Source organism: Watersipora subatra, chromosome 1, assembly GCF_963576615.1.
Source record: "Watersipora subatra chromosome 1, tzWatSuba1.1, whole genome shotgun sequence".
NCBI lineage: Eukaryota > Metazoa > Bryozoa > Gymnolaemata > Cheilostomatida > Watersiporidae > Watersipora > Watersipora subatra.
This window is the reverse complement of record NC_088708.1, coordinates 27,737,872-27,856,655: the sequence shown is the minus strand read 5'-3', so window position 1 is coordinate 27,856,655 and position 118,784 is coordinate 27,737,872. Positions and strand designations below refer to the sequence as shown.

The 118,784-nt window shown below is 36.4% G+C and overlaps 5 protein-coding genes across 5 annotated transcripts; 2 read left to right on the top strand and 3 right to left on the bottom strand.

Annotated features, from left to right (window-relative positions):
• Positions 1-1,647: 1,647 nt before the first annotated feature.
• Positions 1,648-39,641, top strand: LOC137385401 (FH1/FH2 domain-containing protein 3-like). Its single transcript, XM_068071854.1, has 23 exons — positions 1,648-2,200; positions 3,197-3,321; positions 10,384-10,442; positions 12,676-12,743; positions 14,153-14,264; positions 17,675-17,769; positions 20,520-20,631; positions 22,429-22,523; positions 23,215-23,408; positions 25,261-25,485; positions 25,669-25,811; positions 26,537-26,581; positions 28,600-28,642; positions 28,749-29,721; positions 31,041-31,196; positions 33,162-33,347; positions 34,947-35,066; positions 35,672-35,833; positions 36,180-36,376; positions 36,917-37,109; positions 37,297-37,405; positions 37,514-37,684; positions 39,350-39,641. The coding sequence occupies exons 1-23, from the start codon at positions 2,033-2,035 to the stop codon at positions 39,520-39,522; spliced, it is 3,924 nt and encodes a 1,307-aa protein (XP_067927955.1). The 5' UTR covers positions 1,648-2,032; the 3' UTR covers positions 39,523-39,641.
• Positions 39,642-39,785: 144 nt separating this feature from the next.
• On the bottom strand, positions 39,786-56,928 carry LOC137385402 (transcription elongation factor S-II-like). The gene is made up of 7 exons (XM_068071855.1): positions 56,798-56,928; positions 51,984-52,056; positions 44,383-44,560; positions 42,800-42,958; positions 40,963-41,171; positions 40,075-40,221; positions 39,786-39,919 (listed from the first exon to the last, which is right to left on the bottom strand). The coding sequence occupies exons 2-7, from the start codon at positions 52,047-52,049 to the stop codon at positions 39,839-39,841; spliced, it is 840 nt and encodes a 279-aa protein (XP_067927956.1). The 5' UTR covers positions 52,050-52,056; positions 56,798-56,928; the 3' UTR covers positions 39,786-39,838.
• A 2,899-nt stretch (positions 56,929-59,827) lies between these two features.
• On the bottom strand, positions 59,828-63,280 carry LOC137404117 (peroxisomal membrane protein 11B-like). Its single transcript, XM_068090273.1, has 4 exons — positions 63,187-63,280; positions 62,498-62,580; positions 60,968-61,089; positions 59,828-60,451 (listed from the first exon to the last, which is right to left on the bottom strand). The coding sequence occupies exons 2-4, from the start codon at positions 62,563-62,565 to the stop codon at positions 59,961-59,963; spliced, it is 681 nt and encodes a 226-aa protein (XP_067946374.1). The 5' UTR covers positions 62,566-62,580; positions 63,187-63,280; the 3' UTR covers positions 59,828-59,960.
• Positions 63,281-74,050: 10,770 nt separating this feature from the next.
• Positions 74,051-89,788, top strand: LOC137386002 (WD repeat-containing protein 93-like). The gene is made up of 15 exons (XM_068072645.1): positions 74,051-74,344; positions 74,725-74,926; positions 77,666-77,803; positions 78,519-78,673; positions 78,903-78,971; positions 82,790-82,871; positions 83,605-83,788; positions 84,476-84,546; positions 85,095-85,205; positions 86,435-86,566; positions 87,156-87,366; positions 88,487-88,550; positions 88,729-88,885; positions 89,175-89,343; positions 89,627-89,788. The coding sequence occupies exons 1-15, from the start codon at positions 74,093-74,095 to the stop codon at positions 89,721-89,723; spliced, it is 2,094 nt and encodes a 697-aa protein (XP_067928746.1). The 5' UTR covers positions 74,051-74,092; the 3' UTR covers positions 89,724-89,788.
• A 12-nt stretch (positions 89,789-89,800) lies between these two features.
• Positions 89,801-118,378, bottom strand: LOC137385766 (tetratricopeptide repeat protein 17-like). The gene is made up of 28 exons (XM_068072317.1): positions 118,322-118,378; positions 114,723-114,830; positions 114,288-114,432; positions 113,661-113,775; positions 112,697-112,802; positions 110,699-110,815; positions 110,238-110,347; positions 107,988-108,135; positions 107,430-107,569; positions 106,516-106,691; positions 106,266-106,408; positions 105,967-106,116; positions 105,691-105,827; positions 105,227-105,416; positions 104,872-104,949; positions 104,222-104,446; positions 103,796-103,972; positions 103,047-103,176; positions 101,920-101,964; positions 100,846-100,976; positions 100,526-100,693; positions 98,579-98,741; positions 94,945-95,049; positions 93,122-93,248; positions 92,743-92,905; positions 92,145-92,339; positions 90,326-90,469; positions 89,801-90,214 (listed from the first exon to the last, which is right to left on the bottom strand). Exons 1-28 carry the CDS (start codon positions 118,376-118,378, stop codon positions 90,092-90,094), a joined length of 3,816 nt encoding a protein of 1,271 aa, XP_067928418.1. The 3' UTR covers positions 89,801-90,091.
• Between the last annotated feature and the right edge of the window lie 406 nt (positions 118,379-118,784).

Sequence of the window (118,784 nt, the reverse complement as noted above, 5' to 3'; positions counted from 1 at the left end):
GAGTCTTTGACAGGTTGACTGCATGTCAAATTTCATTTATAGTCTGACAAGCCTGGTTTTATCATTGGCTATGTGACCTACTTTTAAATGCCATAAATACACAATATTTGGGATATAAAATGAGTGAGTGAAACTGGAAGCAAAGCCATAAAAGCTAGTAAAATATTAATTACATTTACATTAGCAAAATTTGGCATTTTCAGTTAGAAGCTTATTTATAAACAAGCCTTTTTAAATATACGTGTATACAATTACAAAGACATTCAGTCGCTTGTATTTTTAATTACTCTTTATTTTTTAATACTTATACTTAAATACATTTCTTGGTTTTTCTAAACAAACTTTTAATCATCAATCAAGATTTCAAGTCTTATGAAACAGAAAGATCTTATTTAAAAGACAGAATATTTCTTTGGTTTAATTATTGATTATAATAATAAAATTTCTTGTAAATTAATGGAGCTGACGAAAAGTTGAATAATCTTTTAAAGCTTTTTTATTTTGAAAGTGCAAAATTGTCATTTTTACTGAATATTTAGAAGTGAATGATCAATCTACAATTTGAATGAAACTAGTCGAGTGGCAAAGTGTAGTTTTGATTCAAGTTATACAGGATTACGCAGTTAATTTTACAAGTTTTAAAGTGAAATCACACGTTGACAGGTTTTAGAATATGTCAATACTTACTAAATATGCTTTAAAACACTAGGAGACACTTCTTGGTGTTTGTATGGCAATCTTTCAATATATGTAGTGGCATGATGTGTGCATCAAACTGGACATACAAATCATGCATTTCAGAGTAAATTCTTATGAAATTGATCAACACGTCGTTTTGATATACAGCAATGATATACAGTCTCCCAATGGGGGCTGTATATCATTGCTTTTATTAACAGCTCTGCTATCAAGCAGAAAATTAAGTTAGAAAAAAGACAGTCATAAAAGCTCAATAAAATACATGCTTACAGCACAACCAGCAAAGTTTACAAAAAACTGCCATTGCAATCTAAACTCTGTAGCAAAAGAAAATTGTTAAATTAGATAGTAAGTTTTAAATGGCACACAAAGCAGTGTCTAAAATTACCTGCAACAGAAGCGTATTATATAAAATAGCTGATGAAATATAAAGCTTTAATTACAAGCGGAAAAACCTGCAAACAAAATAAATTTGGCAACACTCTGAGAAAAGCAAATAGTACTTGTCAAACCTATTCTGGATTTACTAGTTGATTGTCAACTAGCCTTGTGTAATTGTAAACTGAAGCAAACACTATTTTAGCCCACTTTGTAGGCTAGCACGACTTAGTATATCATATAGAGCACACTCATGAATATGGCACGATCAGGAACCTAAATTGGAGTTTTCTTCTCACTTCAACTTGACGCTGACCAAAGATAATGAACACTAATCCTGTTATGTACCTAGGTAGTATGTAAAGTAATTACGTACTGTATTTACATATTCTAAGCCTGCGCTCCAATGACTACGAAAAACAATTACGATTAAAATACGATTTAGCTAATATATCGTTGTTTGATGGCTACCTTATCATTTAAGACGTTGGTATACCAGAAAGAAGGCGGTACAAGAAATCAAATATAGTCATGCACAATCCGACCAGTGTAACGTGACAGATTTTCGATTGAACGCTCGTACATATAAATTTCTGAAAAAAGGCAATTATTGGCTGTATGCAACGTGACCGATCACAGACATATTTTCTCGTAAAAGCGTATGCCCGACCATTCGAGATGCATGGATATCAGCAAAAAGTTTGCATGTTTATTGGAAAACATGACGAGAGAAGCATTAACAATGCATCGTAATCATTTTACTGCAGCCTCATTTCAACTATTGAACGCTACGAACTCGACTAATTCATATGTAGTACAGTACTAATCACAATTCTTAATCACCGAGTGGTGTTCACATCATAAACGATAGTTGAGACGCAGCTACCCTTCACAACACATATATAGCAGTCTATTATTTCACATTATCTACTGTCATTACTACTGAGAGACAAAAATGTCGTCGACATTTGTTGCGCGTGTCCAATTTTTGGACGACACAGATCCATTTTCTAGCACTAGCTATCCTGAACCTTCGAGACCACCATCATTCACATTTCTCATGAACGTTCATCTAGTTAACCAGCTATCAGGAATTCATAAACTCCTCTCACCTCCCCATAAGGTAAGGTGTTTTTACCTGCAAATTAGCTTTTTTAGTACATCGTTTTAATTCTGGTCAATTTGCCAAAGATGAATGTATTTTATTACTCTTTTCTCTTGACATCTTTCTTATTGCCTTAAGTTTTGATAACAGCAGTATTTATACAGGCTCCGATTTTACGTTTGAGAAGAACTAAGTAGGTGTAAGTAACTAAAGCAAAAAAACATTAAACATTAACAGCTAGCAGGAGTTGTTCTGTCTGACAGCATCTTGGTTTATAGGTAGTTAAGTTCTAGTTAAAATAGGGTCTGGTAATTAAGCAGAAGCTAAAGGATTATTATACATGTCTTGTAGCTAGTTACTGCACAATTTATGACTACAGCTGTTATACAGCAAGTTGTATGATTAATGACAGACCGATTCCTTCTGTAGGAGGGTGTGCATACTTCACTGTTGGCGTATTACTCAGTGATGCTGAAAGGAAGCATTGACTAATTATTATAATAATAATGCAACGGCCCTTAATAATTTAATACAACCTCTGCTGAGCTGTTTATTCATAAGAGCCTTCTCTCTTCATGCAGCAATCAATGACTAATTATCAGTTAGGCAAATCTTTCATTCAATGATACAGCAATGATATATCAGTTTTAAGACTGAATCTATGAGTCTTTGATCGATTGGCTGCATGCTAAATCCCACCTACTTTGTCTTACAGCAATAATGTTACGCCCAAGCAATTGGCTTGCAGGTGCTGTTTGGGCCGTGTTATTATGTACCAGCTGAGCTGGTAACATTATGACCCTTTGCGTTTAACTCACCGGGTGATAAACTGTAAAACTTGGCATACAATATTCTTTAACTTTGCAGCTGGTCTTTGAAACTATAATGTAAGCAATCCATACTATTATTTATGAAGCAATGCTAAGAATATTATCCTTAATCTTGTCACTTTTAATTCAAACTTCAACAGTCTCCGACTGCTTAAATGCCCAAAAGTTGTGATTTGTTCTTCAGCTAGAGGATTGCGCCCTGCAACTGTGTAAACATAACAGTCTCGGGCAAGGTGACTACGGCATATATTTAGACTTGGAGTCAACTCTTGATGATCAGCAGGAGGAACTCGAAGGCTTTAATGAGCAGTAAGTAGCGGAGGCGGTGATAAAGTTGAACATAAACGCACTGACTTGGTCATGTCTTTGCTAGAAGCAAGTCTTAAGGACTGTTCGTGCTCACATGACTGTATCTTGCGGTTGCCCTAGAAACCTTCGTCTCAGATTACTCTTCAATTACATTTGAGTTCTTCCACTTCTCTTCGGGTCCAGCTCAAGTATGTGACATTTTACTAACCGTGATTGATGGCTTATCTTGTTAGTACATTCGGCATACTTATAACTTGCTTCAATGGCATTCTGCCTGATACCCAAAGATTAGGTTGTTGTTCTGCTGATCTACCGAAAAGGATCCTATTTACAGGAAGATAATGTTTTTCATGTACGAAACCTTTACCAAACAGTGAATTCAAAATAAAATGTGAGGGTCTGTTAACTATTTCTATCCAGCCGACTGCGCTCATTCAACATGATAATTATCCCTTATCTCTAATTAATCACACTGCTCAAAATACGTCTGGGCGCAGCTCATTCATGCAGCGCGTTGTTCTCTCTATCGCAACTTACAAGCTTGGCTTCCCATGCTACTTGTAATAGCTATTATATCGTCCCAGGCCAGGTATATGATGTTACATACTAGACAAGACAAGGAACGTGTAGAGCCAAGTATATAGATGAGTTGTTAGTGATTAAGCTTTCAGTAAACCAAATTAGGATGATCTGAGAGATTAATCTTGCTAGGAGGTAAAATGTTTGTCTGTTGGTCCACGACACTTGATATGATTTACCTTTGTCAATCAGCTTCACGGTGTCTTCTCCTTCGAGTTGCTTAACGTCAATGTGATACCAGTAGTTGCTGTGCTGTAGCATTGCCAGCATCAGTAGAATTTCGATTTTTAAAATTTATTTATTACAAAAACATTTTGTGTCAAAAATCTCTGCCCGCCATATTTATTACTTTGCGATGCTACGGCTACTCTTTGGCAACTATCTGATTGATATGTCAAGGCCAACTTTTTTTTCTGTGACCAGTATTTTGCTGACGGAGCTGATCTTGACATTTTATCACAACTGATTTAATTGTTACCAATCTTTGCCTGCATGCCATCAGGCAATGGTTATTTCTCACCAATTTTTTAATGTATGAACTTTTTTGACTATCAAATTTGTGTCATGAATGATTGTCCGTGACAAAAATTTGATTGATCTTTCAAAAGATCGATCGTGCTATACGCGTTAGTTGGTTCATGACACTTTAGGGCCTACAAGATCGTTATTCTTTGATCCAATCCACATCCTCTCATTTGGCGCTGACGAATGTTTGAGTTCTAACTGTAGCGGTCATACAAACGTCGTACCAAGGTCAATAGTAGCAATAAGTGAGTCAGGCACGCGCGCCTGTAAATTGTCGGCCATATTTATTGCTGTTGCTGCTTTTTGGTTCATCAGGCCAATATTTCAGGGCCAATATACTTTCTTCCATGAGCAACCTTTCTCAACAGGATCAGTCTTTTAAATTGTGTCCATCTAACTGAATAAATCCAATTTATATCGATCTTTACTACCGTGACGATAGCCCTCGGCTATAGTTTTATCAATCGTCTACCATGTCGGAATTTTGCCAATCGAGTTAGTGTCATGGACAGTGGCTCATGGACAATAGCTCCGTAGTAGTATTATTTTTGGCCTGACGTTTTGGCCTTATTTTTGCTTGGAAATAACAAACATATTTGCTTGTTTCATTAAAACAAAGAATGTACTGTCTAGCTGGCATAGCCACATGGTTGAAGAAGCCTGATCCGATTACAGCGTATCCATATCAGCCAACAACCATCCATAGAATAGGGCTCAGCATTTGTCAGGAATTACTATTCGTACATTTGGTGTCTTCTCTGGCCTGTATATCAGAACTTACTTGTTTGCTTAAGAATAGTCAGGAGTAGTAGTTTGGATTGCTTTGGTGCGTTTCTAATGGTAGTCATAGATACATTTATTCTTCTTGTCTATGTACCAGTCTAATGCATGCGTCGTACGAATTACTCTACATACCGCTAGTTATAGTTCAACTGCCGGCAAATGTAGTTCATTTCATCCATTCTACCGTCCAAATGCCTTCACAAGTATTGCAGGTAATTACAATTCCTCCCAGTATATGTAGCATTAAAATAAATGAATTATATAAAACTATGAAAAACTACGTTATAGAAGTAAAATCAACAAAAAGAAGCTTTTATTGTTAAAGAAACCCGAGTGTAGGCTCAGCTATGCCTAGTTTTGGAACTAGAGATGTGCTCTTTAGCTTACTCTAACACGGACTAGTATAGTTTAAACTATCTTAGCTTATATTATTATATATGTTTTATTATTGCTATATCTTAACATTTTACTTTTATTTTTTCTCAAACTTTCCACTTTCCAAACTGCAGTTTCAAAAAATCCAAAGTTTGCAAGTTGGAAATCATCAAGGTAGAGCCAAATATTTTCTCAAGTTATACATTGTACGTTGCAAAATTCTTATGCTGAGGTGATTGCAAGTGAAGATTTGAATGCATTTAGTAGAGTCATTATGTGACACTGGGTGCCTTTCAGATAATAACCATCTAAGAACATATCCACGTCCTTAAAAGCATTTGGATAATTAAATTTCCAGGAAGTCACTGGGCAGTGTGAAATATTGAACACTATTTCCAGTTTGGATAGTGAAACTACCAGCTTATCATGATGCATGGACTGCCAGCCATTTCATAGTTTAATCTGTCGTTTCAAATTACTCCAAGGCCTAATTCCTATCATCAATATAAAAGCATTTTGAGGTCTGCCGTCACTCCTAGAACTAAACCTGGTTATTTGAACAGTTTTGCCGTAATAAACTGTTTTTTTGTCTTAATTTTGTCTTAACTTTTATTAAGACAGTTTTGACAGCATGGCTAAATCTCCCTAAGAGATTTAGCCATGCTGTCAAGTACTCATGCTTCTTACATGCTGACAGCCTCATTCACCATATATTGTTTACATATCAGTTTCTATATTCGACAGGTTTAACTTTTATAAATCACTACTAACTTCACCTTTAGTAAAGCTCGCCAAAGACCTTCCAGTTATTGCCGGTATTTCAACTCAAGTGCTTGGAGCACATGTGTGTCATTGCACTGTTTAGGAGGACCTTATATGCAGCTTACTAGACTAATCCTACTAGTGTTACATGTTCGCTGGCAATGTACTAGGTGAAGAGCCGGAGAGAGCTCGGGAGAGCGAGTCTTATCTTTAATGTTTCCAAGCTTGTTTGACTGCCTTATTGTGCCTTATTGCTTCAATTGTGTTAAGTCTTCGTTTGTATGGGCTGAAAAACTGTTTACAAGTTGCCCAGTGACTATTTCAGTTGATGGCTGACCATCTAAAATTCTAAAGGCTGGTTCACATTATATCGCTATTTGTCATCTTGGCGAGTATTAAAGACTAGTTCACACTATATCACCATTAGTCAGTGTTTTCTTTTCGGCGTTCATCGTCGATTATGTGAACCGTGAACCGATGGCTTCGATGATGCATCGCGGACGCATCGGGAAAGTTTGCAGCTATCAAACTTTCCCGATACTTCGCCGAGCATCGACAACCGCCTTTCAAACAGCCTTTTTTTTACATGTAAACCATTTCAGCGATGGTAATTCGTGATCGCGAATAGCATAATTTATTCATATCCGTTAATGATAGTCTATTACTATGTGCACCGTAAACCGATGGCATCGTTAAGGCAACGCGGATTTGTCGAGAAAGATTACGTCTGTCTAGCTTTCCCGATAGTTCGCGGCGCACCCATGGCAGACCGTGCAACGTGTACCACTTCAGCGATGGTGATTGATCATCGCGGGTTGATCGATCTGTATCGTCTTTCATGACAATTGCTGCTTGACTAGTATTTTATCGTTTCCGCTACTACATCGCATAATGAAAATGTTATATCACAGATTGTTCGCTGATGTAAACGCGAATGGGTTTGTGATTATATGAACATTGTTATCTCAGACGATCACCGAAGTATTTGTGATTAACACCGACATTTGGTGATACAGTATAAACCAGCCTTTAGTAAAGTTTTTCAAGATTTTTCTGCTAAGATCAGATCGAGTTACAGGAAATTACTAGTTAGCCAGTTTTCTGTCATCCTGGAGACTATTTGATCAGCTTGGCAAATGGCATTTCAGACAACACAGAGCACCTTCAGCAATGCCTACCATTGAAGTACTAGTCCTTGGCTCCAGTTAGTAGTTAGTTAGCTATTAAAGATGTGAATAGGCTGCTGAATGCAACTCCTGGCCATTACCATTAGCAACATCTGCTGCTGTGACGCCCATCCTCCTGTTTTGATCTAAACATATTTCACACTGTTGATTCACAGTTCATGTGACACGATAAAAAAGGTAGGCCTACTTTTAAAGGCTAGAGAAATATCAAGTGAATTTGTCAACGAGTTTGCAGACATTCATACAGATCGCTAGTGTACTTGTGTGTATATTTTCATCTGCTGCTTTGTCATAATTGGCTAGTTGGTCGGCGGAGAGTAGGTTTTGTTCACTATGTTTCCATGACATGGTTGGTCTACAAGTCTGCATCATGCGCAAGATGAAAACAGCAAGAACTTACATTCATCTCACTTCCTATATTTCAAGTCAAGAGAGTTTTGTGACAAATTTTTATTGAATGTTTCATGCTTGCGAAAGATGAAAACTGTTCTTGCGAGTGATGTGCAAAAAAATGCTGTGCAAGCTATTCCATTTCAAGCAATTCCGCACTTCCGTCATTCCTGTTTCGAATGCGTGCTGCTACGCAAGACAGGAGTCTGCTGCTATGACCTCTTGTGTAGAATTCCTTTTCTTGTTTAACAAAGCACCCGTAACATACAACATACAAATGTCCTCTGAAACCATTATCACACGGTTACTCATCGTGTACATAATTCCGAATACGCGTCATCTGCACAATGAAAACATAGTGATAACGAAACCCAAAACATGCTAAAAGAATGTTGTTCCACCTAAAATAAAATATTGGTGGCTCCAATCTAATATAATGCCATTTTGAATAAAACTCATATTATTAATACAATTGTTAGAAATGATTACTAAAAATTACAGTTTATATTACTAGCATAAGAATAAAATGGATTTCTTCAAATGCAAAGGACGAAAGATAACACACACGCTGGACGCCTCTAATGTGCTTCGCAAAGTGTTGATTTCTAGGATGCTGATAGTAATAACGTTACACTTCAAGTGTACTCCAGTCCTCAGGGTTATATAACTCTGCAGCATTTATTGTTTGAGCGTCTCGTTCAGTTTGCAATTGTGAAATGAAATGTCAGGGTGCAGCATGATTGTTCTTACATTCATCTCACTTCCTATGACGTCATTTTAAGATGATACATGTGTGATAATCACCTTACGCTTACAACTAAAAATTTCAGCCTGCAAATCATTTTAAGAAATTGTTTTGGTGCACCAGGAACAGGCGAAGTGAATCCTTTCCCCTTGCTATAAGAGGGCACCAAAGTGAGAAGTCCTTGAACATGGCTCTCCTCAGCACTTCTTTTGTAGCAGCTTTGTAGAGAACACACAATTAAAGCTTGCTGCATGCTATCCTTTGTTCCTAAAAGGATTGCGTGGACTCACTCACCTGTTTGCTTATCTTAAGCTACATTCTGATAGTTAAATAATAAAGGCTCTTTGTTAACTTGGCAGACTATAAATACTTGGGTAGAAGTACTTGTAGTATTTAATGATAATACCGTGAATATTCGTTTATAAACAAATTAATAGTTATTAGGTAAAAATAATACAATAATATTATTAAAAGAATCAGATTTATGTTATGGTATTACCAATGTTTTGAAGTAACCAAGTGTCATTTGAAATCGTCAGTCAATGTCAATTTTCTTCATAAATGGAGCACTCTTGGCTTTTGTAGTCAAAATATTTGACATTCCGATAATAGACGTGACAGCTGGTCATTTTGTTTTTGAGATTCTTCGAGAAGCTTGATTAATGATAACTAGAAAGCTTACAAGTAATTCTCACCCAGTGACATATGAGATGATCATTTTCCCTCCGAGGACATTAGATTATTAGATATATTTTCAGGGATTATGGATAGATTATTTCTCACATTGGTTCTCATAGACTCCTGTGTCATGTATATTTGTCATATGACTGCTCTTCTTTGTCTGACTATTGTGATGCAGCTCCCTAGCGAAGGGAAGCCTACCTGACTCTATCGGTATGATAGCAAACCTTGGTGTATGCGCAAGGTAGAAGGTAGTGACCGACTACACACAACGATGAACTGCAACATCGATGCGTAGTGAAGAACTGCTAAATGATGCATCGTGTTAAAAAATAGATTAACCAATGAAAATTGGCCTCACTTGTGTTAAGGCCATGACATTGTTGCCAGATTTTTTAGTAGCATTATTGAAGTATCGTCAGAATATTTGTATTGTAACAAGAACCATCAACAATTTGTGTTAAAAATAGCGTTTGTGCAGATACTCGCATTGCTATATTTAGCTCGAAGAAAAGACGCTACGCGTCAATGATAAAAATAATCACGTACAAAAAGATTTCAAGTTAATGGCATAAATTGACTAGCAAAAAGAATTTCAACCTATTGAATTACTGAACAAATTATCTTAAATGTTTATAAACAATTTCAACTTATACTAATGACTTCCATATAGGCCTACATGTATATGTTGCTAGTGAGAATATCTTTGTCCATATATAAATAGTTGTTTATGTGAAACCCTGTTGACATCGTCGTTCGAAAGCAAATTTTAGACGCAATCAGCATGTGTTGAAAACGATCAAAATCGAACCAATATCGTAATTATAATCTATTCTAACCAATCAACGATGCGTCAGTTTATATCTACCGATGTAAACATATGTGTTTGTTTTGAAATGATGCATCGACAACTGATACTGATGCATCGGCAATTCATTGGCTATGTAAAAGACATTTTTCATGGGGTGAATAAGTGCAATTAGAAGCACATTAATAGTCGTATCAAGTGAAACACATATCTTGGTTTGCTTTCAGACGCAAGAACACAATAATTTTGAGGACACAGCTATCAGTGAGAGTTCATGCCATCATAGGTAAGTGCTACCGAGACTCTGATAGTCTGTACAGTCTCGTGTATATTTGAGTGAATCTGTCTCCGATGTTATAAATTAATCTTTAGAAAAACAATTACAAATTTTTTTTTAAATATAAACAAAAAAGATCTGCTCTCACATCCTTGTTTCGACACACTAATTTTAAAGGTTAAACCATAACTGTCACGTACAACTTTTATCGTATTTTCTAGGTAAATCAGCCACGCTGATTCCGATTTTGTATTCAAAATAAAGATTGGTCCACTAACCTTCAAAGTCATTTAGGCTTTTTTAAAGCGTTTCAATATCCGTTTCGAAAACAACACAATCGGCATTACAAGCTCCGCCCATAAATATGTGATGAAACCTAGCTTTTTCAGGAACGGAAGTTAGGAATGTTTAGTCCGATTTAGAATAATAGAGATCGGTGTCTTAAAACCCATTATTATCCAAATCCAGCCTGTTAAATAATCTCAGTCTTTTATGAAAGGTATATAAGCTATTTAAAATTGCTCATAGCTTGTTACATGATGTTTAAATGGGCTGAACGCCGAAAAAAATGAGCTCAAAAAGAGCAGTTTTATCACAAGCTGGCGTTGTTATCGCGCTTTTTTAAATATGCAATGTTAAATAGCTTATCTACCTTTCAGAAAAGACTGAGATTATTTTTAAGGCTGAATTTAGATATTAATGGATTTTAAAACACCCATCTCTATTATTCTAAATCGGTCTAAACATCCCTACGTATCTTCTGTTCCTAAAAAGTTGGGTTACGTCATGTATTTATGGGTGGAGCTTGTTGGGTCGATCTTGTTGTTTTCGAGACCGATATTAAAACGCTGTAAAAAAGCCTTCATTACTCTGAAAGTTAGTGGACTAATCTTTATTTTGAGTACAAAATCGGAATCAGCGTGTCTGATTTACCTAGTAAATACGATAAAAGTTGTACGTGACAGTTATAGTTTAAACCATGCGTTACATTACTAGTTATTAGTTTATCTTCATGCCAGCTGTTGAAATACATAGGATATTTGGTTTAACTATTTAATAGTCATATTGCTACGTGTTCTCGTGTTCTCTCCAGTTCATGCCTTAATGTGGTATTAATATAAGATGTTCATATTCACAAGCTTTGTGAATATAAAGTTAATACATTAATATAACTAATATATTATATAATAAATTGCTTATTACATAATACCTCATTTTCAATGATAATTGAAAATGAAAAATGAAATGAAGGTATTGACAAGCTTAGAGAGTTAAAAAGCCACTGGTGGTTCATCCATGCTGGTGCAAGCCAGATGGCTGGCATTCACCAAGAACAAGTAAAGGATTGTGATTTCAAATTTCGATTAGTAGCATACACCAAGTTGGTGTACCATAACCTTTTTGTATAAGTACGAAAAATTATCTCCTAGCGTAGTTAACTTTGGTATCAATCAATGATACAGCCGCTTTTGTCGGATTCTCCCGGCGTAGGGGAGTATGCTTTAGGGTAGACGTTTGGTTTTCAGACGCTAATAGTTTCTGCAATGCAGTAGTTTTACATTGATTGGGCACCCAAAGTGCGAGATAACCGAGTCGTGTCGGCATTCATTGTCGGCTTCAAGTTTATGGATACGCATGGGCCGAACCGAAAACCTATCGTGCAATTTATCGTGCAATCGTTCTATCAGGTATTTTATCGTGTGTACCTCTCTGGGGTGCCATAGGTAATTCGAATGTACCTTGTATCGTATTTAATTGCTGTTTGCCCGATGAAGATGTGAAACTAACTCGCAGTCCGCACTGGACTTTGTAAAAACTCTATTTGATAGTTTACAATTTTTATGTACTATTTAGGAATAGTCTATTCCCGTACAGGTAGGCCACAAGTTGACTAGTCTATATTCCATGAATGTGAAGGATGCAGTGAGCGATTTGTGTAATAGGTCAGGAATCTGAGTGTTTCAATAGAGCGCTATGAGCATGCTCATTAGTTTTATTAGCAGCTGTTGATTGCTTGCATCGCTGAATTGTAATCACCCGTAGCCCTTAAACTCGCACAATAAACTACACGCGCGCTTCTTTCTAGTGCAATAACATTACAAAGCGTACAAGCTAATGATCTCACAAACTAAACAAATGAACAAAAGCACGCGGGAAGGTGCTTTCATGCCTAACGTGTATTGCAGCATGTTATGTGTAGTTATTTGCTTATCGTATTATTACTGTCTCTATTCTTTTATAGAAAAATTGATCAATTCTGAAGGCAGAGAGCTAAGACGGGCGCTGTTCTCACTCAAGCAAATATTTCAGGTAGTAATCCATGGGCACTAGCGGATCGTGTTCACTAGGAGGCTCGATTCACTTGTAGATGGTATTTACTTGTAGACAGCGTTTACTGGTGTCCTGCGTTCACTAGGAGGCTCTGTTCACTTGTAGACAGTGTTTACTGGTGGACTGTGTTTACTGGTAGACTGTGTTCACTAGTGAACTGTGTTCACTTGGAGACTGTGTTCACTGGTGTCCTGCGTTCACTAAGAGGCTCTGTTTACTGGTAGACTGTGTTCATTGGTGGACTGTGTTTACTGGTAGACTGTGTTCACTGGTGGACTGTGTTTACTGGTAGACTGTGTTCACTGGTGAACTGTGTTCACTTGTAGACTGTGTTCACTGGTGTCCTGCGTTCACTAGGAGGCTCTGTTTACTGGTAGACTGTGTTCACTGGTAGACTGTTCACTAGTGGACTGTGTTCACTGTTGGCAGGAATATTTTGATTTTCAATTCTGCTGTGACAGAGGCGAGTTGGCCAGGTCTGATTGTACTGCTTTCAAGACTTTGTCACTGCAAACTGAAGAATGTCATCTAGTTATCGAGACTAGTGGAATATTAATCACTAATACATGCCTTTTAGATCTGCTAACTCAATCATCAATTTGTCTCCTACGTCTGATGCTTGTCTAGATTCTTTTCGTTTGCCTTGTCTCTGTTTAGTGCAATGAGCTCTCGTGTTGTTCTGTAACTAACTGCTGACAGATGGACAAATTGCATGATAGACATAACTGCCTATTGTTTGCTTATTAATAAACGCCAATGTTTGTAGCTGTGATGGAAAGGTTTGTGGCACTATAGAGCACTTTCCTTTTTTGTGGTCTGGGAACGATTTAGTGTTATAAGTGATCAATGATAAGTGATCAATATTTTCTTTTCAGTCTATGGGCTACCCTGGTAGCTGCTTCTTTGTCTCGCTAGAAAAACCAGCTGTTTATTTTGCAATCAAAAATTACCAACAAGATTATTTGTTGTCTAATAAAGATTTCTACAGAATGCAGACAGTGTACGTACGGAGAGTTTGCTTGATGCATATTATATGATATCTTGTTGACTGTTGTCATCGGTCATTTCTAATCATATCACCCGGCAGTGCCCATGTTGCAACTATTCGGCCATCGCTGATAAAGACGTCATCAGCGTCATGCAAATAAGAGTGTAATGTCTGTTGTTGGCAAGTTTAACGTGTTTGTGATCTGAGGAAACTCTCATTGAGTTAATATAATATGTAAACAATAACCTCAATTTTACCTCTAAGCATGATTCGCGTCTGCATTGTGTAATAGACTTGGGAGTGCTCGGTCAATGAGAGAAAGTTTTCGAGCAATTGTAATGCAGCTGTTTAGGGATTGTTGAAGTTACACTATAAAAGAAATTGTAATTGCATTCTGTAGGACGACAAGGATCTGGTTCATGAGTTTGTCTGTAGCGATGGCCTCGATTGTCTTATCAAAGTTGGAACTGAGGCTTGGGAGGATCAAAACCACCAGAACTACATATTGCGAGGTATGATAGTAATGCTCCGTTGTCATGGCTACTTTGTAACTCGCTTTGATCCTAAGGGTTTCGCTCCATAGTTTTGTCTCACAAGTAGCTAACGCTGGTTTTTAACTTCTTCAACAGCGGCCCGATAAAATGTTAATTCTTACTAGTTTTACCATTGTGCGGATGATGCGGATTTGGCCAATCAAAATTGCTGTGCGATATGTGCGATTCGCGTGTTGCGGATTAACGCGGGAGCTTTATTAAAAAAGAAGGGATTGTACGCTAGAGATCGTAGCAGCGCACGCCTGTCTTGCTTAGTAGCACGCTTACAAAATAGGAATGACTGGCATGTGAAAAATGTTTAAAATGGAATAGCTGCACGACATTATCTCACGCATTATCGCAAGTGCCGTTTCCATGTTTCGCAAGCATGAAAAATTCAATAAAAATTTGTGATTAATGAAATTCGCTTGACTTGCGGATTTTTGCCGTTTCCTTTTTGCGTATGCCACAAACTTGCGGATTCACTGTGTCACGGAAACGGTGTATGTTATTTGTACACTTTTAAGATAGTCATGTAATAGTTGCTGGGAAGCGGTTGGATGGTTTTGGTGAAGTCGTATTTAAAGGAGAAGTAATCGCCGGAAGGCGGTGGAGACATTTGACAAAAGAAGACAACTCAATTATAATCAGGAGTGATTTTCTGAGGCTTGAGCACAAGCAGCAGCGCTGGTCAATGACACTCAAGATTTCTTGTGGTTATAGTTATGCAGCCAACTATCTATTTGGCTAACTAAACGGGTTTAATGCTATGGGCATTACTGTTTTAGCTTCTTTAAAGGCTGGTTCACACTATATCGTCATATGACAGCGGTTTCCTTTCGACATTCATCGTCGATTATGTGAATCGTAAACCGATGGCATCGATGAAGCAATGTGGATATGTCGGGAATGTTTGCAGCTGTCAAACTTTCCCGATATTTTTCCGAACATCGTCGACTACCTTTTTAATGCGAACCATTTCGGCGATAGTAATTCATGGGCTCGGATAGCATGTTCTATTTATTTCCGTTTATGATAGTTGCTGTGAGACTAGTATTTGATTTAAGCACGCAGAAAACAAAGAGGTTTCTTTATGAACATTTAAAAAGAAAAATGAAACACTACGTCATGGACTATTCGCTGATGCAAACGTAGGTTTGTGATAGTGTGAACATTGTTTTCATCGCCGATCACCGAAGTATTGTGGAATCAAAGCCGACATATGGCGATATAGTGTGAACCAGACTTAATCCTGGTTCCCATATGTAATGCGAGACTCTGGTGATAATCTTCGTGCAGCGAAACACTTGCGGCGCTAGGCTCAACGGCTAATGTTCACATAAAGCTGCGTCGCTGGTGATCGCGTAAAAATGGCCGCTAGCCCTGCTATCTCGAAAGTGCTGATCTTCCCATGTACAGTGCATTTTGGGAAGGCTTTGCCTGCTGCTCTTCGCGAAAGTTGAATAGTACTGAACTCTTGCGTTGACCGCTGGCAACTACTCGCGGTACTCGGTACGTAGGTTTACATTTCATCGCTGATAGCCCTGCGATGCTGTCGCCAGTGCTTGCGGCGTATATGGGAACCCGGCTTTAGTCAGAGATTTGGTAGAACTTTGTATAAGATAGCCTAATATTCATTACCAAAGCTAATCTTACCACACAAATAGTTATGTATGCATTGTGGTCGTACCTAATGTCTCGGGAGTGTAATGCTGTAACATTTACACTGACAGCGTGCTGCTGTTTATCAATGTGATCAATATTATATTGTTTTTATAATGACACACAAAAGTCAGCAAAGTTTCATATAATTTTATAATTTATTAGATTTTATTTTTATCAAACTTAATTTAAAGATGAACGGACCCAAAATCTCAGTAGATTTCATCAGAAAGTATCAGTATTTTTCTATCATTTGCGATTGTTTCAGATGGTTGAAGTGGTCTGATTGCCAGAATGTTTCAAGATTAAAATCGTCAAAACTTGACACTCAGTTAAAACGCTCAGAAGACAAATATGTGCCGAAATGATGTCACTAGTTACACGACTGTCTGTCTACCTCGATATTTATGTCGGCTATTGTGTTCAAGTTGCAGCGTTATGCGTCTCTATTCTGTTAGTCTTTTTGCCGAGATAGAACTATAGATATTATAATCGCTCTTTCACTTAAATCTGAGCATTCCAAATAAAGATCTCATTCCAACTGTTATGTCTCTGGGCTGGGTAGGTCTACAATGACAAAAACTACATCAAATTTAAGCTTGATGTCTTAGCTTTATATTTATACAAGCGGAATGTCCAGCGTTGCACGGGTATCAAAACTCTGCAAATAAACAGCGTCAGGTAATGTAGTTGCCTGCCATTTGCCATTCGGCTGGTACATTGCCAATGGCTAATTTGAGTAAGCTAGTATTGCTAAACTTACTAATAAGAGCCGTGAGAGCAAGCTTTAGTGCGTTGTGTAATGCAGAGTGCTATGCGTATTTTAGCTGACATGAAGACTCGTCGCCAAGTGAATCATTCTAGCTAGCGTAGCTCCATTGGTAAGGATATCGCCTGGAAATTTGGAGGTTCCGAGATCAAATCTAGCATGAACCAAATTTTTCATTCTTGGATTTTAATAGCTGTATTTGGACACACTGAACGGCAGACTGAGGTTTATATATATAACTAACGGAATGCGTTAATGAATGACTAGCGGATAATAAAATAATTTCCTAGTAAATTTGAGTAACATTTCTGGAAAGCTAGATCTTTACTAAAACAATACCGCGTTTTAGGCCAGCTTAATAATCGTTATGCGTAATGGTCAACATTGCTAGTTATTAACTTTAAGCAAACACTTTAATCTGAGTATCTTAACCAATGTAACCACTATTTGCCCAATGAATCCATCGTATTCTGTGTAGCTTATTGATTAAATTTGCCACATCTAAATCTGGAGGTCCCGAGATCAAATCCAGCACCCTGCGGAATTTTCGTCGATAGATTTTAATTGCTATGACTGGAAACAGGATGTAACAAAAAGACAGACGCTAAGATTTATATATAAAGATTATTTTTATTTCCACCATTTCAATGGTGTAAGTTTACCAACACCACACACAATATTTATTTCAGTTGCCCTAACAACATGAAAACAGCTTTTTAATGCTTCTCTTGTGTATGTAACTGTGAAAATAATAATAACCATCATTTGAATACACTCACATAAAGGACAGAAAGTTGAAAGATTGATTTTAACATGAATTAAAATATGAAAAAGTTACTATTTTGTAGTAAAATTTGTAGAATTTTCATTTCACACTTCCTTTAATCAATACTGAGAAGCAAGCAGTTGTCTTTTCATGTATTTTCTTAAACATGTCAGCCATCATTTAATCTTTCAGCTCTCGGACAGGTGATGCTTTACGTCGATGGGATGAATGGAGTTATCAGTCACCCGCAGACTGTACAATGGCTGTACAACTTGCTCTCTTCTAAGGTGTGTGTCACACAAGTTTCTTCATAAATCTATCAAGTTGGAATCTCATTCTAATTTAATATTAATTTCGTGTGTAGAACCTGGGCCTAGCAAAATGAGCTTTTAAAGGAATCAGTTAAAAGTATGGCACCAAACCAATCATTTGTGTTGCATTTGTTCAACTTCTCAAGAGTGAATTGAGGTTGACTAAAATGGTTTAGTTTCATGTGCTAATGCTAGGCGCTAGTCTGCAGTCTGTAAGTAATGCTAATGTGTAGTGGTGCTCAGTGAGAGCTGGTTAGTGACCGTGAGTATTTAGTAGTCATAGCAGGCCTACTAATGTATATAATCCGCACACTGTCAATTATCGCCCTGTTATATAATACTCAAGCCCTCTATCATGGCTTGTGTGTCTAATGAATATCATACCACTGGCTAGGTACACACAAAACTAGAATAAATCTTGTGCAAGGTTTATACTTTATGTTGCTGTGTCAAGGTCATTGTGTAGAAGCATGAAAATATGAGAGCTTCATCGTTGTCTGCCAAACTATGAGACTTTGTTGAATTTTTGTTTCACTTAAATTTCGTTGATTTGTCTCGCGCTGATAGATATTGTTAATAGCAGAATAATCTGGAATTTTATTCTAAATGGGATAATCCCTCTGATAATCCCTCGGTACTTCATGGTTCAGCTTTCAAGGCTTTAATATTTTGTGGGTTAAAAATGTTCATTAAAAAATTAAAAATTGAAGAAAGTAAATAAAGAAAAAGAAAACTAAAAAACATCTCTCATAATCTCTCACATTTAAAAAAATGTACAACAAGCCCAGTTAATCACAAGCATGACCAGATCAACACCATGCTAAAGCGTAGGTGCATTCTCTGGCTTAAAATACTGGGACTGTGGTTGAAATATAAACTGGAATTCAATAAAGAAAACTTCAATTTATCTGCTTATTATATATGAAACTTAAGCAATAAATACACAAAGTTTAGAGAGCAGTTCAAGTGTTCTGGTCTTATAATTATGGTTCAGGATTTAAAATCAGTTTCTGCTTAACATATTTTCACTTTTTATGATGGTTGCCGGTCCCAGTTAATCGTGTAAAATGTCATTTTCAGAAAAATGACAGACCACTGTTATTAGTTATTTTACCTTTACATTAGGTTATAGTATTTCTATATTTGTAGTATTCAGTATTTGTTCATAAGAATAACACGAATATCTGTTGGTGATTGGGTTGTGCCACTAGTTTGAAGTTATCCACCCATTGTACTGAGGTGATTCCCTGGGGGAGTGTGCCGACTCGATGCGTTATTGAGCATACCATGTGATAATAAGATATACTGTTTTGCCAGAAATCACAAACTGTGAGTTACTCATCTCAAATGAAAAAATGGAATGGCTCATTAGCTAAAAAGGTAGCTTAATCATCACCCACATGCTAGGGTTTTTGATCATCGACAAAAACATTTAAAATCACAATTTCACTTTACTTCGATAGAAAATAAGCTGACTCGTCTTTACATGCCAATATCCAGTATTTACAGTAAAAATAGCCGTGTCACTAATGGAGCTCATTAAAAATTCTTGATATTTCTGGTCTGCCAGTCCATGGCTAACATGACGATGGAAAATTGCAAATATTCCGGCAGTTCATTTACAGTTTCTTTACAGCCCACTTTCTTCTTACTATTCGGGCAAATATTCTAATCGAGTATTTGTCCATCGGGCAGATGTCTGTCGGGAAGATATCTGTCTGGCACTTCTCATAGGTTTATGGCAATGGTATCGGTAAATAGCTGTCACTCCGGCATCCGCAGAAAGTGTGACGATCCCCAGTCTATAAATTTGCATGTGTCTATGGATTGTCTAACTGTTCTTTGATGGATATTTGCAAAAATAATTTTTAGAAGTTTTATTTCAGCAACCATCGAGGTTTTTGCATTTCATTATAGCTGGTAAACTGCATGGTTAATGTTGTTATTTTCTTTCATTGTGTACCCTAGTGTTTTATTTATGGCAATAAAGTTTCATCTCAGTATAAATTATGTAACTGTGAATCATGTTATTCGTGTTATCAGCAGACTTTGATCAATTAATGCGTACATGTAAATTGGCAGAAAAGTTTCTAGTTTCTGTTCGGCTTCATAAATTGTCCAATCGGTTTGCTTGTTACCCTGTTGGTGCGTCTGACAGCTAGTTTTTTTGTTGTGGTGTATGAAGGCTGATTAGTGTTTTATGTTCAGATGTAAATTCTTCTACAAGAGCTTGTGTTGCCGTCGATGATATGTGATGTATTCAGACTCGTTCAGTACGATAGCTGGTTTGCTAGAATCTATCAATGATATGTGATGTATTCAGACTCGTTCAGTACGATAGCTGGTTTGCTAGAATCTGTCGATGATATGTGATGTATTCAGACTCGTTCAGTACGATAGCTGGTTTGCTAGAATCTGTCGATGATATCTGATGTATTCGGACTCGTTCAGTACGATAGCTGGTTTGCTAGAATCTGTTGATGATATGTGATGTATTCAGACTCGTTCAGTACGATAGCTGGTTTGCTAGAATCTGTCGATGATATGTGATGTATTTAGACTCGTTCAGTACGATAGCTGGTTTGCTAGAATCTGTCGATGATATGTGATGTATTTAGACTCGTTCAGTACGATAGCTGGTTTGCTAGAATCTGTCGATGGTATGTGATGTATTCAGACTCGTTCAGTACGATAGCTGGTTTACTAGAATCTTGTTGTATTTACAGTTTCGATTGGTACTGAAGACAGCGCTCAAGCTGCTCCTGGTCTATGTCGAGTACACAGAGAAGAATAGCCACCGCTTGTATGAATGCATACAAGAGATTGACAATGACAAAAGTAAGCTTTCGCCTACCATTTTGCGAGCCTTTTTTCTTTAATGTTATTTTTCAAGAAGGTAATTGATCATTTTAGAAATTGTGCTTTCATGCCTGGGTTATTGCAGCAGTCACTTTGATTAGAAAACAGGAAATTCTTAAAAGGTTTTTAGCGCGTGTGCCAAATTAAAAAAAACCTTTCACAAACCAGGGTTTATACGGCAACACTAATGGGAAGCTTACTTCATCTGCTGTCTTCCTGTGTTGACCACTGTGTAACCTTCTCACCCCCAGCCGCTCCGCACATCGGGAGTTGTTAGAAACTTTGTACACTCCGCTGACCTGGCTACCGGCTAGCTGCCATTACTTGGAGCGACAGACAAACCTTTCATAGGAATCATATCATTAGCATGCTAATTGACTCGCAGTAGGATAGAGAAATAGGCCTATAGCTAATCATTGCCTTCTGCCTTTTATCCATACGTGTTGCATCTTCCTCTCTGCAAGCGCTACTAGCAGTATTTCCATTTAACCGGGAGTCTAGATGGTTGATCGCTGCAAATGATTTGACATAAAATGACTCGATTTAATAAATCCTTTTAAATTATGTTGATTTATCCCATAAAGCGTGGTATATGAACTCGACAGTCAGCAATGGAAGCTCGTGTTGAGCTTTGGTTGGGTTTCAAACAACATTTGCTCTTTATTCTTTGCTAACAAATTTGGCAAAGCTACTTCAAAGTTTGAGTGAAATCATTTGCTAGAGGCAGCAGTTTGCTAGAGGCAGCAACAAGTAGATACAAGAAACTGATTTGCATTAGTTTATTATAACTTTTATATTTGTTATCTAAGGTGCTGTTATTAGTATCGACCAGTAGAAAATTACTATTGAAAATGTTGTTCCAAAAAACATGTACACACAGAAGATCCATTTCTCTACGCATATAATTGTTTTTTTTGTGATTTGTGATTTATTTTCATCAACAAAGTTAGTTAAGCAAAAGAAAAAAGCTGGAGGAGCGATGAAGCCCATAATATGCAATAGCATAGCTAGTCGGGGCGTTGGGCTTGTTGTCATCGGTTTTATTCACATGTCAAAAAGATACAACCTGAGTTCTTTCTTGAGACTGGCCATCTTCTCTATGCCTTTAATAGACTTAGGGAGTTGATTCCAAAAAAATGGCTTGCTGGAAATTCAAACTGCGATGGCCTGCACGGTTATGTTGTAACTTATGTAGTTGTAACAAAATAATAAGTTATGTTGTCCTTTCACCATAACTTACTATTTTGCTGTTTTTGTCTTTTCTTGTACTTTCTGTTGTCATGCTGAGAGCATTGTCAACATGACAGTTAGGATTAGTTCAATAGTCAAAACCTTTTTCTTTTAGTCCATTGAAGGTAAACTAATGTGCTCTCGGTATGGTGGTTCATGTTGACATCACACCAGTTCTCCACCAAAAATGGTTATATAGCTATATTAGCAACACAACAGTATAAACACTAAAGGGTGTGCTATTATAAGACTCGAATAGCTTAAATCCAGTTCACTAGCTCCTTTGGTTTTGCCATGTTTGTCTTGCAGAGATATGTGTATGGGTAATTAGGAAAGTCACATGTATGTTCGTTCCCGTATTTTTATACTTAGAGTTGTAAGTTATGTACTAACTGCAATATATGCGTTTTACTTGATTAGAAAAAGTTGACCTTGCTAAAACATAGCAGCCAATTTAATGAGTTATATAGTACGTATTTCATTCTCTCTTCTCGTCTTCTGGAGTTGTGTGCTCAGTCTTTAACTTGAACCGTCTCACCCTTACAGGAGTGCCTCCCTTCCAAGGAGTTGTTGATATACTCAATGAAAAGCATGGTGGAGACTCGGAGCTCTGTCTATTCGCAATGACTCTTGTCAACAAGGTACTGTTTGTGTATCCATCGTTTTTTGGACATCATCAAGCCGTTTGCACATGCGCTCGTTCATGAAAAAGCCGCCATATTTGTAGAAAACGATCGTTATTCTTTTATTTAATAGTATTTTTGGTGTTGTTATGGTACTATAATAAAAAAATTGCAAACAAAAGCATCGTTTTCAAAAGTTCATTGCAAAAGCTTCGTGTTTTAACAGTGTTTTAACTTGTCTATAAAGATGGCCGACAACAATAACATGACGTGACAACAAAACGAAGGATTGTCATCTTCTATAATCAACAAGCTAAGTTAAACTATTGTTTTGCAGCATCTCATCTCCACTGTATTAAATATGTGTAGTTTGACGATCGATCTCTCTCATTCTTTCACTGTTGTATGTTCTGTGCTGCATTAGCATGGTGGGAAGATGAAGTGGGTTTAACAGAGGACATTAGTAGTTCATCTGTTTTCACATTTTGTAGATACAATTGGGTGTTTTTTGCTGAGGATTGTATCGCACCCTCCAGTATGCAAAATTTTAGTTCTTATCTCTTATTCCAAAGATCTCTCTGTTTAGGATACTCCCTTCTTCCGAAACTGGGCTATCACTAATAAAAAACTTTTTTTCATCATTTATGTTTCTATTTTTACTATTATTTTTTTCACTTTTTTGCAGTGTTAATTTTGCTGTTTTTCACAGATACTGAATGGCATAGCTGATCAGGATACTTTCTATGACATAACCGATTATCTAGAGGAGCAGGGGATGGAGGCTATCATTCGCCGGCACATGGCCAGAAGCTCAGCTGATCTTGACCTAATATCTCAGCTTAATCTCTACGAGGCAGCGCTTAAAGCCGAGGATGGAGATGCGGTTGAGGCCTCTGACATCAGGTCAGTTGTTGGCCTTTTTGCAGGTGCTCACAGAATCTTATTAGATGATCTTAGCAGTAAATCTAAACTTACCGTATCTATTGATGTGTCCAATTTGTATGTGAAGGTTTCTGCAATTTATTAGTACACATACTTTTCTTATTTACGATTTACATTTGTTTTCTTATTTGCCAATTGTTAGGATGGTTTGAAATTTTGATGCCTTTCGTAAAGCTGTGAATGTCGCAAAGCATGAAGATATTTAACCTACATAATATTTGCATGCCATTGTAAAATTCGCTTACATTTGATTGGCCTACTTGCGAAGTTTAACATTTTATTATGATATGGTGAGGTCATTGATTATGTTGTATTTTGTTGTTTGTCTGTCTTCTGTTTAAAAAATATTTGTGTTTGGTTGTTAGTGTTAGCGAATCGTAATGATCTTTGCGTATTATTAAAAATGGGAATGATATGAAAAAACTTGTGGCAAACTTCTGATTGGTCAAAGTAAAATGTAAACATGAAAGGAGATAATTCTATATGTTGACCCCATTGACAACAATTGTATCCTACAAATGGCGTAGAGTGCTGCAAGAGAAAGTGACTCCAAAAACTCAAACAAAAACATACACATGGACCAACCTTTACCGTAAACAAAAATGTTGCGTTAACGTACTAGTGGTTAATGTAGTTGTAGCTTTGTAAGTTCAAATCAACTGATCTCAATTTGACCATTGGTTTCAAGTAATCGAAATACTGACTTGATGATTGGATTAAAATGATAATGGAACAAAACCGGATCTTTTCATAACGGCATCATAAAATCTTCTATCAACAAATTAGCTAATGAGGTGACAGGTTTTATGTATTGCTGTAATATAATTGTACCCATTTTTACATGAGGATATTTGGTAGATCTTGGTTAAAATAAATGATATCTGCCATAACTCGGAATGATGACAAGTGCTTGCTGATGGTTAACTGTCTATAAAAGTGAGAAACTTCATCCAATATTGTCATATTAATAAAGATGTATGGGCTGTTTGTTGCTGGATAGTATGCTTGTTGATAGTACTTCATCGTAATATTTTCGCTGGTTTTACCATAAACCCTAAATTACATTAGAAATAATGCTTTTCTATATCAATTAAGGCATTTGATTCTGCAATTGCGGTGTATGAATGTTCAATTTACTGTTTATATTATGTATCTCATCTTGTGATTTCTAAAGCTTCCATATCAAAAGTGAAACAAGAAATGAATTTAATTTGTCATTGCATCAATGCTCGTTACATATAGCATTGCTGAAACTATTCACGCTCCGACTGCTCAGGCTGTGACCAGCTCATAACCTCTATGACATTTATAAACAAAGACGATATTTTAGCAAAACTATTTTTTTAGCTAAGTCTATTCAGAAAGTTTGAAACAACCAAAATGAGAGCATTGGGAATGTTCTTTCATGAAACTTGAAATATTCGTATCTGTGTTTATATTGTTTCTAATACACTCTTCCTTGTCTCAAAGTTCTCTAATCCAACTTTTGCTGCTATTTGTTATTATTTTATGGCTTGACTCTATATTTCATAATATATGTTTAATTTAATCTTCAATTGATAGACACATCTGTGCAGCAAGGTTTTAGTATTTCAGTAGAGTGATTTGGGCTCTTGTTTGTTTAACATGTTTTACATATGAACATCATACGAAGGTACCACAGAGGTCAGATTCTATGACACTAGATATTAGGATTTCTTCAATTGGCAGAAACATATTCAAACCAGATATAAACTCATCTTCACATGCTATAATGAGTAAGCAATGAGGCTGTCTACGCTAGTAATTTGTCACTGTAAGTGGTTTTTGTTAGAAAAGCTCCAAGGCTTAAAAGTGAAGGCGATACACGGAAAAGTAGAAGGTCAAAGGGAGGTAAAGAGTCAAGTTCATCTCCCGTCACTTTAAGGAAGCCATCAGTCATTGAAGAAGAGCCTTCCAAGCCGACCCCGGGAAAGATCAAGACTGACGCGTTTGAATCCAAAGAATCGTCTCCAGCAGAACCCATGTCTTATCTAGAAAAACGGCGAGCTCAACGGGCGTAAGTCAACTCTCGAATGTTTAAAAAGTATTTATAATATATCGATGTTAGCTGCTTGTGTGTTAATAGCTAATCAAAATTCGCTAAGTGATTTCGCACTTTTCATGTCTTGTTCCACCGGGCGTCTGTGATATTGCTACTTCCCATAAAGGGGATTCATGGCTATTTCATTGTTGTGCGTAGAGCCATGAAAGAGAAGGAAGGAGAGGAGGGGCGGCAAAAGTCGAGGCCAGGACGAGCTTATAGTTCTAGGAAGGGAGCTACACAGATGACTGTGGAGAATGGAGAGGTTCAGCCAGTAGAGAGTGGTAAACCTCTGTCTGTATGTAAGTTTATATCGTTTGATCTACTACACTTGTAAGCTTGGCCTCACTCTAGCGTCTGCATGCCCAGCTCTCACTATGGCTTCTACTGATGAGTAGTCATAATTTGTTGGCCAATATCTTAGTGTCCATATATTCTTTCTTCATGATTTTACACCAATATTTTTATAGTTTTTATGTTAGTTTTTGCGCGTTAGTTGCAATTTCTAAATGTGAGTAGCCATTATTTAAGAAGTTCAAAATTTCTGGATGTTAAAAACCCAGAAGAGACGAATAACCTTTTTCATAGGTTTATTGACATTATTCTACAAATCACATTCTGCTGTGTTTAGTAGGTGACCTTGTTGATCGGATGCCATAGCTGTTTTAATGGCTGACTCTGGTACCTCGCCATGAAAACTGTCTGATAGATTTTTTTTAGTAACCCTGTACTCCCAGTGACCATTAAAGACATTTGGGCAGTCTAACAATGAGTCTGTAGTACACGGCCGTTATAAATTTTTTACACATTGTTGGAAAATACAGCGAAAGAAAAAATATTTGGCTACATTGATCGTAAATACTGAAGCTTGTAAAGAGTAATTCGTGTGCGGTCACAATGTAGTATGGAATATTGTCATTCAGTACCTTCATAGCGAAGACCTAAGTACTGCCCACTCTTTAGTCTATCTGTAAATGTTAAGCATACTAACAACTCTGTGTGCTATAAACTCTGTCAACTCTTGCAGCTGAAGGTTCGCTGCATGAGCCAGATGACAGGGCGCCTGTTATAGGTTTGTCACCTCTTATAGGTTTGTCACCTGTTCATTGTTATGGTGGAAGTTCATGTTATGACATTCAACAACCACGTATCAATTATGGTTTGTGCAAGGCTGCCAACACAGTGACCAGAAAAATAGATGACGAGTTATTTGGGCTGCCTAAACGTAACCAACTTTAGTAGATCATTGAGTGATTCGATTTTCTGTATATATAGCATCAAAAAAGCTCCACCAACTACAGTTTGAAATACTACGAACTAGTACAGTGCACCGCCGGATTTCAAAGTCCCTGTCAGGTTTTTTTTGTCTTACGATGTGAAACACGATGTTTTTTTGCCCCCGCCATACAACATTTTTTTCGCTATACGGTAGCAGCAGAAATTTCTTTCGAAATTCAAATTTAGCAGTCGGTGTGCTGAATATGTCGGAATAACAAAGATGCCGATAAGCTTTCCCTGAAATCCCTCCCACAACACATGAAGGAGATACAGTGATCGCTTTCCCTCTCAGTTCAGCATTCTTCGTGTTTCTTAAATGCTTGATATTGCATGAGTGAAACGGAAATTGGTGAAAAAAAAGCAAAAATAAAGTTTATTTACTATGAAATTTAATTGATTATAGATATATAACTATATAGCTACATTTATAACTTTAATTCGTTAGCCATGGGTCTTATGTTCGATAACGACATGATAAAGGAAAAAAGAAAATGATTACCATTGCAATGAAGCTAAAGTTACTACCGGTAGGTTAACTAAAAGTTAACTATAGTTACAGCATGCATATAAAACTGAGATGATTTTTACCAAGGGATGTTTGCATTAAATGATTACTATAGTTTTCTATACCTATCTATACGACATTTTTGTCTTACGATGCCAGCACCAGAACGAATTAATGTCATATGGCGGGGTGCACTGTATATTGCTATACGTAAATCTCATAAGATTACAATGGAAAAATGATCTTTATGAAAAATGATGAAAAATTGTTCATCCATTCATAATCCAAGACAAAATGGAAGTGTTGGCAATCTTGTAGGGAAACAACTCTTACAACTTTTATTTACTTGACCCTGTTGCTTATTTTATTGTCAGCGGGCTCTGCTCAGCCCACCCTCCCTGACCAGCAGCTTGTTCACGCTAATCTTCCTGACCCAACTGCACGCAGATATCGACCTGACCCTTCACTCTTAGAGCAGCATGTGCATGCATTACCCGCATCAAGCCAATCTGGTCAGAACCCTTCCGAACATTTCTTCAGCTTTCTTAATATTTCCTTCTTTGCAGGCTTCCATCAAATGGCTATTTGGTTATAAAAACTCTTTGCTTGGTTTCTTTGGTTTTTAACCCGCTAAGGTTGGATGACTATACACACTGTAAAATATCTCATCAACTAATAACATCCCGTTGGTTAGCTTCTACTGGCTCTTAGCCTCGCTTGTTGCATCTTTCTAAATCTGAAACAACTTTTACACGTATAAGGGACTCATTTGTTTTTGCATGCATTAATTCTATTTGCCTTGTAATGTAATGCGTGTGCGCTATATCGATTCTCATATTATTTGTCTCATTGGCTAATGGGCTGTCCCGGTTTTCACAGTTTTCAGTTCCAATGGCCCAGTTCTCAAATGGTCCAGTGGGCAGTATTGAAAAGTGGGTGTTTAATAAATAATTACAAATTTAATGAATGATTATCTTCAGAAATAAGATTCCCTTTAGCAAGACCTACGGTTAATTAACTAGAAACTGTTACGAGAGGTTTTGAACTTTTATAGTTTTACAATAGCAAATCAGGAAACTTTAGTCAGCTAAATCTGCATACTGTTTTTTTTGGCACGATTTAGAACTGGGCTAGCGTAAGTTCATAAAGCATCGGTGGACACTGAGTATTTTACTTGTGATAAGATTGAATGCTGCTGACATAGATTCTCAGTGAATGTACGGCTTGTGCGCTGCCGGTACATAGATTTGAAATTAAGTGCCTCAAAGCTAAACGCCATAATACAATACTTCTTGTATGTTTTGCAGATGAAAGGCATCTCAATAAAAAACTGGCCAATGATGAGCAAGGGTGAGTGGTGGAGTCGAGTACATGCATAATCTTTCTTAGCCCTAAGATATATTTCAACCTACCTTTTAGTTGAGTATGCAACCTTCATTTCTTGGCTCATTTTTAGCAGTCGCGACTCAGGCTATAACTCATGGCGGAGTGATAGAAGTGAGAAAAAGGAACTGGACATGAAGTCTCCAACAACCCCTGGTGTCATGTCTAACAACCGCCGCTGGATGCTTTATAAAATGACAAAACAGTCGGCGGATGAACTGAAAGATTTGCCGACTCCTAAAGAGCAACCCCAAGTTACAGAGGATCTCTCGACAAGAATCGATAAGCTCAATGAGCCCGCCGCACTCGGCGTGGACCACGAGTCGTCTGTGGTTAAACCAGGTAAACTGGATGCAAGGAGCTCTTTAGTTGCTGATAAGGAACCAGTTCTCTCCGTCACCAGTCAAAATGGACAACTGGTCACAGGAAATAAAAATGTGACCGAGTTGAGAGACAAGCTGGCTAACAACCAAGTCAGCAGGACTATGTTAACTCCCAAACTTCCTGTCGCGGTCAGTTCAACGAGTATTCCATCACAACCTGACCCGGACAGTCGATGGGAGGGAATAGAACGGGCTGCCAAGAAAAGGGCTCTGAAAATTAATGACTTGGATTTTACTGATCTCAAGGATATTGATGATGTGAATGTTTTGCAAGAGGCTCCCATACAGTTTACCGGTCAAGCACCGCCTCCTCCGATGGGCGGCCCTCCGATGCCACCTCCTATTGGAGGCCCACCTATGCCGCCGCCACCTTTTCCTGGGGGAGTTCCTCCACCGCCCAGTATGATGGCACCGCCACCTCCTGGTGCAACGCTTCCTCCCAAGACTGGGTTGAAGAAGACAGACAATGGCAGTGCAGGTAGCAAACCGAGGAAGACGATAAGGCTTCACTGGAAGGAAGTGAGGGATAAAGTGGTCATACCAAACCCAACTGCTGACATCAAAAACAAAGGAACTATTTGGCAGAAATGTAAATCGACTGCTATAGATGCTCAAAAGTTTGAGCATTTATTCGAAACAAGAGTTGTGGACCAAAAAGCTAAGGTAGGCTATCGTTCCTCAGAAGGTTTAATCGTAACATCACCATTTGTCAATATGCATGCTGTTGAGGTGGCAATTGCTGACTGCCTGTTATCGCTATAAGTGCTGCCTTGCTTGATAATAGCTATCTGGATAGCTGCTGCCTCTTTTGATAATAGCTCTCTGGATAGGTGCTGCCTCTCTTGATAATAGCTTTCTGGATAGGTGCTGCCTCTCTTGATAATAGCTCTCTGGATAGGTGCTGCCTCTCTTGATAATAGTTTTCTGGATAGGTGCTGCCTCTTTTGATAATAGCTTTCTGGATAGGTGCTGCCTCTTTTGATAATAGCTCTCTGGATAGGTGCTTGCTCGCCCATATCTGTTATAACAATCACTGTGTTTCCATGCTTCGAAGATTTTTTTTGCCGGATTTCAAGTTGAACAGAGAGAAGCAAAATTATGACGATTTACTTTTGGATCTTTTCAATCAAGTTTCTTTTTCGAAGGACAGGTTTTTTGAAGGCCATTTGACCACACGTAATCAGTAATTTAACAAATTCTTCAACAGTTACAAGCACTATTTGGTTTGCATTGACACCCGCTTGTTTTACCAGCTGTTGGACCTTTTATATCAGTTTAATATAACACAATTTTATGTTGTGAATATTTTGAATTAAAAACTAAAGGCTAAAATCTTCAAAAACGTAGAAGAGGGTGGCAGCCTTTGCAAATCTATAGTGTTACATAGCTAGACTGGTTAACAACAGTGTAATATCCGCCGCCGTCACTTTCTTAACTGAATGTATCTACAATATGATGCCCCTTACTAAGCAATAAATTTGAGCCGTATATGATCTTTGACAGCACGGAATTATGCTTGTGAATAGTTTTTCAAAGGACTGACAAGTCCTAAGGATATGCTTGGAGCATGGAATTGCAGTGAATATCCCTGTTTGCTCATATGTTCTCTTTTATATTTGCATGGTTACGGCATTGTCTGCTCGTTGCATGGATTCCCTTATGCCTATCTAGGACGAGGTGAGTAGACTCCTGTTACAGCTTACTTATTGCACTGCAGCTTGTTTATTTGTTCATTCAACATTCCGTGCAAGTGGAATGCATATCATGACTGTCTACATGTAATTTTCCTCAAGGTACATGCCGTAAATCCTCGCATATAAGTTGGTCAGTCACTAGAAAAGTGCTCCAAGTAACTTTAAAATAACATTTTTTTATAAACAACCTAAAGATATATTAGTAGCCTCTGTGACTTTTTGGTTTGGTCTTATTGCCTGCGCTGTTTACAAGAGGAAGTGGCACCGATAAGTCGAGATTGTTTTTAGAAACAAACGGACGGATCGAAGAAGATAATAACGGTGCTCGACTCAAAGCGCTCCAACGCTATAAATATCGGCCTAACGAAACTGCCTCCTGCTCGGACCATCAAGGCAGCTATTCTCAAGATGGACAGCACGATCATCAACAGAGAAGGAATTGAGGTGAGCGATGTGATGCATCATTACTTTTCTTGGCTAATCATTTTAGTGAGATGTTTAAAATGTCTTTAAATCTTTGTTTTTACTAGTAACTTTAGTTGGCTTACTTTAATATATTGAATGGAAATGGCCAAGCTGGACAGGTTTCAGTTGTTATAATATCAAACACCAACTGGAAAGTTTTGACTGGAAACCCACAAGTTGGAAATTTTTTTATTTTGTTATAGTATCAAGCATCAATGTGTTCTTAATTTGAGGAATTGACAATTTTGCTCGATTGCGTTGCTTTGTTATTATAATATGTACATCATAATCGCTTAGTTTTCCATCCTGCTGTCGCACTTAATAATACCATTGCCGTTACATTTAACTCATTGGCGAAATACATCAGAGTTATTCAGAAAGTCCCTTTCATAGTGTCAAACTTGTTGTCACATTTATTTTGTTTAAATAATGTTTTAATGGTGCATTATGAAAAATATTTTTTCTTAGAGATTATATCAATGGTAAAAAAAGTTGCAAAAAATAAATAGGATAGATTGAAACAACAAGTTGTGCTTATAATCGCAACAATTAGAGACTGGTTACTTTTTTAAGCTAGCAATTCTTGATGGCTTTTAATAGCCATCAGGAATTGCTAGCTTTAAAAGCTATCAATAATTGCTTCTTTATAGCTTGGATACAGATATTGGTCCATGTTGTATATTTATTATTTATTGTATGTATCTCAAAATTTAGCTAGGACAGGCTGTTTTGTTTGGGTTGTAGATAAATAATTTTAATAGTGAGTCTTTTGCAGGTTTTATTTCAAATAGACAGTTGTAGTTATTAACATATGTTGACAAGTTTCATGGTTTCTCAAATATTAACGCTCTTGCATATATAACTAATGTTTCTGACTGAAACTGCAAAGCAATGAAAGGAATTGTCAGTGGCTGCTACAAATTGATGTTCATCATGCAAGGATTTGGATTTCAGAAGGCCCGGCCCAACGTGGTATAGTATAACAGTGCTTGTGTCTACTTTTAACAACTGCCAGTTTAAATGTGTCCATGCTGGTCATGGACATTGCCAGCCCTGCAAGTGACCTTCAGATTTGACCTTTTTGCCGGCTGTCTGCGAAATACGTTTATTCTGCTCCCCTGCTTTTGTTGTAAAATAGTGTACTACAATAAGGTTTGATTATAACTAAATGTATTATTATTCAGCAAGATTTTTATTCTTATAAAATGTCCTTCATCAGTATATTTTTGGGCTTTTTTTTCGCTTAACATAAAGCTGCCTGCGGGCTCTGTCGACATTTTGCTTTAGTCTGCATGAAAAAACCTTTGCACCAGTGGCTCTTTCATATGTTGGAACAAGAACTGTAGTCCTTAACATCTGTAAGATTAATAGTCGTGTAAAGGGAGGAGAAAGTTTCTTCTGCAGAAGCCTGTTAAATTCTGGATTCCTTGCCAAGTTCGGCTAGGAAAAGGTTCGGAGGGTAAAAGGAGGGTAAAAGCTATTATCAATTTAAAATGAGCTTTAAAACTTTGTAAATGCCAATGGTTTTGCATTTAGAGAATGAGAAATAACGCAGGTGTGTAGCATAAACAAATATGCTGCAGGTAAGAATGCAACAAGAACGATTAGGCATGAATTATCGTGTTTGTGCTCCTAGTCTTGTTGAAGATTATAAACTTGTTGACCTGTGTCAAACATGAGGTGTGAGTCTTTTGTTAATGTTACTTTTGCGTTTTATGTATACTGGACCTACTCCTTTCAATTATAATAAGCAGTCGATCTCAATCGCAACCATAATGTGGGATATACCTTTGGTTAGAAATGGTTCTGGTTGGATCTCTAAATACATACATGTATGTGACTGGCACTTGCTATGAAACTTATCAATTTATATATTATTTATTTAATTGTTTTTAGACGGAAAGACATCATATTCCAAATTCTGATAAAGTTGTATAATTTTAGAAACTACTCACAACGATGGTGCCGACCGATGAAGAGAGGCAAAAGATTTTAGATGCCCAAGTCCAGAATCCTGACATACCTTTGGGGAACGCTGAGCAACTGCTCCTAACTATGTCATCTATCAGTGAACTCGAGGCTCGACTTCAGCTCTGGGCCTTCAAACTTGACTACGATACCAATGAAAAGGTTTGTGATCTTTTATGCAGGACAAATCATAGATTTGTTTACCAAGTTTTTTGGTATGTAATCATGCTGGCTGTTTTTTCTTTCTGCTAGCCCCAATGTATTCAGAGAGTGTGTTTCGTGGTATTGATACTGTTTTAAAAATATTGAAATTTGCTTGAAGTGATTGCTTATTGTTCTCAGGTCATTTACTAATTATGGTAGAGCTGAGTACAGTTTTCATCTGTTAAAATTTTTTTTCGAAATAATAAGTGCAGGATTAATTATTTCGAAAGGTATTATTAATACCTTTCGAAATAGTTTCATATAGATAAATTTCTTAGCTGTCAGCACAATAGCAAGCTGTTGTGAAAAATAACTCACCATATCATTTCATTAGGAAGTCTATCTATATATAGATCTCAAAGTCTGTATCTGTGCGTAGTTCAGTATGCTCAGCTATATCTAAGGTAATAAAATATTGGAATGAAGAATCCATATCGCAGAGGTTTGATTCCGTTCGCCAAGCAAATTTCTTACCAATTTAGCTATGCGAGATTAATAGATTCATTGGGCAATATATGTCGCTATGTGGGTGAAAATACACTACCGATCTCCATTACGGCGTTACGTAATTTTATTCTTATTATGTCTTGAGAGCAAGTAGTTAGCTCTCATTAGTAAGCTTACTAAAATTAGCCATTGGCAGTATGCCAGGCTAATAGCAAGTGGTAGGCAACTACATTACCTCTCATTGTTTATAAGCTGATTTTTAATACCAGTGCAACGCCAGCAATTCCCCTAGCATATATAAATCACAGTATTTGTCTGTTTGTTGGTCTGTCATTTGTGTGTCCAGTTGAAGCGATAGTTATAGGAAGGAAAAATCCTCTTCGCTTTGGATTATAACTCGGAACCTCCAGTTCTGCAGATATGCAAGCTAACCACTATGCCACGTAGCCTACTTGTACTACAATAGAATATTTTTGCCCATACTTATTGCACTTTTTTTACGCTTGAAGTGATTTACAAAAAGATATTCACTAGAAGAAAGTATGTGCTCAGACCTTTCCAAAATGCTATAAATGCATGTACATATATATATAGCATACACTGGATTAAACTTATAGCACACAGAAATCAACAAACCCCTTCATTTAAAAGTTAGATGGTAAATAAATGTTGATTTTCTGTGCAAAAGCTTTTTTTATTTTTTATTACCCATGCATTCATCTAGTGTACAATATTTTATATACAATGTATATACAGCACCATGAGATAAGCATTGGTAGGATTCATTGGCCTCATATAGTAACTCTAGCAATGTTTGGTAATGCCAATTTGGACCATACTGCTCCGTTAGTCAGCCTTTCATAAGTGTTTCTAGGGAGCTAACTTCAAGTAGCCTTCATCAGGCTAGGTCCCACCTCATTTTGATCGCCGGATTTTCCAACTTATCAGATGATATCCCTACAGCAAAGATTGTTGAATCAAATGGGATAAAACGGATCTAGTAGATACCAACATAACCTTAGCTATGAACTGTGGTAACATCGAGTGGAGGTGCCATCGGCGGCTTGCTGCGTTAGCTTAGTTTTTCAGCAAAAGTATCATTTGTTGCAGGAGATCGCTGAGCCCCTGTCCGACCTGAAGGAAGGGATTGTTGCCCTGCATGAGTCAAAGACCTTCAAATATATACTCTCTGTGTTACTTTCGATTGGTAACTTCTTGAATGGTGCTAACGTGAGTCTCCCATCTAGTAAATATTGTAAAATTGTTTTGATAAAGTTGTACTTGAAGATATGCTTTAACTAGCTGATGGCAACGAATGATTTTTCAGTCGAATGTCTAGCGAAATTCTCAGTTAAGGTTAGTTTTTGACTCCTCTGTTTATTCAAGAGATAAAATATTTAGAACTCATTTTGGGTCAGCCAATAAAAATATCACAGGATACACAGCGTTTTTGTTTTCTTTCAAAACTTCTTTCAGTATATGCATAAAGGAAATGATCAATGGTGACATTCTTAAATGGAAAATGTCATCATGAAAACTTTTCTGTTATCGGTTAATTGGCGATGATGATCAAGTGTTTCAACACATCACAACTTGGTTGTTGATTATTTTTGTTGGTGCAGACAGGCTCATTGTTGCTTGTCATTTACACATGGAATTTTGGTCATATCTAATTCAAATCTGCAAAGTTGTCTGCTGTAAATTCTTCTCAATTTTATGATTTGGAAGGTCTTTCTAATGTTCCTAATCACATATTTTAGAGATGCGTTTCATCATGAAGTATCCATTAATATTGTTTTTTATGAGTAGATGCATGTTAAAATATTTACCTTTAGGCTTCTGGGTTTCATATTGACTACTTATCTAAAGTACCTGAGGTCAAGGACACTGTACACAAGCATTCTCTTCTTCACCACCTTTGTGTCACCGTTAGTGAGCTCTACACCGACAGCACAGATTTGTATTCAGAAATCAGCGCCATTGCTCGCTGTGCAAAGGTAAAATTATGTTTTTGTGTTGTATCTAGCATCTATTGTAAACAATTATATTATGCTGTTTGGTTTGATTTTGGTCGTTTCCCTATGGTGTTTTGTATCACGCGTTATGAGGTCCGTTGTATTGTAAGTTTCATTGTTTGTGTTTGGTGGTAAAATGTTAGGGAACAAATTTCTCTGACTTCCAAATTTCATTAAACCCTAATCACTGTAGATGATGTAATAAGAACATATTTTGAGAGCTCCGATCATAGGTTGCCAGATTACCGGTTGTGAGTGGTAGTGCGCTTGAGGGTTTCAGTTGACTAGCTTTTAACACTTTCACAGCTGCTATGGATATATTTATCAGGTGGATTGGGATGAGTTGAAAGATAAATTGAAGAAGCTGGAAGAGGAATGTCGCAAGGCAATGGACAATCTGCGACTCGTAGCCAAGCATGAAACTTACTCATCTAATAATCTCAAAGTCAAGCTGTCTGAATTTTTGTCAGACTGTGCGGAGAGAATTGTGATACTTAAAATAGTGCACCAGCGTGTGATTCACAGGTATTTAGTAGGAGTTAAAGGCATCAGGTGCTGCAGGTTTTGCAGGCATTAGATGTTGCATCAATAGATGTTACAAGAATTATGCATTTAAAGCGTTATCTGGTTAGTCATTAATAGCATTTGACATTACAGGTATTAGGTATGACAGGTACATATATTGGGTGTTACAGGTACATGTATTGAGTGTTACAGGTATATGTATTGAGTGTTACAGGTACATGCATTGGGTGTTACAGGTACATGTATTGAGTATTACAGGTATTATGCCAAACAGAAAATGGGTGTTACTGGTTTTAGGCATCAGGTGTTAAAGGCATCGTGCATTCCAGGTAATGGGCGTTTGGTTCGACAGGCTTTAGGTCGAACAAGTAATGGGTGTTACAGGTATCGGGGGATACAGATATTGGATCAGTCATTAATAACCTAGTGCATTAGGTAGAATGTAGCCTTACAGAATGATTGCTTATTGTCACTAATTTTGTTAGTTATATAAATAGTTATGCTCGATATGATATGCTAATGTTGTTGTTGGCTTTTTAGGTTTTATAAACTGCTTTTGTTTCTGGGTATTGGTGCCACAGATTGTAAGGAAACAAAAGTACATACTTTTTGCAAGAATGTTAGTGAGTTTGCTCTGGAGTACAGGACGACGCGAGAGAAGGTCCTTACACAGCATGCAAAGAAGAAATCTTACAAAGAGCGAAAGAAAACACGAGGAAAGCTGATTGTTGATGTAAGAGTTTTTGTTCCAAATCTCACTTTGCATGCTACTAGCTATTCTAGTTTCCAAGAAAAACTCTGGTTTCGGTAAATGAGAGATTGCAATGAATTTTTATACCTCGCAAATACACTTTAATGCCAGTATAACTCTTTGCTAAAATAGTTTTTTTCTGTTCACAAGAATCTTTTTCTCACTTCAGACGAACAACTTTGGTAAAAGCACAAAAGAAGTTAACCAAGAGGAACAGATGCTCACTAGTCTTCTCTCTAATGGAAAAACATCAGAAACGCTGCCGAGAAAGAAAAAAGGTCGGCAGCTTTTCGGTATCATAATATTCTTGCGAAGCATTTGTTTCTTATGCCATAAGCCACTCTCTAGGTAAATCGTTTGTCTATATGTACCAATAATTGTTGCAGAAAATGCTCACCTCAATGTTGCAAAACGTAGTAGCCTAAATATGCCGAGTGGAACAGAGGCAGAGGACACTGGAGATGAGCTATTAGAGTCAGCATTCAGGTCAGCCGCTACCGCTGGCCCACGGATGAGAGGCGAGAGGAAGCGGTCTCAGTATCGACACCGCAAGTCATGTGAGTAGCTTTTCATGCACTTCAATATTGCTTAGTGTTTGCTTGTAACCGCTATCATAGTGGTGGCCAAATAACTACATTGTTCATGCTGCTGATGAATTATCACTGTTTTCATTACGCGGATTTGGAGTTATGCATACATTGAGTTACTGTGCGATAAGTTACTGTGTTTTAATGGAAATTCGCATGCTGCAGATTTACGCGAGCGCGTTGTCAAAACAAGTAGGAATTTTGATACCGGAGGTCAAAGCAGCGCATTCGGAACTGCTTAAACCAAAACAGCAATGACCGAAGTGCGGAAAATGCTTAAAATGGAATAGCTTGAATGACATTGTCTTGCACATCATCGGCAAGCATGAAACATTCGTAATAATTTGCTAGTAACAAAATTCATAGAATTGTGAATTTTTGCCCATTTACATCTCGCAGATGACGTAAACTTAGAGATTAACCGCTTAATGAACACATGGTGATGAAGAGGTGCTACGACGTGACACCTGTAATCTTATAAGACCTATTTCAAAAAGCTGCTCATTTAAACCAAGCTAAGCCTATACTATGCCATTTTGACAAAACTGCACAACAATGAAATAATGTATGCATCATGCAAAGCCAGCGGCCAAGGCGTCAATTAAAAGCTGATTTAAATCAGAATTTGCGAACTCTAAACATGGCCAACTCTAAACATGGCCAACTCTAAACATGGCCAACTCTAAACATGGCGAACTCTAAATTACTGGCATGTTAACTGTAAAAGATTGAGCTAGGCAAGGTGATACATGGTTATTACACTCACTACTCATCGGCTGCCACTGCATTTTGACAGTTCGAGGTCGTACAAGGTGAGTTGCATGAGTTGCTCATGTGTATCACAAGGCATGACCGATTGCTAAGGCATTCTCTGTACATGTTGTGTGAGTACTTGGTATGTGCAGTTACTGATTGGTCAGTTTTCTGTCCAGTCAGCAGTGTGTGTATGTGCACTCGTCCGATATTTGCTATAGGGCCATGTCCACATGACAGCCGCACTACCTGCAGCTGTCAAGACTCATCGTGATATAAGGTAGCTTTCGCTATCGTTGCCGCTTTGTTTTGCCTGTTTATTATTTTGTTGTGAAACAACTGAGACTTGTTATTGGAGAGCTAACAAAAATTACATTGTTATTTGCCTTAGCTTTATATTAATTTGCTGTTCTAGTTTTATAGTTCTGTTGTTTTAACATTTTATTCTCGTTGGCGACTAACTTATCTTACTTTTTCTTGCCCAATTATAGGGAGGTTCAATGCTCAACCAGAATAGATGAAATGGTAAACTGTGTACCCTGCGATTATGCGCTTGAGTAGTCTGTAATGTCACTTTGTGACTAAGCCAACCAGTCTGTCTGCATGGCTTTTACTTGGTAGCCCATGTACCATCATATAACAGTTTGTGCGTAACATACCCCTACTTTCCATACAACTCGTCGAATCGCATATTGAAGCTGACATGTTCTTACTGGTTTCCAAGTGTCAACAGCTGTTAGTCAGGTTTTCCTGATGCATGATTCTGTGTGGGGTTTCCAATTATGTGTAGGTGGCTTCAATTTCTTCAAGAATAATTAACCCCCTTTCTTCCAAAGCAATTGCCCTCTCTACTGGTGCACAGGCTGTATATCTGTCTTTTAGTGAGAAGAACACTTAAGGGTGAACTGGTTGATGAAGAAGGCAACAATGTGGAAGAGATAGTATTTGTGCAGTCAACAAAACAGCCCGAGAGTACAAAAATGACAGACAAAGATAGTAGGCCCCCGCGTTTTAGGAAGGGTGTATCTGAGAGATACAAACATATAGCGTCTTAGGTTTGCTATTTCATTCGCTCAAACTCTACAATATCTCTTTACTATTGAACGGTTTCAATATCTGATATTTATTTTTGCAATTACATAGATGAATAATAAAACTTGTATGTACACTTTTCGATCACCTTGTTGTCCAAGGCGCCATCCTGAATCATATGAATGACTAAATCAATTATAAAATTGTAAAACACATATACAAGTAACTGATCGAATACATCAAAGGTAATTTTTGAGTGATGCTGATACCCTGTCATCTCTATCACAGACCATCAGCAGAGTAGGGAAAATATATACAACAGGTCAACAGAAAAATGTTTCAGCAGAACTTCCACCTATGACCACATTCATTGCAGAAACAAAAGGTTGTCATGGGTTCATCAGCAGACCGGGTCTGCACCTGCAACAAATTGTTCACACAATTGCATTTTTTTCTTAAACTTGACATTCAAATATGATAGCAAAAGTAACTACATGTAGTTACCAATTCAAAGAGTGTCTATATTCCTTTTTATAGAATGAAATAGAAGAAGCCAGAATAGTGAGACGGCATACCTGATTGTAGGTGCAGTTACGTTTGCCACACTTGCCACATTTGAGAAGATCTGTAGTTGTACCACTGGATACTGCAAGCTGCGCATCATTTATAGCTGCCTTGTTGAACTCATCTCTTTTTTTCTTCATTTCATCACTGGCCATTTCCTAACGACATTAAATTCACTTGTACGAGAGCAGTAATGCAAGTCGATCACTAGCACCAAGTCTAACCCTGTAGTCTAACCCTGTTTCCCACCATTTGAAGAAAATTCCATTATAACAATAACTATTATGGGTGCGTTATCATTCCATGTAAGCGGGTGTCTATCAATTTGAACAAAACTATATCGCTATTGCAACAGATTGAACATCATCAGATTTTACCAATTGAATTTCTGTTTTGTTTGTATCAAAACTATTAATTACAAAAACAGCACAAGCAAAATTTTCACTTTTAGTTTTACTAACAAGGAAAAAAAAGTAACATTTTGCTAGATAAGCTTCCATACGGTATTGCATAGCTAGCAATTGAAATATGTAGCCATCAGCATTCCAACAGCCTATCAGGAAAAAGGTCTTAACTTAAAAAGGTCTTTAACTGGTTTTGACATAAATGCAGGCATGACAAAGTTGTCAGATAAAGTTGCTAAAGAATCTTAGGTGACTAAGATTGCGTGATTATGAAGGAGTAAATGAGGTAATACGCTTCTGCATTATCTTTATCTATTACTTGAGGCAAGACAAGACATTCCAGACAAGAGATTCCATGTATAGAGCAAGACATTCCATGTATAGCAGTTCGCAAGTTTTCCCCTGACAGATTCTACAGACAGATTCCTAGCGACTTTCATACCCAACAACGAATGCATAAACATTTGTTGAACTAGGAACACCTATGGAACTCACCTCTGGTGTCATCTTGACCAATTTCTCGGGAGTAATGCTACCCAGAAGCACATTGATCCGTAAATGAGGGTTGTTCTTATCACGTAAATTCGATACGCGACTACGAACCTTGTTTTTGTATTTACTGTCAGTAGATTTAAATTCTTTATAAATCTCTTCTTCGATAGAGACGGCAATGATTGCTGGTGTACCACTTCCCTCGGGTAAGTCTGAATCACAAGCAAAAGTTCTGGTAACAATTTGAACAGAAACCTGTTAGTTTCCTGGCAACGCAAAGAGATCAAGAAAACAGACATGGTTTTTAAGTAGACCTCATGGTAAGTTGGTAGACAAAAGGGGCAGCTTTTTTGTCAATCTCATTATTAAGACCAGAAACAAGTATGCAAACAAAACATAAAAACCTTAAAAAGCATCTTCCAATAACAAACAAAATTACACAATAGATGAAATCTACTAAAGCAGATCATATCACTAAAAAGCTACAGAGAAGCAAATGCCGTAAAACCTCCATTTGAACGCCACGGTGCTGTATTTTTCAACTCTTCACTGTAATGGAATTTTATTAGGGGTGACATTCAAATAGAGGGTGGCAGTGTGTTTGACAACTAACTCATCACAATTTTGGGAAAACTTTGGGAAAATTCAACGCTGTTACGGGGAAAGCAACGATAATGCCACCTATATTGTGAACTCTCCTTCGGGAGGAGCGACATTAATGCCGTCGGCCTCAGCATTTTTGCTAAACTACTTTTCATATTCGTTGAAGTTGCAGACCGAGTTAAACAATTAACTACTTTGATTATAACATATTAGCCAGATACTGCTATCAGCTATACAGCGACGGAATCGCTTTCAAAGTTTAAAAGAAAAAACTGTCAAGCTTTAGAATTAAAACATGGACTTCGATACACCATAACAATGGCTGCTATTACATCACAGGGTGTTACTGAACAGTATTTTCATTATTCATCAAAACGCTTTTAAGTCTTCAGGTCAGATATTGAACCAAATCGATTGTGACAATTGATCTTCTCACCTACACCATCACTAAAACCATTGCAACCACTACAGCAACAATGAAAGAATTAATTGCTATTAATGAAATTGAGTCATAATTAATACGATTTTGTGGGCATTTTTTTACTGATCACTTTTTATTATGGGTTCGTAAAGATCAAAGAATGGCAAGATGGCAGAGTCTCAGTGGCAAAGTGGCTTCTCCTATAGCAACATTCTATTAGAGGTGACATTGAAATAAGGGTGGCGTTCAAATAAAGGTTTTAGATGTAATTACACCAAGTTGTAGTGAGTAGTTTAATGAAGTATGAAGAATGTTCCAGCAGCTAAAATGTCATGATGTCATTTATTTCTGAGTATTTCACACAATTTTGAAAACTTACAGATCAACTCACCCTTGACCTCAAACTGATTGATCTTGATTTTCCTACCATACGTTTAAGTTAAGTTAATTGATTATCCATCAGAGAACATGATGCAAAGTGTGAATCTGTGCACACCCACACAACTGAGAGAGATCACAGCAACTCAACCATGATAACTATAAACTAAAGATGTTGATAAAAGGAATTGCCATAAAAAACATCAGATCATTAAAATAGATAACAATGTCTACGGTGCGAATCGCTTTGCACAGTATATGTTGGTCAGGCACTGCAATATCATGCTTCGTGTTATTTGAATGATTTCAACAAATTGATCAGTTAAACTCACCATTAACAATATCTCCGTGATGTAATTTTTCATACAAAAAAATGTTTGCAGTTCATAGAGTTAATCTTATGACATAATATAACAATTAGAAAGGTAAGGTACGTACTTGCATCACCTAACAACGAGGTCTCCAGCATCTGTGCGCATTTAGACCTTACTGGGTCTTTGCCCATTGGAGGAAGACTGTGTGACGGTAAGGCCGATCTAGTGGGCTCCTCAGTTTTTGTTTCCGATTTCTTATTATCCGCTGGTGCTTTGCTGCCATCTCAAAATAGAATAGGACCAACTCTAAACTATACATAGACACTCTTCTAAACTTATATGCAAACCAGAGACCAAAAAAGTTTCATTTTGTCTGAACCAAAATACCCATTTTCAATGTTCAAAACGGAATATTTTGTCCAGGACAATGTGATTAGTTAAAAACATGCAGTTCAAACATCAAGAAATAGTATTGATGTTTTTAGCTGTATCCAAATCACAATTTTTGTTTGAAATCAAATCAGTTATAAACTGATTTAATTGAAATCAAATTACCTGTTCATGTCAAATGATACCTAAGAAACCACTCAATAATGATTTGAAAATATTTGATAACTTATTGAGTATGAAAACATATAAGAAGCAAAACAGAGTTATGATTCTTAGATGTTTTCACACTTGATGAATGAATGGTTTTGATGAATGGTAACCTATAGTAACCGACCCTACCTCTGCATGGTACCTTATGGTAACTTACCCTACCTCTACAAAGTAGGGTAGGTTACCATGCATAAGGTTACCCATGTGATCAATAGAAAAATTCACCTTGACCACATTATAAATTCGCTTTTACAAAAAATTTTGTTGGAAATATTGACAATATGCTGAAAGCAAGCTTAGCTAGTAGCCTTCATCCTACTTTATTTTGTCAGCGTGAAGAATTGTATAATATGTATATAATGTGATTCGACTGTTCTAAATATAGTAACCCTAAAAATGTTCATAATATAGTCACTACTATAGAACGATTACGCATATTCTAACTAGCTCCATTACTATTATTGTTATCATCAAATCAAATAGCTGTAAATCACAAATTAATCAAAAGTTACCATATAAAAATCTTACAGAAATATAGAAAATAGCAAAAGGCAAGGTCATCTAATGGTTAAGAGAGACAATATTCATACAATTACTGTCTGCCATTTTTCGATTAATTCTTGTCAGCAAAGCATCTACGGCTTCAAAATATTGTTGACACAGCAGTAACTAACAATAGGCTGGGTAGTGTAATACCTGTATGATATTACCCAAAATGTCTTTGATAATAATTTCACTAGGGCGAAGTTGTTTGGAATAACACGTACTTCTGCTTTATAACCAAGAAATGATCTTCCATAAGATTGCAAGAAAAAAGTCCATTAACAATTTTCGTTAACAATCAAACCAAAATTGTTTTTCAAATCAAATCCTAAATCCCTTTTGCACTTGTTCAGGTTAAATCAAATTAGGATTGACTCAAATCGCTACAAAAGGGAATTTGTTTCAGATATTCGAATCATCACCGATCTAGGCCAATATCTGATATAAGCTTTATAACCAATATCCGATATAGGCAGAGCTCTGTTCTTTATTTGTTATTGTTATATTATTAATCATTATTACTATCGCTGATATAATGGCACAAATTCATGCAAGACAACCAACCTGCGGGTAACAGCTTCTTCCAGTTTTTAATCAACTGTTTTGAAAGAGAAACAGTCTCAGGTGTTGAATTGGCTGATTTTCTAAAGTTATTGACTATTACACCAATTTTAGTTCTCGTCAACACATCGAGGGTTATTTTAGATGCTTCTAACGCCTGCAGTATGTCCAAGGCATTCACCTGAAATCACAGCCACAAAACATGAAACTGAAACACAGCTCAGATAATTAAAACTATGAGAACACTAGTTTAATTAATTGCATGCTGCTATATACATATCACTAAATACACTATTTTCATACGATTACAATAAAACCAATATATTACATGACTGCATGTGCTAACACAATCAAACCTCAACATATGGAGTTAATCTTATGATATTTGCTTCAAAACCGCATATTTGCATGTATGTAGGAGCAACTATTCTTTAGAAAAATACATGTATGTGTTTGCTTAATTCCAGAGTCTAAAATATTTATGTTATATCAACTAAATGTATGTAATAAACAATTGCATTATATAAAACTATTAAAATAAATCCAAAAACCTGAACTGCATATAACTGTATTATGTAAAAACTAAATTAATAAAGTCAAAACCAGCAAAGAATATTGTTATTTTTCTCTATCTTAGAGAAATGTGAACAGAAGTGTAGACTTGGCAGTACATACGTTTAGCAGTAGAGCGAGTGAGAGTAATATGCAGTCAATCTTATTCTAATTTACAACAGCTATAGTTAAAATTAGCTTAATTCATATATATTTTTTACTTTAATACGCAGTTTTTTAATTTTTTAAATTTTTATTATTTAAAAAATTATGTTGCAAGATATTTCAGACAATGTATGTTAGAAATTATTTCAAATATAAAAACACTTATTTGTTCACATTTTAAGAGTTGTGTTGGAAGATTTGTATAAACAGGAGATTATATGCTAAGATTTGATTCCATGTGCTGTTTGTTTAATATTTAAATAAACTCGATAATATGAAAGCCAATGCGTTTCGAATACTAACATTGTAAGTTAAGGTTTGACTGTATGTTTCTTAAAGCTATTGAGGTAAGTCTCATTCATCGGAGTACAGATTATGAAAATTATTTTATTCCAAACTCATCTCTTTGTATCATCATTAAAACTACCCTACAGGATGAAAATATTCGTTGGTCATAAAAATTCGCAATTTCGCGAACAGTCAATCTCGCGAATTATTAAATTCCGTGAATAATTAGCTCTATTTTTAATCACAAGAGAGAATAACTACTGCATCAAATTGAAAACTAGTCGCTAGCCTAGTTTTTAATATAAATACTAAACGCAATTGAGTTCCAAAACATTCTTAAAGTCATTGCCTGAGCTTTGAGCTAACATCATTGCCAATGCATCACATTTATTTACAAAATTATTCGAGGTTGTCACAAGATATGCAGAATGGCGTCATCGCGAGAATAGCCGCTAGGCAGAAGTACTAAACGTAGCCGAGTTCCAAAACTTCTTTAAAATCATCGCCAGGCTTCGAGCTTTATTGCCATTGCGTCAAACTTTATAAAATTATTCAAGGTTTTCACAAGTTATTCGGCATGGCTTCTGTGCTATATTCGTGTTATTTTACACTGCATTGTATAATACTAGGAGTTGTGTACCTCCGAGTTTTGTGTTAAAGGACGTCAAATAAATATAGACAGTTGCGCTCGTTACAACGGCAATGGCTACTTCTTTATTATCAGTGTTCACGTGCAGAATAAATAATCTCCTACCATCTAACTAGTAACAACTACACATGGTGGCAGCGGTGTTTGTATTATGTCTGACGAAGAGGGGGAAGCCGGTGATGCCGATGAACAAACGGTGGAGCCATTAAGAGTGCATTATTCTGCACTCAAGCTGTACCCACCTGACAAATTTGATTTTGCCGAACCTGCCGGTTGAACCAGATGGTATAGTAGATGGAGGAGGTATAGAGAAGCGAGCGGTTTGGATACTAGACCTCAGCGTGAACAGATTAACACTCTTATTTATACGTTAGGGGAGCAAGTAGAGGATGTAGTGCTTAGCCGTGGAATAGAAGAAACTGACTACGATTCTGTGATCGATGCATTCAATGAATACTTCGGAGTTAGGAGAAATCTCATTGTTGAGAGAGCTAAATTCAACAAACTGACACAAGGAAGTGATTCTATAGATGTGTTTATTCACAATCTATACCGCCAAGCCGAGTTTTGTGACTATAGAGATCTACGGGAAGAGCTAATACGTGACAGATTAGTAGTGGGCGTTACTGAAGACAAGTTGAGTGAAAAACTACAAGCCGATGCAGATCTGACGCTAGATGACGCAGTGATGGTAGCTAGACGCTTTGAATCAGCTAAACAAGCACAGTCAGTAGTCAGGGGATCAGCTGTAGATGTACATGCCAACAGATTCAGTTCACGACAGCCACAACATAGCCGAAAGAATGACACATCTAGCTCAAACCGAAACTCTTACTTAAAAGGACACAAATCATCGAATACTGGTAATGTTAGACACAGGCCGACAACCCAAGGACACGCCAATAGCTTTGACAACACTTCTGCAAATAATAGGGTTGCCTCATCTATCCCTAAAGACCGATGTAAACGCTGTGGAAAAGCCCCACATTCCAGAGACTCCTGCCCAGCATTGAGATCTACTTGTACTGCATGTGGCAAGAGAGGCCAATGGAAGCAAATGTGCTTTTCTGGAAAATCTGTGACTGAAGTCGAGCTGTTTACTGGAGAAATCAAGAACAGCGATAGATATGGTAGTAAACCATGGATGGCCAAACTAGCCATTGACATACAGGGACATACCAACACAGCAACATTTAAACTAGATTCTGGTGCTGCAGCAACTGTGTGTGGACCAAATGCTATATTCGCTCCATTGCAGCCCAAAACTAAGAGACTAAGAGGTCCTGGTAACTTAGAAATACCTTGTATTGGTCAAACTGATGCAATTCTTATACATGGTAACAAATCTATATCAGAAACAATTTACGCTGTGCGTAATCAAGATGTGAACCTATTGAGCAAATTTGTATGTCAAAGTCTTGGTTTGCTTGCCTGTAATGTTGATAATGTTGATGATTTTGCGAATGGTGTTGATAATTTTGTTGATAAGACTTTTTCAGGGTCTAGGAGCTGTAAAGACTGAATGTGAGATCAGACTGACTGACGATGCCAAGCCGTACAGCATATTCGTGCCACTAGCCGTACCCTTTCCATTACTTGACAAAACTAAGTTAGAGTTAGAGCGTATGAAATCTTTAGGCGTTATTGTAGAAGCGAAACAGCCTACGGAATGGTGTACACCGATGGTCGTTGTACCTAAACAGGCAGTGTTCGTATCTGTACAAACTTTACGCAGCTAAATAAGTACGTACAACGTGAAGTTTTTCCCATGGCAACCGTCGAGGACAGCCTGTCAAAACTTAATGGTGGTCACATATTTTCAAAACTAGATGCCAACTGCGGATTTTGGCAAATACCATTGTCTGCCAAATCCCAACATCTCACCACTTTCTTGACACCATCTGGACGTTTCTACTACCGTAAATTGCCATTTGGACTAAAATCAGCTCCAGAGACATTCTGCAGAGAAATGACAAAAATATTACAAAGGATCGCAGGTGTCGTAGTACATATGGATGATGTATTAGTGATGGGTAATGACGAGAGAGAACATAAATCCCGTTTATCGCAAGTGCTACGCCGCATGCACGACGCTGGTCTAACGTTAAATCATGCCAAGTGTGCTCTAAAGAAAACGTCAGTAGAGTATTTAGGGTATCGCATTGATGCTAGTGGTATTCACGCAGGTGAAAGAATATCTGCATTGCTTGACTTTCCGACACCAACGTGTGTACAAGCTGTTAGGAGCTTCCTAGGCATAGTCAACCAATATGGCAAGTTTAGTTCTGCTGTAGCGCATATCAGCCAACCGCTCCGAGAGCTCTTGTGCAAAAAGAGTTGTTGGATATGGAATGATTCCCAGCAAAAAGCGTTTGATCGTCTCAAAGAGGAGTTTAAATCTACACCGATTCTTGCCCCGTATGACCCAAATAAAGAAACATATTTGTCAACGGATGCGTCCGACTACAGGTTAGGAGCTGTCTTGAGTCAGAAACAGTCAGATGGCACCCGGCGACTAGTAGCTGCCGCAAGCCGATCTCTGTCCGAAACTGAACGTAAATATGCCGTAATAGAGAAGGAGGCATTGAGAGTTACTTGGGCCGCAGAAAGGTTTGCTCGATATATCATTGGTATACTTGACCTTACTATAGAGACCGACCACAAACCTTTAGTGTCACTGCTTGGAGATCAGGAAATCAGTAAACTGCCAGCTCGAATACAACGATTCAGGCTAAGACTAATACGTTTTAAATGCCAGATAAAGCATATTCCCGGTAAGGAGAATGTTTCTGCTGATGCAGTGTCGAGATACTCGTGCGCCATTCCCACAGAAAATGATACTCTATTTGTAGAAGAAGTACACACGTATTCTCGTCAAGCTATGCTCATGCCAAGCACAGATATGCAGGTCGAAAAGCTTAGGCTGTCTCAAGAAGCGGACGAAGTGATGTGCCAGGTCAAGAAGTATCTAAACTCTGGGTGGCCACACTATTTGTCCAATATCGATTCCATAATTAAACCATACTTAGAAAGCAGAGGGTATATTACGCTGTGCAATGATTTGTTGACTTATCAAAACCGCATAATTATTCCACAAACAGATTGTCTGGAAACTTTAGCCAACCTGCATGAAAGGCATTTAGGATTAAATAAATGTACCGAGAGAGCACGTCGATGCGTTTGGTGGCCAAACATGGCACAAGAGATAGAGGAAATGATTAAAAACTGCAGGGTATGTAAAGAGACCGCTCCTGTCACTAAAGAACCTTTACTACCTACAGCCACTCCTAGCCGACCATGGCAGATAGTAGGCACCGACTTATTTTATCACAATAGAAAGCCTTATCTACTCGTGACTAACTACTACTCTCGATACCCAGAGGTAGCCCTACTACCCAATGAAAGCAGCAAAAGTGTAATCAACCAGATGAAAAGCATTTTTGCCAGGCACGGAGTACCCGAAATGGTTCTGTCTGATAATGGACCACAATATTCTTCACAAGATTTTAGAGACTTTGCAAAAATCTACAAGTTTCAAAGTGTGACTTCATCGCCTATGTATCCCAGAGCCAACGGTGCTGCAGAACGAATGGTTAAGACTATAAAGTCCATACTTCAGAAACCTGGAGATTTGTAGCTAGGACTTCTAGCTTATCGTACATCGCCGATACATGGAGGAAGATCGCCCGCTGAGTTGCTAATGAACCGTAGTCTTCGTACACAGGTTGCTCAAATTCACTATCACACAATCAGCCAGGTAGATCACAAAGCGTTCCAGTCTGTCAATGAGGAATACAAGGTGAAAATGAAAGATCGACATGACCGATCACAACAGGTTAAAGAGTTGCCTACCCTATGAAAAGGTAGCCCCGTATTTGTACATGATTTACAACGATATGGACAAGTGAAAGAGGTGTTACCTAACTGCAAGTACATAGTATCTGCAGGCAGCGAGATTCGCCAAAACCGAACAGCACTTATTGACTCGCCGCCCAATACTGACAATTCAATACCTGACAATCCGGATTCACACAGTTCTTTCTCAGGTTGTGCCCAAAGTATGGATAGCACGCCTACGACTTCGAGACCACGTCGTACAATCAACGTCGACTGATTGAAGAATGCTAGGCATCGCCAGTCAGTCAGATTATAGCTTTTATATGTTATTCATTTTGTAGCTAGTTGCTTACAGTACTCAGTGCATTTCCCTTGCTAGTCATGTTAGTCATATCACTTTGTTACTCATGTTTGGTTTTACTCATTTCAAAAGCATTATCTGTTTTACTCATTGCTTCAAACATACTTAGGAAAGGAGATGTGCTATATTCGTGTTATTTTACACTGCATTGTATAATACTAGGAGTTGTGTGCCTCCGGGTTTTGTGTTAAAGGACGTCAAATAAATATAGACAGTTGCGCTCGTTACAACGGCAATGGCTACTTCTTTATTATCAGTGTTCACATGCAGAATAAATAATCTCCTACCATCTAACTAGTAACAACTACACAGCTTCAGCATCGCAAAAAATCTCTCTTAGTCTTTTTACATTGAAATCAACTCCATCAATCTCTAATACCGAAGTCGAGGACGATCATGATTCTGATCTGGACATTATGGTATGTATTTGATTTGCAGTGCAGATACGTTTTTTCATAATCAACTGCATTAGTTAATTCTTTTGTTTAAAAACTGATCGCTTTCATTAAATACTTCAGCTATTGTTTTTGTACTTCCTTAATACTCGTTAATATTTTTTCTTTTTTGTGTTTACTGCAGATTGAGAATGAAACAACCTACTTCGATTACGACAACTAGAGACAAGTAGTAATATTCATCAAGGCAGGAATATTGGCAGAGAAGCAACCAGTCAACCTAGACCCCTTCATCGACTACAACTCCTTGATATCGCTGCAGCAAACGTGATTAAATTATATATTTTATTTCATGTATAGATATATTATAATTTATTACAAACTTGAGTGTACAAATAAAATATTTCAAATACAAATAAAATTTTACCAACGATGAATGGAGTAAATATAAACAGTTTAGTCCATATGGCCGTTGTCTAGCAATAAAATTAAACTGGTACTCTTGATATGTGAATACTAGCATGTAATGGTGCTTTCTGACTAGTTATTTTGGTAATAGCAGCTCTGTCGCTGTCACAGTCTTGGGTAGATGTTGAAGGCGATTCTCTTGCTACTACATGGCTGGTAAGGAAGTTATCATCAGAACTCTCCTCGTGGCTTACTATTGCAAAGTTCTGCCGGTTGGCCAAAGATTTGTGCTCGTAAAGGCGTTTTTGTTCCTTTTCTAAAAACAGATATATTCTTCTCGTAAGTAGCTGCGGTCACTTCAACCTCAATTTCCAGACCTCCCCGAATGATTGGTGATCTTCTAAAAATGACATCTACCACCCTTGCAATCATTGTTCTTCGGTGTATGATGAAATATCTCTCTCACACTAAAATAATGAAGCGGGAAAGATGGAAAAAATAAGTATTGTTTACCGAAGAACCAAATTAAAATTCAACTAATTTAGTAAATGTGAAAAACTCATCACTTACCACAAGTTGTTGGCTTATCAAAGGCCTCCAAAGCGATGAATATTCGTGAAAACCTCTGGACGCAGCAAAAATTGTTTACTGTAGCTTAGCATGATCGCCTCGCAGTTGTAAGCTAAATATAATCCGGAACACGCGGTGTGCGCATGCGTAGGAATAACTCTATTACTAGCCGCAATAGAATTAACTTTTCCTAGGGAGTGGCAGTTTTCAGCCACAAATAAATTCATCCGCGAATATGCATGAAAAGACAATTTTCGCGAAATATAACTCCGCGAATAAATTCATCCTGTAGGGTAATACTAACCAAACAATGAGCTTCAGCTTTAAAAATTGACATAGTATAAATATATCACTGCCATATTATGCTTTAACTACTCACTGATGCATCCTTTGATGCTTTCTCCAGTTTCCGACCAAATTTCAGCACCTCTTCTTCTGTCACCATTATGGTACTGCAATAACATCCTCAGTGCCTACCATATGCTTAAAGGTTGACTTGCAATAAAATTCTCATTACAGTTATTTGGTATCAAAAGATTCACCATGTCTTACTCTGTTGTGTTGTAGGTGCAAAATATGTGGAAATGTGCTTACACGCTCTTAAAAGCTCAAAAACGAACAGTTAATCGCTGCCACCACGAGACCGCCGTAGATTAGAATATCTCTCCAAAACGGCTCAAATGGGACGTAGTTGTACAAGATGGTTTCTGTTTACACTTTCATGCAACCTCATTCGTCAAAATATTTTCACAAATATACTTCACGCATTCAATAAAACCATGTCTATTGTTCTTACGCGTCTGTTTTATCATCATTGTAATGCTGTCACTTTTAGCACTAATATCTTATAACTTACCGTAAAAATTCGTTTAATTTTTTAACCTTAGCTCGAAGGAGTACATATCATTGTCTGATAATCATGACGAGCCTGTTGGTCACCTGTGGTAATCGAAAAGTGCTGCAGAAATTATTTGCGAAGTATTGGGTCACATGATCAGATTACGACTAGACGATTAGATCAAGCCAAAACAAAACTGTAAAGTAGCAAGCATCAATATTTGATACGGGGTCTTTGGTAAAACCCAAGTGTTTGTCATAAACTAGTGCTACGAGAAGTTTTATATTGAGCCTTTTATTGGCCTTTCAATTTACGTGAGAACATCACGTGACAAAACAATAACCAAATTTAATGACAACGTCAGAGAAATAAACTGATTCCAATCAATGGCAGCTTTTCGTTTTTGAGCTTTTAAGAGCTTGTAATCACATTTCCACATATTTTGCACCTACAACACAGCAGAGTAAAACATGGTGAATATTTTGATACCAAATAACTGTAATGTGAATTTTGTTGCAAGTCAACCTTTAACATTCACATTCGACATAAAACCAGTCAACATGGCGTGTTTTGAAAAGAAGACAACTAGGTGCAAACCATTTCACAAATTATCCACAACTAAACAATACATGCTCTAGCTAACGAATGCTTAAAATGGGTGCAACAGAAGTTGAGTAACTTTTCATCTAAAACATAGGGGAGAGTGGGGTACGTTGCAACAAAAAATGCAGTTATGGGTATAACAGTTTCTTAAAATATTGGAATATAATGTAGATAATCACAAAGGATGCAGAAATATGTTTTACATACCGTATGTATGCCAAATACCAATTCTATTGATTGTATACTTTGGAAAATATCACAAAAGCACTAAGTTACTAAATTCAAAGCACCCCGGTAGGGGGTACGTTGAAACACCCTATGGGCCAGTATGGGACATGGAGAAAAATCCTTGATTTTCATAGTAAATTCAAGTTTTAGAATTGTGTTTTCTTGAATTTATTTTTAGCCAAACAATTCAAATTTCCACTAATTATCTGAGTGAGAAAAACTTGAAAAGAGTTTGCTATGAACTTCAAAATGCCTCAAAACAACCAACACAACAAACAATCTTCCACAGTAAAACAAAACATACATGTTGATATAACTATCAAACTTTTCTTTCTATATATTAGCATTTATGGCCATGATATCAATATTGTCCAGAAATTTAGGGGTTTCTCGTGAGGATTAACTTTTAGCTACGTCCTCGAGATTTGTATCAAACAGCAGTTTCAATGCTACCCAAACTGTTCCCTCTATAAGAATAGAGGGGCAATTGCGACATGTTGCAACTTGCCCATCTATTCTATCATTAAAATGTGTTGCAACTTGCCCCCTACCCTCTGTGCTTCAACCCAAATGACTCCGAGTAACCAGAATGCTCATCCCAACTCAGTGTGATGTAACATCATCAAGTTGGTGGATGCATTGTGAAGAGAACATGTTTATAGCTGCCTCCACTGACTTTTGTTAACATGGAATTAGTACAAAAAAGATATGCAATTCTTTAAATTTGGATATAAAAATAAAAGGACAAAAAATTATCAATAGACTTTACAAATTCATGGCTCATCTAAATTGCTGTTCGTTTCATTTCATGTAACAAAATATCTCATAAGATGACCTAGAAAACTCTTTAGTTAGTGAGGTAACAACTTAAGAGGAGCAAGAAATTTGAGGAGTGTTTCAACGTGCCCCGCATTGTAATGTGCCCCACTCCCCCTACATGCGAAGTTACCTTGTCGTCACCTTCACTTTAAACCTGATTGTGATTAAAAATTGTACAACTGTCTTTAGACCAAACCCAAATATCATGGAATTAGCCAATTATTGGCCTAGTAGAGTTGGTTTGGCAAAAGCTGTTGCTAAAATACAATTTACACCCTTGAAAAATTAGAAAGGATACTTGCGAAGAATGTGTCAGTATTCCGGCGAAATTTAAAGCATATAGAGCATCATGCTGTGTGTTATATGTATTACAGTTATGAATAGGGAAATTGAAACGTTCCTTACGGAAGAACCTGTGTTTGTAGCCTGTGAGTGTGCTTATGAAACAGAAATATTTGAAACTTGAACTTTTCAATGAGTGCACCTAGCCACTTTTTCAATTGCATGCAAAAAGCGAATTCAGATACAACTGTTACTTTTACTAGCGGCCTGCAGAAATTAAAGAAGGCGACGCATTTGTGATGTGGGTCTGTCCATAAATAAACAGATTTGGAAGGAATTTTTCAAAAAGGGGGTTTTAAAAAATAACTTTGTGCATTCAATAATAAACACCTAAAATTGTAGGAATCTGGGACTCTCCAAAAGATATGCTATGTCTATGTATAACAAAATCATTATTAGATCATGGGTATTTTATGTAACATTTTAAACAAAATATCTTTAGAAACTAAATTATCATTCAACAGGGGTTTAGAATATTGAGCCATGATTAACTGTTGTAATGGTATTACGTGACTTGTCTACTATCTATAAAAACCATTCAAAACTTTATATGTATATTGATATTCACCAGGCACGCTCTATACTGCAGGCATATTCTTTGTTGCACCAGTGAAAAAAAATGAAAAAGTTAGCCTCACACTGTTATTATTCATCAAAGAAATATTTTTTAAGATCCTAAATTAGTTTTACACCTATTTGAAGCTGACAAGCAGACCTTCACTGTAATTTGTGAACTTTTCTTATAATTGTGTCACCGTTGCAACTTCCCTACAGCAAGCGTTTGTTTGGTCATTATCTACTAACTTATTGTACCAGTTATCAAGTATATCATAGTAGTCAAAGATCAAAGGAAATATATTTAGCTAATGGCCTCAACTAACTACTAATACATAACTACTATTTCTGAAGAGAGGGAACTTTTAGATCAACATTGGCTGCATATACATGCCTTAAAAGGTATTCAGCAAGTACATCATGTGCAAGCAACAAACAAGTACTCTGTTTCATATAGTCGAGTCAGCCAGAGTTCTGACCACAAAAATACACTCTTTCGTACATCTAGATGGTGTTGAAGCTGAACCTGCTTCACCATGTTCATATGATGGCAGTCGCAATGATGAAGGTGGTAATAACCAGAAAATTTCCAAGATGAAAGTAGCCGACTTGGTTTTAACGAAATAGCAGGAATAAGGCCTTCAAAAACTATGTAGGGTTGGTTAGAGGGGTAGACGGTGAAGATTATGAGATTCAGTTTTTAAAGCGGGCAAGTTCTAGTGCTAACACTTTTAAAGTAAAAACTAATGATATTTCATGGGTGACAATTGACCAGATCACCATGTCACTGTCTTGTCCGACACTAAACAAGAGAGAGCAATACTGCTTTAAAGAAGACCTATCACTAGCAGAATGAGGTCGTATTCTTAGCTATTCAATATTTTTGGAAACTTCATATTTTAAAGACTTCTAACAATATCACTGTACTTCATGTTTTTTTTAAATTCTAGATAATATAATTACTGCTGAATGTATGTGTATATATAAACTCTCGATTTTAGTTAGCACATCACAATTATGTTTGTTAGTTTTTACTCTATGTTAATTATGTTTAAATTAATAATTTCATTTTATTTTATCACATCAATAAATCATATGCATTAAAACATAATCTATAGCACTAGTTCCCTTCAAAACTCAAACGAGTTGCAACCAGACCTGCCAACCCAAGAGTGGGGCAACGCGTGAGATTTGGTTTTGGGGCAATTGATGTATCAATGATAGTATATATGTAAAATTGTGGAAATTGGGGCAAAAATCTCACGCATTTTCATTTTTTCTTTGGGGTGATTGCGTGAGTCTCACGCCTAATGCGTGAGAGTTGGCAGGTATGGTTGCAACGGTGACAAGAAGCTGTTGCAACGGTGACAAATGTTAAGGCTTGTAATTTACCTTCATCTTGACATATATCACTATGTGACATGGTTTCTATGTAGCTATGCGTGTTCTAAACATAATAACTAAACAAGACAATTGTGGTGTATCATAAATCACAGAGTTTTTTAAATAGCTAAAGTAACTTTTAAAAGCGCTATTATCTGACGTTGCAAAAGTGACACACGTTTTTGAAATGTTTGAAGAAACTAAACGAGTTGTGCACATAACCAATATATCATTTCATAGATAATTGCAAGCTCTATCAGAATATAGCATTTAATAAGTTCAAAGGACTCTTAATAAGCAACTACATGCAAAAAACTTCTCTAACCGTTGCAGCGGTGATTATGGACAGACCCATGTACGTCTTTATTGAAGTTCATGTTTAGATTTTTTTGGTAGTTGTTTTATTATTGAGAACCTTTCCTTACCCTTAATATATGAACTTGCTGATTACGCGAGACACAGATATCACGAAGCTAGATAGAAATAACCTGTAAAGCGTTAGGTAAAGATCCCTGCAGATATCGAAATTTCGTGCGTAATTGTCTTAAAATGGTTCGCGGAAAATGGTGATTTGCTTAAAACAGAGGCTAAGAAAAAGATGTGTTGAAATCTCTTTAGCTAAAGAGCTTCCATCGACATAGATCGCTGTATACTTCCCCAAGATGGTTACAAATTAGTAGCGGAAAAATGAGCTTATAGACTCGACGATACGCATATCTTCGCGTGCGCGTCCATTCGTTTTTATGGGAGTAATCTATGAAACCACGGCAATTCAGTCTAAAATGTTACGATGCAGGTAGCAATTGACAGATTTAAATTTTCTAAACACTGTATAACCTACATATATCGTAAGTTTGCTATCTCAAAACACTTTTGCGAAAAATGAATGTAGTGTAATAATAGGTCTTGCTTTCTTCATGCAACATACATTAACATTAATATATTTTGTGGGTAGTTTACTACTTTTATACATTATAGTGGAGTGTCAACTAAAATGTCGAAAGTACTGTTCCAAGGTTGGCGCATTAACCTATACTTTTGCAACGTCGTTAGACAACCTAGTTGTCGCTGTATTAGCATCACCAAAGTTAACGCCGCTGCCGCTCCAAAGAAACCAGTCGGTTAGTAAGATTTACTCTTTGTCTGTTGTCATGTTCATATAGTCAATAAAAGTATTGTATGGACGGGCACAACTTTATTGGGACGGAATTAGCCTTTTCAACGTAATTGTTAGCCTTGCTAAAATATTAGCCAATACTCAGTATTTAAAGTTTAGCCAATACTCAGTATTTAAAGTTTAGCCAATACTCAGTATTTAAAGTTTAGCCAATGCCCAGTATTTGAAGTTTAGCAATTGGGCTTTAAGAATAATGTTACGCTCACAGTGTTAAAACGCTGTGAGAGATCATCATGTATATCAGTATATGCCCAATTATATATTTATAAAACTATGTGTACTAAAAAAACTATAAGTTTAATTAAAACATTTTATTACTTAAAGATTCGTGCGGTAGGCTTGCACACTTCAGATAAAATGTCAAAAAAAAAAAATTCTACTAGCAGTAAAGCTGTATAAGCACATAGTACACATAGTTTTATATCAGCTCTGTTTTTACTCTAAACATTGAGCACTTTTTTTACTAATGTGTATCAATATAACTTTTATATATATATATACATACATGTATATGCAATTATTAGCGTTTTACCAATTGTTCCACTCTCTTACTGTTCATTTTTTGTAACTTTGTGAGTCAACTATTAAACCATATTTTAATACATTTAAGGTAAAATGTTTTGTTGATCAAGTTTATCGTAGTTATTAAAATCTCTTTAGATTTATTATCAGGCCTGTATTCTCTAGTTGCAAGTTTGGGCAGCAAATGTTAGGCGACTGTAAGCCCCCCCAACAGGGTTCGGGGTAGCGCCCCGAAGCTCTGGATTTTTTAAGCACCAACAACCCTCAAAGTATGCATAAATGCAATCAATTGTGAGCATCAAAATCTGCATTAATATATTGTTTATGGTTCATAGTAGGCAAAACTTTTTCTTTATTCAACGAACGATATAAAACTTATAACACTACAGATTTCTGTAAGGGACATTGACAGAACAAGAGCTATTACTTGTTTATTGTAATTGCTCTTGTTCTGTCAATGTGTCTATGGCAGGAATCTTTCACAACTGATTCTGTATCTATTTCAACATCTTTATAGATGTGTAATATTAGAAGATTATTTACACCAGCCTGCCCCATGGTGTTCCTCATCGATGTTTTGATTCTACATTCATTAAAATTTATATGATAAGGAAAATGCAAGTTTGGGGATCTTCTTCACACTCCCACTATAAGCAATAAAGTTCAGTTTCCAAGTCTTAACAGAATCTCACAAGATCACTCATTTGGCGAGATCACCACGGAGACAATATAGAACGCTAGTTGCTAGTAAATTAGTTGTCAGAAATTCCAAGTGAATGGGATTAGACTGCAATTCTTAGTACATTGCCGCTGAAAATCATTAAAAAGTTGGGGCGGCTCCGCCACCCCAGGGAATACGGGCTTGCATATTACACTTGATTAACTTGGTTTTAGTTTTAAATTTTACATATATTTTTACGCATAAGTACGTATGTTGATAACAAATCAGTTCTCATATTTTTACATTAGGTTACTGGTAGAACTGATGGTGCAATGACACAATGAGAGTTGGCCGCATAAATCGGTTGCAATGGTGGATAATGAAACCAGGCATTACTTTGTTAGCAAGTAACTGCTTGTCACAAAGCACATGTGGGGTCCATCAAATTAAGGATTTTGGCGAAGCAACAGTTCTAGTTTACTATTTTCAGAGTACCTTTGCATTAATTTTTGTGTAAAATATCCTCCATGGCTCAATTCGCTGTGAACCGCTACAGCGTAGAACTTAAGAGTGCTGCAGACGAAAAAAGAAACAGCATAATAATTTGTTTATTTAATGGAGCCACTACAAACTTTGATTAGAATAACCATTTTTACATTGCGACCCAGTAGTGTTGATTTCGTCAAGCTCCAGTATGACCCTGAAATCTTTATATATTCACTCAGATTGTAAAACAATATGTAGAAAATCACTGGTTCTTCATCTCATATGCTTTATCTTGTACCTTGTAAAGTTATCCATTTCACATTAAACTTTTCCTACTTTTTAGGGCTTGTCTCAGGAGCGGCTAGACCCGGAATTTCCGTGGAAACAGACCCGGAAATACTGACGAAGTTTTGTTGTGGTGCTAACATTTACAAGGAAGGAACAGACCCAGAGATAAAATCAGACGAAGAGTATCCAAGTTGGTTGTGGGAACTCGACCTCGAGCCACATACCCGATCAGTAGACCACTACGATAAAGACACTTTCAAGTATTGGAGGAAAATGCGATCGCAGCATATAAAACGATCAAATGCCAGAGCTAGAATTAGATTTAAATGTTAATTACATGATCTTTATATTTAGAGATTGACATATTGAGATACAATGGTTTGGAATCAGTTTGCAATGAATAATTTTATAAGTTATATAAAGACTGCTGTAGTCCCTTAAAATGTAATCAATGCTATTTGTTCTGAAGTTTTAAATGATTATTCCATATAGTAAGGATTCCAATGATGGATGATAGTGCACCAGTGGCACCTTGAACCACTCCAGGTACCTTGGCATATTGAAGCCCATTCAATGGTATTAAGATGTCAAATGCATTTTTAGCAGTATCTAGTATTGTGGGTAAAGTTTCAGGCACGAAGTCGGTTGGCTTAGCTGTTGCCTGTTTCTGAGTATGATATTGTTGGATTCTATACCAGTCATGGGCATTGCGGATCAAGTTCATAACCAGACTCAATAGCCAAAACTGATTGGAAAGTCGAGAAACAGGAGTTATATCAATCTTTATCGCCTTAACCCTGCGAAGCCAAATAATGTGGTCTAAGAAGAGAAAGCAAGCACTCGATATTCTGGAGAGCGCCACACAGGTTTGGATTACAAGATTTTCAATGTAGAAAGCATCCTTGGCAGCGTATAGCATTTCCAGGCTTTTGCCTATCCGCATCACTGCAATAAATAAAAATTTGAAAATTTATTACTAATGCAGTGTTTTCAGATGGCAAATACAAATAAAACTGGTGCAATGATATTAGAGATCATCGATGAAGTATTACTATAGTAAGCTTACAGAAGCACTACATGAAATTTAGATGAAATATAGTCGCATAATCAAGGCACAAATAATTTCATAGACTTATGCTAACCATAGATTTGATTTCAATATTTGTTTATAACAGCAGTGCATTTCAACAAACAAACTCGACCACTGTGAATAAAATGAAAGCAATATTAATCTAGCAGCTTGTCACATTTTTTCAGTGAATCAAGAATCCCATTATGCAATAGAATGGCACAGCACACTCTATGTGTGTCTAAACAACATTTTTCTTGGTTGTGTGGGGAATACACATGGCACTTGCAAGTTATTGAGTTTAACAAAAGCATTCACTTAACAGTTCACTTCAAGTGGTGAACACGTATTTGGTCAGGCTGACAAACATCTATTGCACTACCTTCACTTACGTTTCCTGGCTGTGCTAATGCCAGCGTCGAGTCTTTTGAATTTTTTTACTAAAACAGCATATTCAGAGCTGTCCAGGCGATCTAGCAGATCTGAAAGGCCTCTGAAGCTATACTGCAACAGTCTGAAAATGACATGCAACATGATAATATTAATTATATACTCCCATATATTCACACTATGTGGTTATTCAGCACTCTTCTTTTTATCCAAATATTGCACATCTTGGAAACCCTGTTAATTATAGAAAATAGTGTATAGTCAGGATTCTTACAAGCTAATAAGTTGTTGAAAAATTGGAAATTATATTATTCTGTCCAAATTATCCACCACAACGATAGTCATCAAACTAGCTGGATGCCTGACGTTGCACGGGTAAAAAAAGTTTTTGTACAGAAGTATTTTCTTTTAATTAACATATTCAACATAAACATTTACCATTCTAACTTTTAAATCAAGGTGTTTGTCTATTTCTGTGAACTGTGCTGTTTATGTTTACTGAGCATATTTCTGTGTAATTCATACCGTACAGGCTGCAGTGCCTACAAGAGATCTATACTGATTGCGATAGTTTGTTGGCTATATGAGTTTAAGCATTTTTCTTCACTTATGGAGATGCATTTTCCTTCTGGTATGGCTTAACACATAAAGCTAGCTGCAGTGTTTAACGCATAGGTATTGGATATAATAATAAACCCTACTTTATTGTTGTGGAATGTGATTCACTGAGAGCTGAGCCTAGGGCCTAGGGCCCAGCTGAGCCAGGCTGTGCTCAGACATGCGAAATAATGAGATGAAGAGAGCTAGGCCAGTCAGAGTCAACCTGAGTAGAGCCGAGCCAAGCTGAGTCCAGCCAAGTGGAATGAGAGGGGGGCCTCTTACTATATAAGAGCACACGCTTTGATGAGAAGGCAGAGCTGATCTGCGCCTGTTATATGACTTGTTGCATGCTATTCTTGTAACCACTGTATACTAAGCAGATAAAATATACGTATGAACTCTTGCACTGAGTCTTGTACTTTGGAGTAGTAGAGGGCAGCACACAAAACCTTTACAATATTATATCTATGGTTTATTATATTATGGTTTATATTATTATCTATGGTTTTATATTTATGGTTTATTATATCTATGGTTTAATCTTGAAGCCATGAAAGATTGGCATTTATTCCAAGTATGTGCCAAATTTATTCCATGGTGTAGCAAGTTGGACAGTGTAGTGTATTTGATAAATAGATGTCCACAGAACTGGAGGTTGTGAGTTCAAATCCAGTTTACAGAGGATTTCTCATTTTTAACACTTCATCGCTATAGCTGGACAGACAGAAGTACAGACGAACAGACAAACTGAGATTTATATAGATAAATTAAAGTATCAACCTGTAAATGAATGAGCAACACCACCTACTGACTCTGAATATGTGTGCACACAGTTTGAACTACACAGCATCTAACCACAATAATAGGAAGTACTAATAAGTAAATAATAAACTCATGCTTGGTTCTATAAGCACCAGTGTTTACTGCAATACCTGCATAATTTATCTCTGCCAGATACAGTGTTACCAAATGCTATTGCCTTCTTTGGAAAGTTAGACATTCTCTAGTGATGAGCCTACAATAAAAGCAGCGTAAATGCAGTTATAAGATATGAAACATCCCTCAATTTCACTGGATTCTATTTAAGGCCTAAGAAAGAATCAGATAAAATGTTGGGTAAAAGTGAACACTCTCCAGTAATAATATAGCCAATCCTGAAGAGTGTCCGCACTTACACCAGCACATCGTACATTCACCAGCACGACTTGCCATAAAAATAAGAGCTGTGACTTTTCTATCAGAAGCCACTATTACACAATAATTTGAACATGTCAGTTAAACTTTTTGATTGCGCAAAGCTGAAACATACAAATGACAACACATATCTAACTTCAGTTAATCCCTCAGCACAAGTACATTTATTATTGAAATTAATATAAATGTGATTAACCTGACCAGAAGGCATTAATCAATGTTATCACTCTAACATGACGCTGAAAAAGAATCAGAAAATGACAGCTCAAGTTTTTAGGCATAATGCAAAATGGAGATTTAGAGAACTTGACAGTAACAGAAAGAATTGAAGGGCAACGGAGCAGGGAAAGACAGCATGGCTGACCTACTTGGGAAGCCTGAGCAAATGAATGGCGGCTCAACTACCAGAAAGAGAGAGCAAAGGTACCTGAGCAAGCGTTGTTGAAAAGAACAAAGGGTAGGAAGTGGTGAAAAACCATGATCACCCAAATCCTCACAGGACATGGCACTTGAGAGAGAGAGAGATGATGCTAGAAGTGTTGAGTAAAGTTATCTATCTGTTTGGTTATTATGATATGAAGGAATTTGTTCATTCGTACACAGTTGAACTGCAGCACTATCTCTGTATTAAATGATCAATCACTACCAACAATCACTATCAACCATCTGTATCAACAATCGCTATCAACAATTGCTATTAATAATCGTTATCAACAATCTCTATCAACAATCGCTATCAACAATCGCTATCAACAATGGCTATCAACAATCTCTATCAACAATCATTATCAACAATCGTTATCAACAATCGCTATCAACAATCGCTATCAACAATCGTTATCAACAATCTCTATCAACAATCTCTATCAACAATCGCTATCAACAATCTCTATCAACAATGGCTATCAACAATCGTTATCAACAATCTCTATCAACAATCTCTATCAACAATGGCTATCAACAATCGCTATCAACAATCGCTATCAACAATCGCTATCAACAATCGCTATCAACAATCGCTATCAACAATCGTTATCAACAATCTCTATCAACAATCTCTATCAACAATGGCTATCAACAATCTCTATCAACAATCGCTATCAACAATCGCTATCAACAATCGCTATCAACAATCGCTATCAACAATGGCTATCAACAATCGTTATCAACAATCTCTATCAACAATCTCTATCAACAATGGCTATCAACAATCGCTATCAACAATCGCTATCAACAATCGCTATCAACAATCGCTATCAACAATCGCTATCAACAATCATTATCAACAATCGCTATCAACAATCATTATCAAGAATCGCTATCAACAATCGCTATCAACAATGGCTATCAACAATCGTTATCAACAATCTCTATCAACAATCTCTATCAACAATGGCTATCAACAATCGCTATCAACAATCGCTATCAACAATCATTATCAACAATCATTATCAACAATCGTTATCAACAATCTCTATCAACAATCTCTATCAACAATGGCTATCAACAATCGCTATCAACAATCGCTATCAACAATCGCTATCAACAAACGCTATCACCAATCTCTATCAACAATCAATATCAACAATCGCTATCAACAATCGCTATCAACAATCGCTATTAACAATCGCTATCAACAATCGCTATAGACAAACGCTATCAACAATCGCTATCAACAATCATTATCAACAATCGCTATCAACAATCGCTATCAAGAATCGCTATCAACAATCGCTATCAACAATCGCTATCAACAATCGCTATCAACAATCGCTATCAACAATCGCTATCAACAATCGCTATCAACAATCGCTATCAACAATCGCTATCAACAATCGCTATCAACAATCGCTATCAACAATCGCTATCAACAATCGCTATCAACAATCGCTATCAACAATCGCTATCAACAATCGCTATCAACAACCGCTATCAACAATCACTATCAACAATCATTATCAACAATCGCTATCAACAATCGCTATCAAGAATCGCTATCAAGAATCGCTATCAACAATCGCTATCAACAATCGCTATCAACAATCGCTATCAACAATCGCTATCAACAATCGCTATCAACAACCGCTATCAACAATCGCTATCAACAATCATTATAAACAATCGCTATCAACAATCGCTATCAAGAATCGCTATCAAGAATCGCTATCAACAATCGCTATCAACAATCGCTATCAACAATCGCTATCAACAATCGCTATCAACAATCGCTATCAAGAATCGCTATCAACAATCGCTATCAACAATCACTATCAATAATCACTAATCATTTTCATCAATTAAATACTGTTTGATATCATTTTGTTCTCATTTTTAATATTTTCACTTCCATCCAATCTTATTACAGCCTGCAACGTTGTATTTGCTGATTTTATGCAGCCCTTTCAGCAATTGATTTTCATATATAAACATGTCTGTTACAATATGAAATTAGATTTAAATTAATAAAATCATGATGGTGTAGAATGTGTTCATCACCAATAATTTTTTTTAAATATAATTTGTTTGCAGAAGTCATAACATGACTTGCGATCATGTGAGCACTGGGAAGGATCATCCTAGTAGCAAAGACATTCAACTCTTTAGTTGTTAACCGAGTGACAAATCCAAAAATACTCAATATTTTTAACAGCAAGTGCTTTATAACAACAATGCTTCTTCTCTGAAATGGGCTTACTAAAGAGAAATTTTTTTCAACAAAACAACTAAACTGGTTGTCTAGATTGTCTAAAATGTATGAAAGTTGGTGTATGCATGATGGTATGAAGGAAGACATCAAAGAAAACTTTGAATGTCTACCTGGATCATATATTGAGCTTGGCTCGAAACATTTCTAGCAAAAAATCTCTGTGTCTACATCACCGTAATGTGTGGTGTCAGACATTTCTGTACACAATAGAGGCTCACGAACTAAAAAAGTTTTACAGTAATATTGATCAGTAATAAAGCAGAAAGCATCAATAGAAAATATCAATTCCAAATAAATCAAGTTATCTCTTTTCAGTGAGAATATGTTAAAACTAATTCTATCTTCACAAAATCTGATCACTATAATATTTATGTTATCTTTTTTGGATGTGAATATGTACATCGGATTATAACATTCTTAATAATAACATAAGGATTTTGGGCAAGAGATGATTTTGTGATTCTCAATGTGTCTTTGAAAATGAAAGTTCTTCACTTTTTATGAAACTTTATTCATTATTTAGGCACAAAGTGAGGAGAGTGATCAACATTCTAAAACTACAGTCTACTGTCGCCTATCCATTAATTGAAAAGCAAACTAAGCAGATCTAATACATAAACCTGAAACAAATTGGAAATTTTTGCAGATCTTTTGGCCAATTCAAAATCAAATGAATGAAAATTAAATAAACAAAGTATGTAAATGAACAAAACTCAGTCTAACGTTTATTGATTCCATAAGACGACACAAAAATAAATGACAATCAGACACAACTACAAACATAGACAGGTAAATACTGAATAAATAGAATTATGACTAAATAGAAATTATATATGTCTATATTTATGTCAAGGATGTAGCATTCCTTTCGTGAAGAAATTACAGTAGAGTTTAACGATTGATAATTATTTGGAGGTAAAAGAAAAACAGAAAGCTTTTTGTTGAATATGGAATAATGCACAAGTCCAACCTAATACAGTCACTTAGGATTTGTAGTTGTCGTAATCAACACTTCAGCATGCCACCTAAACATAAGTGATAAGTTTACGCATCATGGCTTAGTAGTTTGAAGGATCATGTGTTGTTGTATGACAGTCAATCATCTTTTTAGCAGTGCTGATATGCTATTAAACTATACATGTTTGCTTGCGTGTGAAGAGCTGTCTCACACTTATCTGTTCTGAAAACTGTCTGAGGGCTAGAACACTTGAATTGTCACAGCGTACAACTTGATTGTTTCTTCGTTGATCTTTGTTGATCGCTTCTCAATGTCAAGCTAAAGATGAAAGGGCTAAAGAGAGAGAGAGAGAGCTATATACTAGGCTTTAGTAGTACATGGTATCTTGGTTAACCAATCATGTCTTTCACCTGATTGGGGAACTGTCACTCAAAGCAAAAATATATTCAGTCGATGAACTCCAGTTGTTAGATTCGCCACCTCTATCTGCATCACAGTATCTAGAGTGCATCTTTGGTAAGTGAGACAATCAGTGAGCAGTCGATGGTGCCCTTGAGATACCCTAAAACCTGTTTGGGTGCAAAAATATAGACTAGAACAAGTTTGTTGAGAAAATGCAAGTTTGAAGACAACCCAAGTTATATCAGGTCTGGTAGCTTAGAAGTAAATGAAACCACCTACATGTATATATGTTGACGATATGGAAAGTCTTTTACTGACTTGTGTTTGTTATCAGTCACTTTCTTCAATTCGAAGTCTTGCCGGTTGTAGTTTTGGCTGGTTTACGATTGTTGTACATATCAAAGCGTTTCAGGATCTTTTCAGTGCACGTTTCAAGAATATCTAGTATTTGTTATCACCCTCACGAATAAAATCAGCACGGCGAAACCAGTTCAACTCTACATGAAAATAATGTTGAAGCATGTGGTTAGTTTCTATTTGATATTGGTCATTGTTTTAGCGGATTCCCTGTCCACCCAGAAGATTATACAATGTGTTTTAGACACATGGGTCATTGTCTGTGAATGTGTCGGTTTAAACAAAAGAAAAGTCAATTATGCTTCAAATCTGTTGTGTCTGAACTCTTTTAGTTCATATCAGGTGTTGTGTAAGGTGAGTTTGTTTGTATCCAAATGTTGCCAATACATGTCAGCACTGAAAAGCGCATTTAAGTATGCTCTTTTCATATTGAGTTGGTGCATGACCATACTGTTCTTGGTAGACGTGTTATGATGAATGTGACACAAGTTGTGCGAGTAAGTTTTATAGTTGGGACTGTGAACTTGTAATGTGAATTATGTCTGATTTGCCTCTTATCCTCATACGATCGTGCATACTCACTTGCCTTATGTTTCTTACCTCCTTCTGAGTAGCGGTACTATATTCTAGGTGTTATTTCGTTGATTGTGCTCAACTCTTCATCTATAGCTGTTTTCCAGTATTCTGAACCTAGCAGGTTCATTGCGTGTTCATATGATTCCAATATTGTAGATGCAGCAGCTTATGTGAAGTTTATGGAAGTCTTTAAACAGTGATCACTTAGACAGGACTTTTTTGTTCTTGTAGGAGTCTATTATGGCTGTGATTCAATGAAGCAACAGTCTATGGTGGTCTTCGGTCTGATGTTCTGTGAGGGTGATGATAATGATAATAGTGAGGGTTGGATGTTTGATGAGCTATTTCTAACTCTTGACAGAAGTTAGTGCAATGTGCTGATCAACAGCATAGTCCGTTATCGGAATATATTTCCTCGACCAGATCGAACTTCTGGAAATTGTTGCTCAGCGCTCGAATGACTGACCTGGTTGAGGCTCCAGTGAGTGGATCATAGGTGATGTATCCAGAAAAGAAGTTAATAGTAACTAGTGCTGTTTGATTTTTGAAGTCCATGAGGTCAGCTCTTAGCATCTGTGAATGTCGAGATGCTGATACTTGTCTTTCTGGAGGACGTGGCTTCTTTTTGGCATGATTTTGACATTCACTACATTGATTGATCATGCCGGTGATGTCATCTTGTATCTTTGACCAGTAGACAGTGCATCAAGCTCTGTGTAGTATGGACATTAAACCTTGATGAGCGTCATGTAAACGCGTGTGTGGGCTTGCATGTTGGCAGGTACAACTATTCTGCTACCTTTCATAACAAGACCATCAAGTATGGTGAGCTCGTTTTGAAAACACCAGTAATATCTGAGATGTTCGGACAGATCTTGCATGCTTTTAGGCCATCCAGTCTTGATGTAACTACTGAGTGCCTGAAGGCTTGGGTCTGATTGAGTTTCAGCTTGAAGAGTTTCTAGACATGTAGGTGCAATTTTCAGCAATTGTGCTATTGCCACATCAAGTCCTAGTATCTCCTGATCCTTTCCTGGCTTCAGAAGACATGAAAGTAAATCAGCTAATAAGACACCTTTTGCTCCAAAATACTTGACCTGTATGTGATACTTGGCCAAAAAGAGTAGCATTCGCAGGAGATGAAATGGAGATAAGCTGATGGATTTCTGAAAGGTTCCTTCCAGAGGTTTGTGATCAGTGTGAACTGTGATGGAGCATCCAAATGCGTATGCGTGAAGTTTTTTTACATGCGAAGAGTACAACTAGTAACCCTCGTTCATTGTTTGCATAACTAGTATTCGTTCTGGTGAGAGACTTGATAATGAATTTGACAGGTTTTCCATCCTGAATAAGAACTGCTCCAAGTCCTTTCAGAGATGCATCTGTTTCAATGATGACAGGTTTGTTGGGATTGTAGTATACCAACTTGTTAGTGGAAGCAATGTCTTGTTTGATGGCGTTGAAATATTTCTGCATATCACTATTTCAGACATAGTGTAGATTTTTCTTTAGCAAGTCTCACATTAGATGTGTTTTCTTGGATAGGTTTGGGATGAATGTGGACAAGAATGCAAGTTCCTGTAGTTCTTGCTTGTCTGTTGGTAGAGCCATATTGATTACAGCACTCACTTTTTAGGGCAAAGGCTGACACCTTTAGGAGAGACGATCCTTCCAAAGTATTCAATCTGACATTTCTTGATCGAACATTTATTTGGATTGAATTTGAGACCAGCCAGTTGTGCTTTTGCGACAGTTTGTAGTAGATGAATTTCATGACATTCCTCAGTTGACCCTTGCACTTTGATATTATCTGCACGTGGAATGTTTCAGGTATACCATTCAGTGCTTGATCCATGTGTTTACAAAAGATTTTAGAAGCAACAGAGAGTCCGAATGAGAAACGCAGGAAACAGTATTTTTGACATTGACACAGAAATTGACATTCTTTGTTAAGATGTATTGTCCAGTATCCATATTTTGCATCGAGAGTAGAAAAATATTGACTGTTTTGAAAGCTGTGCTGAGAATCTTCCCAAGATGCAGTGTAGTATAAATTTCTAATGAAGTGTTTGTTGAGGTTTCTAGAGTCAAGACATAGATAGAGGCTTCCATTCTTTTTTACCACTGTAATCAAGTTGTGTACCTAAGCCGTAGTTTCAGGACAAAGTCTGATGGCTCCTTTTTCCATTCTATCGACTTCTTGTTGCAGTTGAGGTAGGATACTCTGAGGCATAGCTCTGGGTGGAAGTTGTACAGGTTTGGCTTCTGAAGATAGCTTTAGAGACACTTCTTCATCAAATTGTAAGGCTGTACCATCGAAAGTATCTGGAAACATGAGTTTTAGGTCTTCCAGCAGCTTGCCAGTTTTTCTACCAAGAAGTAGATGTTTTCCCACTTCCTTTGTAGATCTGCATAGTTGACTTCAAACTTATTTGTGATGTGGACTGCATTGACATTATCCGAGATAGACGGTACATTCTGCACCGGGACCTCGCATAGTATACATGATGAAGAGTAGTTGAGAAAATGAATTTTACTATGGAACCGCATACCAAGAATAAGTTCAGAACCAGGTTTAGCGAAGTAGAACCTAGCTTTACTGTGTATGCTGTTGCATGTCACCATGCTATCAATAAATATGCAGTTCTCCAGATTTGTGCCTGATACACCTCGAAGAACAATGCCACTCAGCTCCAAATGCTTGTTTACTAAGTCCGACAGAAAATCAGATTGCCAGTGGCATGCATGAAACCATTGTTCCAGCATGGATTTTCCCTTTGATTATTGGATGTTTTGTCGGAGATGAGCCAGTTGCATGAGTGAAAAACCTGACAGAGGTAAGTATTTCATGTGGTTGACATTTGGCATTGACAGTTCCTATGGATCTGATATCGTATGTGTCTTCACAGTCGTCCTAAATATCTGGATCTATGACATTTTGATGTTTGGTGCTTCCGGGTCTTTGTACTTTCTTTTTAAAGCATGCTTTCTTAAAATGATCTTTGTAATCGCAATATCTATGGATTGCGTTTCTTGCAGGACATTTGTCTCTAGAATGAGGTTCTTTGTCACGTCAGAGACAAGGCTTAGGCTTAGTAGTTAACTCACCGAAAGTTTTATAAGCGAATGGTTTGGACGTTGACTTTTGTCTTTTAACATTAAGCTACGATTTTCAAGTAGGATTTCTGTATGATGTTGAGTGGACTTGTGAAGTAGTCTTTCAAGTTCATCAAGATGCTTCATTGTAGAATCAACAGTTTCAAATCGTCGTAGAAGTTGCAAGGTATCCGCAACTTTGATGTCTTTGGCTTTAGCCATGTGCTTACGTTTACATTCTGTATTGCAACAGCCGTGTATCAGTTTTTCTGCAATCAAGAAATCAGTATTGTCTAGAAATTCTGTCCGAAAAAATCGATGATTCGAGAATAGTATGCAACTATGTTTTCATGTAGATTTTGTTTGATGTTGTAGAAGATCTCCCTTGTCTCTCTGAAGGAAGTTTCACACGTAAGACAGGCAGCCAATTTCATAGCTGCGTCTAAGTTGAGAGTGGGGTTCTCACTAGTGCTAGCCTCAATGAGCCATTCAGCTTCAGGCTTTGTCAGCAAGCTGTCCACCCAAAATTCTCTCCGCTTGACTACGCCATAACTGGAACTGGATACGCATCATTAAAAGTCCCATCAGCTTGGGTGAGTGGTCTTTAAGCCTCAGCCATATGTGATCAGTCGTCGATGATGGTAATATGCATACGTATATCCACTGACGAAGCATTGGAAATTACTCGTCGCACACAGAATTGAGTTCAATCAGTGCCAGAAGAGATTCGGTACGATCCAGGTCACCGTGTTTTATATTTGTATATGTACGCTCAATAAAGTTGATGAATATTTTCCAATTATCATGAGTATGAGCATATTAACATAACTCAAATAGAGACAGACTACGACAACGACTCACTGAAGTTGCTATATAGCCACAAGAGTTTTTTATTAGAGTTGCCCCGATTTCAATATCGGAATCGGTATCGGTGCCGATATGGGTGTCAAGTATCTGAATCAGTATCGGCCGATCTTTTCTTAAAAAATCAGAAACTTCAGATACTTTTTGCAGATCAGCTATTTAACAGAAAACCGTATTTTAGCCTGCTACACTAATAAAAAATCATCAGCTGCAAGTTCCTTACTTTTACCTAATGAATTCCAGGCCTGTCACACAATCTATTTCATGTCTATAGCACGATAAACATCAACACAGCTGAGAAATCTTTTGGCTTTAGTCAGAACGTAATCACCAAGTGCGGTATTTCCCAATTACAGCGATATGATTTATTGCAGCCAATCACGAACAAGAGACCGATGAGAAACAAGAATGCGGTGTAATATTTCTATGTATATTTCTATTTATATTTTCTTTGCATTATATTTGTATAATAAAATTAACAATTATCTATGCATCACAAAAGATCTGAATCAGTATCTGAATCGGATTATTTTTTACTAAGAATCGGTATATCGGATCGGTATCTGAATCGGCTGCTGAAATTAGAATCGGGGCATCTCTAGTTTTTATATAACCAAACTAGTAAAGCTTACATATCTTGCAGCTTACTAGTCCACAGTTTCCATAGCTTACAGCTTACATATAGTAATGAATCATTTGACTGTGCTGGAACAGTATTAATATTATTGTGATGAAATTACGTGGTCAGGCTATGCATTAGCAAGCCTTTAATATAACACTGTTTGCCAAACGCAGGTCTTTGCCGTTTCTAAAAATTAGCTTCTCATGAAATGTTGCAAAGCTATTGATAACCTGTGTTCCGCACTTGTTTGTCAACTGTAAGCAATGAACTTACCATTATTCTTTATGAATACTGGCTTATAAAAAAGCTAAGTTTAGGGTAAGAAGAAAATTGCTTGCTTTTCTTCTTTAGGAAAACCCGAGGCATTAAAAGAGAGAGAAAGCTTTCATGACAAGTGACTAGAGATTCGTTTTGATGTACTGAAAGGCTGTAGCTGCTAGTTTGTGCAAGTTTGCTTGACATTGTTATGCGTAAAGTTTTGAGCATTTCGATCTATTTTTATTGTTTATGATTGGTGACGGCTAGATTAACCTATTGGGCAGAGGTTTATCTTTTTTGGTGGCAAATACTAATTTGTTATAATATATATTGTTGTCATGTTGGTCTGCATATGATCCTTGATTTTTGCAGCTTGTTTTACTCTTGCACTTAACTCATCACAAGTGTTATGGAGTCATTGACCAAAATATGTAGTACACAAATGCAGCCATAGTTATATAATCAAACATAGTGAGATCAGCCAACCTGTAATAGATCCCACATAGTAATGTTTGCAAGTGTAGTTATCCGCTATAATAGTGAGAAGCGCAAGCAAAAATTTACAACGGTATATTACATATCAAACTTAGCATAGTGCGTATAAGTAATTATAATGCAACAAAATACAATTATAATCAGCGTAAAAATATTCATGTTTGTGTCAGAGATGTGATTTTTGTGTGTAAAATTAATACAATTAATTATGACAACCGATTACTATTTTTAAGCATAACAAAAACAGGAAGTTATCTGCTTATCATGGAGTAATGCACAACGGGGTTTAAACGTTGTCTAAGATTTGTAATTGTTGCAGTTAAGATATCAACATGATATACAAACGATAACATTATGTATCAGCGATTAACGACATAAAATAGCAAAAAAATTAGCTATCCTTCCATCAGTCTGATCGAACTTTACGTGTTGCTGATCTATCTCAAAAAATGGTTTAAAGGACTGCGCAACAGGTTTGTTTTAGAAACGCTTATTGGTAATTTGTGACGAAACTAGGCAGTTTTGTTACAGTAAATAAATGTAAGCAGATTTTCTGAGCACTTTTTCTAACAAATTGGCGATTGCGTGAGCTGAATTAGTAAACTGTACATTAGCTACGACGTCTGTTTTCTTCGTAGCCTACTATCAAAAAAGTCACAACTTCAACCAATGTACTTTAAATACATATTTATTCTACGATTTACTAACATGCGGATTTCATAACGTTGGCTGAAAATGTGCCAAAGCCGCTTCCGTAGCACCGCCCACAAGCAAGTATGTCAAGGCTATAATTAAGCCTGTTTTCTACGGTAACGTTGTTAGATCATTTAAATCGTCATCTCTGTTTCTGAGCTAGGTGTACTCCTAAGCTAACTTGTATTAGCGTTAAAGGCTGCCTCCTTGGTAACAAGATGGCTTACGAAGGTCATGCTACAACTTTCAACTTGTGCCGATTAGCTACCTTTCTTTAGAGCTCGCAATCTTTATTTCTTGCAAATATGGCGCTGATCATTAAAAGTTTAGGTGTTGATCCTCCCAACTATGATGAGCTATCAGATGATGAAGATGATTTCGTGAAAGACCCTTCCCAATTCAGAGCTGCGCTTCCACAGCCGTACCGCTTCGTGGATGAAGTATTATCACTGTTTATTGACGAAGTGTGGGAGGAAATAACTTTCAAAGAAAATGAAAAAGCAGTTGAAAGAGCAAAAGTTAGACCTCCTAAGTACGAATGTGCTGTTGAGATGCAAGTGAGTCGTATATATTTTTGAATTGCAACCTCTTTTAATTTCTGTCTGACACGTTCTATAAGTTGTGCATTAAAGTAGTAATTATGAAGGGCAATGTAGATTTTTTCTTTTGCCCATCTAAACAGTGTTTCACTAGTAGTTAAATTATCAAAAGTGACTTGCATTTTTTAATGAAACTGCAGTTGGTCCCGATACACTAATTGGTTTTATCTAGTGTTTCTGTTTTATGGTTTAATTACTTAAAAAACTTACAATTTTATCTATAAAATTTTATTTTTAGAAAAACGTCTCAGGATGCTTTAATAATTTAAGGTGGAATGATTCATACTTATGCAGCTGGTTGCAGTGCAGTCAAACGGATGTTTTGATTAATTTTTCAGGAGCACACACAAACTAAAGCTTTGGCTGCAAGTCATGATGGACGATACCTTTTTATTGCATCTTCTGGAGAGCTATCTATACTGGATGCTTCGAAAAAAAAAGTTCTCTACAAGCATGAAAATGAACATCTTGATTTGCATACACTCATTTGTTGCATCATTGGTGTGGAGATTTATCTTCTTGTTGGTCTTGATGAGCAAGGTAAACTTTTATTGGGCAGAATTTCTGACATAATTTAAAACAACTTGTACATATGCTATATGCAAATGTGAGGATTCGAATAGCACATGCGTTATAAAATTATATAGTTACCTAGAGTAGCATATGGAAAAGCAAAGTATTCTTGACAAAGTGTTTGCTGTAACATCCATTTGGATTAAAAATACTTTTGAATATTAAAGTAATTCAAAAGAAAAAAGGAACTAGAGAGGCTCTTATTGAATTTGCTAATAACACATTTGCTGCCTTAAACGAGAGCAAGGTTATTTTGGGCATATTTATAGATTTTTCACAGGCTTTTGATACAATTGATCATCGTAATCTCTTGACAAACTTAAAAGCTTAAACTTTTCAAATAAAGCTGTGAAACTCTTAGAAAGTTATTTGACAAATCGAACTCAATGTGTTTTTGTAAACAAGCATACTTCCTTGCCTCTCAATATTTCATGTGGTGTTTCTCAGGGCTCCATCTTAGGACCCACTTTGTTCCTGTTATATATAAATGATTTAATTGATTTCTCTAGAAACTTTAAAACAATCCTCTTTGCTGATGACACAAATTTGTTCTATTCTTCAAATAAAATAAATGATGAAATTGATACAATAAACTCTGGACTAAACAAAATAAAAAGCTGGTGTAATCAAAATAAACTTACATTAAATATTGATAAAACAAATTATATTGTAATAAAAAACCCACAAAACAAATTTTTGCTAGCTGGAAATTTAAAAATGAATCATTTATCTATTTCCGAGACAAACAACATAAAATTCCTCGGTATAACTATAGATCAAACACTAAATTGGTCCGCTCATATAGCTAATTTAAGACAACAATTTCACAAAAGCTTAGGTTTAATTTACCTAGCTTCTAGCTATCTTCCTACTACTACCCTCATATTACTATACAACAGCTTGATAAACAGTAAAATAATATACTGTGTTGAGGCATGGGGGAATGCACCTGTTACATACCTAAATTAAATACTTACCATACAGAAAAGATTACTTAGAATCATTTATCATAAACCTTCCGCATATTCTTCTGCTTCACTGTTTAAACTTAGTAAAATTTTACCTATTCATCAACTTTATACTTTACGCATTTGTATTCTAGCGCATAATAAATTCTACAACTGTCCTTCATCACATCCAGCTTACCCTACTAGACATTCATTACTATCTCTTCTACTCCCGTCTTCTTCTACTACGTGTGGACATAGACAGGTCTCTTATCAGATGGCACGGGCTTGGAACCTATTGCCTGGCAGTCTACGCTTGATTGCCAATGCTCACAAATTTAAAGTGACTTTGAAACAACATCTGCTTGGATTACTGGGATAGCTTAGATCTATTGACTTTTAGCTGCTTTGTCTGCTGACTTGGGTTCAGCGCCATGATTAGCTCTGCTATTGCGCATATGGACGCTCACTTTCTACAAATTTCTTATCTTTTATATGTTGTATATTAAAATAATGAAAATAAATACATACATACAATTCACTAAAATTTGTTCCCATACTGTCAGTGTAGCCTTTGAACCATAACCCTCAATTGTCTAGCTGCGGGTTATAGTTCAATGAGAACAGTTCTTATAGCGCTGCTTGTTGGTGTTGGACAAAATACAGCATGTTAGGCATTTAGAATCGCTTAAAACAGGACTTCTGCGTGATGCACATTTAGTGATATCTACTGGGTGTTGTTGACTGAATGCTATGTAAATATGGTTTATGAATAGGTTTAACAGAATTTGTATTCTAATGTGTTACAGCTGGCATATTTTTAACATAATAGAAGTATCGGCTGGTTTAAAATCTGTCAGTTTATTTACTACAACTTGTTTATGTCACGCTTATTGGCAAAAACCAAATTGGATGCGGAAAACTTTGGCTGAAGATCAGCGAAATAACTTCATAAATGTAAAGCACTATAACTGTCGATTTGTACAATCATGCCTGTAATCATGCTTGTAATCATGCTTGTGGTCATGCTTGTAGTCATGCTTGTGGTCATGCCTGTAATCACACCTGTAATCATGCTTGTGGTCATGCCTGTAATCATGCTTGTGGTCATGCCTGTAATCATGCTTGTGGTCATGTCTGTAATCATGCTTGTGATCATGTCTGTAATCATACCTATGGGTTGATTTAAGTTTGATATAACTTTTTTTCTACAATAAGTTGATGCATGTGCTGACTAAAATAACATTTGAAGACCCATAAACATTAAAGCTATAATATAATAGTCTTCGATGCAACAATTTCTTTAATATCCATTTTTCTAGCAGTATGTTAACATAGTTATTAAAAATTCTGTGCCAACACGACAAAATTTATTAATATAAAAAAATAACTTGAATGTTTCGATAGTTTTATTTCATTTATCATTGGTGTGCCATTTAAATTCCCATGAGCGATTTTTTATTATCAAGGAAAGCTGCAGATGAGTGTAATGATGTTACTACAGGAAGCACTGTATTATCGCTTAGTCACAGTCGCTTCACCATTTGCAGCTGATAAATTTGCAGATAGAAGAAGCACCCCAAAGCTTGAATGACCTCATAAACTGTATTGAAGTGTTTCAATACATTTTCAAGACATTTTATATATATTTTGGACTTCTTCTCGCTTTACCAATGTTGTAAACTGTAACCTGATGTGCAGTAGTAGATTACTCTCAATCTTTTTTTTGTTTTTTGGGCAAAATAGATTTTCATTGCAGGAGTGTGCCATGTCTTCTCGAGCGCTGATGAAAAAATATTTGAAATGAAAGTTCTTAATGAAGATGTTGGAGATAAATTTCATGTGACCAAATGTCAACCGTCATCAGATGGTGACTACCTCGGACTGGTGGCAGAAAGTGAGTCTTTGTTTAGATCATTTGCTTGTGCCCAGTGTTAGCAATAGTCTACAGCTAGTGAATGGCCTTCTAGTATTGTCTTTTTGAACTGTTTTACAAAGCCGCTGCTATAGCGAACCGCTTAAAGTACCTTATTGTAATTTAATCTATTTTTTTGCTAAATCTTTATTATTTTCATGCTAAGTTGTCTCTCAGCAATAAAATTTCTTTTTTATTGTTAAACATGTGGTTTTAAATAATTAAACTAAATTCACTGCTTTTAAGAAACAAATAATGTGTGTCTTCTAATAACTAACTAAGATTATGTAAGGTGATGCAGAATTTGGGCTATCCTTACTACAATATTGTCAAGCGGATACTTGTCAGTAAGTAGTGTTTCCAGCATGACAATACTAATTTTCAGGGCAAAGATATTACAAACTAGCAACTAACAAATAATGTAAACGCATTAATGCTGGATTAGCTGGGCAGCACACATTAAAGCTGGACTAGTTGAACAGCATACATTACTGCTGGACTAGTTGGACAGCATACATTACTGCTGGACTAGTTGGACAGCATACATTACTGCTGGACTAGTTTGACAGCACACATTACTGCTGGACTAGTTGGACAGCACACATTAATGCTGGACTAGTTGGACAGCATACATAATGAAGGCTTTCAGAATGACTTGCTAAGACTAAGCTGTCAGTGTTTTTGTAATGTTGGCCAGATCCAACCAATAGTGATGTGATGCTTGAGGTCTACAGCTTCCCAAGAGATAGTTGGCTTAAAGAAATTGAAGACATCAAAGCTAAACTACATCAAAGTGATGCTCCTAAGTTGCAGGAGGCAGTTGAGCCAGGGCTTGAAGAAAAAGAAACAGAGGTTGGTGAACTCGGTTTTAGAATTACACAGCTACTAGTTGTTTTAATAAGAGTCGTCTGGATAGTGGGTAAACAACTCCGTTTTGTAATGCATATCTTTAAAGCTCACAGCATACATAAACTGAATTGAATAAATTAAGAATCTCCTGATTGTATATTAGCTATTATATGCTATTGCTGCCAAATTGAATGTGCTGTCCATACATTATTGATTAATTGGTATTTTCCAGGAACCCAGCACATTGACAACAGGTGAGGGTGAAGAGGAGGAAGTCTCGGGCAGAAAGTCTGTTGACTCGGTAAGAGCCACTGCTAGTAATTTTATTTCAATCTTGATAAAATCGTATTAAGAAATACATTGTGATAGTTTAAAACTTTTATGTAACTATCATAAATAATTGTTGCTATGCGCAGTCACTCCTTAGGAAGTCAAAAAGGCTTCCCATAGCTGAAGGGCCAACAAAAAAAGGGCTAAAGCATCTTGAGGCTGTTCGACACTCTATTCCTCCTAGAGTGTCAAGCAAAAAACAATCACTGATTGCATCTACCAAATCACCACAAAGTTCGTCAAAAACATCAGTCTCGGGGAAAGTTTCACGCAGATCAGGTTCTACTTCCGATCGACCAGTATTACGCATAGTTAAATCCAATAAAAGTCGCCGAAGTCGACGATCACAGGTTTCTAAGAGTTGTCAGCACTACAACCTTTAGATTCACCTCTTTATTAGCCATAGAGAGTGTCACTGTTGTTTTTGACCAGTTTAGACGCATGGTTCATGATAAGCTGTCTATCTACTCATACCCTCTTACCAAAAGATTATTAATAAAACTGCATGATTCATAAACAGTTTTCATAGTTGCAATGTTTAGTAAACATGCATAGTCAAGAAGTGCTAATTTTTAGACTAGCTGTATGCTCAGTTGGAAGATAATTTTAATTACATATCTAATATATCTACTTTTGCAAAAATATGTATTTAGCGACTGTATGCGTAAGTCTTTAACAACTTTATAGTGTAGGTTTCTACTTACTGTAGACATATGTTTACACCTACTGTAAGCCTCTCTCCAACTACCATGTTTTTCTTGTCATTGTGCTATCTTACCTCGTGTATGTACCTATTGTAACTGTATGTTTCTACTGACTACAAGTGTTATATTCTACCTGCTATATGCGTAGGTGGCTTCTTGTGAAAGTGTCCGTATACCAGTAATTAGTCTCTGTAATTAGGAGACTGTAACCCTCTCTACTCAGTAAATAGTCATAACTACTGCACGTATATCTCTTTAAGTATTGGAGCTAAATTCTTATATAATAATTGTCTTTTGGTCAAATGACTATTTCCTTGCTGCCGGCATATCCTAGACTTCCATGCAATGACACACACTTTTACCTTCGAAGTACATGTACCAGCTTTTGAATGCCTTCAGCATAGAAGTCTTTAGATTGACTTTTTTAAAAGTCAATCTAAAGATTTCAAACGATTGACTTTTTAAAATGTCACTGATTGACTTGTTAAAAAGTCAATCACTGCAATCTTAACCTCGTCATCGATGTCGAAGTGGGTTCTTCTCAATATGAATATTAATTGTGAATAATGATACTGGTTTTTTTGTTATTTAGTCTGTTGTGCTCTCTTTATCGGTTTACAATGTAGTACCCTTGTACATACAATATAGTTAGTACCCTGTACATACAATATAGTTAGTTACCTAGTACATACAATGCATTTCATCTGCCTGCCTCTACATGTAAGTGGAAGTATGATTATATGAATTTAATATATATTAAATATATATATCATACACACACATATATATATATATATAATATACACACACACACACATATATATATATATATATATATATATATATATATATATATATATTAGCTGTACTACCCGGCGTTGCCCGAGTAATTAAAGAGTCTTTGGACAGAAAATTTATTTGCATTTAACATTTACAACATTTCCATTTTACTTTCAAACTTCACATTATGAGAAAATATTTTTGTGCAGTTCAAATGAATTAAGAGAAAAAAGAAAACAACTATAAAGGTTTTCAAGCTTTTTAAAACAACAAAAACTTTTAAATTTCATATCATGAAATAATTGTTTTATTGAAATAAATTAGGAGGAAAAATAAATCTGTAAATGAGTTTAAATGTGAAAGCAATAGCAAGTAATGGCTAAATACAGTCTGTTTTGCTATGATTACATTGAAAAATTACTTGGTAAACGATTATATGATTTTAGTTCGCTTCAGTGTTGGCATCACAAGGCGAACATACCGTATAGACTTATAGAGTGGTATAGACACCCATAGTAATTATCTAATGCAATCACTGCCTATTAAAAATCATCAAAATCATCATCATTAAAAAGAGTAACAAAACAATATGTTAACCTCAGTAACTATAGTTACCTACAATAACTTTAGTGCATTTTGTGGGTATGATCCGGAAAAAAATGTAACATTACAATGTACTACGTGCAGAGTTCTTACATTCAAGGCAGACGTGTAACATAAATGCTGAATCTAACGTATATGAATTTAGCTTACTAAAAACATACTTGAAAAAAGTGTTTGCATACATTTTAGTTAACTTTTAACCTAAATTGTATTACTTATCTGTTTTTGAATCCATTTCTACCTTAACGGATGACGCTGAACTGAGATACAATCACCAAATTTTAATTTCGAGAAAAATTACTCTTGATATCGTTTTGCAGAAAACAAATTAAGCCCTAGTACGGCGAAAACGAAAAAAAAGTATCGTGTTTCTTAGAGTTAATAGAATTCATAGTTTCAATTAACGCATCATTTAACGTGGAGATACCTAAAAACTAATGTGCTATTATCAGAATTAAGGAAACGCAGTGTGGCTGGGAAAAAGTCTTCTGAGCAGCTGAAATAAATTAGGAGAGCAAATAAACGTAGATGTGAAGTAAATAGCAAGTATGTAAACTACAAAACAGATGATTTTGTAAGGATACAACTGATACAAACTGAGAAAACCCAATATAAATCGATATTTCGTTGTAATCAGTACAATCACCAAATTTTAATTTCAAGAGATTTTATTGTTGATATCGTTTTGCTGAAAAACATGAGCCCTAGTACAGTGAGGATAAAAAAGCATCGCGTTTCATAGAGCTAAATGAGTTCATAGAGTTTCAATTAATATGCCACTTTGGGTGTAAAAACGAAAAAGGATGTATGCATTATGTAATAAGAGTGATGAAATGTAAGAGCTTTCATGCTTGTGGTTAGAGATCTAGATTGCAAAATTGCGGCCGCAATTTTTGTGAGTTCAAATCCAGCAAAACGTTAAATTTTAATTCCAACATTTTTATAGCTATAGCTGAACATACTAAAGGACAGACGACAGGCAGGCGACAAACTTTGAGAAATATATATACATGTACATATGAATTTATATAAATATATCCATATCTATGTATATTTATATGGAGGATGCATTCTATGCATGAAGCCTTTGACTGAGTTCAATACTGTCTCACTGAAACGAGCTGCTGTCATTGATCCTGGTCCAAAATGCTTTGAATCTTTTGTCTAAATGGGTCATCTCCCATAACCTCTACGCCTCATCATATTGCATCATTTGCAGTCATATTACATGAAATGGGTCACACATTGCATTCTACATTTAAATAATGGGTCATTTAACATGACCTCTTTGCCACACATATCGCTCAACTGTTTTTATTTTGTAAGTTTCTTGCATCACTCTCTCAACTATTATTCTTATATGCTGTTCACTTACCATGGTTACTAGTCACTGCTATAACCAGGGCACATAGTTTAAAGATACACTCCTTCTGTTTTTCATGAAATAAAAGTGAAACAGTTAAAAACATGCTTGTGTTTGTCATAAAGGTTGTAACCTAAGAATGCTAATAAAATCGGCTGTCTAGGTGTGTATTCTTTTAATGAGCAATTGAAAGTACTGCATGAAATTTCGCTTACATATGCCAAAATTGTGTTTGTGGTACCATCCTTTTAAAATATTTTGGTTTTTGACATCGTGCATGTGCGTACATCTGTTACTGTACATGGCAATGATTATCGCTGGTTTTCTGTTGTTCTGTAGGTTGAATCTAAGAAAGGCTATAATTTCAAGTTTACAGCAGCAAATTTAGTCATGCGGCAGCACCGTCCAGACAAGCTTCAAGGTTGGTCTCTATATACGTATTACTGATTTGCTGTTAGGATATCTAAATATTGCATTATTACGTCTTATGTTGAGTAAAAAGACTAAATAGTGCATTATTATGTCTTATGTTGAGTAGAAACTACTAAATAGTGCATTATTATGTCTTATGTTGAGTAGAAAATACTAAATAGTGCATTATTATGTCTTATGTTGAGTAGAAAAGACTAAATAGTGCATTATTACGTCTTATGTTGAGTAGAAAGAACTAAATAGTGCATTATTATGTCTTATGTTGAGTAGAAAAAACTAAATAATGCATTATTATGTCTTATGTTGAGTAGAAAAAACTAAATACTGCATTATTATGTCTTGTGTTGAGTAGAAAAGACTAAATAGTGCATTATTATGTCTTATGTTGAGTAGAAAAGACTAAATAGTGCATTATTATGTCTTATGTTGAGTAGAAAATACTAAATAATGCATTATTATGTCTTGTGTTGAGTAGAAAAGACTAAATAGTGCATTATTATGTCTTATGTTGAGTAGAAAGAACTAAATAGTGCATTATTATGTCTTATGTTGAGTAGAAAAGACTAAATAGTGCATTATTGTGTCTTATGTTGAGTAGAAAATACTAAATAGTGCATTATTATGTCTTATGTTGAGTAGAACAGACTAAATAGTGCATTATTACATCTTATGTTGAGTAGAAAATAATGTATGGATGAAAACCTAAACTGAAATCTTTACAGCCAATCAAGGAATCTCACCATCTGCAGCTCTCAAAGAGCTGTCAGACCCAAAGCTTATTCTTGGATCTGGACATGGTCATCTGTTGACACGACCGTATATAGACATCAGACAGGAAGCATTTGATGAGCTGCATAGAGACAAAGTCATGTACAAACTTACCGAAAGTGTAGAAAGCAGCCACCTGTAAGTGATCAGCTATTTGTACTACTTCTAGTCAGTTATGAGTCTAATAGAAATAAAATGTAAAATATGTTTACATTTAGTTGTCTTGAAATACTAAAACAGATGTAAGCCATTCATCTTTATGTGTAGTTCAAGGTCATACTTACCATTGGATAATAATATGAGTATTTGGTCGTTAAATTCTCACAAATTTTATTAAATATATTTTTTGCTTACTGAATCAACAAAAAAGGCAAAATATAGTTTTTATCATTTAGATATTTTTGTAGATAGTTTTTTCCAAGCTCGAGTATGATGTCTGCTTAGCTTACTGCAAGCGGGGGCTGTACGTGTGTTTAAGAGCATTGTTGTTTGGGCAATGTCTCTGTAATCTTGGCTGGACATGTTTGAGTCTAGTGGCAAGGAAACCTTGATAACTAGAGACATGCCCAGTTGCAGAGTAATTTAAGGTTGTATGTTATTCCTGTCACCCGTGATCTTTTTTGGGAGTTGAACCCCAACCTGTTGTTTGTTGTCAGGTGCTCCAAACTACTTGACCCTTTTTATATCATTTTGCATGGCATCATTTTCTATTTAAAAAACACCATTGACTCCAATAGTGTTACTTTCAACCTATTTCTCTGTGTTTATGAGTGGTTATGAACCGGAAATTACCCAATACACACTTTAGTTTGCATTTCATTGTAGGGAATGCAACTTCCACTTTTTCACCCCAGGTCTGGCAATTCCATACGGAATTGAACAACCGGGTGCACTTAGTAAGTATTCTATAGTATTTATAGTGTTGATCAGAAGATCAGGGTGCGCATATGCGGTATTTCTTTCTATGGCATTGTAGATATGTGTAATGGAGAACAGCATAAAATCTCACCATTTGTTGAATGTGTCAAACTGGTATTTTTTTTCAGTAGTAAATAATAAGTTGCTACTGTCTTTGTTACATACACAATACTATTTCTATAACCTAAAGAAATTAAAATTGTTCTTTCATCTGAGTTTTGTTGTATTCATGTATAAAGCTGAATCTATTATAACTAACTGTATATAATTTATGATGTGAATATTCTATATATTTCATGTTAATGATGAAACGATCCTGTCTAACCTTGATGGTATTTAATGATGTTTGTGATGACATCATGCATGACAATCGACAATGTGATGTCATATCGTCATATCACAGTGATGTCACAAGCAATGATGTCACAAGCGATATCAACTTATACAATCTTGTAGTCGCTAGACTAGTTGTAAGCCTAATGACAGTATGCTGTGCTAATGATGTCATCATTTCTTATGTTAACAGAAAAGCCTACATCCATTGGCGTATGGTGGAGTGGAAGTTGCCAGTTCATATACTATTCCCTCACTCGACCAGTCAAGGTTAAAAAAACAGCTGGGGACTCGCAAGATGCAGGTATTTAATTCAAATATGTCACCTTACTGTTTGATAAACCATTGAAATTGTTTGCTGGCAATCTACTCACATTAATAGTATGAATGTCATTTATGGTTCATGACATTTATCAGCAAGGTAATGCCAGATTTTATGGAATGATCTGAACAGGATACAAAATCCCTTATAAATTAAATAACTACTTGAATCTTAAATGCTCACCTTATAATTTGTAAAATGTATTTTCCTGATACAAATCTAAATTTTCATAATAAAATTAGTTTTAAAAAAACTTCCTTTTTTTAGCTACTAAAAGTTGCATGCATTCCATAAAGTAAATGCTTGAAGTTTTAAATGCTTGAATGATATTTCAGTATTTGATAAACAGTCTTGGACCAGATAACAGGTTTAAATCATTCTTCATATTCTGTTGCTACCAACAGCAGGTCGAAGGGGTAAGGTTAGATTAGTACTGCCTAATCAAACGGCTCCTTCGACAGACCTACCCAGTCCAAGGCAGCCAGGTAAACTCACTATCATATTGGTCGGCTTTGCAGACAATGCTTGCTCATTCAACACTTATCTGTTGCCCAAGTTCTCCTTGACACGTAGCCATAGACACGTAGCCATAGACAGTCTTGATTCACATGTCTATATCACTTCTATATTATTGTTTGTCTTTCGCGAGACATCATTTACTAAATTTAGCTGTTTAGTTCCTGTGTCTTGATTTCTAGCAAATATTCAACAAGTCAGCCTTTGATTAGAATTTGTGACTTTTTATAGATTGTTTCAAAAAAGTGACAAGTACAATGTTCAGATTTACTTTGTATGTGTTCTGACATCTGTAAAGTTCAGCAGATCTGGAGGGTCGGGTAAAACTACCATCATAAAAACTGCTGTCTGGATTACCCGCTAAACAACTTTAGTAATATCAATGCTCACATCTTATTCACTTGATAAATAAACTAGTAAAAGGTAACTTCAACCCTAAAATGAAACGAACTTGACTTAGAAAGCAAACTTATCAAACTTTAAAAAGTAAAGTTTGTTACAAGAGTAATTATGTTACTACACTCGTCAAACTAAATCAATTCTTACATTACTTAACGAATCTATGGAGATACATATCACTCAACAGTCAAACAATCAACTTCCTCTCTCTTCTACATGCTAAATGTCTCTTGCATAGATAAGCATCCCATCATAGACCGCTGTTCATAACACTTTTATTAGCTCTTGTATTATAGAACTGGACATAAAACCAGAGACGGTGTGGCCACAGGCTTCTGTCATATCAGCCAGCGCAGTGAGCCCTGATTCAGCTCTGGTTGCTATCGGACTAACGAACGGCCTTGTTACGGTCTGGGACAAGTACTTGTGTAAGCATTCGCTTTCCTAAAACTTATCTAGTACAGACGGACGAGTTATGTTTAATTGCTAAAACTGAAAAACATCCAGAAATTAACAACACTAGAAAGTCAGTGGTGCAGCTTATGGTTCAGTCATGACACCTACTAGCATGTTTAATGAAACAAAACTAGAAATTGAAATTATTGGTGAAACTAACAAAAAATTTCAGCTTGCTGCTGTATTAATGCAATGAACTGAGTTGACCTCTTGCCATCCTTTGCTCTGGTTTTCCTTTAACAGAAATATCTTTCTAAATCTCCAACATGTAGAGATGTAACTGGAAGGCATGAAAAAAATTAACAAGAAATACTCAATTCAGTGTAGCTTTGAGACACTTCTGGATTTCTCTCAAAAACTGGAAAGGAAGTGATTTTCTAAAAACCAGCTTATATGGTTGTAACAATTAACAACTTGCGAATTTTGTGATTTGAGATGAATTGACATTTTAACATGCTTGTAGCAGTTGAAAAATAAATACTATATTCAGGGTTTAGCTCTTTATTATTTAGTAACTTGCTGATAATGTGCATGTTTTTATTTTAAACATACTGTTTTTAGGTTGTGTGCGCAAGTCTGTGTTGATAAGCAAATTGGCTATTACCAATTTGGATTTTATGGAGCCCTCCATATGCCCGCAGTTTAACAATAGACAACGGAGTTATCCCACAACTACTTCCTGTTACATACTCGTTAGATGTGCAGACAGCTCTTTGCACTTACTCAACTGCGGACCTCTGGACAACGCCCCTCCTATTACTATAGCCAATCCGTGAGTCTACCTTTTAATGCTAAGAATAGCTGACTACAGTCAAACCTCTAGATATGAAGTTAATCTTTTCCGAAATTGTCTTCAAATGTCAAAACTATATCAGAAAAAATATTTTTACCAGAATACACTTTATTTTTTTTAACTCGTTTCATAGCCAAACAACCTAACGATAAATACTTTAAATAATTATGTATAGCATTAAGCAAATTCATTGTTGAATTTGCTTAAATGCAATGAAAAATAAATTAAAACACTAAATTATATGTAAGGAACTGAATTAGTAAAGTAATTGAAACGTGTACATTGAAATCAAATGTACATGGCGAATGAAGGAGTAGCTTTTGTAATACAAAAGATGGATGGTGGTGCGTAGGTAAAAATAGTGATAGAGGTATGGAGTTCGCCTAATCTACATATTTATTTATATCTACATGTTTATTTTTTAAAGTTTATTTTAATTATATGCCTAGCTTTCACTTATTTTAGGTTTTCATTTATGTGTATCATTTTTATTCTTTCCTTTGTGATTGACTGAACTGAACTTGCAAGAACCGATCTAAAGATGTCTCTATAATTTCTTGCTTTAATTACAAGGAGAGTAGTATCTTCTTTCCCCACCGTCACTTGACTGAGTCTTCTTAAATCTACGATTTCAAAACTAAAAGGAAAAATGTGAGGAGCTGTTTAATATTATTTTGCAATTAATGTATCACCATAGAACCAAACTATGTGAACAAGAGCTGCGTACATATGCACTAATTTACTCCAGTGCAGTGTTGAGAAATTTTAGAAGTCACATAATGGAGATTAATTCAGATGAGTTGAGTGTATGCTTAAATTTTACGTCATATATAAAAATCCATTTGCTAATGTGATCATCAAGCCGTTTGACTGCACTTTAAAAAATTGCAGTATTATCACATCAAAGCTGATTATCTTACTGTTTTAATGACTAGATATATAGGACATCAGTAAATAACTTCTTAGTTCCAGGTTTGAAATACTGCGTGCCTTTTTAATTAGTCGAGTAGCTTGAATTATTTTTTCCTCTTATGGAAACATTTCATGTATGAAATTGCATCTGATGCCTCACATACTCTTATTATTGAGTGTTTATTAGGTCAGTGGATGATGACCATGTCATAACAGCAATCGATATATTCCCAGCCAAGTGCCCTGAAGTTGTGAGTAATTTGTTATTCAGTGTGGATATTTTTTCAATTCATGTGCTCAGTTGAACTAGAAAGGAGTTACCTTCATTCACATTGACTCTTTTGGCAAGACCCTCAACGTTATATTCTTTAGTCAGACATGCTATCTCTCAGATATGTCAGGCATTTTTCTTAATAATATGAATTTTAGATTTTGAAAGTTCACAAGAACGGTACAATGTTTTTACAAGATGTGATCTCAGCCAAAACTCTATGTGAAATCGCACTACCTACAAGCCATGAACTGACAACTCCCTGGCAGCCAGTTATGTCTATATCAGCATTCGGACAAATGCTATATATTAAAGGTTTGGTTTAGTGTAACTTTTTTGACTGCTGATGTCAAATTAGATGTCGCTTTCTCTTGACAAGATCAATACAAGCAAATACAAATGTTTTGCAGCATTAACCAAATAACCTGACAAAAGCTATTATCATATTTTACACTTGCTTGAATGTTTGTGTAATGTTTTGTCGGTTACATGGAATTAACTTTTAGGCCATACCAAATAACACATCTTAAATAGATATAGAATGCTTTGAAGCCGACAAAATACTCTGGAGATGAAACAAACAGAATGATCGGTATGATTACAGGCAGTCAAAGAAATGAAGAGGAATCAGAAAAAAGTGCTTCATCACTTTTTGTTTTCCAGTTCCGCTCATTTCCAGCATTAGATAGTTATTGGGTGAAATCTCGGCCAACAGTACCCTACCTAACTGCTAGTCCCATAGAGACTCGTGTAGCTGCTTTACTTAGACAAAGGTAATTTTTCAGTTGCAAAAGAAACCTTTTACCTTCGCCTACCAAAATAGGCTCAAGTTGAGCAGGACAATAGATTCTAGCGAACTTGAAACAAATTATTTTCTAAGTTTTGCGGTGTGTTTATACAGTATTTGAAGGAGTGCAGTATAGAGTTGTTGAATATTTGAACGGGTGCTAAATGTTTGAAGAAGTGCTATATATTTCAATTGAGTAAAAGATTGTGAATGATACAGTGTATTTGCAAAATGCCGATAGACTTCCTAAGGTGCACTATCCGTTACAGGGTGAAGACATCAGGAGAACGACAGCAACGATTGCAGAAACGATGGCCCTTGATGAAACAGGAAGCTATCAAGATTGCTCAGATCAAAAGCCACTGACACAAAGTGCTAGACACGCCAAACATTTAGCTTTTGTTACGCGGATAAGCAACCTTGAAACTGCTAATAAAAAGCGGAGTATGAAAAATATGCTCAATTGGTAGCACTTGATCACCTATCAGATTTTCTACATCTGACCTGTTCTGGTCAAGCGGTGATATCCAACAACTATTAAGCATGGCTTTTACATCTCACCATATTTATTGTATTTATAACACTTGTACCCATATTAAATTTAGCAGAGATCAAGTAGTAAACTTGCCAAGCAGTTTACAAAATCACAGTTAAACGAAAGCCATGGCATTATGCTTACAACCTACTATAACAGACCAGCACAAGAAACGAAACCATTAAAGAGAATCATCAACCTACTGGTCCTCTGGAAGGAGGCCATCACACGCGATGGCTACTAGCCTCTCCCTCGCTGGATTGAATGACTCCTGCAAGGCCAAGGTCGACTGGTAGTACTCCACAGCCCGACTAAAATCGCCCTGCAATAATATTTCTTCGTAAAATATTCAAGTCATCTCGTTAATAAAGAAGCTCGTACACAAAAGACCTTTACAACCAAATGTAGAAAATGTGGCTAAACTAAGACAAACCTTTGTGGCATACATGTTGCCTATAGAGAAGTGAATAATATAGACATCAGGAGATGACTCCAAGGCTGCAAGGGCTACTTCCAAAGCATCATCTATGGCGCCGACATTGTGTAAGATGTTGGCGAGACTAAGGAGGGGAATGTGCTGAAATACAACAGGAGACAAAGCTTATAAAGAATTGATGATACAGCCAACATTGGAATGTTTTGAGAATGTTCATGCACTTTCAGTTCTGCAGAAATAAATGGTTGCCGATGCTGTGCTGCTGATAATTGGTTTAAACAAACATTTTTCTGAAGCTTATCACACCGAAGCAGAGCAACTGTTAGTCACATATTTCCTGTTACTGTACAACTGAAAGTCTTCTCTTTCCAATGAGCTAGAATGAAATATTTTAGAAATTTTTCTAAAACTTCATAGACTTATTAACTTCATTAAAAATTATTGTGATATTAATATTTTTGCCAATATAACATGGCGTTAATAAACTCACAGCATACCTACTTGTTTAGCAATGCAACATTCGACATAATTTTTGCTGTTCAGCTCTGCACCAAATGTTAAAAAAATTTGACAAACATAAGAACCGAGGTTATCTGTACGTGAATAGGACAGAAGCAACAAGAAAGCACCTAAAAATAAACCACCAAACATTATCTTTCATTCCTATAAAGCATCACACTCGAGAAAAAATCTATTAAAATATTTAGAGATAAGCCATATCAAATATAACATATCAGAGACCACCTCTGAACATTGGAAAGGTTGAGGGAATAGTAAGTACATATGCCATGAGTCTGAAAGGGTTAAAACAGCGAACTAAGCAAACAAATGAGAGACCAGTAAATATAAGAGTTAGTATACAGTCAGAGTCCATTTAATGTGTGACAATAAAATGAGCAAGACCAAAACGATTAACAAAACACAGTCCCCTGTGCTAATAGAACATCCTCAACACCATCAACTATCCCTGATATATAATATATATGATATGTTAAATTACATGACTAGTTATGATATTACACCAGGTTGCTACAGTTCATCGTATGCAATCACTAAACTCATTTCCACAGCTTATTAATCAGTTTGTCAGTATTATCAACCAGATTAGCCTGTGCACCCAACCATATGTAAATAGACACACAAATATTCCAATTCATTAACAATTGCAATACCAAATAATCACCGGCGGACATAATTTTATGCTTACAACTGTCTAACCAGGTACTCAAGTGCTGATGATCATTGTTATGTAGAGAAACCGATGTAGTCCTCATATTATATGTTTGCTAGTCAGCTCAAACGTGTCATCGCTGTCTTTTAATTATAGTAACGGGAGTTGGAGATCCATTCTGTGCAAACAACATGCGCATGCATATTTTTTTTCTGATAGATTCCTATTTGTAGGCTAAAATGGTTGAACACAAATTTCTAAAATAAATATGTTCCAAATTTTACCAGAGCGGTGTGCATTAAAGTTCAACCGAAGGAATGTTGCAGAGCCCATAGAACTTTAAAAAAATTGAGAGAGAAAATATGCTTTAAAACAGTTTTACATCTTGTAATTTACAGGCCTATAAGTATGTTAAGTGAAGGCTGGTAAAAACAGTGAAATAAAACTTTTAAAAATATTTATATTTAGATCATGTTGAATATTTAGATCATGTCTGTACGTTGGGTGAAAAGCATGAGAAGCAAATGATTATGCTGTAAGCAGCAATGAATTGGAAAGTCCAGAATTCACAATTGCTTCCAACAGCAAGAAGGTATGTAGGGTAAGCAGTAGATGCAAGGGCAGTATCTAACACTCTCTGCTTACCCGAGTCTCAGTTGGAGAATTCATTAGCGCCATTCGGAGACAGCTTATGGCTTTAGATACATGTCCTTCAACCCTCCAATAGAGCGCTCCGAGACAACCCAAAGCCCATGATGCAGGATTCTTAGCCAATGCCTTGCCAATTCTTATGCCATGCACATTGGAGGGCTCCAGCACAGGCCCCAAATTTTCTATTACCTGAAAGTAGGACTTCTATGAGTTTGCTCTATCTACGGGGAATGAACTTAAGCTATGGGATGTATCTACACAATAAAACTTACTACAATCAGCTTCTTATCCTTTTGATTTTGTGCAACACATAATATTGTTGCAGTTGTCGAGATTAGCACTCTAAATTGCTGACCTTTTAGGGAGCAATGAATCAGTTAGCGGTAAATGAGTCTTCTATTTCTCAGTGTTTGGGTACTAGAGCTTATCATACAGTGTTTGTGTACTAGAGTTCATCACTATATCATCATACAGCGTTTGCGAACAAGGCATATACAATACACACAATACCGTTTCTATAAACATGGAATATACGTGATATCTAAACCAGCAGACTGATGCATATAACAATAAGCAGAACAGCTACACCTACATCTCGAAGAGCGGGCTCTGGAGATGAATGAAGCTTGTCCTTATCTGCTATGCTTGGCAGGTGGTCAAACAAGGATACGCTTGCACCTGGAGTGGCCTCACAGATAGGCGCTACATCTTGTCCAGAATCGATGTCATCTTCCATATCTAGAAGCTCTCCAATTCTATAACATGCATAAAACTCAACGAGATGAAAAGACTGTGGGCTGAAATCAAACAGGACTTCTATAAACTAGATCTTAGCCATGAAGACTTTATAGAGGGCAACATTAGCAGCATTTTGACAACTTTTTATATAATGGAGAGATGCAACACCGGCAGTTCGACAAGCTCCTCTATGAAAATAAGAATCAAGCTAGTAGGAAAGAACTAATACATACTTGCTGTATGGTGAATGCTTGCCGGTGACGGAGAGCCAAGTCGAGGTAAAGGATTTGAAATCGATTGGCTGAAAGTCTTCACAGTCAGCTGTGGAGACTTTGAGGGTATACTGTGGCAGCATGACACCTGCAAAACATGCCACAGAACAATAATAGAGAGCTGTGTGTCGAGGTAGAAGATATTACAAGCAATAGTGACAGAAGAGATGTCTGGACCAGGGATGAATTCAATGAATACTAGTAAAACACTATTAAATTAGTTTGTTTCAGATGCATTTGGAGTGACCTCTCTCTGAACTAACCGCATTGACACCAACAGCACGAAACGCTGAAGATCATTGGAGAAAAATAGACTATTGAGCAATGCTAATACTAGAATCAGCCTTGCAATGATTAACCTGCAAAGCACAAGCATAATCTTGTCTTTTGTATAAATAAATTATTTTATGACACCTGTACTATAAATTGTATATATTTTTAGTCCATGTGTGTAATAAATTTACTTATACGGTATCACAATTTTAGTTTTCAATTGTATTATATCATTTAATAGTGAATGAGTTTTTATTTCAGATTAGTACCCTGCTAGTTCAATGTGTCATGGAGATTGACAGATGTAATAACTATACATACAATTAATATAAAATGCTGGAAGGCAATCAATTGGCGCAGGTGTTAGTGTCGGTCTATCATGATAAAAGTTGAGAGCTTGAATCCCATACAAAGCAATCTTTTTTCCAGCCTCCCACCATGGCTTCGGACGAACGGAGCTTTTATTATGATGAAGATTGGACCACTTCCTTTTAGTGCACTATGAATTCTGTTTTGAAAATATTCGCTGACAATCAGTGAGCCAATCACAGCACAGTGGCTAGCGTAAATATTAGGACTCCTTATACACACGATTATGCACGGGTTTACCACTGGCCTCAGTCGCAATGCAAACAACAGCTACATATTTGTCATGGAACTCTCTCTACACTTTTAGTGTACTTCAGCCTTAAAACTTCAAAAACACTAACAGCGATTATGGTCATGCAATGCAGCAAAAGTAGCATAAGAGTGTGACCATTTCAAGCAATCTAATTATAGTTCAAGTAGGAGGAGTCATCCAAATAAATGTAATTCATTAAGCTTTCAGATGGTCTGACAGCTAAAACTAGGAATTTAGTCACAGGCCTATGCATAGCAAAATTTGAGTCCAAAATAATAAGAAAATTTACACTTTTATTTTGTAGTAGTGTTCTCACTGAAGATATTGAAATAGAAAGCTCACATTTTCTGCATTCCACTTTCAATAAAAGTGAGAGAAAAACCAGCTCGTTATGAATCAAGAGATATAACCTCGAGGCTGCGGCTCCTTCCAAACTCATTGAGATACATTTTAATTAAATCACAAATTACTTCATTATCAAGTACATATTATGAAGCTAAAAGATTTTGCCAAGAAGTCTAGTCTACACTCAGCAGAATTTGTATGTCTATTATGTAAGCAATCACATTCAAAGTGATATCCTAAAAACATGATGTGTAAATAAAAGTATGTAACTGACTCGTTTAAAAAAATATAAACAATCTTGCTGAGTTAGAACAGAATTAGCATAACCACCTGATTTTTTCATTTTCTGATGGATCCTAGCATAAATTTACAGAAATTTAAAGAATTTGTTGAATGTTTTCAAACACAAATGATCTATCCATATTCTAAATGAAGTGGGAATGGCATATATATGATACCTGCATATGAGAACATAATATATCTAGAGAATTAAAAATCTGAGGAAGCCTGAATCTAAGGAAATAAATAAATAAGAAACACTCACTAGTCCGTGGTTTCACACCAGGGAGTTCAATCTGATCAGGAGAGGCATCTTTTTTACTGAAGCACCTGATGTGATCTTTCTCCTCAGTTGTCACACAGACGATATCTGCAACAAGACTACCTTTTATTCCAGCCAGCCCTGAGAAGCCTCGCAGTATACCAATATAAAACAAAGGGTATTATACAATGCTAATGGCGAATAAGGAAACAAAGAACGATGATGTGGAATTGTCTGTATAATGGGAGAGGATAAATCTCACCAAATCAATGGTAAAAGTTTAGTGAGTCGGTATGAGAATTTATGAGCAACTCATTTTTATCTATGCATATTTTTTATTGCTGCAGTATAAGCTCAGTAAATGAAACTGCTGAATTGATGGCTTTTCATAAACAAACAATAATAATAATTTATTTTAATTGTTTATTTGTTCTAAATATTATCAAGTTGATGTTTCCATGATGTACCGATTAACAACAGAAATTTAAAAAAAACGAGTTATTACAATTATAAAAACAGTTCATGTCGCCACCTAAACTGTTTTGAATATTTTATAAAAACAACACAAAATAATTCGTAATTTATAGCCAGCATCAATTGAAATGCAGTATTCACATGTATGTCAAGCAAAGATCTAGACATATGTGGGAAGCCACAAAATTCTAATCTCTTTTCATATTTACAAGGCTCAAAATTACAAGTTATGTATATTAGAACTACCCTAAAATATCTCCTTGTCTGATCAAGTGGAGTACATCTGTTACTAAACCATAATTTGGAAGAATGTGTTGAATAGTCCAAGTACGTAATCCCTGACTGTTCTGAGACACGAGGCTAAAGTTACTGGTTAACTTACCAGATAACCGTCTATTGTGGAACTTATCAGACCAAACCATAGACACAAAATACAGCCGCTCATCAGCATTGGTTAACGCTAACACTGCCGACAGAGTTAGCTGATAAAACCAGATTACAAAGGATTGAGTAGAATTGAGTCAGGAGCCACATATGGCAGACAGTAATTAACGCAATTGAAACAAACATCAACAGGGCAACAAAGAGAAATGTGAAAAAAACCACTCAAGAACAGACAACTCTCGAGATGACCAGGCCACATCTAAGGCAATGATATTCTATACTTTAACCACAACTTAGTCTAAAAGGCCTACTGGCTAGGTTATGGCCATATTCTGACATTAGATTCTTGATGAAGCTATAACAAACAACAAGAGTAAATGGACCTACAGACCAAAGCCCACCAGACACGCTATGCACCACTAATAATATATATGGTGTGAGTGATTAGCTTTAAAGATGCATGTCAATCCAAACATGGACAGTACGATGACAAACACCCTAATCCACCGGTTCTCAAGACAACCAGTGCAACCAACTATGACTAAAAGCGGCTTAATCGAACTGCTCTGAAAAAATTAAAAACCTAGAATAGGTATATTTTTTGGTTTTTGTTGAATTTTATTTGTGTTAGCTAGTTTGTGGTTGACACACACTTGACTGCCAAAACTTATTACCCGAGAAGCGATGCGAGGAGTTGTCTCCAGTAGCTGCTATTCAACTCATGTGGTCATTAGACATTTTATGTATTTATATTCAAGTGCCTGACTAGGAAACAAAAGGTATGCAATGTGGTTAGATTGCCAGGAAGGATATCTGAATGCAAATCTGCTCACATTGCCAAACAAACAATGCAGGCTACACTGCCGAGGCAACTCCAAATAGCGCTCTGCTAAGAGGTGTGACATTTTTACATTTCAGAAGCCAATCTATCTTTAGTAGAAACTTTTAGATCTGATCCTTGAGGTAAACAATGGAGAGTAATCCAAACATGAGAGCACTGTGAACCCCATAACCCTCTCAGGCAATCAATGATTTACTCGCAAATAATGCCTGTGAACCGATGTATCAGACAATTTCTGCTTGAATCTGCCAATAAGAAAAGCTGTAACTGATTTCACCCTTCACCGAATGATATCTGGTCTTGCATTAGAATATCCAGTCAAGGATGGCTACCATAAACAGTAGAAATTGTTAGAAACTGCAACATTTGTTAAGCAGGAAACAGCTACAGATAAGAGCACAACCATGTTTCCACCATGAATGGCAGTAAGTTGCCTTGAGAGACGGAAAAGAAAGCTTGTCATGTTACAATCAAGTAGATCACAATGCGAAATAACGAAACAACGTCAACAAACTTTTACCATCCCGCAGCCGCTCTTCCACTAGCCACGAGTTGTGGTGCTCTACCGTTTTTATCACATTTGCTGTTTGAAAGAAGCTAACAATGTCTAAAATATGGCATAAGTATACTGAACGTCTGACAAATCAAAACATCTGTCAGATCAAGACATTCTGAGCTAAGAAACATTTAACAACTCAGAATAGCATATTACACATTTCATATTTACTGGACACTTAACAGTAGTAGACGTCATGGTACTCCATTCAATGACATCATGACTCATGGCACCAGACATTCAATGACATGACTCATCGCACAAAAAATGCAATGGCACCATTACCATGACACCAGACATTCAATGACATGACTCATGGCACAAGACATGTGATGACACCATCACTCATGACACCAGACATTCAATGACACCATGACTCATGACACCAGACATTCAATGACACCATGACTCATGACACCAGACATTCAATGACACCATAACTCATGACACCAGACATTCAATGACACCATGACTCATGGCACAAAACATGCAATGGCACCATTACCATGACACCAGACATTCAATGACATGACTCATGGCACAAAACATGCAATGGCACAGTTACCATGACACCAGACATTCAATGACATGACTCGTGGCACAAGACATGCAATGGCACCATTACCATGATACCAAACATTCAATGATATGACTCATGGCACAATACATGTGATGACACCATGACTTATGACACCAGACATCCAATGACACTAGACATTCAATGACATCATGACTCATGGTACTGCCATTTAATGACACCATGACCAATGACACCATACATTCAATAACACCATAACTCATGACATCAGACATTCAATGACACCATGAATTATGACACTAGACATCCAATGACACCATGACACTAGACATTCAATGACATCATGACTCATGGTACTGCCATTTAATGACACCATGACCAATGACACCATACATTCAATAACACCATAACTCATGGCAACAGACATTCAATGACACCATGAAAAGAAGAACTAGACATTTAATGTCAATAGACGTCTAACAACACTAGATCTATACTGACCCTAGGCATCTATTAGGTACAGAAAGCCAAATGTCATGGATACTCAGCAACAGATACAAGCTATAGACAATCAATAGTAACAGCATTTAACTACCTTTGTAAATGTAAAACCTTAGACTTCTTCTAGCATAGATGCATATCGCATTGTCACTTAGGTAGACACAGAGACAGTAGAACTGCCTCGCTGTTCATCAAACTTGTGGAACATGCCAATATCTTATAGAGCACCATGCTAAGAATTTAGAAGCAGCTATTTTTATAATATGAAACACTGCCAGCACACCTGCTGTTGGGCCAATATTTCCTAACAGTAGACTCGCCCAGAATGAGTGCAAACCCTTACCTACAAAGCCTTCTAGTTCATCTAGCTCTCCCGTACTCTTAGATCTCAGTCTATCATAAAGGTTTTCCTCATCATCAATCATGAGCTCTCCTGCTGCCTGTCGTTCATCAATGAATTGCAGAAGTTCTGTCAACACTTTCTCTAAATGATCTATCTTGTGCATCTGCGTGAAAAATGGAAAATAGACAGGTAAAAAAAGTAAGGCAAGTAGGCAGAGGAGAGTCGTAGCTTATACAACCGCTGGTAATAAGACTAGCGACAGGTAGAAACAAGTGATAAATGTAATGATCTTGGTGCATATATTTGAGGGCTTATTGCGAATAGCAGATTTTGGGCAACACTGAAGTATTGCTTGAAGGTCGATCCATGACCAGAATCAAACTAAAGAGTTTCTTTAATGTACTTCAGCTACATAAATGGTAGGCATATTTTCCTTCATCGACTAAAATATGCTTAATTCTAAAATCATGAAAATTCACTGTGTTGTCCACATTGTGTCATCTTGGTCCCACAACATTACCTACACCGTAACCACTTATTAATGATATGAGTTCATTAATCTCCCTATTGGAACTATTTTAAATAGTATATGACCGATGCCTGCGACCTTGTGCACCAGTAGATTAGTGCATCACAGTATTGCTACTACTAACACTTAGTACTATTATATTATAGTATTGCTAGATAATCAAGAGACAACTCTTAATTCTAACAATCATTACCGCAAAAAATTGTGAAAAAACAACAGAACCATAACTATAAACTACCATAAACCATAACTATAAACTACCATAAACCATAACTATAAACTACCATAAACCATAACTATAAACTACCATAAACCATAACTATAAACTACCATAAACCATAACTATAAACTACCATAAACCATAACTATAAACTACCATAAACCATAACTATAAACTACCATAAACCATAACTATAAACTACCATAAACCATAACTATAAACTACCATAAACCATAACTATAAACTACCATAAACCATAACTATAAACTACCATAAACCATAACTATAAACTACCAATAACCTTAACTATAAACTACCACACGGAGAATGTCTCAACAGAACAGACTACAACAAAACTTTAATTCCGCTGAGCTAGCATCTCAATATATTTTTATTAAGAGCAAAAATACATGTAATACCATTTTTGCTTAACCATAGTACATACAAAATAGATATATTTCAAGGTCACACAAATACATAAATAACTCCCTCCTTACAATGAGTCATATGTATGACAGCGTGAGTATCAGACGGAAATTATTTTTGCTTGATTGGAAAAGGCCTAAAAGTCATAACACTAAAGAAAGCTAGTTGGCAGAAACATTACATTGTTGCCAACACTATGATGAGATAAAAGAGCCCACAACATTCATACAAGTACACTAGATGAATGCCCGGCATTGCGCAGATAATAAAACTTTTTTACACAGAAAATTTACTTTCAATCAACATATACCATTCTAAATTTTAAATAAAGATGTTTGTTTATTTCTCTGTACCGTGTTTATTTCTGTGTACTGTGCTTATTTCTGTGTACCGTGTTTATTTCTGTGCAATTCAAACTGTAGCGACTGCAATGCCTACTGCAGCTCTATACTGATTGCAACAGTCGTGCTGCCCGTGTGAGTTTAAGCATTTTTTCTGGTCAAAAGTTCTAGTATAATGCTAGCTGAAATGTTTAGCGTGAAGCCATGAAAGATTGGCATGTGTAGTGAGTATGTGCACAATTTATTCTATAGTATAGCCAGTTGGACAGTGTAGTGTGCTGGATATATACCTGTCCACAGAACTGGAGGATCCAAGTTTAAATCCAGTGCATAACGGATTTTTCATTTTTAAAACTCTGTTGCTATAACTGGACATACAAAAAGACAAACAAACACTGAGATTTATATAGATTGGTGGGATTAATACCTACATTTGAGGTAAATGCAGAGTCTGTACATCCTAGCCTTTCTCCATCCTTCAGTATATAACATTCTCCCTCCTTGACCTCTATTTCCTCATCAGGTCTGACAAAAAGCATTCGCTGAGTCCACTTGTCTGAAGAGATAGCTTTAATCTTTATGCAAGGGGTTGTCCCTGGCTAAAGTTCATAGAAAAAGTCATTAGATCATGATCTAAATGAAATTCTGTTCCCAACTACCATCCTGAAAAAAGCACATCTGCCCAACCAATTTGTCATGAAACATTCAACATGAAAACAAAATATTATTGAAAAAAGAGTATCATGCACACCTTGTGCACTATATGTTCACAATCATCTCCTGAACAAAGGCCACTTGCTTTGTGAAATTCCTTCATTGCATCAGCTTCAGTAGGGTTCAGATTGTTATTCTTCCTAAGAAACCCTCCTAAACTTAGGAACTCTGCAAGAATAAACAATATTTTACCAGCAGTATCTCTACGATTTGAGTTACTAAAGCAAACTGCTCAGAAACTAAGTAGTAATAGCGTAAGCCCTTAAGCAGTCTCAACTAAGCAAGGACATTTATGCTATGAAATGTTTTGCACTACGACGCACCAAATTCAACCACCTTCAATAGTTGCACATAAAACTTGACCCACCCCATGAAGGACCCCCATTCCCTAAGAGATCACCCATTATGGGCATCTGCACATAGAGTGCTCTAAAGGTAGCGAAGCACATGCCACAATTTTGGCCGCTGTATCACAGTTGCTCTAAAAAAATAAAATTCTTGAATATGCCAAAAGAGGATTCCAAACTATTAGTTTGGAAAATCAAAATACAAATGTAAAAGAGAAATTGAAAAGATTTGCTTCACTTGAAAGAACTAGTCTATGATACAGTACACGATAATAAGTCAGTATTAGATGGTTTCTACTTATTGACATTTATTTATCATCTACTTGAATATTTAGTTTTAATTTATAAATTCATTTACATTTGCTGTACCGACCACGAGCTTCTCGTAACTTGCCGGTGGAAAGCCCAGCCAAAACTTTTCCCTAAGTATTGTGTCAGAGTCAGCTATGTCAATGAAAGCCCACCGACGCCTCAAACATCTGCACAGCATAACAAAATCTTAATCAACTAAAAACAATAAAACGCTCAGAATAGTCGATTAATGCCGAATGCCATTGTATACCAGCAGAGCTGATAGTAGGTATGGGAGCAGCATCAAGATAGCAGAGCCTCACGTTATGAAAGATATGTCTAGGGGATATTTAGGGAAAGCTAGTGAGATATGCAGGAAATGTTAAGGTGTAGAAACAGCCAAGCATGGAGAATTAGTTGAGTGACATAAAAACCTATGACTAACAAGGAGTAAGCAGACGAGACTATCTTACTTCGGATCACAGTTAGGTTGGGTATCATACCAGCCCCATCTCTTGCTGTAATGGGACACTGACTATTAAAATCGACAAGTAGAAGAGCACCCTAAAAGGTTAGATGCCGTGCTGTTGTCCAGAAAGGCTGCATGAGACTGCAATTATTACTTATTATCATCTTCTAGGACCAACAGACAGGGTCAGCAACTCGGTCACATAGCAGACCTGAATCTACAGTTGTTAAATGAAACGCGAGGGGGCTTGTCGGCATCATGATTGAGCCCAGAATGCAAAATAAATTGTTAAAATGCTCTTAGCCCGCGTCATAAAAGAAGTTGTGTGCTCCTTGCCTTTTTAGATTATAAAACGCTTGTAATCATGGTTAGACAACCAGATCTTTGGCTGCCGAAAGAAATAGTCAGAATAATGAACTGGATATTATCGCACATGGAGCAAGTCGAAGAATATTAACCAAAATGACCCCAAACCAACCATATGACAAAAAGGTGAAGTACGTATGATAGCTCTGTAGATCAATAGTAACCTGTCAATGCTGTAACATCTACTATCATGCACACATAAACCTGAGGCTTCTCAAAGTTACTATTTGTTGTTAGGAAAATTTTCAAATTTTAGCCTTTCAAGGGTTTGGTCAAAGTTCAGAGTAAAGACTGGTTCCCACGATATCGATGTAGGTCAGGGTTGCCCTCTCAGCAATTATTAAATTGCTGAGAGGGAAAATGCTTATCAAATTAGCACCGTAAACTGATGCCATTGCTGATGCAAAACAGAAAAATGTTGGAAAACATTTCTCGATATTTTGCCGCCCATTCACGACAGCCTACGCAATGTGCACCTGCCACGTATTACTTGAGCTATATTTCCCTTCATGACAATTGCTGCAGGACTAGTATTTTATCGTTTCCAAAACCGCATTGTATAAAGAGAACGGTATGCCGCAGACTATTTTCGGATGTAAACAGAAATGGGTTGCTGATAGTGTGAACTATATTATCATAGACAATCACTAATGTATTGCAGGATTAATGCGAACATACTGAAACATAGTGTGAAGCAACCTTGACAGATAATTTATATGAAACTAGAAAAAACGAGTAAAACATCAAGAAAATACAAACGCCTACCGGCGTTAGTCTCAGGCTCCTCACACGGACGAATGGTGAGACAACTTGGCTGATCACCTCCCTCCTTGCACTTCTGCAGTTTACTCTGGGTCGCCTTACAGACCTCCTGCAAATAATTCTCACTCCAGCACTAACACTTTCAAATGGCCCAACCAATGATCCCCAATAGGACAACTCATATTTAAAAACAGAGCCAATTGAAGCGCTCTGAATTCCAGTTCTGGTTACGACTACTCAGACAAATAACCTTACAGGAAGATTTTAATGCTCATGAAATCTATGTGGCCCGTGTACTGAGATCCAGTTAACTGTCATCTGGTGCATTTGCTTTTAGAAAGCTGGCAAAAAAGGAAGTGCATCTGGTTGCAACAGACCCTGTAGGAGTAAACTGACAGGCCTCTCAGTCTAACAGACTGCAGTAACTAAACAACAAACTGGGTCACTCCACCCAAACACTTGAGTACGAGTTTGTCACTATTAGTGTATCATAGCAAAACTTTTCAGGTAAACTATTTTTCGAGGTATTTCCAGTCTATCTCTACATTAGCTATGTCACTATGTCATATTACAACCTCCTCATGGTAAAACTAATGCTTATTTACGAAAGGACCCTAACAACTGTACAAGACTCATCGCTTAGCATAAACAACAGAGCACAACTAGTGCACACTTTGTTGGCCATGACATAAGAGAGCGCCATGCAGAAGAAAGGAGTGGGGGAGGGGGCAGTCTGGCTGAAATAGACTTGCCTTGACAGGTTTCTCCTGATCCTTAGAATACTTTATGACACACTTGAGATTTCTAAGCATATCAAGGGCCTCCGTATAAGTTGAATCATATTCCAGTGCTCTTTCATAATGATGTATTGCTCCAGTTTCATTTCGTCTTATGGCCAGAAGATTGGCTTGAGTGAAATGTGTCACGGGCTGCAACAACACATGGCATTTACTGTAATTGGTAAACAGTGTACAATGTGTCAGCCTTGCAAAAGATACACGGAAATGAATTAATTACTTATCAAATGAGACTGCATGATGCGGCATCTTAAAGTTTGGTTCATAGCAACATTTTATATTGTAAAACACTTGACATACTGAAAACCGAGAACATAAAATTGGATTATATATGCTTGACATAGTAAACTTGACACTATATTAATCACCACAGCCTCTTACCTCAAACGGACAGAATATGAGAGCTTGCCGAGTCATGTTAAGGGCATCCTCAGATTTGTTCCACTTGAGGAAGATGTTAGCAACGTTGACAAGAGGCACATCCACGTAGTCAGCGGGGACAAAATGGAGGGAGCGACGAAGACACTCTATAGCATGGTAGTTGTTACCTACTACCCTCCAATACAGACCCGCCAAGTTGTAAAGCAGCCAGCGCGGAGCGAGATTCTGCAAAAATATCTATGCGATACAACATCTGAGCATTTTACACAAAGATGTCAATATACAGATGAGTTATCATCGAAACAGATAAAATCACCATGTTTTTTCATAGAGGTTATGGTGAGTCACGCTTAACTAGAATGACTAGAACACAACCACTACCACAGAGCACTTATTCACAAGTTTTGTACTTCACAGCGTAACCAAGACATCTCGGCCTTTCGATCTTCGTTGAGCAACTACCTGAAGGTAAGTACAGTATTGAGAAGTTGTCTCCACAATGAGACAAATACTTTTACCGATCACAGCCACCACCATCAGCAACAAGAAATCAATGTTTTAAAATTTAATACTAATGAAACCCATAGGTCCGAGTAGCTCCTTGGGACTAGTATAGTTAAGAAGTTAAAGATATAGCGTAATCTACCTACTTGCTTCAAAGCTGTTAGAATTCTTTGGCCAACTTCTTCCTCTTCAACCTCTCCTCCGTTCACCCAGCTAAGCATAATCTGAGCGGAAAAACACAAATGACATAACAAAGGGTTCACAACTAACAGCAGTGATCACACAGCATAGCACTTTTGTCTACAAAAATAAATTGACATTTCAACAAACAAAAAATCAAGATAATGAGCTTAAAACTCAGGACATCACCGCACAAGAGTGCGCAAGTTGTGACTGAGTTGTCGGGATTGTTAGACTAAATGACGCAGTGTAAAACAGATCGAAATTCCTAAAATGATTTTGCCAGCATTACACAGTAAACATAAAATCTCTAAAACCTACCTTCCTCATATCTGCCTCTTCTGCTGACCTCAAAGGTACCTTCTCACGCTGCTGAAAGGCCTCGATGTGATCGAGGAACATTTCACCTTGCTTTAAATCGACTATATTAACACAAACAGGTGGATACCATGGAAGGGCGTGCTGCTCACCCGCCTGTATGTCTATTGCCTCGGTTAGGAAGACATGAGAGCTATAACGGAGAAGAAATTTATCTATTAGCCCATTATAACTGTGTCCAGCAAGGCAGTGCACGAGTCTGGGTAAGTGATGGGTTGGACGAGCACAAGACCGCTCCAAAAGTTTGGGTTTTAATATTTTTGTACCTAGACTTAAATGCTTGATGCCCTATGGCACAGTGCAAGACAGGTTCGACTGTCAACCATAAATGTATACAATTACTATGAGTCACAAGTTGTCTGCGTGAAATAAAATGACAATTAAAGCCAACTGGAATAAAGACTCACTCAAAGCCTTTGTTCTCCGGTGGTAAAAAGGTTGAGGGGTAATCTTGCCAGCCAAGTGGCTTAGCATTGTGCTTTTCACATTCCTCCTTACTCGGCCAATTGGAATCGAGATATGCTGGCTTGAGTGCTGAGGATGTCTAGAAACAACTTGAGCATATAGACTATCACATATCAAAGGAAACAGCTTACCGAGCTCAGATATAACCAACATAGGCTGAGCTATAGACGAGTGCTTCTCCAAGAACAGCTGCTAAAGAAGAACCATCAATTACGAACCTGCTCGCCTGCTGCGTATGTTGGAGGGTGGACGGGTTTGCTGTAATCTTGCTTTGCTCCATTTCGAGTGCGAGCAGCGACCACATCATCCCTATATGTGCCTTCCTCTAGAGCTTTCACTCTGTCAGTTTCTTCCCTCATCCTTTCCAACTACATCAATAACATGGGATTTGCCGACACATGAAGCATTAGCGCGTATTCCCTGAATGATTATACACAGCCAAAGAGCGCGAACTTACAAATACAACTGAACGGTCTGTAAAATGGCACAACAAGAGAAAGCCTTAAAAATATTCTACCTCTGAATCCGTTATGGGTATGCTAGAGAACTTTCTTTCTATGTCAAGGTTATCCTGAGAGCTGTTGACCTCAAGCTCTTTGTTAGTCCACTCACACACTACGGTGTGTTCGTCGCCGCTAACAGCCACGTGACAATGCTCCCCTAAAGGCAGAGACGATACTCTCTTTACTAGACCGACAGAGATTCTTTTCCTAAACTGACATGGTTCCTGCTAAATGACTCGGACAGAATATACTGGGGATACAAACCCATAACATGGCGACCAGAGGCCTTGCGCGCTCGCTCGTGCTGGAAGAACTCTGCATTCCGTGTGACTCTGTCACTCCTGAAGGCCTGCTCACTCACCATCTTCTCTGTCAGCTGTTGCAGTGACTCGTGCTTCTTTTGGTACTTGCGCAGATTCTCAAGAGCCAACTGTAGATTCCTGCCAGCAGCAACATACAGACAGTTACTTACTGTACCATTTACTGTACAATTACATGCAGTGCAGCTACAGCATGTACATATAACTGTACAGCATGTACATGTAACTGTACCGCATGTACATGTAACTGTACAGCATGTACCGTACAGTTACATGCTGTACAATTACGGAATCTTCCCATCATGGAGAGAGGATTTAATTGAACATTTTAATCACCACACCAGTGTTAGCAAAACCTAAAAAAAAACAATTTTATAATTTTACAAAAAATTAACTAAAACAACTGACCGATGATGATGCAATGGTTTGCAGGTTTGATAATCTTACCAATAGGAACACACTGAACATAGATTACACTTGAAACTCTGTTCAATAACTAAACTTTCACATTAATCAATCTTACAATCAGAGGGTTAGCTGCCTTTCTGAATGCCAGAAGTTCAATAGGCTGCCAACTCCAAAAAACATGTCTGAACTTCAAAGCGTGTAATGTCAGTTTTAACTTTCAATGTTAGATTATTATTATAATTCATATTATAACACAGTTTTAAAATATTCATCAGACTAATTAACATAAACTTGACTAGAATAATAACAAAGCTCTATATGTGTTAGAGTAAAATGTAGAGAAACTGAGTAAACTAAACCAGCTCCATGAGCACATGACTCCAATAGAAATATAGGTTAACATACATGTAGGGTACTACTACTATCTATGTATTCTATCAATTAGCCTACCTGTGCTGTTCTTCCAGAGCCTGTTCTAACTTGGCGTGACAAATAACAGCCCATCTTCTCTTCTCCGCTGCCTCAAAGTCAGGTTGTAGAGAGAGTGTGTTGTCAAAGCAATGTATAGATCTATTGTATTCTGTTAATACCTGCAATGGACCTAACTGTCTTCAGACTATCCAGCATCAGCGCAAATAGAAACATGTACACTGTGTTTCACACACTGATGTTGCAATACTGAAGGTTTTCAGAGCAACATTGATTCATCGACATTTATCTACTATTTATCTCAATTGAAGACTGTTTAATGCATACTGCACGTACCTTTTGCTACGACATTAATATACTCAACATGTCAAACAGCAACAGTCAGTAATAGGCTACTAATTTACAAGTTAATGCAAGACTAACACACTCTCAATTAACTATTATAAAAACTAATTTACCACACTTTCATCATTAACCAAAAGCGAAAATAATAATTTGGCTGAGAATAAGCGTGTTGGGCCCGCTACACTGACATAGCGAGTCAGCATGTATTCTGCATGTAGAGAAGATGTTACTTACAGCATAGATGTTGCCAAGAGTGAAATGGTGAACATTGAGGGTGCTGGAGAGGTCAAGTGCTGCCTCCACCACAATTGCTGCTTCATGGGAGTACTTTGATCGATGAAGAATGTTACCCAGACTCACGTAGGCAATGTCTCTGTAGTCACTGCAACAGTCAATAAACACAACAATAAATATAAATACAGTCAAACATGGATAACTCGCCCACGGATAGCTCGAACACATGGTTAATTCAAATGGTTTCTTTGGTTCGTTCCCACGTAATGATAAATCGCTATAGATAACTCGAACTCAACACTGTTAACTCGAACTGTTTTTTGCCCAACAGCTACCGAAACGGTTGTTATCGCTTTAGAAAATCACTTTATTCCAGGCCATAGAGGTAAACCTCAACTTTTCGTAATTCATAAGCGTCGTTATTACCACCATCGGCAAAATATTTTTGTCAACGACTTTTCTAAAGGTTTGGTGAAATTTGATTTAAACTAAACATCCGCTTAACGATCGCCCTTCCGAAGCGAGGTAAAGTGAGGTAATCTTTGCATAAACTTCAAGAAAAATCGGCAAAATTGATCGTGGGTAAAACGCTCAAAAGAAAAAGATGTCTTTTCTTTTGAGCATTTCAACAACGATCAAGTTTTGCCAATGTCAATCTAAAAAACGTCCTGGCAATAACATCCCCTCAAACAACGAACCAATCTCAAGTGATAGAAAAATCTATACTTTTTGATAAAAACGTTTTAAACTTTACATTAGAAGCATTTAATTTGAAACAGGCCATTTGTGCTTTTGATTTATGTTATAGTTTGTATATGTACATGTATCTACTAATAAATAAGTAAATACATGGACTTGTGACAGTGCTCTGATAATTTGGACGCTTTGATAATTCGAACACTTTCGCTCGGTCCCGTGAAGTTCGAGTTATCCATGTTTGACTGTATATCAAATCGACAGAGATGTTTTGGAGAGTAAATATAATCTGTCATGATATTTTCAAAGAGAAAAATTAAGACTTTGTAAAAAATTTGTAACAAAGTAGACGAGACTAACAAAAATCAAAAGTGGGTTTTTATTGACGGTGAACTAGTTGAAAGTAGCTCTCTTAACTCTGTATAGGTTACATATTTCATGAATGGTTCAGCGATATATGAGCCAATAGACACGTCAACATTTAGTAGATTTACCAAGCAACTATAAAACAAGTTTATCAATAGTTTTATTTACCGACTGACTGGTGATGAGAGAGAAGCCTAACAGCTTTTATCAACTGTAGATAACGCTGACGAGTATCTCTACCACTCTAAACCATAGACATATTAACTATATATAAGTATAGTTATATACTTATACATGTATATAACTATATATACTAAGTATAGTTATATTTATATACCTAAGTATAGTTATATACTTATATATAACTATATATACTAAGTGTAGTTATAGTTTTATACCTAAGTATAGTTATATACTTATATATAACTACTAGCTGTGCTACTCGGCATTGCCCGGGTAATAGAAAAGCCTTTTTGGACAGAAAATTGATTTGTATTTAACATATAACAACGTTTGCCATTCTAGCTTTCAAACTACATATCATGAGAAAAGTGTTTCGTCTTAAAAACAATGAGAAGTAGTGAGAGTTGCTTGCTATTAGCCTGGCTATTAGCCAAGCTTGCTTGTTAATAGCCTTAGTATATATAGTTATATACTTATATATAACTATATATAAGTGTAGTTATATACCTAAGTATAGTTATATACTTATATATACTTATATATAGCTATATATACCTAAGTATAGTTATATACTTATATATAACTATATATACCTAAGTATAGCTATATACTTATATATAACTATATATACATCTAAGTATAGTTATATACTTATATATAACTATATATACCTAAGTATAGTTATATACTTACATATAACTATATATTTTTAAGTATAGTTATATACCAAAGTATAGTTAATAGGTCTATGCTCTAAACAATCAACAAATACGGTCGAGAAAAAAATCCCAATGAGATTGCAGTTGTATTCAGCAGCATTTATTGAGTGTTAATTATCAATATTGTCACAAGCTCATTGATTCTTAAACTAGGATGGATTTCATTTTCCTCAACAATATAAATACATATTCATATCAGAACATCCTTGAGAATGATTTTGGCAATGCTATTAACATTTGAATTAAATTTGATTGCCTCAGTACTTTAGCGAGTATAGTGAAATACCTAGGAGAGTAGTGCAGTGCCCTCCTTAAGCATTCAATAGCTTCATATGAGTTGCCTTTAATTCTCCAATAGAAAGCTGCCATGTTATACAACACCCACGAGGTCTGGTTCTACAATCACACGAAGACACTGCTAACCAATTTCTGTATTTTCTGCTTTGATGCATGAACAACAATGGTGTAAAGAATATCATTTACCATAAACCCTTCGGCTCCTGTAGACAGGGCTCGCATTCGCCAAAAACGGCATACATACCTTTTCAGATCTATATTTATAGTGCAAAACACATTATTATATGACAAAGCATGAAAGAGACCTTCTCAAAGTCTGCACTCGAGCATCCCTTTGTCATAAAACGTCAACTTTCACAAGGCTGCAAAAACTCTGCATATTGAACCTAGGTGTATGACATGGCATTAATAGAACATCTTGTCAACCTGCAAAAAGCGTCAACAACTCACCAGTTTGAGTGCCTCATTAACAAGATGGCCGTATTCATCCTCACTATCCCTCCTAGTTATGGCGCTCTTCAGCCCAATCTCTGACATGCCTTGAAGGAGACGCCTGCCTTGCACACCCTAACAATGGATGTTACAAAACTACACTTCAAACAAGTTTCTGACAGTTTGCTTTAAGAAAAATCAATTTCTATTAAACAATCTGTTATCTCATACTATAATACTGAAAATTGTTAGTCTTAAACCGGAGACTAGATGATGAAGGAATGATGAAGCGCAATAAAGGTTTAGAGCTAAGCATCTCAAACACTCCTCTGGTTACTATAACTTGTAATTATTCACGCTTCACTCTAGATACCAAAACCTTACTTCATCACTTATAGAAAGGTTCATGAGCTCTTCACCAAGTATTTAAACGAAATGATTAAAATCAAATGCTTTATAAAAAGTTGTTTGCTCTTGCTTCACTGTTAGGATGAAGGAGAACACAATCTTTAATTTCATAGCTAGTTCTGGAAATATGTTCACTGCTCGTTCACCGAGCCGCTACCCATGTTTGGTCAAAACCATTCGGTGAGCGAGTTATAAATATTCATAATCTCTAAGCACATTTAAACGCAAGATGCCGACAGCACGAATATTTACTTCTTCAAATATAAAATCTTCAAGTTTGCTTTAAGCTATTTTAAATACAGTAGAAAACTAGAAATTCCCCTGTCATACAGCCCACGACCAAAGTGATATTGGAAAAAAGAAAGGGTACTGATGGTTGAGAAATGCAATATTAGCAGTCAAATGGCACTGCAGTGCAATAGAATAACTGCAATGGTAGCTGCAATGTACTGGGTGTTATTATGTACAACAAAAAGCAATAATGAAAGGAAAAGATTATATGTTTATATCTCTGCCCCGCAATAGAAGAAATGCAATTATTAGAAGTAAAATGCACTGATATTATTAGAATAACCAATATTATTAATATAGTAATACAGTAATAATAAAAAACCAATGCACAATTTTGTTTACATTTCAAAACGCCATAGCTAATAATATCAAGAAGTTGTGATATTTATATAGATTTTTAGAAAATCTATTTAACAAAACTTCAGAAAAAATAATAACAGTAACATATTGTCCAACATCGATCACTATATACTTCGATCTTGTAAATTCGAATGCTTATTCTTATAATTAAATCTTATAAAATCGAATAATTATTCTTATAATTAAATATTGTAATAATCTCATAAGCAACGTTAAAAAAATATAATCGTCATTTCATTTGCTTTCACTGCTTTGGACATCAGTTGGAATACCAAAGTACTCATAAGTGTCCAAAATGTCAGTTACTTTGAAATCGGCCAAAAAGAAACAAACTTTTCAGTACTTCTACGTTAATTACAGAAACCTTCGGCAATTGGACAATGCTATAGACTGGTGAAATGTGCATGTTTTTTTTTCGTGAAATGCGCATGACTTAATGGTTCTATTCTCTGTCGCTCGGTGTTCCGTTTACCGGTCTTAATTTTGATAAAATAAGGCTTTTCAAGTTTTAATAACGATTTCAGGCCGAATTAATCTGTCTATTTATGTATAATCCGATCAGATGGGTAGTTTAGGAAATTTTCTACAAATAATAAAGACTTGGTAACATATTTAAATAGGTTTATATGTGTTTTGTATCGTTATTATACTTAAACGACTCCATTGCACAATGGTTAAATTTGTTGATGAGATTTCGGTACAAGGGTTTGCGACGGACGTTGATGAATAATTTTCGTGAGTTGTGTGCACATATGCATTTATCATAAATCTCCCAAACAATTGCTTCGCTCATGTTTGGTCGTGGGACAATTGCAAGCCTAAGGCTTTTAATTATATGCAGTAAGTCGTGACTATTTGTGCAGATATGTTTCAAAAGACTATCAAATTGGGTCAAACTAGTAAGGGAGTAGGTGTTACAGAATAAAAAAACATATGCTGTGCAATGATGCCGTTTACCTCAAGGTGTTCAAAGGCGTACATGCTGAACGGGAGGGGAGAGTTACAATGGGGTGGGGAGTACTCAGTAGATGGAGGGTTCTCTAGATTAAGGTGGTCCTCGGCACTACAATACAGAAATTCTAAAACAAAACCTAAAATAGTGCCTCAATTCTCTTTGAGCAATAATATACAATAAGAACATATTATTACTGACGCCAGATGGTCATGAAGACATAAATTTTGTTATATAACAATAGTAATTATGCACGCAACAGCCAGTCATTTCAAACAATTTTATTAAAAATTCTGCTTGTTTTATCTCATCAAGGGCAGTCAGCCAATAGGCTAAGTCATATAGCTACACAATATTCATCATGAGCTGAGGGAATTGTCATCCACAATATTAAGATTAAGATTTTGAAAAGCTTAAGAATTAAAACCACAAAAGTGTGACACCATCGCACTTGTAGCAAGTACCTTCACTACATGACAGTACCTGTGCTCAACTGTCTTAGCTAATTTGTGGATAACAGCCTCTTTTTCACTCAAATCCAAATCAGCATTGTACGTGTCACCAGGCAATGTGTCAGTCACAGTGTCAGCCACACCAACACTGAAACTACTGATTAATATATAATTAACATATCATATTATATGTTAACTATATAACTAATATACGGTATATGTTAATGCTTATCAATTATTAATTATAATTAATTTATCATTATAAATAATTAGCATATTATATGTGAATTATTATAATATCATAACATTAGATGTTAACATAATATCTGATTACTTTATTAAAACTGATTTAGCTAGATCTTTTCATACAACCGATTATGTGACCAAGTATACATAGAGACCTCGCTAGCTAACCTAGTAATGACAAATAAAACATGAGCATATGCTCCAATGTACATTGTAAGTATGTTTTCATTTTCAGAGTAGCTGTTCTCAGTGTGTCAAAGTTCCAACTCACCGAATTCCCTTGTTTTCTAGTGGTAGGACTGTGCTGATATAAAGGTCAAATTCTGGTAGCCTTTTACCAGCCTTGACACAAGACTCCTCAGTCATGAGAAACTTCTCCTCAAACCCTGGTATAAAAAGTAGCAATGAAAAGTATATTTATCTTCAAATTAACAAACAAATCTAAACCTTGTATATGATGTCCAGAAGTGTGTGGCATGTCGGTAATTGTATTAAAGGAAAGATAGATGAAAGAAATCAGAGTAGCTCACAGAATAAAACTTGGTGCAAAGTTTAACACGTGAAATTTTATACAATTCAATCCTGAACACGATCATTGTAGAAGAAAATGAAAGAAATAAAAAAGAAGCGGTCTGTAACAAAGAAACAAGCTAATTATAGAGTTCAGTGAGCCTCTTTACTAGCGTATTTGAGTACATGTATTTAGTGCTAAACTAACTTCGATAGAATAAAGAGAGGAGTTACAAGCGTAGGAATATAATCCCTGCATCCACAGTGGAAAATGTAATGTACACGGCAAAACCAATGTGGGAAAGAAAAACAAGTGAACTCGCTAAACGATTAAGGTTTTTTCTATTGTTCCTTAGCAGTTGAAAATTGAAAATACCCCCTTACTAACCATCATCCTTGTCATCAGTGCTGTCAACTATATCCTGATTATCTGAGATATATGCTTTTATTTCCTCGAGTTGCTGCACCCGCTCCTCCTGACGCATGAATGCCACAAGGTCATGCGGCCTTTTCAAACTCAGACTTGAATCCGGCTAAACGTACAACCATAAAGATAATTCAAGATGGCGTGACAACTCACCTAGCAATCCCGCAATTACAATGCAACGATGCTATTGACGCTAGGAATACCTCAGCCTGCAAACCTACAAATTCTCAAGATATTTCCAGTGTTAATCATATAGAAATGTAAAGTTGCACAATCTAATCAAATTGCCTCGCTCAACATCCAAAAATAGGAATCCTAGCTATTAACTATTTATAGATTCTACGACTTCAACAAATGCTACAAATAAAGGTTACAAAACGAAGTCCGCAAATGTACCTGCTCTTCAAGTCTGCCATCTTCTGTCACGACCCAGTGTGTGGATGTATCAACATGAGCAGTGCCAACTAGTACCCCAACTAACACAGCAAGCAAGAAGTCGGCCATCTAAAAATCAACATCAAACTAAAAACAGGCAAGCACTCGTTGAAGTGATTAACAATTACACTAGCGCTTTCCATAGAAGCTAATCATGAAAATTACAAATCCCAGCCTTGTTTATAATACTGAAATTGAATTTTTCAACTTTTAGGAGCAATGACTAACACTCCTGTACATAGAAGTTTATCTGATGGCATGGCTGTCAAGCAAGTTAAATACAGTCAAACATGGATAACCCGAACTTCACGAGACCAAGCGAAAGTGTTCGAGTTATCATAGCGTTCAAGTTATCAGAGCACTGTCACAAGTCTATGTATTTATTTATTTATTAGTAGATACATGTACATATACAAACTATAATATAAATCAAAAGCATAAATGGCCTATTTCAAATTAAATGCTTCTAATGTAAAGTTTAAAACTTTTTTATCAAAAAGTATAGAAGATTTTTCTATCACTTGAGATTGGTTTGTTGTTTGAGGTGATGTTATTGCCAGGACGTTTTTTAGATTGACATTGGCAAAACTTGATCGTTGTTGAAATGCTCAGAAGAAAAGACATCTTTTTCTTTTGAGGATTTAACCAAGATCAATTTTGCCAATTTTTCTTGAAATTCATGCGAAGGTCACCTCACTTTTCCATGCTTCCGAAAGGCGATCGCTAAGCGGATGTTTGGTAAAAATCAAATTTCAACAAACCTTTAGAAAAGTCGTTGACAAAAATATTTTGCCGATGGTGGTAATAACGACGCTTATGAATTACGAAAAGATGAGGTTTACCTCTATGGCTTTGAATAAAGTGATTTTCTAAAGCGATAACAACCGTCTCGGTAGCCGTTGGGCAAAAAACTGTTCGAGTTAACAGAGTTGAGGTCGAGTTATCTAAAGCAATTTATCATTACGTGGGAACGGACCAAAGAAACCGTTCGAGTTAATCATGTGTTCGAGCTATCCGAGGGCGAGTTATCCATGTTTGACTGTATATGGTTCTTTGAACCATATATGAACCCCACCTCATGGTTTGTTCCTCTAATAATTGGGTGAACATATGCATCGAGGCTGGCATGGAAACTATTTGATTACACAGTGTGGGATAATTGTGATGCTCACGTGACCTTGGACCACAAATATAGCTATGCCGTGCATACATTTCAGCCTGAATATAGCATGTGAACTATAAGTTAATAAGCGTTACCACCAGTCATTAGATTGCATTACTATTGCAAATAAATTGATGAAAAGTACACATAGAAAAGCTTTTACTATGTACAGTATTACTTTTTACGCTTCAATCCAAGTTATTTGTGTCTTTACATTGAACACTTATGCAAATACTGTAAAACCTCTATGTGAACGCTACCTCCAATAGAATGCTACTATAGAAGACGGGTTGAAAAATACAACGGCATCCTTTTATTGAACCCTCTATTTGTCCGCCACTTTGACATTCTTTGATTTTTACGAACCCATAATAGAAAGTGATCAGTAAAAAAGTGTCCACACAATTGTACTAATTATGACTCAGTTACATCAATAACAATTAACTTTGTTGTTGTTGCTGTAGTGGTTGCCATGATTTTAGTGACGGTGTAACAGAAAATCGATTGTCACCATAATCAAAACTACACTTTGATTCAAAGTCATTAAGGTCTAAATCATCCATTGTTTTCAGATTTGTCCATAACGTAGTTTACAACCTTATCTGAGGACTTTAAAGTGCTTATTGAACAACGAAAATACACTTCAGGAACAACATACGACGTGTTGTACGACGTGTTAGCAGCGATTGTTATCACGCATTTTAACTTTAAAACATTAAAACCATCTTTAAAATTTAAAAACGTACTGTCCGTTTTCCAATTCCAAAGCTTAACAGTTTTCCTTTAAAATTTTAAAAGCGACACCATCGAAATATTTACCACGCTAATATTCACAGTCCCACGCTAATATTTTATAATGAAATTAATTCATTGTTCAACTCGATCTGATACTTCAAGTTGATGTGCTCTTGAGATATTCTTGTCACTTGTTATTTTCTTGCTAAACAACAATATATAGTAAATAGTAAGATAGTAAGATAGTAAATAACGATGAAACAAACATTGAAAAACAATAATTAATTTGATTTTTAATAATATGAATACAAATATTATACTGTTTTTAAATTAAATTTTTTTTGTTTTTACATAAATTGAATAGTATTTTTAAATGTAATATTTAATAGGTATTTCATATTTATTTGTAATATATACGTGTATAATGTATTACATTATATTCATTGTTTATTCGATTTTAAACAAAGTATAAACTTTGATATTTTCTGTTTGGTACAGTGCATCCCTGATTTATGGCGCTCCTTTTTCATGGTTTTTTGTCTTGGGTTGCAAAACACGATGTTTTTTCGTCCCTTCATTATGACATTCTTTTCACCATATGACGTCAACAAACGTGTCTCTCAAAATTTGAATTTGGCAGTCAGTATGCTGAATACGTCGGAATCACAAATATGCCGATATGTTATTTGCTGAAATCCCTTCTACAATGCCTGATAGTGATATGATGCTCACTCTCTCTCAGTTCGGCATTCTTTGTACTTCGTAAATACTAGATATTGTGTGAGTGAAACAAAAATTTGTGACAAGTAAGTGAGAGTGACAACTTATGGCGCATTTTAGCGTTTAATATAATATTTACTATAAACTTTAAATAATACTTACTATAAACTTTAAATCATTATACGTATATAACTCCATATAAAACTTTAATTAGTTAACCATACGTCTTAAGATCGATAATGACGTGAAAGGAAGAGGAAAAGGACTTCTATGGCAATGAAACTCGAGTTACTAAGTTAACCATAAGTTAAGTATAGTTACTAAGGTTAATATACTAGTTTGTTACTATTTTTTATAGAGCTGCACAATGATCGCGTTAATTAAACGATTAACGTGACTAATACAAATAAACGATTAACTGAGTTGGGCCAATTAATCTTCAATTAAAATGCAGGTGATGATCTTGATGTGATTACTTTCCTTTGTACTGTTCAGTACCATACGTTAGTAATACTAATGTAGCAGGTTACTACCATTTAATTTACTAACAAATAAATATTATGACAAGACACTTTCTTTACCAATAAATTAAACCACAATTATTTTGCACTCAACCATGAAAACACAGTGAGTCTCTAACATTAAACTTGTTTAAACAACACAATGCACAAGCGCCGTGCTGATCCAGCTGTAAGCGGCCATGTTGGTAGTTGTTTGAACATGTTTCTAGGTAAAAGCATTAAAAGTGATTTCAGTATTATTTAATATCTTACAGTTTATTTTTGTTTATTTTTAAAAACTTTTTAAAGTAAATTATACATGTATTTTCATTTTTCAAAAAAATCATAATCATATTTCAGCTTCAGAATATTAGTAATACAAGATTGACACTTTATTGGAACATGATAGCAGAAAAATGTCTTCCACCCTAGGTAGCGCATTTCTGTAAGTTGTTGGAAGCGTAAACAAGAAAGCGAAGTGCAGTATATGCCAGAAACATACCTGCCAACTCTCACGCATTAGGCGTGAGACTCACGCAATCACCCCAAAGAAAAAATGAAAATGCGTGAGATTTTTGCCCCAATTTCCACAATTTCATATATACTATCATTGCTACATCAATTGCCCCAAAACCAAATCTCACGCATTGCCCCACTCTTGGGTTGGCAGGTCTGCCTGTGAGCGGCTATTCTCTAAAGCTAGCAATGTTGTATGTAGGAAGAGGGCATCTCTTTATTCAGATAATGTGAATAAACTGTGCTGTCTCAACTCTTGGCTGACTTAATTATAGACTTTCATTGACCGTTTTCATACTCATAATTATTATTACATTGTAACTTATGTACATTGTACATAACATGTACTACTGCTAACAATTGCTTAAAATATAATTAATCTATATGTAG

What these genes read in the sequence shown, in the direction of transcription:
- LOC137385766 (XM_068072317.1), bottom strand. Translation starts at nt 118,378, where the DNA reads ATGTTTCTGGCATATACTGCACTTCGCTTTCTTGTTTACGCTTCCAAC. An exon ending in GCTCTGGAAGAACAGCACAG is followed by an intron (nt 106,692 to 107,429) that starts GTAGGCTAATTG and finishes TGCTGCTGGCAG; the next exon opens with GAATCTACAGTTGGCTCTTG. An exon ending in TTCTAACAGCTTTGAAGCAA is followed by an intron (nt 104,447 to 104,871) that starts GTAGGTAGATTA and finishes ATATTTTTGCAG; the next exon opens with AATCTCGCTCCGCGCTGGCT.
- LOC137385401 (XM_068071854.1), top strand. Translation starts at nt 2,033, where the DNA reads ATGTCGTCGACATTTGTTGCGCGTGTCCAATTTTTGGACGACACAGAT. An exon ending in CTCGAAGGCTTTAATGAGCA is followed by an intron (nt 3,322 to 10,383) that starts GTAAGTAGCGGA and finishes GTTTGCTTTCAG; the next exon opens with ACGCAAGAACACAATAATTT. An exon ending in CCAGAACTACATATTGCGAG is followed by an intron (nt 14,265 to 17,674) that starts GTATGATAGTAA and finishes TTAATCTTTCAG; the next exon opens with CTCTCGGACAGGTGATGCTT.
- LOC137404117 (XM_068090273.1), bottom strand. Translation starts at nt 62,565, where the DNA reads ATGTCTAACTTTCCAAAGAAGGCAATAGCATTTGGTAACACTGTATCT. An exon ending in GGCAGAGATAAATTATGCAG is followed by an intron (nt 61,090 to 62,497) that starts GTATTGCAGTAA and finishes TGTCATTTTCAG; the next exon opens with ACTGTTGCAGTATAGCTTCA. An exon ending in CATTAGCACAGCCAGGAAAC is followed by an intron (nt 60,452 to 60,967) that starts GTAAGTGAAGGT and finishes TATTTATTGCAG; the next exon opens with TGATGCGGATAGGCAAAAGC.
- LOC137386002 (XM_068072645.1), top strand. Translation starts at nt 74,093, where the DNA reads ATGGCGCTGATCATTAAAAGTTTAGGTGTTGATCCTCCCAACTATGAT. An exon ending in AGTGTAGAAAGCAGCCACCT is followed by an intron (nt 83,789 to 84,475) that starts GTAAGTGATCAG and finishes ATTTCATTGTAG; the next exon opens with GGAATGCAACTTCCACTTTT. An exon ending in TGAACAACCGGGTGCACTTA is followed by an intron (nt 84,547 to 85,094) that starts GTAAGTATTCTA and finishes TTATGTTAACAG; the next exon opens with AAAAGCCTACATCCATTGGC.
- LOC137385402 (XM_068071855.1), bottom strand. Translation starts at nt 52,049, where the DNA reads ATGGTGACAGAAGAAGAGGTGCTGAAATTTGGTCGGAAACTGGAGAAA. An exon ending in GAAGAAGCTGTTACCCGCAG is followed by an intron (nt 42,959 to 44,382) that starts GTTGGTTGTCTT and finishes TTCTATTTTGAG; the next exon opens with ATGGCAGCAAAGCACCAGCG. An exon ending in GTAACTGCACCTACAATCAG is followed by an intron (nt 39,920 to 40,074) that starts GTATGCCGTCTC and finishes AATTTGTTGCAG; the next exon opens with GTGCAGACCCGGTCTGCTGA.